Below are 144,179 nucleotides of genomic sequence, written 5' to 3' on the forward strand. Positions count from 1 at the left end.
AACCAAGGCTGTGATCTGGTTTATCACGAAGGAGAGATTTTTGTTTAGACTATTAGCTGTTCTCCAATCTGTGCTCCTATACAAGTCATCTCCTTTGCCTAAAACTAACTTCATCTTTCCTCTCTGCCTATTAAAAATGTCCCTCACTCTGAGGTACTTCACATGTCTCAGACTGGCTAAGATGACAGGAAAAGATAATGATGAATATTGGAGGGGATATGGGAAAAGTGGAACACTGATGCATTGTTAGTGGAGTTGTGAATGGATCCAACCATTCTGGAAAGAAATCTGGAACTATGTCCAAAGGGCTATGGAACTGTAGCTACCCTTTGATCCAGTAGTGTCTCTATTGAGACTGTATCCCAAAGAGATCATAAAGAAGAAAAAAGGACCCACATGTGCATAAATGTTTGTAGCAGCCCTTTTTTATTCTTTGTTTTATTTTATTTTTTGTCTATCTTTTTTTAAATATTATAACTTTTTATTTACAAGACATATGCATGGGTAATTTTTCAGCACTGACCCTTGCAAAACCTGTTCCAACTTTTCCCCTCCTTCTCCCCACCCCCTCCCCTACATAGTAGGCAGATCAATACATGTTAAATATGTTAACGTATATGTTAAATACAATATATGTTTACATGTCCATACAGTTATTTTGCTGCACAAGAAAAATCAAACTTAGAAATAAAGTGAAAATAACCCGAGAAGGAAAACAAAAATGCAGGTGGACAAAAACAGAAAGAATGGAAATACTATATTGTAGTCCATACTCATTTCCCATAGTTATTTCACTGGGTATAGCTGGTTCTCTTCATTATTGAACAATTGGAACTGATTTGATTCATCTCCTTGTTGAAGAGAGTTACTTTCATCAGAATTGAATTGTTGTTGCTGTGTATAATGATCTGGTTCTGCTCATTTCATGAAGCATCAATTCATATAAGTCTCTCCAATCCTCTCTGTTGGTCATTTCTTACAGAACAATAATGTTCTATAACATTCATATACCATAATTTACCCAACCATTCTCCAAATGATGGGCATCCATTCAGTTTCCAATTTCTGGCCACAACAAAAAGAGCTGCCACAAGCATTTTTGCACATGTGGGTCCCTTTCCCTTCTTCAAGGTCTCTTTGGGATATAAGCCCAGTAGTATCACTGCTGGGTCAAAGGGTATGCACAGTTTGATAACTTTTTGACCATAGTTCCATATTGCTCTCCAGAATGGCTGCATCCATTCACAGTTCCACCAACAATGCATCAGTGTCCCAGGTTTCCCACATCCCCTCTAACATTCTGCATTATCTTTCCCTGTCATTCTAGCCAATCTGACAGGTGTGTAGTGGTATCTCAGAGTTGTCTTAATTTGCATTTCTCTGATCAGTAGTGATTTGGAACACTCTTTCATATGAGTAGAAATAGTTTCTATTTCTTCATCTGAAAATTGTCTGTTCATATCCTTTGACCATTTATCAATTGGAGAATGGCTTGATTTCTTATAAATTAAAGTCAATTCTCTGTATATTTTGGAGATGAGGCCTTTATCAGAACCTTTAACTGTAAAAATGTTTTCCTTCTAATCTTGTCTGCATTTTGTTTTTCAAAAACTTTTAAACTTGATATAATCAAAATTTTCTATTTTGTGATCAGATAATGATCTCTAGTTCTTCTTTGGTCACAAATTCCTTCCTCCTCCACAGGTCTGAGAGGTAAACTATCCTATTTTTTAAAATTTACTTATAATATCATTCTTTATACCTAGATAATGAACCCATTTTAATCTTATCTTAGTGTACGGTGTTAAAGTGTGGGTTAATGCCTAGTTTCTGCCATGCTAGTTTCCAATTTTCCCAGCAGTTTTTGTCAAACAGTGAATTCTTATCCCAAAAGCTGGGGTCTTTGGGTTTCTTAAACACTAGATTATCATAGTTATTGACTATTTTGTCTTGTGAACCTAATCTATTCCACTGATCAACTAGTCTATTTTTTAGCCAGTACCAAATAGTTTTGGTAACCACTTCTTTATAATACAGTTTAAGATCAGGTAGAGCTAGGCCACCTTCATTTGATTTTTTTTCATTAGTTCCCTTGAAAGTCTTGACTTTTTGTTATTTCAGATGAATTTTATTGTTTTTTGAATTTTTCTAGGTCAATAAAATAGGTTTTTTGGGAGTCTGATTGGTATAGCACTAAATAAATAGGTGGCAGGCCCTTTTTGTAGTGGCAAAAAATTGGAAACTGAGTGGATGCCCATCAGTTGGAGAATGGCTGAATAAATGATGGTATATGAATGTTATGGAATATTATTGTTCTGTAAGAAACGGACCAGCAGGATGATTTCAGAAAGGCCTGGAGAGACTTACATGAACTGCTGCTGAGTGAAATGAGGAGAAACAACACAATCTTGTACACAATAATAGCAAGATTACATAAATAACTGTGATGGACTTGGATCTTTTCAACAAAGGGGGATTCAAGACATTCTAATAGACTTAAGATGGGAAGTGCCATCCGTATCCAGAGAGAGAACTATGGAGACTGAATATGGATCAAAGCAGAGTATTTTCAACCTTTTTTGTTGTTTGTTTGCTTGGGGTTTTTTTCCTTTTTTTCCTCTTTTGATCTTGCACAGCATGATAAATGTGGAAATATGTTTAGAAGAATTAGGTATGTTTAACTCATAATCAGATTGCTTGCTGTCTTGGGGAGATGAGGAAGGGAGAGAGGGAAAAAAATTGGAATACAAGCTTGTGAAAAGGGGAATGCTGAAAACATGTATTTGGAAAAATAAAATACTCTTTTTAAAAAGGGAAATAAAGAAAAATCTCCCTTTTCTTTCAAAGGTTAAGCTCAAGCACTACCTTCTCCATGAATTGTCCCCAGATTTGTCCTTACTACATATTATCTTTCCCCACTCAGTTTTTCCAAGTACAATTTACCCTTGTGATTACTAGCACACCTTATTTCTTGTATTATATTTATTTGAAATACTTTGTTAGACCGTAGACTCCTCCAAGGCAAAAACTCTCATTTTTCATCTTTGTATCTCCAATTCCTAACAATAGTGCCTTGGATAAATTCAGTGTTTAATCAATGCTGCTAAGAGTTGGACAGAATTTCTAGGAGTAGACGGGAGAAATTGTGGGCTGCAGAAGGAAAGTGCTGGATATGGTGGAGTTAAGGATTTCGGAGTGCTACTTAGTACTTTTGTGTCCTGGGAGCAAGGCTTTCAACCCCTCTGCGCCTCAGTTTCCTCATTTGTAAAAATGAATCTTTGGACTAGCTTAGCTCAAAGGTCCTTTTAGCCTGAAATCTATGTTCCCACCCAGTGTGCTTTAGTGACCTTAAAACTCCAAGCTGGGGGGCAGCTGGGAAGCACCATGGATAGAACAGACTCTGAAGTCAGAAGGAGTTCAGATTCTGCCTCAGACACTAGCTGTGTGACCCTGAGCAAGTCACTTAACCCTGTTTGCCTTGCCCAAAAAAGTCCCTGGAAAAAGGTCCAAACAAGGACACTGGGAGGGTGGGAGGGGAAGGAGAGGGAAGGGCTTATAAGAAGGATCTGGTTAAAGAAGATAAGTTTTGTTATAGCCACAACCTCAGAAAAATAAGAGGAAGCTTTTGCTGACCCAGAGAAGTGAAGTGATTTGCTCTTTATCACACAATTAGTTAATGACAGAGTTGGGATTCAGAACATGTTGCTCTGAACCTTAACAACAAAACAAAAGGGATCAGAGAGACTGTGCAGAGAACAAGTGGTGCAAAATAAAAAAAAATAGAAGGAAGGAGGAGAATTTGAGGAAAGGGCAGGCACAGTGGACAATGAAGTTCTCTAGTAAATTAAAATGTTGCATATTAGAGCATAATAACAATTAAAAACATTATTATAATAGCAAACATCTACAAAAGAGCAGTCAAACAATGGAGAGTGTGCCAGGCCCAGAATCAAGAAGACTTGAGTTCAAATCTAGCCTCAGACACTTACAAGCTATGTGACCTTAGGCAAGTCATTTAACTACCTCAGTTTTCTCATCTGTGAAATGAGCTGGAGAAGGAAATGGCAAAACCTCCTCAGTATCTTTGCTAAGAAAACCCCAAATGAGGTCATGAAGAGTCTGACATGACTGAAAAACAAACAAAACATTTATAAGGGGCTTAGTATGTGCCAGGTATTGTGCCAAGCCACTTTACAAATATTATCTAATTTGATCCTCACAACTCTGAGGAGATATTACCCCCATTTTATACATGAGAAAACTGAGGCAAACAGGGTTAAGTGACTTGTCCAGGGACACACAGTAAGTGTCTGAGGACAGATTTGAATTCCATACTTCCTAATTCTAGGCCCCAACATTCTATCTACTGTACCACCTCACTACCACAATGATAAGTTTTCTATTTTTCTTCAGTTATATTACATTAATATAGGAATAGGAAAGGAGGAAGAAAGGGAGCTGAGGCTCCTCAAGGAATATGATTCAATGACTTTTTAATATGATTCAATGATCCTATGAGAAATATCTAGACAAAGTCAAAGTTGGGGAAGGGCCAAAAAGAGACAAGCTTTGTCACAGTCATTTTCTTCCCCAGGACCTAGAGAAAAAGAAAAGGGAGTATTGGCTGGCCCACATAATTTTTTTTTGAAGGCTAATACTGGACTGAAGTAGATCTGACACTGGACAGACATAAAGTACAGCCCTTCCTGCTTCAGTGACTTTGCTGTTATTGATAGACGAGCAATTCAGACAATACTACCTTTGTAGTAGGACTTTCCACTAAAGTCCTCCTCTGAAGCTTTATTGGCATATGGAGGTCACCCAAGGCTATGCCAGCAGACTCCATATGCTGACAGGTTCCACAAAGCTGGAAAAGATTCCGTTATGTCCCAGACACTGGCTGAATATCTGTCACACAAGGACCAGCCTCACTGGTGAGAAAGGCTCACCACCAGAAGAGAAGCCAGTAGCTAATAGCTTTATTTTAGTCCCAGCATTTAAAATTTTTTTTCCATTAACTAACATTTTTTTTCACTCCCTCATATCTTCTCTTCCCAATTTAAAAGAAAATACTTGAAATGTACACAATTGTGCAAAATAGATTTCCACATTGCCCAGGTCCAGAATGTATTCCATTTAGCATTGGGAATCCATAACTTCTCTTTCAGGAGGGAACGTATTTCTTCATTGGTCCCCTGGAATCGTATTTTGGTCATCATATTTGCTGCAATTCTGAAAGTTATCCAAGTTGATTTTACAGTGTTATTATTATTGCATAAATTGTTCTGGATCTGCTTACTTCACTATGTGTCAGTTCACACAAGTCTTCCCATATTTCTCTAAAACTATCTTTTTTATTGTTTTTTATTGCCTAGTAGTCTCTCACTATCTGCAAATACCACAATTTGTTCAGCTATATCCTAGTTGATGGAAATCCCCTTAGTTTCCAACTCTTTGCAACTATAAAAACAAGTACTATAAATATTTTTACACGTATGGGTGCTTTTCCTTTCGTTTTTATCTTTTTGAGGTATAGACCCATACACTTTTTTTTCCAATAAGTGAACACTTATTAAGTGCCTGCAATGACCAGACATTATGCTAAGCATTGAAAGAGATTCTCAGTCATTTTTAATATGAAATAATGTTTTCTATAATAATAGTAGGAATTTACATAGTATTTTAAATACTTTAGAACTATTACTTCATTTTTACAACAACTCTAGAATGTAGGCATATTATTTTTAAAGCTTTTTATTTTCAAAACATATGCATAGATGGTTTTTGACATTCATCTTTGTGTTCCAATTTTTTTTCTCCCTTTTTCTCTCCACTCCCTTCCCTGGATGGCAAGTAATGCAATATTTGTTAAACATGTGCAATTTTCACACACACACACACACACACACACACACACACACACACACACACATCTGCAAATGAGGTGGGAAGAATTAATTAGAGTTCATACTAAATACTTTTAATTTACAAATTACACAAAATGAGAAGCTTTCAAAATATTGTGACCCTAGTGGAAGAAATTAAAATAGGAGGGGAACAGTATAGATAGCATATAAATTTCCCATTATCCATCTGCTTTCAAGGATCCTATAGGTGTTCATATGGATTTGGATCTCTTCAACAATGAGGTGATTCAAGGCAATTCCAATAGACTTGTAATGGAAATTGCCATCCACATTCAAAAGGAGAACTATGGAAACTGAATATGGAACAAAGCATAGTATTTTCACTTTTTTGTTTTTGTTATTTGCTTATTTGTTTTTTCTTTCTCATGTTGTTTTTTCCCCTTTTGATCTGATTTTTCTTGATGAATATGGAATTGCATTTGTTTAACCTGTATTGGATTGCTTGCTGTCTTGGGGGGTGGGAAGGGAGGGTAAGAGAAAAATTTCAAACACAAGGCTTTGCAAAAGTTAATGTGGAAAACTATCTTGGATATATTTGGAAAAATAAAATGCTATTAATAAAAATAATTAAGAAGCTGTTCATAACCCAATAGTTTTTTTATTTACAAAAAAGGTGGCATTTTTATCTACCCATTCTACAAAATATTAAAGAATAATAAAAGGATTATGACTTTTTCCCAAGATAATTGGCTGTTGATGATGATAATGATGATGATAAGAAGACAAATTGTGTGGGCCAGTGAAAAGAATGATAGATTTGGAGTAAGAGAACCTGGATCTGAATTTAAGCTTTTACTTATTACCTTGGGTGACCTTAGGGAAGTCATTTAACCTTTAATCTTCAATCTTCATCTATAAAAAGTAAGGGATTAGACTAGATAACTTCTAAAGTTCCTTCTAGCTTTAAATCTATAATCCCATGATGCTTTCAGATTTATCTCATTTGAAAAATATATTTTAAATGGCTCAAAAAATCCTTAGAAAGAAAGATAAATAGAACACAGTGGTAGAACATCAATGGCATTTTGCCTAGATAAATGTGACCTTCAAGATGAAATACAACCACCCTCCATTCCCAATGTAGGTCTGGAGGTGAGCAGTTTTTAGCATACCTGGCAGTCTTATTTCTTTCCTCCCATTACCTTCTAGCTCCAAATCTCCACTAAGTCTATTTTGGTATTTAGTCACGGGCAGATGGAACAAAGTTAACCTTCTTTCATCCTGAAGTGCCCATGTTTGACAAGACCTGTCTCCTAAAAGCCCACAAGGTGGCTGACAAAGGAGTCTAGAAAATTTATTACTGCTACAAAATAAAATGGTGCTTTGCATGTAGCCACAATGAATGCAGCCTATAATATATGCATTGAAATGGGCATAGATTGATGACTGCCATTGCCTGCTGACACCCCCTCAAAGTCCCCACAATGGTTTGCAGAAGAAATCTTTTCAAGCGTACAGTGCTTTAAGCAATCCCATGTCAAAGACTGGGGTTGTTGTCAGTGGTCGGTGCCTTTATTAAACAGAACTTGTTATACAGCAGTATCATTTACTCACGGCACCTGCCTGAAGTTTATACAAAGTGCCATCAATCCATCTGGATGTTTTTATGAATTGTAATTAAAGGTACATACCCTACACAGGGGAGCACGTCCTCAATTCACTCGACACTTTAAGTCCGTTTTATAGCAGAACTCTTGGCACTGCTGAGTTGATTGCACTCACAGGGTCCATAATGGAACTCAGTGGAATTTCCTTAGGGCCTCTACCAGAAGAGAGGAGCAGAAAGTGAAAAAGGAGGTCTAGAGACAACCTGGGGCTGATGGCACTGGAAGGGAGCAGAGAGAACATGAGCAACGCCTGCTTTGGAGCCTGGGAAGGCAGAAAGAGGGAAGAGAAGAGGAAGACACAGAAGCAGAAAGAAAGAGCAACAGGGAGACAGAGGAACAGGGAGATAGAGGGTGAAACACAGGGACATATTTGGAGACAGACATAAAGAGGAAAAGAGGGAAAGGAAAAGGAGTAAAACAAAAAAAGGAAAAGGGAAGCGAAGAGACAGAGGCAGAGAGAAAGAGCAACAGTGAGACAGATGGACAGGGGACAGGGAGATGGAGAGTGAAACACGGGGACATATTTGGAGACAGACGAATAGAAAAAGAGAAAAAAAAGGAAAAGGAAAAAGAAGTTATATGAGCCTGGGTATATAAATGTATAAAATAGGCAAATCATTTACTGATTATAAATCACAATTTTGTGACCCCCACATACAATTATGAGATCCCACATGGGATTATACCCACATTTTTTGACCTGGATGACCTCTTCAAGTCTTGTCCAATTAAGAAGCTCTGATCTAGTCCAATTCTTTCATCTTACAGATGGGGAAACTGAGGCCCAGGAAGTTAAACAGTGAGGTCAAAGTTAGTCAGACGCTAAGGGGCAGAGTCCAGATTCAAATGCAGGTCCTCTGACTCCCACTGAGGTGGTACTCAAACTGTGCTATCCCATCTTCAAGGACAAGAGTATCTTCTTACTGTCTCATTATAATTCACTTTAACCCATTCTGTCTTATACTGTTTCTAGAAAGAAAAACAAAGCATTCCAAGGAAACAAATACATGTGGATCAAGCAATCTGCTCCTCTCCCATCATTCCCTTTAGACCACCCTACAATATCAAGAAATATTCTATTTTCAAAATTCCCCACTAAGGCTGCTTCCTTCCCAGGGGATTATCCCTCCGTGTCAATTTTCTGGAGAATTCTCTGGGCCCTACGCAAACTCAGAATTCCATAGAATATCTAAATTTTTAGATTTCTCCATCCAATTTCAGGTCAATTTTAGGAAAGGCAATTGATGGCCCAAGCTGACTTGCAGTTGGCAAAGGGACTGGCAGACAGCAGTCAGTCTTGGATGAGAGAGATTCATGAAATCCATTAATGAAGGCCAGGAAGAGAAGCATCAAGGACAGCTGGAGCTACTTTAAAAACTGCCAATGGACTAGTTTTGGGTTTGTCAACCCATTAGTTTGAGATCCGAGTGCTGAGAAGATAAGGAAACTGACATCAGATCTAAATGGCAAAATAACAACCATTTTAAAAAATTTCCCACATCTCAACAGTCTGCCCTTAAACAGGATACAGAGGAGCAGGATGATGAGGTTTAACAAGGAGAAGCAGAAAGAGAGACCAGGTCATTGTGAGAACCGTGATAAAGCTAGACAGGAATGATGGGACCAAATTATTCAATAAACATGGCAGGAGCATTCACAGGGTCTTCCAGTGCAGTGGCAGTGAGGCAGTCCTGCCCATCCTGGGTTTTAGACAGAGCCAGGACTCAGCTGCAAAGTATGGCAAGGTAAAGTATTCCGTACTCAACACCTGCCAGTGGTTTGGGTTTCTTTAAGCCTTTTCCTTGACTAGGAATCTCTATTTGTTCAGATAATTTCCCTTTCTTTTCCAAATGGAAGAATAAGGTTATAGTGAAATAAATGCCATAGCAAGGAATTATTTTTTTCTTTCACTCTGACTGTTTGAAAGGGTAGCCCTAAGCAGCCTTCCAGAATTAAATTTATAATCTTATAGTATCCTTAAAGAACCCATGAACCCTCTTAGAGCCATGCTTGTTAGTTCAAAAAAAAATCATAATTCCCATTTATGCCATCCATGAAGAGTTACAAAATACTTTCCTTGTAATAGCTTTCTGAGTCAAATAGTACAAGTATCATTATCCCTTTTATGGGGGAAGAAACTGAGGCTTGGAGATTATGTGGAAGGAAGGTGAAATACACAGAGAAAATGTTATTCTTTATTCTTTCTCAAAGGGGCAGGTAAATGTGCAAAGAAACATGCTACACAAGAGGGTTATCCTTGGGCCATAATGAGACAAGTGTGGGAGGAGCAGGAAGATGAGGGGCTTAAAAGATGAAGGAAAGAGAGACATTCCCATCCCATATTCTGGGATAAAAGGTCCTGGGGAAACAGAAAAATGACTGCTCCATGGAATCGAAGCCAAAACACCAGAGAGAATCCACAAAATGTTGGTAAGACACTTTATTCTCTGAAGGTCTGTACAGAAGTTAACAGCACCCATGGGTACCAGGCACCCAAAGTCCATTAGGGAACAAACATTTACAAACTTTTGCATTCTAAGGACAATGGATCCTACACAAGCTCTTTTATTCCAGCTCTTTGCTGCTGGACACGGCCCTTTCCCCCGCTGCCTGAGAGGTATCCGCAGAGGAGGCTCATTGGTCCTGTGTGGGCAAGACAGGCTTCAAAAGCCAATAATTGTGTTGATTCTTGAGCAGACAAAACTTCAGCCTGTTCCTTCCACTCCTGACAGACTCAGCCCTGAGCCCCCTGCATTTCCCATGCTTGGGGGCCCTACCTGGTTAATTGGCTGGTGTGTCCGGTTGAATCTTTCCTTAGCACTTTGCACCCAGGCGCCTCTTTACAAGACATGGAGGCAGCGAGGTGGCTGCATTGAGCATCGAGTCTGGAGTCAGGAAGGTCTGGGTTCAAATCTGGCCTTAGACACTTACTGGGGCACCCAGGGCACTTAACCCAGCCCCCTTCTCCACTGGAGAAGGAAATGGCAAACCACTCCAGCAGTCTTGCCAAAAAACCTCTATGCAAAGGATGGTCCATAGAGAGTCAGACACAACCAAATGACTGAACAACAATCACAGCACAGATGTGAAAGACCGGGGGTTTGATAACCATTTCTCTTTCTGCTCCTCCTTTACTACGGTCGCCTCTTCACCCCTTTGCTCAGCTAGCTGGCCAGGCTTTGGATTTCTAACCACCACCACCCCCAATCCAATCCCAGCAGCGGCAGGCCAGACCGTGACAATATAGAGACCTGCAGAACTTAGGACAACAGATGAAGATCTGAGCTGCCTCAGAGGCCACTTAGTCCAGCCCTTTGTATTTTTTAGATAAGGAAACAGGCCCATTGGGTTGAGTGACTTGGCCAAGGTCATGTAGGTAATTGTAACTGAAGGAGGATTTGAACCAAGGGCCTTTGTCTCCAGAGATAATGGTATTCCCACTGAACCACACTGCCTTCTTTGACCTGTAACCATTGTTTAAATAAAAACTGGGTCCCAGGTTAGCACCTGGAAGGACCCATGGAGAGTCCCAGCCTCCAGGTCAGAAATAGCGACCTTCCCTGAATGTCTAAGAAGCTGGGAAGTAAAAGGAGAGCAGAGAGCATGTCTTTAACAAATGTTCGGAGGCCAGGAACACGAAGCCCTGTTGGGTTATGTCGTCTATAGAGAGCAGTTTACTCTAGAAGGGCAGAAAAAGCCGTCCTTCTCCCAGGCTGTGGATTTTGTTTCCTGCACAGAGAAAATCTTTGTTCTGCAGTCACAGACTGTGTCCTTGATGCATCACTCACCTCGTGGACATATTTCCTGGTCATAAGAATGACTAGCAGGAGTGGGGGGCTGGCTGTGGAAAGCACCCTACTGCTAAAAAAAAAAAGCACTTGAGCTTGTACCCTGTTCACTAGAGCCACCATTTCTACGTCCTGATAATGGCGATACAAAGTTAGATCTCATCCTGCGCCTGCCCCTGGCTCTCCGAGAAATTATCAGAGATGGCCCAAGATCGTGTCCTTCCATTGCCTTTATTTTCCTCTTTGGAAAAGGGACGTGGGAATGGCTTGAGATGGAAAGCTCCCATGGCATACAAGAAATACTAGTATGACTTCTGTCTATACCAAGAGTATGACCCTGGAGGCCGTGTTCATTGGTTAAAGTACCAGATAGGACCTCAAAGGTCAGGGATTATTTTTAAAATATGCAAATGAGTACTCTTGGTGAGAGCTTGAAAGTTGGAGATAAGGCAAAGTAGGAAAGAAAACAGTTCTATCACTGAAACTAGACATGTGGCCTGGAAGCTATATATTCCTAAATGCTTTAGACCCGGGCTTCTTAAACTTTCTCCACTCCAACTCCTTTTAAACAAAAAAATTTTACATAACCGTGAGTATATAGGTATATAAAAAGGTATACAAATCAAACATTTACTGATAGTAAATCTTAATCTTGCAACCCTCACATTCAGTTATGAGATCCTATTTGAGGTTGTGACCCACCGTTTACGGAGCCCTCTAGAAGCTTCCCCCCCACCCCAACAATAAATTTTGGATTCTTGATAAGCTATAAGGTTCTAAAGGAAATGTTGGTAGCACCTTCCTCCCAGTTCTATCACCACTCTTTAAGTGTAGGAGTGGGAAGAGGAGGCAAAAGAAAAAATTCATCTGATTTCAAGGTCCTCCCACCAAAAAAAAAAAAAAAAAAAAAAAAAAAAGCTGACTTCATGGAAGTCCTTTTTGGAAAGGATGTTTTCCCTCCAAAGTCAAGGACCTATCAATCACCCATGCATGTCACAATGATACTTAGTGTCTTGGAGAGCTGCCTGTAGTTGAGAGATGGCGACTTGCAGAGTTAGTAGGAGTCAGAAATAAGATTTAAATACAAGTTTCCCTGGCTCCAAGTCCAGCATTCTATTTACTATGTCCCACTCAAAGGTGAAGGAAACTGAAAGGAACCTCAAAATATTATCAAACATCCCCAGCTAGTTAAATAATCAGTCAGATGAGTGCATCTCTACAGGAAAGGAAAGTGAGAGGGAGAGTAGGTGCTCTCAGGCTTCCTGCTCCATCTGCTGCACTGGCACTCCAATCTCACCTGGCTGGAGCTGGACCAGAAGCTTATATGGTTTCCTGGAGGTTCCTGCCACTAAGGGAAAGGCCACTAAGCTAAGGATCCAAGTCTGTCTAGGTTCCCAATTAAATGCCTTCCCAAACAAATAAGCTTGGAAACTTCCTCATATCACAGACCTTCACTCACCTTAGGGCCAGAGGGGAATCCCTATCCACTCCCTGGGTGAGACCTGAAGACCTGAAGAAGGGCAAGTTATGAATTTTCTGGAGCTCTCTAAGCAAGCCTGGCTGGGAAGGTCCAGCCCTGACCCTGAATTCTCCCCTGTGTGGAACCTGGAAACCACCCAGAAGCTGCTTCTGGCCTGGAGCTGGTTAACTCAAGTGAGACTTCCTGAGTCTGCCCCAAATCCTAAGGCCACAGGGACTGGGAAAAGGCCTGAGTCTGCAGTGTGGAATTGAGCACCCTGGTACCCAGTTTCCAGAAGTGCCAACTTCCTTTGGGCTGGTTTATAGATTGGCACAATGACCTTTGACTTTCCAGATTCTACCTTTCCGGTTTTTCAAGACAATAGCCTCCAGGTAATTCCTCCCCTGGCTCAATTCTGTCAAATTACCACTGATCCATCCAGTCCATAGACATCCTATTCCTGAGATTAGGGCTCTAAATCTCTTGCTCCCTCAAAAATCAACAAATATTAGTTCTTTGCATCTGAGACCCATCTTTCCTTCTTTATTCCTTCCCAATCCCATGCCATGCTCTATAAAATAAAAACCCACACATTCCCATGCAAGAAAATGACTAGTAGAACCCTGAGTAAATATGGGACATCATTTAGGGCTTCTCAAAACCTGCCTCCCAAAAAAATCTGAAACTTCAGACACACTTTGAAATTGATGTATAATAATGCAAATATAATATTAGTGCTAACATGATTTTTTAAAACTCAGAAAACAATGCGTCCAAAGGGGGATTCTTCAGACTTTAAGAATTTTCTTTAGATGACTACAGAGGGCAAAAAACTAATCCCCATTGGCCCCATCTATTTATTCAGCTTATCTCAAATTGGACCTAACAGTCCCTAATGGCCTTAGGCATCACTAAACAGCTCTACCCATTTGAGTATAACTAATCTAAGCATTCACAGATGGGTTTGGACTATCTTCAAGTGGGCAGGTATTCACATACAGACTATAAAATATATAATAAATGCCCTGCCTTTTCTTTCCTTTTTTTAACACCATCACAGAATAACTCACAATTGATTATGATTTTTTGTTTGTGTTTTGTTTGGTTTTGATTTTTTTTTTATAAAAAATACCTTTGTAAACTTCTCTGGGGATAAAAGAGTGCAAGAAAATAAAACCTTAGAAAAATAGGTGTTTTTTTTAATTCTACCTCAAAATAAACTATGTACATCTGAAACTCTATAGGCCTATTCTACCAGTAGTTTCTTCCATCCGAAAAAAGAGAGTTAAAAAAATAATTAATTGCCCATCTCAGATCCATGTTTTATCCAGCTGAAAGTTCTTGAGCTGCCAATGGTCTCAAAATGGGGGGGCAGTGGCCCTTTTGTTCCTCCCCCGGCCCCCAACCCCCCCTTCCCTACTACGCCTCATTGAAAGTTTGAGTCTAAGATGTCCTGGAGCATCTTGCTGACTTGCTTTGGCTGTCCAGCAGCACAGTCCCGCAGGCGGGTCCCCATTTGCTCGTAGAGGCTCTTGGTCAGCTGACATACCACGGAGCGGACATTACCGCTGTGCCCTGGCAGGACCCCGTTCCCAATCATGTTGTTCAAGAAGTACCAGAGAACAGGGAGGACGTGCCGTTCCACACTCTGAGGCTTCCGGGAGTAGACCGAAGTCACTAGCACTATGGGACAGAGGCGGAAAGGAATTGAGTCATGAATTGTCTCCCTTTCCCACCTCCCACTTCATATGTCGACCATGGTCAGCCACGCATGACAGCCCATTCTGGGGGGCCAAACTGACCACTCCCCCCCAATTCCATGCACAGCCCCACCCCCAGATGCACATGTCAGCACATTCAAGAAACCTGGGATACCAAGAGTAGCACGCTGGTCATCGAGGAGACTGAAAGAGTGAGTGGAGGGTAAGACACACCCTGGTTTGCCTATATCCTAATTATAATATCCTTATTCAGTCTGGGTCCATCCTCCAATGAAGACTCATTATACATTATTCCTCCTCTTCTACTCAATGTGAATCCATGCATAGTTCCTTCTGCTTTCTACAGACTGATATTTCATCTCTGCCCCCATGCTTGGAAGGTGTGGGCTCTTCAAGTTTGAATATCTTTCCTCAAGCCTCTAAATCAAAGATTTTCTTGATTCCCCATCCCCCAAGTTGTTAAAGCCTTGTCCTCCCCAATTCATCTTGCATTTACTTACCTGTTTACTTGTTTTGATCCCCACTAAGTTACCAAAGCAAAAACATTAAGTGCCTACTGTGTCAGAAACTGCACTAAGTGCTAGGGCAAAGACAAAGATGGTCTTTATTGTTAAGGAAACCTCAGGGAGGAGACAACATCCAAATAAGTATGTACAGATGAAATCTAGGCAGGATAAATTGCAGTTAATCATAGAGAAATGGCATTAGCATTAGGGAGGACTGGGAAGGCTTCTTTGAGAACGTAGGGTATTAGCTAAGAAGAAAGTCAGGAGGAAGAATTCCAGCCTGGCTGACAGTCAGTGAAAATGCCCTAAGTTGGGGAATAACATATCTTGTTCATGGAATAGCAAGGACAATATCACTGGAGCACATGGAACAGATAAGGCAAAAGAAATCTGGAAAAGTAGAAGAGGGAGAACTAAGAAGAGCTTTGAATTCCAGAGGAATGTGAATTTGGAGGTAACAGGGAGCTACTAGAGTTTATTAAATAGGTGGGTGTCTGTGCCTTAGGAACTTCACTTTGGCAGCTGAGTGACTATTACAACAGTTTAGACATTAGGTGAAAAAGGCCTGCAGGACAGCAATATCGAAGGAGAGAAATGGAAATATACAAGAGATGACATGAAGATAAAATCAGTGGATTGTGGCAACTAATTGGAAATAGGGTAAGTGAGAAACTGAAAATGATAGCTAGGTTGTGAGCCTGGGGGACTGGAAGGACAGTGGAAATAGAGGAGCATTTAGAAGAGGAGAGAGTACAGGGAGAAAGAAATTATTTCAGTTTTAGATATATTGAGATGTCAATGGGAAAATCAGTTGAAGATGCCTTATAGGCAGTTGATAGGAGAGATATTAGGGCTAGATAAATAATTTTAAGAGGCATCAGTATAGAGATGATAAATGGATCTATAGGAGCTAATGAGATCACCAAACAAAACAGTATAGAGGGAGAAAAGAAGGGTTAGGGTTGGTTGAGTAGAGATCATACAGAAATAGTGAGGAAGTGCTGTGGAGAGGAGATATATGTGAAGATGCTGTGGAGATAGAAATGACAAGTTCTGGCAACTGACCTGACATGTGGAATAATTAAAAGTGAGGAGTCTAGGATAACACCAAGACTGCAAACCCTGGAGGACTGAATAGATAGTTTTGCTCTTGATAGTAATAGGAAAGTTCAATCAGAGCTGTCCTATGATGGCAGGAATCAATTCTCCGTCATTGGAGGTGTCCAATTAGAAGCTGGATAAATACTTGATGAGGAATTCCTATGTAGAAAAGACTGTACTAGATCTCTCTCTGAGATGGCTTTCCAGATCTGAGGGATTGGAATTCTAAGATGCTAAGACTCACATCTATTATTTTAAAGAGTTTATGGAAAAAGATAATAATTCTGTTTTAGTTATATTGACTTTGAAATGCCTACAAGAATCAAGCTTGAAATGTCCAACAGAAAATTGATGAGTGGCACTAGAGCTTAGGAAAGAGACTAGGACTAGAAATGCAGATTTTGGAATCATATTCATAGAGATGGTATTCAAATTCATGGGAGCTGATGAGTGAGAGAACATATAGAGAAAAGAGAAATGGGAAAAGGGTAGTTAGATGAAGTGATGTGGATGATAGATCAGAAAAAGAGGCTAAGAAGAAATAGTCAGACAAGTATGAGGAAATCCAAGAGAGAGGAATATCACAAAATCCAGCGGAAAGAGTTCCCAAGAGAGGTGATCCACTGAACTAACTGCTACAGAAAAGTTTGAGGATTGAAGACTTCGAAGAGGGTCTTAGATTTAGCAATTAGTAGATTACTGATAACTTTTTAAATAGTATTTTATTTTTCCAAATACATGCACAGATAATTTTCAACATTCACCTTTGCAATACCTTGTGGTCCAAATTTTTTCCCCTCTCTCCTTCCTCCCCTCTCCCCAAGACAGAAAGCAATCCAATATAAGTTAAACTTGTGCAATTCTTCTAAATATATTTCCATATTTGTCATACTGCACAAGAAAAATCAGATCAAGAGGGGAAAAAACATGAGAAGGGGAAAAAAAAAACACCAAGCAAACAAACAACAAAAAAAAGTAAAAATGCTTTCTTTGATCCACATTCAGTCTTCATAGTTCTTTCTCTTATGTGGATGGCATTTTCCATTACGTGTATTAAAATTGCCTTGAATTCCCCTTTTTGTTGAAAAGATCCATCACAGTTGATTATCACATTGTTGCTGTGAACAATGTTCTTTTAATCAGCATTAGTTCACATAAGTATTTCCAAGCTTTTCTGAAATCAGCCCACTCATTTCTTTTAGAAAAATAATGTTCCATTACTTTCATATACCATAACTTATTCAACCATTCTCCAACTGAGGAGCATCCACTCAATTTCTAGTTTCTTGCCATTTCTTGCCAAAAAGGGTTGCCAGAGACATTTTTGCCCATATGGGTCTTTTTCCCTCTATTATTATCTCTTTGGGATACAAGCCCAGTAGAGTTACTGCTGGATCAAAGAGTTTGAACAGTACTATAGCCCTTTGGACACAGTTTAAAATTGCTCTTCATAATGACTGGACCATTTCACAACTCCACCAACAATACATTAGGGTCCCTTACTGATAACTCTGGAGGGTATAGCATCAGTTAAGTGATAAGGTCAAAAGCCATATTGCAGGTTTAAAACAGAATGAGAGAATGGAAGAGAGTAGTTTTTGTGTAGAAAGCTTTTTTGTTAGTTGGTGAAGAAAGGGAAGAGAGATATAGGATTAGTGAGTATGATAAAATCTAGTTAGGGTTTCTTGAGGAGATGAGAGGATATTTGTACATGGAAGGAAAGGAACCATTACACAGTGAGAGAATAAAGATTTAGAGTGAGAAGAAGGATGAGCAATCTACTAGAAAAGATAAGAGGATATGAGATATCAAGAAAACACATAAAGATTTAGTGGGAAGGACCATATATTTCATCAGAGATTAGAACTAAGGAGGAAGCAATGGGGAATGGTGTCAAGACTTATAAATTGTTGAGGACTTGAGAGATAAGGAGAACAGCATAAAGTGGAGATTATGTTGAATGATCTTGAAGTCAGTAAAAGATGAAGAGAGATGATCTCAATTAGGACAGTCACAGAGATGCCAGGGAAGAATTGAGAATAGATAAGAAGGCTTGGAATAGTCATGGTGGAGAATTCCTTTCTCAGTTAGGGAGGAGCAAAAGTATTATCTTGATAGAGTGAAGGACCTAGTTGGCAATGGATAATAAATCTGTTATGTCCCATCAGCATGGTTGTGACTTACTCCAGTTCTATTCAGCATCTGATTGGAGTAAAAGAAGCAGGTAGTAGGAGTAATCCTGGGTTAGGGTTCGGCAAGATATGAGCAACTATAGGAGAATGAGGGGAAATGATTCCAAGGTCAAGGATGAGGTTGGGAGAGGAGGAAAGAGTATTTGGGATAGGAGTGAAGCCCTGGGAAAGTACTGGGGAGTAGAAGGATTGGAGATCACAGTGAGGATGGAGAAAAAGCTGAGGAGGATTGGAAAAAATGCTATGCTAGAAGAATGATAGTAGCTTGGCTCTCATCTCTATGCAGATGATTCTCTCATCAGCCCTGAGTTATGGTCCTTGGTCTCCAACTTAAGTGATGGGTGCCTTCCATTTGGATGGCCAACCATTACTTGAAACTGATCATGTCTTTTTGAATTAGTTCGTCTTTTTGACTTCCCCATTCCCTATTTTTCTGTCACTTGAGGACAGACCCTATGAGTAATCCTTAACTCTCTTTTTCTCATCTCTGCACATTCAGTCACACTGAGTTCCTCTCAATCCTTCTTCTATAACTAGTCTCCCTGAAAGATTCTTCCCTTCCGAACATCCATCTCAATCCTTTCTCCCTACAAAAAAATCTCCTTTTCAGTCAGACTGACTTGCTCATCATCTCCCAAATTCTTCACCTATTTCTACTTCTGTAATTTTGCAGCAATGTTCTCTTCACCCAAACTGTCCTCCCCATCCTTTCAAGAAGCATTTGTAAAGTATGTACTGTGTACCAAGCACTGTGTTTTTGTTGTCTATCTGAAAAGTCAGACCCTTTAGCCAAGGCTAAGGTCAAATCCTACCTTCCCCCAATTTGGGATAGGAGTGAAGTCCTGGGAAAGTAGTGGGGAGTAGAAGGATTGGAGGTCACAGTGAGGACAGAGAAGAAGCTGAGGAAGAATAGGAAAAAACCCCCATCAACCTCCCTGACCTCTGAAATCCTGACATATCTAACCAGAGGATACCTGAATATCTAACATAAATAACATACCTAAACACAGAGGATAAAACCATGAGAACTAGATACCAACATCACTAATGAACAGAAAATTTAAATAAGATCCTAGACAAAAAAAGTGAACCACCATGGCAATATATTCAATAAATCAATCACTAGATTAAAGATATATTAAGGATACTGGGTAGTTCCATATGGAGAAAATAATACAATTAATCATATTAAAAACGAAAACACTACAAATCACGTGATTTATATCAATAGTTGAATTTTTAAAAAAGCCTTGACAAAATACAATGCTCATTTATGCTGAAATTTGATAGCACCATTTTCTGGTACCTAGCATACACTGCCTTGTATAATGGTGATAGTGGTGGTGGTTGTTTGATTGTTTCAGGCATGTCCAACTCTTTGTGCCCCCATTTGGGATTTTCTTGGCAAAGACACTGGAGTGATTTGCTATTTCTTTTTCCAGTTCATTTTGCAGAAAGATGAATCTTCCTGACACCAGGACTGGCAATTTAATCACCTAACTGCCCCTAGGTGCCTCTATTGTATCTAATCTCCACAAAATAATTATTTACCAGAATTATAGAATGTTAAAATCAGAAAGGACCTTCGAGATTACTTAATCCAACCTCCTACTTTTTCAGATGAGGAAAATGAAATTCGGAATGGAGAAATGTTCAAAGTCACAAAGCAAGTCAGCAGGAAAGGTAAGACCAATGCCCAGGTTTCCTGCTCTCCTTCCCTGGGTCTTTATACTTTATTTACACCTGCCTCCCAGAGGGACTCTTAATACTTTGAGATTAGGGACTGGATCTGATAATTCTCTGCACCATTCCCACGCCTCCAGAGTTTACAACATAATAGCCATTCATCAAATACCTATTGATATATGTGTTATTATTGGGAGAGATGGAAAGAAGAAGTAAAGGGATAGGTCTGAGATTTAACACAAAAAAAAAGGAGAAGAGGAATAAAATTTCTATTGTACCTACTATGTACCAGGTGCAGAGAAGCAGCTGAGTGGTACAACACAAAGAGGACCAGACTAGAGTCAGGAATTCCTGAGTTCAAATCTGGTCTCAGACTCTTCCTAGCTGGGTGATTTTCAGCAAATCATTTACCCTGTTTACCTCAGTTTCTCATCTGTAAAACGAGCTGGAGGAGGAAATAGCAAACCATTCCAATATCTCTGCCAAGAAATTTCTAAATGGGGTCACAAAGAGTTGAACATGATTGAGCAACTACAAATATGTCAGGAATTGTGCTAAGTACCTTAGAAATTTTATCTCTGATACTTATGACTATATTGTGAAATAGGTACTGTTATTATCCCCATTTTACAATTGAGGAAACTGAGGTAAATAAGAGATTAAGTCACTTGTCAGGGTTACCCAGCTAGGAAGGGACTGAGGCTATATTTCAACTGAGGTCTTCATGATTCTATCTACTGAGCCACTTTATTGAAAAGAACACTGACAGTTGAAGGGGCCAAACAACAAGAACAAAAAATCTATTTTTGATGCTAAAAAATTGAGTTGAACTGTGATGGACTTGGATCTTTTCAACAATGAGGTGATTCAAGACAATTCCAATAGACTTGATGGGAAGTACTATCCACATCTAAAGAGAGAACAATAGACACTGAATATAGATCAAAACATCGTATTTTCACCTTTTGGTGCTGTTGTTTATTTGCTTAGTTTTTTTCTTTCTCCTGTTTTTTCCCTTTTGATCTGATTTTTCTTGCACAGCAAGATGAATATGGAAATATTTAGAAAAATTGCATAGATTTAGCCTATATCTGATGGCTTGCTATCTTAGGGAAGAGGTAGGAGAGAGGGAGGGAGAAAATTTGAAACATAAGGTACCACAAAGTGAATGTTGAAAACTATCTTTGCATGTATTTGAAAAAATAAAATACTGTTGGGAAAAAACAACAATGGGAATTCTATTCTAGGAAGGATCCAATGAGATAGTACTCTTAACTATTTAAAGCTATTTGAAAAACAAACAAACAAACCTCCCCCCCCACACACACACACACAAGGAAAACAAGTTTTGCTCTCCTTGGAATTTGAAGAAGTCCCTAGGACAGAGGACAGAAGGTACTCTCACACTTCCAAATTGTCAAAGGCATCTATCAGATGCCTGCCTCAGCTCATGATTGTCAAAGACCAACCGGTTACTGGCTGGCAAAAACCTGACCTGTTACTGTCCAGCACTATTCTTTACATCGCATTAAGTAGGACACAGATTCTAAGTAAGTATATCCAGATGAATCCAGTGGGACAAACATTTGCTCGCAGCCAAATTATTTCATACTGCTGCTAATCACCAATGGCAGGATGAAGAAAGGACTAATGATTCTATAATCAACCTGTCACCTCTCTTCTGTGGACTGGTTTTCCCATAAGTCACAGAGTGAAGCATTCCGTTATCAGTCTGGGCCATTGGTATCCATAAAGCAGTTCAGGGATGCTTTCAGCCCACCAGGCTATTTGGGAGGAATGGCAGGGATGACCCTCTACTGTCAGATTAAGTAAAGGATGCCCTTACAGAGCCACATGATAATGCACAATTGCTTTCCTGAATGGCCCTGCCCTTTTGATGATGGATAACCAGACCAGTTGAGAAACAAAAAGACTAAAGAATACAGGAGCACACAACACAATGATATCAAAACTGTGATTGCAATTTGCCCTTTCAGTGGGCTGCATTTTCATAATTCATAGAATCATAGTACTAGAACTAGGCAGCAACCTCAGAGACCATTTATCTAGTCCCACCCCATTCATTCAACAGGTAAGGGAATTGAGGCTAAGAAAGGTGACTTGTCCAACAGGGAAGAATAAGTAGAACTAGAACCCATGCTCTCTGATTCCAGATCCAGAAGTTCAATCCATGGGCAGCAGGACTGATCAAGAAGTGCTCAGACTCAGGAGCCCAGCTAAGCAGTGGGTACCAGAAATCTAGAAAAGGAAGCAGTCAATCCCAGTAGTAGGTTAAGACTGAGATAAACAAATGCAAGTAAACTGGGGACAGAAAAAAAGGAGACAAAACAGCACTAGCAAGCAAGAAATACCACAAGGAAATGCCAGTCCTGGAGCAGAAAGTCGGGATCTGCTCTGCCCTGTGCTGCTTTCCTAGGAGCAATCCTCTGCCACAAACATTGTCCTGAGAAGGCAGTCAGAACATGCTGATGAAGCCACTGTCCATGACTAAGGCAATGACGATGCTTCTCCAGTCCCTGCAGATAAATGTGAAGCAGGAATGCCATTGATCCCAAAGTCACTCACACACTGCCAGGACTCTTCCCCGGAGAAAACAAAAGTCTCTCAAACTCAGTTATGTGAAAGCATTTCAGACTGGAAGAAAAATCATCCACTTCCCTTATATTCCAATGAGGGACATAATCCCTTCCACCCCCACTCTTGGTACCGGAGACCCAGCTTCCATTTCTGTTCATATTTTCTTCGCTGAAAGGCAGGGAGGCAAGCCAACTCAGACTTGAGCACTGTGATCGTAAGGATTGGCGACCGTCAGTGGTCTTTCTAGCTGACTGAGACTGCAGATGCACCCCTGGGAGCCATCACAGCGGAGAAAGGTCCATTAAGCTTAGGCTTAAATGGAGCTGGGGGTAATTAGCAAGAGATTTACTCCTATTAAGCCAAGCTTTTATTGGCCATCTCTCTGTGTCAGTTGAAATTACCATCTCCTCTGCCCATGGCTAACACTGAGCTTAATGAAGAGTGGCTTCAGGGGAGAAACAGCTGCCATTTTTAGTCTCTTGGAACAGGATGAGGAAATTACTATAAAGTTCAAGGATTGGAGAAAATAATGATCACCTATTTCTAGGCTGAAGCAGATTGTCTGCATAAGGTCCGAAAAGAATATCTCTGTATCAGGGATTAGTGCATCTGAACTGAGGGCAAGTGGCCTTGTATAGCATCTAATGCTTTTCTCCTCCATCCCCCCAGGGTGCCCCCAAATCACTGCTGATGTCATTTTGCCACCAGTGACAGTAAGACCAATAGAGGGACCTGGGGCAAGAACAGGGGTTACACATGCTATAAATTATAAATCCAGAGGAGTTGTCACTGTCAAGGATGAGGAGACAGGAGGAATTCATAGGCAGACAGGTGTAAAGGGCTGAAACTCTGAGTTGATGCACTGAGGTCGGACAAATGAATGGACAATACTCTATTAGCATATGCTTGGAAAATGGCCCTTCCCACTATTCTGTGCTGGCGCAATCTTTTGGTGTATACAGAGAATTGTGGGAAGAATTAGGTGGAGTAAGACTAGCCAGACCACTTTGGTGGTGGAAGAGGAAAAGGAAGGTCTCAGAGATCTTGTGTCCATTCCCTTCACTTCTACTTCTAAAAACCAAGAATAAAAGACCAAAGACTTTTGCTTATTCTGACTCCAGGTGATTCTAAGGTATCCAGTGAGCTAACTCAGTCTTCACAATTCTAGATTTCATAGATGATGGATAAACAAAGTCCAATGAGGACTCTAATGAAGAGTTATGAAAAGACACTCCCACAACCCCTTTGTGAAGGTGAGAGGACTATAGTTTTACTCAGTGTACATGTTTTTGGACTTTTTTCAATGTATTGATTAGCTGTGATGACATTCTCTTTAAAAAAGCATTATTTGTCAAATGGAATGACTTTTAGGGAGGTAGGGGGGAAAGGATATTTTGATGATATAAGAAATAGAAAATATTAGGGAAAAAATCTTTAAAAGAAAAAACAAATTATTAGCTCCTTGGTAATAGAACTCTTTTCTTTGTATTCCCAGGTCTTATCACAGTGCCTAGTGCACAGTAACTACTTAATAAGTGCTTGTTGACTAAGTGATTGACTGTATAGGCAATACTCTATACCAATAGTTCTCCCATCTCTGCTAAGAATAGAGGAAAGAGCATTTTCAGGAACACATTTTAATGTCTCTCACTGTCAGTGGTAGAGAAGTTGCGATTGTAGGGTTGAATTCAATACTTTTTTAAGAGTAAAGTATTACCAACTAGTGGTAGATACTGTGACAAATTTAATTTCTCACCAAGGCATAGTGGAAAGAATACAAGACTTGGAGAAAGATGCTCTAGTTTCAAGTCCCAACTCTGCTATTTACTAACTATGACATTGGATAAGTCATTTCCCTTCCATAGAATCAAGTCCCTTACATGTAAACTAGGACCCTGAGGTCCCTTCTAGCTCTACTGCAAAAGTAGTGGATTCAACTTCCCCTTTCCTAGATTCACTTGCCATCAAAGAGCAAAAAGCCAAATGTTCATGTTCATGCCATGTTCAATCCAAAAAGCTTCCTCTGGATCAATTTCATCAATAGCCAAAGGGTGGGTCAGGGAACACACTCCAGTGCAAGAGTAAGATGCTTCTGAGTTCACTTTCTATCTCTACCACAAGCAAGAAGCTAAACTTGAAGTAGTTTATCCTAGCTGAAATCTGAATATGGTGGGATGACAAGCACAGGCTGCTTTCTAACAGTCCATTTTCAGAAACGATGTCAGAAAAAACAGTGAAAAATGATTCCCATTATAAATATGGTTTTTGATAAAGCATTCTCTAATAGGCAAGTGGTTAAAGGATTTGAACAAATAGTTACTGAAAGAAGTACTATAAGAATGTTTTATACCACTAATAATACCAAAAACACAAATTAGAACATCTCTGACACTTCACCTCTCAAAGTAAATTATTAAGAATAATAAAAGATGGAAATAGTGTTGGAATGGCTGCAGAAAGACAGGCATACTAACATCCTGTGGTTGAAAGTGTGAACTGGTCTAACCATTCTGAAAACCACTTGAATTAAAGAAAATTGACTTTCAAAAAAGGTAAAAGGATGTATTTGTACAAACATATAATAGTTCTTTCTTGTGGTAAAGAATTGGAAACTGAGAGGATACCCATGAGCAGGAGAATGGCTGAACAAGTTGTGTTATATGATTGAAATAGAATATTATTGTGCCATAAGAAATGACGAGCAGAATGATTTCAAGAAAAAACTAGAAAGACTTTCATGAAATGATAAAAAATGAAGTGAGCAGAACCAGGAGAACATAGTAGATAATAACAGCAATACTGTTCAATGAAAAATTGTAGATGACTTAGCTATTCTCAGCAATACAATGATGGATTCATGATAAAAATGCTGCCTCCAAAGAAAGAACTCACGTTTTCTGAATACAGATTCTAAACACACTATTTTTCAACTTCTTTCTTCCTTCTTTTCTGTCTTTGTCTTCTTGCCCAAAATGACTAACATGGAAATGTTTTACATAATTCCACACGTATAATCTATATCAGATTGTTTATTGTCTTAGGGAGGATGAGGGGAGGGAGGGAGGAATAGAAAATTTAAAATTAAAAAACCTCACTAACATCAAAATTTGTTTTTATATGTAATTGGTGCAGGGGAAATAAAAGATTATTTTTTAAAAAAGAAAAGTGACTAAACAACATATTCCTCCTGAGATTCTACTCCTAATTATATATTTCAATGAGATAAAAGAAAAATAAAGTTCTCATATATACCAAAACATTCATAGCAGCACATTTTATAGAAGCAAAGAATTGGAAAGAAAATAGATGCCCATCAAATGGAGAATGACAGAACAAACTATAATAGTATATGCATGTGATGAAATATTGCTGCAAAAGAGAAATGGCAAAAGTGAGAAATTCAGAGAAATATGGGAAGACTTGTATGAATTGATGTAGGTGAACTCTGTAGAACCAGTAAGATAGCATACATAATGACTTATAAAAATGTAAATTAAAAGAATAAGACAAAGCCAAATGCCATGTAATTATGATGCCCAATCTTATTCCTAGAGATGAAAAAAAGGCATTTCCTTCTTTTTCCCAGAATTGGCTTTTCACTTATATATCCTTATGTGTAGAATGTGGTACACTTTGTCTGCCAGATACTGTCAGTTGACTGGTTTTTCTTAACTGCTTTCCTTTGTTACAAGGAAAAAAAATCACCAGGAAGAAAAGGTAGAAAAAAGATCCAGGAATGAAGGAAGAAGTATATCCAGAAATGACAATATGTAAAAACAAGAGGGATCAATAATATGTGCCTGTGTATATCTGTGTATACACATGTAATATAAGTGTTATATAGTTTATATACATATGTGTACGTAGGTATGTTTATACATAGATTTAAAACACAAAATTTGGTTAATCCCAAGTCAGCAATTTTCTCTTATTACTACTAAGAGGCATTCATACATCAATAAGATGAAATGCTTGGAGAAATGTGCTTCTCCAAGAGTAAACTAAAGAATGGACAGTTTAAAGAAGTTAAAAATGAAAGGGCAAGACTTTTTAGGCACCATGGGAGGGGTATATAAGCAAAAGATAGAGTGCAGTAATATAGAAATCTCAAAACCTGTCCTGAAGCCCTGGGTTTCTTACCTGATAGACGCTGCGTAATGTCACACATTGCTCGGCCACTCAGGAAGCAAAGCCGGCCAGCAAAAGCTTGTAACAGGGAAAAGTTGTCTGAAAAAGATAGATTGAAACAGTGACAATATAGAAATTTCTTATGTTTCTTGAGTACTTTGTCCCTAGGGTATAAAGAACCCACTACTAGAAATGGACCTCTCTGAAAAACCAAAAGGATTTTTTTTCAGATCAGTAAGATACCCCTAATATAATGAAGTGGAAATTTACCCCATCCTAGCGGCCAGAAAAAGTTGGTAGCACAGTAGAGAGAGAATAGAGCAAGGAATACTTGAGTTCAAATACAGTCTTGGATATTTTTAAGTTGTATGACTCAGGGTCATACCCTAAGTTTCCTCACAAGAAAATAGAGATAATAGTATTTACTTCCCAGGGCTGAGCATCAAATGAGATAATTTTTTAAAATTGTACTTGACATTGTACCTAGCACACAGTAGGTTCTACACAAAGTCTTGTTTCCTTACCTCCTCTTCCCTTCCCTCAGGGATTGGTATGGAGAAAAGGATAGAGTCGGAAGACCTGAATTCCAGACCTACTCTGATACATACCCCTCTGTGTGGCTCTCATTTCTCAAGTTCTCAGTGCCCCCCAAAGGAATCCCTAAGACAACAAGTAGAAGAGAAGGTCTACAAACTGCAGGGATAGGCGGGGGTTTCCCTTACTCTGATGATAGCACTGGGTTGATCAAAAATGGAACTTGCCTTTAAGGGTGATTATAGGAAGCAAACTGTACCATGGATGTGAGCAGAGCTGCTGTTAGAGTTGTTTTCTACATTTTCCAACTAGGCTTCTTGGAATAAGAGCAGGTGGACTATATCTTTCCTTCAGAGAACATAGGAACATAAATATGTAGTTTTGGTGGTACAATGAATAAAGCACCAACTCTGGAGTTTGGAGAACCTGGATTCAAAATTGGCTTCAGACACACCCTAGCTGCATGACTCTGGGCAAGACATTTAACCCCCAATTTCCTCATCTGTAAAATGAGCTGGAGAAGGAAATGGTAAAGCATTCCAGTATTTCTGCCAAGAAAACCCCAAATGGGATGGCAATTAGACACAACTGAATAAATATAGCAAAGTCATCAGAAACACTATATTTACCGGTTGGATTGGAACTTTTTAATTTTGCAAAGTATTTTCTCAGCTGATCTTTCCTTTGACCCTTACCACAACCTAAGAGGGCCAAGATAGGTAAGTTAGTATTATTTAATCCAATTTATAGACTGATTCTATGCAATTCAGCTTTATTATGTAATTCTAAACCTTGAAATGTAAAAGAGACTATATATGTCATCTAATACAATCTCCTTCAAGGCTGCTTAGAAACATAGTAGATAAAATTCTGGACCCAAACTCAAGAAGATATGAGTTCAAATCCTGTCTTAAACACTTTCTAGCTGTGTGACCCTAGGCAAATCATTTAACTTCTCTCTGATCCTCAGTTTCTACATATGTACAGTGAGAGAATTGGACATGATGGATCCTGTCCAGCTCTAACTCTATGATCCTATAACTAACTTCCCAAACTCTTATGATTATCTTAAAGATGAAAAAAAAAAAAAAAACTGAGGCTAAGAAATTGACCTACATAATAAGAAAGAGGAGAAATAAGCATTTATTAAGGACCTGTTGTATGCCAGGTACTGTGCTAAGTGTTTTATTATCTCATTTGACCCTTACAACCACTCTGGGAAGTAAATGCTATTACTTATTGCCATTTTATAGCATTGAGGAGAGTAGAGGTTAAATGATTTTGCCAGGTCACTTGGCTAGTTAGTATCTAAGTTAGAACTCAGGTCTTCCAAATACTAGATCCAATGATCTACCTCTAAAAATACCTAATTACCTCTAAGTCACCAAGCCTCAAAGAAATCACTCAGCAAGTTAACTGCAGACTGAGAATTAGAATTCAGTTCTCCTGACTGCTAATTCTTTCCCTCTTGATATTATGCTGTGTCCCTTTAGTTACTCACATTAAATTTTGCCTTATGTATAATAAATTCCTTGAAGTCAAAGACCATGACCAGCTATAGGGATTTCTCTCTCTCTCTCTCTCTCTCTCTCTCTCTCTCTCTCTCTCTCTCTCTCTCTCTCTCTCTCTCTCTCTCTCTCTCTCTCTCTCTCTCTCTCTCTCTCTCTCTCTTTCTCTCTCTCTCTCTCTCCATCCTTCCCTCCCTGTGTTTCTTTATCTCTTCTTTCCTCCCTTCACTCTTCCCTCTCATCCTGGACCAAATGCCCAGGGCTCTTTTGATCCTAATATCTCCTACAGAACAGAAAAGACAACAGGTTGAACTCATTCACACAAAGATATTACTAACGTTACGAAAGTCCAGTACAGATTGCTATAAAAATAATAATAAAAGATCACATCTTAGGTGGAAAGGAGAAAAAAGAAATCCAGACAGATTGCTATAAAAATAATAATAAAAGATCACTCTTAGGTGGAAGGAGAAAATGAAATGTCACATGTGCCTAGTTATACCTTGAACCCAGCAGCACTGGTTAAATAAATATTAACTGATGTCTTGAATTTAGCAGCAACTTCATCATCCCTATGCTACAATTAGCTCTCCCTTGGGCCTCAGTTACACCAGAAAAGCTTGATTCCTATCTTCCTCATGCTAAGGCAGCTACTTAGGAACAGATCTTACATAAAAATACACCTAGTCCTACAGAAGATGAAGAAAGTTTCTAATAAATGGCTTATTAGTTTGAAGCTAGCAGTAATGCCGTACCAGAGTGCTGGGTTTAGAATATGGTCTGGGCTCAAATCCTGGCTCTGTTCTTTATTGTGGATGTGACAAAGGGCCAGGTCACTTTATCAGACTCAGTCCCATTTGTTCCATCAGTAAATGAGAGGGTTGGGCTTGATGACTCCTAAATCCTAAAATCTCCTTAAGTACATTAAGCTAGAATATTCCTGTTCCACATTCTGAATGTTGATAAGGATCTTGGATGGGCACACCTAACCCTAATACTTTGACAGCTTCAGTAAGTACAAGGGAAAACTCCCTCTGCTTTCAGTAAAGGTGGAGCCAGGGAGCATGTCCATACCTGCAGGTGAGTTGCAAGACTGATGATGATGGTATAACAACAAGAAGCCAAACTAAGGAAACTTTCTCAGTATCTGAATCATCTAGTCTTTTTAAGAGTTGAATTCCTTTCATCAAGGGACCTGATCCAGGGAATGTGTTTTTTAAAAATGCAGTACTGGTAGTTGAGTCCTAAGTTTTAGTTAAAAGATTAACATTAATGATCTGTGTTGATTTGGGAAGGAGGGGGAAACCACTTTTTCTTTCTGTGCCTCAGTTTCCTTATCTGTAAAACTGATATAATCAGTGATATGCTGGTAAATGTTTTAACTGGCTGGGAGGAGATTGTATACACACACACACACACACACACACACACACACATTTTTAAGTTTAAGCTGCACTATTAATATTTTCTCTATCGTTTTAATTCTACACAATCAACAAACAACAAACCAAATCCTGATTTGTGGCATTTACCAGTTTATAATGTATTAATACTCACACTGAAAATTTAATAATTGATTCTCCAGCAATTAGCTCCACTACACTCTAGGAGTGATACTTATACTTCTTTTCCAATATGGCATCCAATATATGATCTCTTTGATGTAGGTTCCTCCCTGCAATAGTGGAAATCACCTTCTAGCCAAGTCTCCATGTCCAGTGGAACCTGTCCATATCTTCCCTCAAATACTCTACAAGAAGTCCAAATACTGGGTTCTTTTAAATCCCAGGTCACAGAGTTACCAAAGCATCTTATGAGCTTTGTCCTTCATGCTTGGCTACATGATTGGTCCATCTCCTTTTATAAAAATACACCTTTTTAATTCTATTTTCCCATTGTTCACATATAATTCATCATTGCCTACATGTTGGAGTCCATTTATGTCCATCATGTAATCTCTCCATTGTTCTTTGAAACACCCACCATTGAAATTCTCAGAGACTGTAGTATCCCATTTTTGGTAGCCATACAATATCACCAGAAAAAAATAAGTTTACATGATGGGATTCTGTTTTCAGGAGCGAGCTTGTGGTCACTGAAAGCAATGTTATTTTTTAAAATATATACTCCAGCGTGTTCTCTTGTTACTCTTAAATCCTATTCCCAGTTCACTATCCATCTGCAGTTTAATGAGTTATTCATATAGATAACAGCCATTCTTCATCTACTTGGCCAGATTTTTTGAGTCATTATGGGTTTCATGGATAAGAGGCTGCTCTGTTTCAGTTCCTGATACAATTAGCACAAAAATATCCACAAATAAGAATGTGTCAAACAAATAGAAAAGAATCCTTGAAAACTAAATATTTGCTTAGAAACCCACAAGTTAATATTATCTATGTTGCATTGTATTTTTATTTATTTTGGTAAACATTTCCCAATTTTATTTTGGGGCAGGAGTTTAATCCTTCTGAACCAGAAGTTTTCTCACCATGTATAAAATCTGCCTATTCACTTGGACTCTGCATTTGACATCCTCCTTGTCAGAAGTAAACTCTTTTGGTGGCTACATGTCTCCCTGTTTTATGCTTTCTCTTATATTAACAATCAGAAAGTCACTAAAATATTATCTCTACTGTTGAATATTTCAAACGCTCTTATATGATTTTGACATATGCATGTGAGACATCTTTGGAGAAAAAAATTTTAAATGACATTTCACTCTATTGACTCAAATTCTTTTTTTTTTTTTAATAATAAGCAAGCAGCATAGTGGGATCTTGTATTATCAATATTCTTTAGTTAATTTGTGACTATAAAGACGTTGTCTCTTATAGAATATCACTTGAAAAAAGTTGTCTGTCCTCATATTTTTATTACTTCAATAAATAAGTAGCTTTTTCTCATAAAAAAAAAATTACAAGGATGAAAAGGCAAGCATATAGCTTGGAAGAAACTTTTTTTCTTTTTTTTTTTTTTTTTTTTTTGGTAATGACATCCATGACACTTTTGGCTTGATGTTTTCCCTTTTTCCTGAATATTGCTCCCTGAATTACATTTAAAAACAGCACCTGGAATATAGTAAGTGCCAAATTAAAAAAAGGAAAAATTTATTGAAACCTTCAGTACAGACCATATTTGCATATATTTGAGTCCAGTCCAGCTATCCCTTGCTTCTTTGTTTCCTCTAGTGCCATTTCTATTTTTTCATGCAGCATAACTCAGACTGTGATAAGAGTTTAAATATATAGTTTATCCACTGTCACTGATGGAGAAAACACTTTGTCAGAGAAATCAAAAGAGATCTTTTCCATATTTTCTCTATTGTTCTATTTCCAGTTTCATCGTGAAATGTTCTTGGGATGATTTGGCTTAATTAATGATTTTGGACACATGTCAAGCTTTTTGTAAATTCATTTTTCCCTTCATTGCTTCTCACTGTTTGATAAAATGATGCTACTCATTCTCTCTTAATTTATCCCTGTAAGGGGGGCAGCTAGGTGGCGTAGTGGATAGAGCACCAGCCTTGAATTCAGGAGGACCTGAGTTCAAATCTGGTCTCAGAACACTTAACACTTCCTAGCTGTGTGACCTTGGGCAAGTCACTTAACCCCAGCCTCAGGGGGGAAAAAAAAAATTTACCCCTGTAAGACTCTGTTGCCCTTGGCCACCATATGTCATCACGTGACTTGAAGATCAGGTATTTGCTACCTGAATTATTTTTTAGAGTCTTCTGTCTTCATAACTATGGCAAATGCTTAATGTCATATAAGTATAAGAAATCATAACAGCCTGTGTCAATATCTATTCCTTTATCCATTTTCCATTTAGAGAACATCAATAGCTTTTTTAAATAGTTCAGAAGAGATTTGCTTTAATTGCATGCCATATTCTTAACATTTTCATTCTTTTCTCTAAATTGGGGATTTTATTTTAGCTAAAAGTAAAAACTCTTTCTCAAAAATAACTCTCATATTGAATATCAATTGTCTCCTGTTAATTCAGTTTAACAAATGTTTTAATGAACACTTAATAGTGTCAGTATTTAATAGGCCTTACTTATGAGGCAATGTATTAGATGCTGAATATATAAAAATATATTTTCATAAAAATGAAATAGTCCTTGACCATAAGTGTAAAGGGCTGAAACTCTTGAGTCAATGCACTGGGGTCAGACAATCAAGCACTTGAGGCTAATTACTGATTGGACAATACTCTATAAGAATATGCTTGGAAAATGGCCCTTCCCACTATCCTGTGCTAGTCCAATCATTTGGTGTATATAGAGAATTATGGGAGGGACTAGTAGATGCAGGGAGACAAGCCAGGGTCATTTCTATGAGAGAGATGAGGAGGTGAGGTCTCTGTGACCACTCTCTTCACTTTTACCGCTAAAGACAAGAATAAAGACTTTTGCTTATTCTGACTCCTACTGATTCTAAGGTATCCAGGGTGCTAATGTGGTCGCCACCCATAAGGAACTTTGTGGGAAATAAAAGAGGGGCATAAATAAATAAAAGAAAAATATGTGCAAAGTAATTACTAGAGAGATGGGAAAAGGGCTAAAAATTGGGAGAAATCAGGAAATGCTTCATCTAAGAAGTGACACCTGAAGGAAGCAGACGTCACCAGGACACTGAAGGAAGTTAGGAATGATGGAAGATCATTCCAGTCATGGGAAGACCACTTTTATAAAGTCATAGAGGCAGGAGATGCAACATCATATTAGATAAAATAATTTCCATTATTTGTGAGATCATGAAATGCCCATTCATGTTCAGTGTTTCCCAATGGTGATGCATTGACATAGGACTTTAATGGACAATACTTGTGCTATATGTCTTAAAAGGTTGTTTGAAGGAAAGGACTGCATAAGTGGAATTTCATCTCCTCTGGTAACTTGCAGTATTTTCCCCCACTTGTACTGAAGTTATTGTGAATTTCCTTTCATAACCACTTAAGATTCCCAGAATCTTCTATTGGACAGGACCTTAGACATCACTTCTAGACTAACTTTCATCTCATGGGAAGGCTTCAACTTAACAATCCTGCCTTCATACCATGTTTACTCCCCAAGAGTCACATACCCTGCCTTTGGCTAGTGATCTCTTTGCTCCATAAATTTCTGACTTCCCAAGGTGGAAAACTCGATGGATTTATAATCAGATCTGGGTCTGATGCTCACTAGCTGTGTGGAGCAAGTCACTTCATTTCTCTCAATTCTAACATAAGAATGACACTTGTTTTGCCTTCCTCTCAGGCTTACAGTGGAGAAAGCATTTTGCAAAGTGGTTGAAATGCCATACTTCAGTGACATTACAATTACTCTGTATTCAGAGGCAGCTCTGATAGACTTGGTGTTGGGAAGGCTTTCATGTGAATACGTCTGAGATTCTAGGAATTATAATACTAAAATACTGCCTGGCACAAGTAGATAGGCCAGGCCTGGGATCAGGAAGACTCCTCTCCCTGAATTCAAATCAGTCCTCAGATATTTCCTAGCTGTGTAACCCCATGCAAGTCACTTAACCCTATTTGCCTCAGTTTTCTCATCTGTAATATGAAGTAGAAAAGGAGACGTTAAATCTCTCCAGTCTTTGCCAAGAAAACCTAAAATGGGGTCACAGAGAATCAGACATACCCTAAAAGTAATCAAACAACTGGAGATACTTATTAACTGTGCAACCTTAAGCAATTTATTTAACTTCTCTGTGCCTCAGTTTCCTTATCTGTAAAATGGGGTGATACAGACCTACTTTAAAAGGCTGTTATAAGAATCAAGTGAGATAAGGTACCTAAAAAGCTTAAAGTGATATATAAATAATACTGATGCTCTTGCAACTATTAAGATCCAACTTTCTCTTCTTTCTCCCAGCCTCCTCTCAAAACTGTGTCATCAACAAACCATGCCTGAGAACATTTCATTCCACCACCTAAGTCATGGAGGAAAGTGTTACTATTGATTCTCTAGAATAAAACTACTTTTATCATCCCCCTTGCTCATTTCTGACCAGCTGGTACCCATTCTACATCCACCCTTTTAGCTCTCAGTCTACAATACTGAAGACCAAACTCATGCAGAGACAAAGACCAAAAAGACCATCAGAGTAGACCTTACCTTTACCCAATTGGATGTCAACCCCAAGTGGGTAGGGCTCACCATCATATCTTCTGCTGTTTATTGCTGAGTGTTTATTCCATGAATAAATTCAAAAGTCAAAAGCTACCAATCATGAGCTAGATTGCCTCTCTCCATCTCCCTCCATCTTCCAGGCCTATATCTCCATCATGATGGGAGATTAAATGACAAGCTGCCAAGACTCCCCCCCCCCAGCCAGACTGACTGTGATCTCTTTAAGTCACCTTAAAGTGTCTCTAGTTTTATCTGGAGATTAATTTTCCTACTATCCCTCCCCTTAGAGCTTAAGCTTTTAAAAACACAATGTTACATTTCAGCAGAAGTTAAATCTAGGAATCTCTTAATCCTAGGATCATTCTTTTCCCCTTAAAAAAAATCTGGTAACATTTTAATTCGCTGTCATGTTTGGCATGCAATGGAAAGATTCTACTGGATTTGGCATCAGGGGACCTATTTCAGCTTGATATGAACATTACCAAATGAGATAATGGATGCAAAGCTCTTTGCTGACCCTATAGAGCCATATAATGTAAGTTGAATGAGGGATCTGAATAAGCATATATGAAGAGGGAGTACATTGTAAGCATGGAGGGAGCCTCCACAAAAGCACCCAAGTGGGAAGATGGAAGGTTTTGTATTAAGACCAGAGAAAAGGCCAGTGTGATTAGACTATATTATATAATATATGAAGGGAATAAGATGTAAAATGAGAAAGTTAAGTTTGAGTTAGCTTTGCAAACCTCAGAAAATAACCATCTCTGAGTTTATTTCCTCACCTCAAATAAGGATGATAATGCTTCTACTATCTATCTTATAGAAATAGATATAACAAATACAGATATAGATATCTTATAGATATGCTTCTGTAAGAGATAAATTAGAATGTAAAGTGCCTTATAAATTTAAAGAATGATGTAGATGTCAGCTGTGATTAGCATTATTGTTAATGATGTTATCCATACTAAGAGATGGGGGCATTGGCAAGGATAATTAAAAATGGCAGATAATTCAAAGGTTGTTTACATTTACTCTGGAAATCTCTGTGCTCCCAATAAACTTCATTCCCTAATTTAGTTGAGCTTAAACTAGTGATTCCCAGCCTTTGTGTCACGGATACCTAAGGGTATATGTAGTTATTTTAAGGAGTCTACAGATAATTAGGAAAATCCACTTTTAAACAAAGCAATAGGTTTTCTGGGAACTGAATGATATGTCATTCATATATGTATAAATTTTTTCCAAGCAATGTTTTTTTTTAGTCATTACCAGTCACATCTGACTCTTCATGATCCACTTTGGGATTTTCTTGGCAAAGATACTAAAGTGGTTTGCCATTTCCTTCTCCAATTATTTGACAGATGAGGAAACTGAGGCTACCAGAATTAAGTGACATGCCCAGGGTCACACATCCGGTAAGTACAAGAAGCTAGATCTGAATTCAGGAAGATAAGAACTCTATCCACTGGATCATCTAAATGTAGATCCTATTAAGCTATGTTATTGACCCCCTAGTAGCCATCTGCGTCAGACCTTTACCACTTCCTACCCCCTCTACTTGCTGTAATTTCTGAAGAGTCTCCCTGCCTCAGGGTGCTCTTCTCTTCAATCCAACTTTCAGAGTTGTCCAAGTGCAGTCACTAACCCATGAAACTTCCAGAACTCCCTGTTACTTCTAGGATCAAATACAAAAGACTTTGCAACCTGACTCCAAGCTACCTTTCCAATGTTAATTTACGTCACTGCTCTTAATATATACAATGGCCCAATCACATCAGCTTCTTGCTGTTCCTTCTGTAAAACATTTCATCTCCCACCTCCATGCTTTTATACAGGCTATGTCCCCCCAGACTGGAACACACCCTCTCTTTACCTCTGCCTCTTAGAATGCCTAATTTCCTTCAACAATTAGGAGACTCATATACCACCTCCTGGGAGCATGAAATCTCTCCTGGTCCCTAGCTTATACACCTCTCCTATTACCAAAAAAAACCCAGATAATATTTGTTGTTTAATCAATTAGTAATATCTGACTCTTCATGATCCCATTTGGGGTTTTCTTGGCAAAGATACCAAAGTGGTTTGCCATTTCCTTCTCCAGCTCATTTTATAAATGAGGAAACTGACACAAACAGGATTAAATGACTTGCTCAGGGTCACCCAGCTACGGTCTGAGCTCTATTTTGAACTCAATTCTTTCTGATACTATAGAGCTCTGATGCTCTATCCACTGCATCACCTAGCAGTCCTGGATTGTATTTACTTTGTATATGTTTTGCATATACTTAAATGTATCATGCTATCTTTTTGGAAATCTGTAAGCTCCCTAAACATGGCAAGGACTGTTCTCATTTCTGCCTTTATAATTCTAGGACCTAGCACAGTGCTGACACATAGTAGATGCTTGATAAATCTTGTTGATTGACTCATTATGCATTTTCACAACCAACAGTATTGAAAAGTATAACTGCTATTGTTTGAGAGTCTGCTTTTCCCTTTTTCTTTACTTTCTTTTCCTTTCTTTCCTTCCTTTCTCCTTTTTAACAGCTAAATAAGAGATATGATATTGTGGTAGACAGAGAGACAGTGTGGACCACTTGGGTTTGGCTACAATCACTTCATCTCTCATTTCCCTGAGGCAGCTCTTAAAGGCTCCAGAGATAAAGCTGATGTAATTGAAGGGAGGGTGTTTCTCCATCTGGAACCCCTCATACCGATGGAATCACAGTGCTGATCCATTAACAATAACATTTTACATTTGGGTAGCAATTTTCATGACTATTGGTAGCTCTCTCAAGAGTTAATGCTGAGTTGCTGATTGCCATTGTTGACAATGTTGATAATGTTGAAGGGAAGCCCCAAGCCAAGACATTTTTTAATACTGATATTGCCCAAACACAACACTTTAAGGTTTAAAATATATTATATACATCATTTAATTTGAACCTCACAACAACCTTGTGAATGCAAATGTTACAGATATTATGATGCTCATTTTACATATGAGAAAACAGATTCAGAATGGCTAAGCTATTTAATAACACAACTAGTGTCTGGAATAGAATTCAATACCCAGATTTCTTCTGACTCCAAGGTCAATGCCACATTGCTTCTTTCAAAATGGGTCTTCACACTTGAAAAGTTTGATTTGTGTGAAGTATAACTTGTCTTCAACCTGCAGAGTCAATAAAGCTAGGGAAAGGTAGGCCGAGAACATGTATCAGTCCTATACTGAAGATGAACTGGGATCAAAAACTCAAGGGGCAAAAGCCTGGCAGCAGATTGTCCAGCTTCAGAAAGGAACTACATTGATCAGAAACTCATGTCTGGCATCTGCAATTCGGTTGATCTAGTAGATAGAGTATTGACTTGGAATCAAAGCCTCAAACATTTACTATGTAATCCTGAGCAAGTCACTTAAATACTCTCAGCCTTAGCTTTCCCATCTGGAAAATGGGGATAATAACAACACCTACCTCTTATGGTCATTATAAGGGTTAAATAAGAGAGCATTTGTAAAGTGTTTTGTAAATCTTGAAACACTATATAGATGCTAGTTATTATTATTCAGTATTAATGAAATGGTTTCACACATCTGATACTTTAAATTGCACTATTCTCTGCTCCTTGGTCCAAGTCTCAATTTGCTCAGCTATAAAATGAAGATAATGATACCAGCAGTACCTATCTTAAAGGCCTGCAGCTAGGTTCAAATGAGATAATTAATAGGAAGTTCCCTTTTGCAAAATCTGAAGCAGTACAAAAATATCCTGTGGCAGTATAAACATTAAACCAGAAATCAAGCCTTAGGGTCAAGAAGAACCCTGAATTCAAATCCTGTCTTTAACACATCCTGGTTATCTGGCCCTGAACTAGTCACATTACCACTTGATTTTCCTAATCTAGGTCACTCAAGGTTTTTTCCCCAAAAAAATGCATTTTCTTTCTTGCTTTTTTTTTTTTTTACTTGCATTTATCACCCCTCCCTCTTGCCTGCCCCTCACATTGAACAAAGGGTCAATTCAAAGGTTTAGACAAGTGTGAAAGCCCCGCATAAAACATTCTATTTATGAAAAGGTCTGGTAGTATCAGAACAGAAGATGCTAAACTCTCAGGTTTGAGGAGAGTTAAAAATTCTCCCAAGATGTGGGGTATTATAATCTCCAAGAAGTTAAAGCCTATTTTGCTGGGTGCTGGTTTCCCCAATAAATCCATGTGAGTCGATGATTTAGCAAGGGCCTTGGCCGTGTGGTTATTGGCAATAGCAATCTCACTTACACAGAACAACATTTGGAACAAGCCGTAATTTAGAGCGGGATTTATATTGTTTGTTCGGCCGCCACACACTGGGCAAGTCGTAAATCCCCTCAAAGAGGAAGAGGGAAAATTGACAATATTTATGAACTAGAGACAGGGAGGAGAACCCGATTGAGTTCCTTGATTTGTTGCTGCCCTGAAACTGCACCTCCAGACTCCAGCCAATGACAGGACTGTTCCCTCTAGTGCTCAATAGACCCCACAAGCCATTTCCTCCCAGGAGCTGGACCAAAGTCACCCCTCAAGTGTCATATGATTGATGGCGGCAATGGTTAATGAGAAGAATCTGCTATTTCATCAACATGAAGAACTCCATCCACCAAAAGAGATGGAAACCCATCCACAATTTAGTGGGCTAAATTTAGAGGTGGCTAACAGTGTTATAGGTGGGATTTCATCCCAGATCTTCCAGACTCCAAGCCCAGAATGCTGTATACTACATCATGCTGTCCCTCTGGTCTTTGTTTAATGAACTTAATTTCTCCAGGAAAGGGAATAGAAATATGGGAAGGAGCTAAGGAAAGATTTTCATATTATCAATGCTCTGGCCTCCAGAATGAGGAATGCCTCCTGTCGGAGGGCTAATGGGCCCATTTTATCTTCCTATTTGTCTTTACGTTGGTTTAAAGAGAAATGACAACGTAAAAAGGACATCGTTTGAATCCCACTTCTGCCTCTTACTACCTTGTGTGACCTTGAAGGGAGACACTTCATCTCTAGATTTAAGTTTCCTCCTCTGTAACATGAGGGGGCTGGATTAAATGATGACTTTCAAGGTCTCTTCCAGCTCTAAATTTACAATCCTGAATAGAACACATTTCATAGTTTTATTTTACCAAAATTTCATAGGTTTATTTTTGTTGTTTGATTCCTTTCCTGGAAAATTTCTAATTCTCTCTTTAATTCAAATAAGACTATGTGAGACCACAACAGTTACAGAAAATTTTAGTTCAATATAAAAGCTTTTGAAAATATCAAAAGGAATATTATCTCTAGTTTCTACTGTATGGCTTTAACTGATTTTATGCTTATTAATTTTATAATTGAATCAGCTTTTCTTCTGAATTAACTTAAAGTAACAAGTTAACTTCTTATCATCCCCCAAAGGTATGTTGTCCATCCTTGCTTGTCCTTGAACAAACCCTTCTCTGTAACAAACCTATGTAGGAGCCAGGGAGTCTACTAACTCAGGGCTGCAAGAAGTTGTTGGGTTCCATAAAAAAAGTTAATATTCTTTAATTGTCAGAAAGGAGTGATCTTTTAGCCTCATATGGGTGCACTAGGCAGCTTTCTTTAAAATAACCAGTCATTTGTCCCAATCCTCACAATGCTATCTACTAGGTAACAAATTGTATCGTCTTCCCTACCTACCCAGCTCTGCATTATCCAAACAATATTAAGGCTGGTGAGTGCTACATGTGTGTCTTTAAATATTGGGAGAGACCACAGACCCAAGAGTATCCATTTTTTCCTGTCTAGCAAAGCTACATGTAACCTAAGCAGCCCACATTTCATCCATCTCCTCTATGGAGTCTAGAACACATACAAGGCATGTGCTGATTACTTCTAAAGGGAGAGTTTGATGGTGTCATTTCCTCAGTCAAGATGCTCCTCAATGTGACCTTTAAAGTTTATTCAGGATAGGTTTTTTTGTGGGCAAGAATTGTCTATCCTTTCTATTTCCCTGATTCCTGAATAAGAATACAAGCTGCCTGGTAAATGCTGAGTAACTACTATGGATCAGCTGTCTGGTGGCTTAGATTCAGTGTACCCACAGCCAGGGCAGAGAGAATACTGTGCAGCAGCAGTAGAAAGATGGGACAAAATAAACAGAAAAGGGGGAAAGAAGCTGGATTGGAGTGCCGGAAGACCTGAACTAATAACTGTCAATAAATAGCTTCATAACCTGGAGAAAGGGCTTTTATTTCTCTGGTTTGGTTTTCTCATTTGTGAAAGGAGGGAGCTGAACTGCTAAGTATGACCTGGAAAGGGTCAGGGACAAGAAATATCCCACATCCACCAAAATGTCATTGCAGCATTTTCTGTAATAACAAAGAAAACAGAATGTCCATTCATTGGGGAATAGCTACCAACGTGGAGCACAAATGTGATGGAGTATTACAGCACTGTGAGAAATGATGATGATAAATATTAATATCATTATTATTATATAATAATATTATATTACAATATAGTGTATATTATGTATTATTGTAATATAAGAAATATTAAGAAATGGGGTGAGATGGACTGCAAAGCAAGGTAAGAAAATGAGGAAAACAGCATACACAATGATTAGTACAATATAAATGAAAGAATGACAAAATAATGGAAACTGACCACTGTTAAATCATAATGGCCAAGCTTGGCTCCAATGAAGATTGGTTACGAATGAGCCTGCCTACAAAAATGAGCAAGACAGCTTTGCAGCTAAGCTGTAGAATAAGCTGTTGTTGGTCAACCATTTTCAATCATGATTGACTTTGTGATCCCATTTGAGGTCACACAAACATACTTCCTTTTCCAGCTCATTTTACAGAAACTGAGTCAATCAGGGTTAAGTGATTTGCTCAGGATCATACTGCTAGTGAGTGTCTTAGGACCAGAGTTGAACTCAAGAAGAGGAGTATTCCCGACCTCAGACCCAGCACTCCTCCTGCTGTGTCACCTAGCTGCCCAGGAGAATGTATTTTGTCTTTTTTAAAAAAAGGAAAATTGTGTAACAGAGATTCATAGTTGTCATGAACAATACAATTTTTATGTTCTCCTGTATATTTGGAAAGACTATATGTGATTTTAAAAAATTGTTTTTTAAAAAAAAATGCACTTCCACTTCTCTATTTGTAGACTTGAGGGGAGGGCGGGAATGGGTGTGGAATCTTTCTTTTGATACATTGATTGCTTTTTCTGAACGTTTTTTTTTCTTCTTTTAAAAATTCTTTGTTGGGGTAGCTAGGTGGAGCAGTGGACAGAGCAACAGCCCTGAAGTCAGGAGGACCTGAGTTCAAATCTGACCTCAGACACTTAACACTTCCTAGCTGTGTGACCCTGGGCAAGTCACTTAACCCCAATTGCCTCAGGGGGAAAAAAACCTTTGTTATAAGTAATGGCTCTAAGATATATATGGAAAAGTAGATGATATAAAAACAAAAGATAGCACTCTGTGCATGTGTGTGTTTAAGTGTAAGTACATTTATAGACAGACAAGCAAGCATACAAATACATGTGGGACTACTATGCAATCCGGCACGTCTGATTCCATCAGACTTCCTGGGCAGTTTTGACACAGCCTTTACCTGGAGGACAGGGAGATTGGTCGCCGGTCTGTCACCCCACTAGCTGAGTGACTGTGGATCAGCACCTTAATGTCTCTGAGCCTTAACTTAGCTGGGTAAAATGAGGTACTCTCTAAGGTCCCTTCCTGCCAGTTCTAAACCCTGTGAGTCCTGGAGGATCCCACCGTGCTTAACTAATTGGCTCCCTGCTGAAATGCAGCTTCCTCTAGGGTAGGACCAGGCTTTTGTTAAACAACACACATCAACACCTCCCAGTGTTGTTGAACAGATGTAGAAGTGAAGACAATACGTTTATATGGAATCCAAATTGTGACAGCAGATTTATTTGGGAGGAAGAGGCACTGACTGGGACAAAACTGAACTCCAGGCAGGAGGCAGTTAGAGCTGAGAGTGAAGGGGGGTGTTAGAATCTCATCCACCACCAGCATCCCATTTTCCAAGTGAAGAGCAGCAGAGAAATTGAGAGATTTGCCTAAACCTCACCCACTGAGGTGCAGCCAAGTAGTTGTAAGCCAGACTCTTTCCTCTAGTTATTTCTATGTTAAAAAGAAAATTTGCACCCCTAGCTAAGCTGCCCCAGAAGTCTCATGAAATCAGAGAATGTTGGAGGCAAAGGGACCTTGGAGGCCAGGTAGGCCAAATCTCTACCTAGAATTCATGAGCTCCCAAGGGGTGGGTGGATAGATTTCAGGGGGCCTATCAACTTGAATTGGGGGGGGGAGAGAAATGGCATCTTTATTTTTTACTAATCTTTAATTTCCTTTGTAATCCTTTCATTTGAAAACATCATAGAAGAAGAGTCCAAACACTTCATTAGACTACTAAAAAGGTCCAGGACACAAAAAAGGTGACAAAGCCCTGTTCTAGTCCAATATTCTCATTTAAAAATATATATATTGCTGATTTATTTCTACATCACCTATATTTCCTGATTCATCCTTCCCTTCCTATTTCCAACTCGCAGAAAAGCAACCTTTATGACCAAGAATAAAAAAAAAAGCGAAAAAAAATAATTTAGCAAAACTAACCAACACATCATCTGACTGACAATATATGCAGTATTACTGTTAGCATCAGTAATTGTAAAAACTTGGATTTATATCAGGCTTTATAGTGTATAAAGCATTTCATATCCATGATCTTATCTGATGCTTACAGCCATCCTGGGAGGTAGGCAGAAGCTGGGACTATGGTACCCGTATGCATACATCATGAGGCAGCTAAATAATATTACAGATACAGCACTCTGACCTGAAGCCTGGAGGATCTAAGTTCAAATCTGGCTTCAGATACTTCCTAGCTGTGTGGGTTAAGTTGCTTAACTTTTATTTGCCTCAATTTCCCCGTCAGTAAAATGGAAATAACAATAGCACCTACCACTCATGATAGTTGTGAGAATCAAATGAAATATTTGTAAAGCTGTTTGGAAACTTGAAAGCGTTAACTATATGCCATCAACAAAAGTATTTTAGTAATAATACTAATGAATAATAATGTCTATTTTCCCCCAGAGCAAATATAAGATTCATGGGGACAAAGACTGTTTCATTTTGGTCTTTGAACACCCAGTGCCTGACACATGGTGGGACTTTCCTAAAAGCTTGCTGATTAATGGGCATCCAGGTCTCCCAACAAGTGCCCTCACTTCCAAAAGTCCTGTTAAATGAAGGGATTCAACTCCAAGCTTTAAAAGTCTATCATGATGTGCCCCATCAACAGTCCCAAGGCCATGGGCTATCTAGGTTGGCCCTATTCCACACTTATTCCATGAAGTAACATTTGGGATCATGAGTCAGATTCAGTCAGTGCTCCCAGACCCAAACTGCCAAGCCTCATTGGCTCATCCAGATTGTTAGAGTTGGGAGGAGCCTTAAGACTCACCTAATGCAACCATATTTTCTAGGTGAGGAAAGGAAGGAAGGATAAAGAAGTGTCTCAGCCAGGGTCACCCAGCTTCCAGGGAAGAGAGGGAGGACTCATTCCCAGATCTTCAGAGTTTTAACCTCCTTTTCTTCCCTTTATGATGAGGATTCCTCAGCTTTTTTGTCATAGACCCTTTTCATAGCCTTAGGAAGCTATGAATCCCTTCTCTGAATAATAGTTTTAAATATATAGTATAAAATGCATAGCATTGTAAAGCAGTTCTAATAATGCAAAAGCTATAAAAATATATTTTTTAAAGTTTATAGATCCTAGATTGAATACACCCCTTATACCATTCTAAAAATCAAGGCCTTCTTAGAGACCATTAATCTGAGAATCAACCAGTATTTTCTGATTTGTAAGCAGGAAAAGTAGACATTTGAGATTTTCAGCTATTTTAAGGAATGGCTGATAGTTAATGGATAAAGAACCAACTTCAGTGACAGGATTTGAGTTTAAATCCTACCTCGACCATATATTGACTATGTGATTCTGGGTAAGTCACCCGTTTCCTCAGGTGCTTAAATAAATCTCTAAGACAGTAAATTGCAGAGCAAACCCTGATTGCACTGGTAGAGGGAATGGTTTCCTACACCCATGAAGTCACAGATATGAACCAAAACAAGCCAAACCTCCATGGAGCTTTGAGAGAAAGAGGAGCTGTCTCCAAGCTAGGAGGTGGCATCTCACCTATGTTCTCAATCATGGCATCTAGAGCCATCACAGCAGCTCCGTAAATGGCAGAACTCTTGGAGTTGAGGTTATCTGAGACCACAGTGACCACGGAGACCAGCACCGGGTGCAAGTTGTCTTTGAGGTGAGGGATCATTTCTGTAAAGACCTCGAGAGCACATTGGTTCACTTTCTTGTTGGGATCCTGCAGCCTCGGGATGAAAATATCGAAGATCTGGGAAGACAAAGGAAAAACAAAGACTCTCTGGGGGTCCTTGTGGGTCGAGCAGGGAGGATATGAAGAAAAAAGAGATGTAGTAGTCAACTAAGTGATCTGTGCAGGCTGTGGGAGTTCATTATCAAGAGATACTGAAGACCATTATTTCATAGACAGTGTGGTATGGTAGAAAGAGGGCTGCAAGTCTCTCTGTATCCAAAAGAGATCTTAAAGGAGGGAAAGGGATCACATGTGCAAAAATGTTTGTAGCCATTCTTTTCATAGGAAGGAAATGGAAACTGAGTGGATGCTCATCAATTGGAGAAAGGCTGAATAAGTTATAGTATATGAATGTTATGGAATATTATTGTTCTGTAAGAAAAGACCAGCAGGATGATTTCAGAGAGGCCTGGAGAGACTTACATGAACTTATGCTAAGTGAGGCAAGAGGAACTAAAAGAACATTATACATAGCAACAAGATTATGTGATGATCAAATGTGATGGATTTGGCTCTTTTTTAACAATATGATAATTCAAGGCGATTCCAATAGATTTGGGATGGAAAGTACCAATCACATCCCGAGTGAGAACTATGGAGACTGAGTGTGGATTAAAACATAGTTATCCATATTTAACATGTATTTGGTCAACCTGCCATCTGGGGGAGGAGGTGAGAGGAAGGAGGAGAAAAGGTGAAACAAAAGGTTTTGCAATTGTCAATGCTGGAAAATTACTTATGCATAAAATTTTTGTAAAAAAACCCAACATAGTTATCTTCACTTTTTTGTTTGTTTTTTCTTTGTCATTTTTCCCCTCTTGATTTTTCTTGCACAACATGACCAAAATGGAAATATGTTTAAAAGGATTGTACATATTTAATCTATATTAGATTGCTTACTATCTTGGGGAGGCAAGAAATAAGGGGGAAAAGGAAAAAAATTCGGAACACAAAATCTTACAAAAATGAATGTAGAAAATTATATTTACCTGTTATTTGGAAAAATAAAATATTATTTTAAAAAAGAAAAAAAATGGCTAGAATTTGACCTAGAAGATTTTGGTTCAAATCTTGGCTCTGTGCAGTCTTGGATAAATTGCCTAGACTTTCTGAGCTTCTGCTCCCTCATATGTAAAATGAGGGAGTTCAATTCTGAGGGGTGTCAAACTCAAATAGAAAAATTCCTACTGGCTGTACATTGATTTAGAAAAATGCAACTTAATATAATCTAACTTTTGTATTTTTATAAATTAAATTTTATTATTTTAATATGGTTGCAGCTACATTTGGACTTTTTTATGGACCATGCATGAGTAGATGGCCTCTAAGGTCCTTTTACAGATCTATTATTTGAGGAGTAAATAATACATATTGATTATCCACATACCCACATGCATGAATGTTTATCACTTGCCACATGGGATAGCACAATATCAGGCATTAAAAAAAAGCAAGAAAACCAACTTCTTTCCTGTCCAAACAGAGATACACAATACTGAAGCAGGAGTAAGTATGCCTGGCTTTCAGGCAGTGGAGCAATTGAAATACACTTTCCTGAGAGACAAAGGAACTAGTGTGAGTCCCAGCTTTGTCAATAACTGTATGATTCTGGGCAGGTCATTTAACTACCCCAACTCTCTACCTTGTCTGTATAATGGGAATAAACCTGTTCTTCCTACCTCACAGGTTTGTTATAAGACTCAACTTTTTTTTTTTTAAATAATGCCAGGAAAGAGCTTTTGAAACATGAAGCACCACACAAATGTAAGCCACCCTGCCATCATCTCTGCTTCTACCCGTATGGTCATGCTTTGGTAGATAAATCCTCTAAAACTCAAGTTCCCTTGCATTCAAGGTGGCCATATTAAAAATGAGATAAAATGCCCATAAATCATGTGAAGCAGAATGATAAAGGACCTGAGGGATCATCTACTTGTTATCTGTCCAAAACTTCCTAGCAATGAGAAACATGCAAAGTGAAAATTCTAGGGCTTATGCAGTAGTCAGCCCTTCATCTTTAGAGGTCTTTCAAGTGGAAGCTGCCTGACCCCTTGCCAGGGGAGAGGACTCTTTCTCAGACAAAGAGAGCCTCTCTGAGACTTCTTCCAAGCCTGAGGTGCCATTGTGGCTCCTAGCACAGTCTTCAAGTAGAGAGAAGGAATAGACAGGGGATCATGTCTAAAGTCACTTCAAATCAACAGAGACAGCCACAGAGCCAAAGTGGGGAAGCCTCTTCAAAGGCATTTTTTAGCAAGTTTATTGACAAGTAAACTTGATAAAAATGAACCAAACAAATGAAAAACAACTGGCCTTCTCTGCATGACTTCTGTGTCCCGGTGTGCTCACCTGTGTTAGGTTGGTGGTGATAAAATTGTGGTTATTCTTGCAGTGGGCAAGGAGAAGGGTAATGCCCTCCATTCGGGTCCGGTATTCCTTGGATTGCAGCAGTGAGCTCAGCTCCTTCAGCTGCTCTATCATCTCCGCATTACGTATGTTGCTACGATGGACCACCACTGGCTCGATCTCTGCGCTGCACCTATGAGGGGTTCAGGAGCTGCCTCAGAGGCAGCCTCCAAGAAGTGCCCCCTCCCAGACAGACAGCTTCCCTGCCTCTCCTTCCCCATCATTTACTCCTACCCCTTGGGACAATTGGGGCCATAGAAACGAGCTCTGGGGGTGAGACTTACAACACCAACCAATCTTGGCCATTAGTTATGGACATTCCCACTCAACCTATGGCTTGAAAAAACTATAGTTCATAGAAACTCTGTGAATTCTCCCTTCTCTGAGGGCCCCAGGGACATCAGGCATTAGTCAGGTGACACTGGAATATAGATGTAAACCTGCAAAGGTCCTCCGAAGCCTTCTGTACAACCCTTTCATTTTACAGATGAGAGAAATTCATTCCAAAGAGAGGTTAAGGAACATGTAACATAGTTACATATCAAAGGCATAATCTGAACTTTTCAGGAAAAAAGAAAAAAGGAGGGGAAAGCAGAGCAGAGAGGAAAGGAGAGGAGAATGGAAAGGAAAGCAGAGAGGAGAGGGAAGGAGAGGGGAAGGGAGAAGGGAAAGGAGGAAAGGGGAGAGGAGGAGAGAGAGGAAAGATTTGTTGATTTGAATGCCTGGAACCAAGTTAAAAATAAAGGTTGAAGGCAATGAAGGAATCAAGAAAACAGTGAAAGTTTAAGGGTATAGAATGAGAGATACATTTTTAGGCATGGCCACTAGGGAAATTTGTTTGGCCTGAGTGCATATTTGTCCACAAGGGTTTTATTTCCACTTATTTTCAATTTTTCAATAGTGGAAGACTGGGAATGAGAAAAAATAAATGCTTCTTAAGGTAATTAAAAGGAAAAAAGGAAGGGAAGGGAAAGGAGAGAGAAAGACAGGGGCAGAGGGAGAGAAAGGGCAGGGAGAGAGGGAGAGAAGGAAGTAGGATGGAAGGAAGTTTGTAGTAAGAGGACCTGGGTTGAATTCCCAGTTTTGCCACTTCTTGTCTTTGTGACTTTGACCAAAGACTTTTGACCTTCCTTGGTCCCCTTTTCCTTCTCTGTAAAATGAGGTTCCTAAATGACTTCCAGGGACCTCCTTTCAGCTTAAACTGTACAAGATAAACTGAACAACTGCTCTAAATTGCTGTGCTAAAACACTTGAAAAAACACAGACATTGCCCCAATTTATTCAAATTCAGTGAAAAATAGGACTCAGAATATTGTATACAGGATGACGTCTACCTCCTTATATCACACTAGTGTGTCTATACAAGCATTGACTTTTAGTCCCATTGTGGCCCAAGACCTATTTTCCTTCCCACAATGCTATTTCCCATTACCCACCAGGACATAAAGGTTCTCCTCACAGACTGGTCCTAGTCAGTCCTCTCTCCCATAGATCTTTAAATCAGAATTCTATAATTCAAAAGCAGTGTCATACCCTTGTTCAGTAATTCGGATTTCCTCCGAGGCGATTGAGTTCTTTATTTTGCGGCCCTTGATAGGTGGAGGCTCTATATTTTCTTCAACTCCCTAAAAATAATCCATATATACAGAAATAATGAAGGGACAGGCCCATTCTAGAAGCACCACAACACACCCCAACGACCAGGAAACAAACAGAAGATGACCACCATCCGATTGGATTTTCACAACACAAACAGCAGCCCACCCAGAAATGTGCCTTGGCTCTTTACAAACCAGACCTTTAGACTTGCTTTCTATACCATGAGCCTCAAAGTCTGTGAAGGTCAAGCAAAATCCACTGCAAGGAACAAAAGGAGATTGAAACACCTTTCCTATGTGTCTCCAGAGTCTACTCAGCTAAGAAAGGCTTGCCTTGGTTTTTCTTCCACAGCTATTAGAAAAGCTGGATCTTGAAAGGGAGAACTGTTTCTTTCTTGTTCTTGTATGCCTGGTAGTACCTGGCACATAGTAGGAACTTGATAAAAATTTGTTGTTTGATTTATGGAAGACTAAATGTTATGACTTCTATACTTGACTAGTTTGTAGTTTAAGAATTCTTGGTTCAAAAACTAGCTATTATTTACTAATACTGTCTCCACACCAATATGGACTTCAGGTATCTCATCCATAAAATGGAAGTACTAATATTTGCACTATCTACCTCACATAGTTATTTTGGAGAAAGTACTATGTAGACTTAAGCCACTCATGAAAATGTGAATTATTATTTAAAATCTCCATCTGTTTCCCTAAAGGGATTAGCAATTAAAGCCTTAAGAAAAGCTGAAACAAAGCAAAATTTTTTTAAAAGTAAAAAAGAAAGAGTATAATATAATACCTATAGAAATTGTACAGCTTGTGTGAATTTGAGCAAATTATATCACTGGGTGTCAGTTTCCTGAAAGGGATCTCAGTCATCTAGTTGAATCCTCTCATTTTACAAACAAGGAAACTGAGGCCAGGGAGAATAAGTAAAAAGGTCATGTGCTCAACATGGGTATCACATTTTAGGAAGAACATTGATTAACCAGAGAATAACCAGGATATTCAATAGACTGAATATCATCACTGAAAGAGCTTAAATTAATTTTACATAAGAGAAAACTGATTCAAGCTGGGAATACTCAAGACCAGGAATCATCTGGTCTGAGCCCCTCATCCAAGAGATGAAGGACTGAGGCCCAGGGAAGTCAGAGGACTTTGCTCCAAGTGACATAACTGACAGAGCTTTTGACCCTTACTTAGTCTAGCATTATTTTTCCTCCACCATGGCTACCTCTTTCAAAAAGAGGAGGAAAAAATCTAGGAGAAAGTACATTAAGGAATGTTGAAACCTTAGAAAGTAACAAGTGAAAATTCTGTCCCATCTCCAGCTCTGCCCTTGCCCTAAAATTCCTTGCAGGGATCATAATTTTGACAATCAATTTCCATTCCTCCATCATCTCCTTGAGGCTGCATTTGATCATCGCCATGGAGTCCTCCTCCAAGCCAGAAGTTCGGACTCCCTCTTCATGCTTGGCACCCACCTTTTGTTTTATGGTTGCCATCACATCACACAGGTCATGAGATGGGAAGGACTGTTTCAGGAATGCATCAAACCTTGAGTTTGACATCAAGGTGTTCATCATCTTCCGACCACAAAATCTGCAATGAGAAGAAGAAAAAGATAAGGACAGCCTTAATGGAAGCTGCCTTCATCCCCTCTACAAACATGGATTGCTCCTGACCAATATGGGGATTTGACAGCAACTCTTGGACATTTAGAATGTCATTGTCCCGTTTCCCTCTTAAATACATCCTAGAAAATCTCTCTAACATGGAATCTTTCTCAGCTGGAAACTGAAAGGCTCTTGGGTTGTGAGATCACCTGGAGGATAAGTATGCTGATGAAAATCTCTCTGCATTGAGAGCTCCAGGTGCTTACTCAGATGTGTCAAGTTCACAGATCATAGTTACAAACCAAGATCTAGAAGTGATCATAGACACCATCTAGACGAATCCTTCCTATCAATAAGAAACTGAGGTAGAGTGGGATTCATTGATTTTGTTCAGGGTCACACAGCTCACAAGTGTTTCAGATGAGATTTCAACCTGTGTCTTCCTCACTCCAGCTGTGGTACTCAATCTATTCTAGATAGAGATTTCTACATCGAACATATCATCTCACTGTACTCTCCAGATTGTTTTGAGCCATGACATTTGACCTCTTATGTCAAAAATACCAAAAGACTCTAAAGAAAGTGTACATTTTCCACGTGTGCACCCTTAGAAAATTACTTCAATTTTTAAAAAATGAATGTGACCTCCACTCACTTTTTTTCTCAGAACATTGTCACAGAAACTTAGGACAGACATGAGAAGAGACTGTTTATTAGCAAGTAGATATTTTTACTCAAAGTTTCCAAGTGTCCACGACATTGAACTTCATGATGCTAACACAACCACAGATGCCTGGGAACTCTGGGTAAAAATGTTTACTTACTTGCATACAGACACTCTCCATTTCCTAAGTTTCCATGGTAACACAGAAAAGAACAAGTTGGAGTTACATACAAAAAAAATCCACATTGTTCTCTTCAAACATGTTCTGATTTAGTTCCCATAAACATATCTCTAAGTACAAACCCTTCTAACCCTAACAGTGTAGGCTTCTAGGGTCTTCTATAACATGAAAAATAATTTTCCCCCAGTAGCCTATAAGTCTAAAACTTGGAACATCACTATCAGACAACCCTACTGTTCTTTTCTTTCCTCTTTGTTCTAATGAAGATCATGCTTTTTAAAGGAAATAATAGATAGATCCCATTAATGTCCAGACAGAGGCAAATATAGAAGCATAAAACTAATATTCCTTTGATTAGTGAAAGGTGCTAACAAGACCACTAAAGTTCTCTGGAAGTTTTCCTGGTTCTATAACCCAGATTTGACAATCAAAAAAATCTGCCATTGGTCAACAGGGAAAGCAAATGAGCCAGAATATATGGAGCAAAAAAAAAAAAACAATCTCATCCCCTCTGTGGAAAGACTACCAAAAAAAAAAAAAAACCTCAGGCTGATAAATGGTCAAATGATATGAACAGACAATTTTCAGATGATGGAATTAAAGCCATCTATAGTCACATGAAAAAAACGCTTTAAATCACTAATGATTAGAGAAATGCAAACTAAAACAACTCTGAGGTACTACACACCTCTCTGATTGTCTAAGATGACAGGAAAAGATAATGACAAATGTTGGAGGAGATATGAGAAAACTGGGACACTGATGCATTGTGGGTGGATTTGTGAAATGATTCAACCATTCTGGAAAACAATCTGGAACTAAGTCTAAAGAACTGTAAAGCCATGCACACCCTTTGACCCATCAGGGCCACTAGTGGGTCTGCATCCCAAGAAATCATAAAGGAGGGAAGAAGACCCACATGTGCAAAAATGTTTGTAGCAGCCCTTTTTGTGGTAGCGAAGGATTGGAAAATGAGTAGATGCCCATCAGTTGGGTGAATGGCTGAATAATCTGTGGTACATGAAAATAATGGAATATTATTGTTCTATAAAAATGATGAACAAGCTGATTTTAGAAAGGTCTGGAAAGATTTGCATGAATTGATGCTGAGCTAAACAGGCAGAACCAGGAATACATTGTAACCAATAATGGCAAGAATGTGAGATGATCAATTATGAAAGACTGGTTCAGTGATCTAAGCCAATTCCAATAGACTTTAAACAGAAAAATGCCATCTGCATCCAGAAAAAGAACTATGCAGATTGAATATAAATCAACATATGCTATGTTCACTTTTTTCTGAGGATTTTTTTCTCTTCCATGATTTTTCCTTTTTGTTCTGATTTTTCTCTCCCAACATGATTCATAAAGCAATGTGTATTAAAAATAATTTTTTTAAAAAGCTCATGTTCCCTGGGACTGAATACCTAGTTCACTTTTTAATAACAAAGACTAGCCTTCGAGAATATGAGAAAAGTGGGGGACCAGGCGTGGAACACTAAATGTACAATTGGACACGGTTGGTAGGTGGGTTCTGTTGAACTATTTTTTTTTCTTTTAAAAAAAAATCTGTTGCAAGGGAAGACTTACTGTGTAGGAGATAAGGGAAATTATTTGGAAATACTTGTAATGAAAAAGTTCATTTAAAAAAATATGAAGAACTGGTATCTCTCTTGCCCAGAGCTGGACCTGGGGAGCAACATTCGCATTAGGTAGCTGACTAGGGGGTAACATGAAACACTTTTTAATATAATCAGCTGTGCGAAATAAATATTATCCTAAAAGTCAGAGGACCTGGCTCCAATCTGGAGTCATGCCCATTTGCTCCCTGTGTGTCCTGAGCCTCAGATTTCTCATCTATAAAATGGGGAGGAGTCTGACTAGATCAGGGCTTCTTAAACTTTTTCCACTGGCAAACCTCCTTTTTGCCTGAGAAATTTTGATGAAACCCTGAAAATAAAGGCATATAATATAGGTATACAAATCAAACATTTACTAATAATAAATTATTTCATGACCCCCACAATCGGTTACAAGACCCTATATGGGGTTACAACCCACAATTTAAGCAGCTTTGGATTAGATGACCTATGAGGTCCCTTCTAGTCTTGATCTTTGAATCGAAATATATAAATGATATCTCCCTTCGCTAAGCTCTACCAAGAATAACGATACTTAGACTATAGAATTGCAAGGGGAAAAACCTGAGTTTTTTTTTTTAAACCTCAGAGTCAATGCTAACTTCTGTTATAAAATGTGTATATATTTGTGCAACCAGGTTCCCCAATATGTTGACATTTACTTGCAGGTATATAGGGAAGGGGGACGGGAAGATACCAAGCTTGCCATAGGCACACTGGCATCTTATCTGGGCCAATGCCGCTTTCTGCCCTTCCTCTGTTCCCTTCTCGTGACAAGGTTCATTGGTTATTATGTTTAATATATCATTTTAACAATTCTATAGGATAAATTAGCTATCCTCTCGGCTTCCTTCTGTTCATTCTGTTCATGTGGTCATAAATTAGAGACAGGATCACTATTGCCCCAAAGCCCCCTTTTTACAGATGAGAAGATCCAAGTGATGGAAATGACTTGTTTAAGAAACACAGAAATTGGAAGTCACAGTCAGGATCGGAACTCAAGACTTCTTAACTACAAAGCCAGGGATCTTTTTCCTGCATCATGCTGTCTCTCATTCCTTCATCAGAGTCTGGGGAGAGCTTCATTTTTACAAAATACCTTGTATCTTTGTTGGAGTCCTGGGCAAGCTTCACCATTGTTCGGATCAGCATGTCAGTGCTTTCCCTTGACCCTGACAGTAGTTTATCGGCCCCAATCTGCTCTATGACATTGCACAGGTGCTCAGCAGCGCATTTTCGGATTAGTGGGTTTCTGTGACTGAAAGAAAGCACAGCATTACCAGGAGTATCAGCCCAGGGTGGGACACCCAGATCTCGGGAGAGAGGACTAGGAATCATTGGGACCTAGATTCAAAGGCATTTCATGTCAGTGACCTAAACTCTGGGGAGATACAGGGGTCCCCAAGGAGCCTAGAATATGGATAGAAAAAGAACTGTCCATTCCTGATCAATAGGCTGGGGATGCTAAAAATCACCCCCCAAAAAAACTCTCACTCTCTCTCTCTCTCTCTCTCTCTCTCTCTCTCTCTCTCTCTCTCTCTCTCTCTCTCTCTCTCTGTCTGTCTCTCTCTCTCTCTCTCTCTCTCTCTCTCTCTCTCTCTCTCTCTCTCTCTCTCCTCCCTCCCTCCCTCCCTCCCTCCCTCCTTCAGGGCTCCTAAGCCCAATACACTACTTCTGTGTCCTATGCCCATTTATCACCTAGCACCAGTACCTTTCTCTCCAATGGCTGCTCTGAAAACCTGACCTTGATTCCTCCTTGCAAAGGGAAGGAGCACACCACCAGTGTGATCAATCTCTCCGAAAGTGGAAAAATAGTGATAATTAATCTACAGGTTGACACAAGGTCACCAGTCTGCAGCAATCTGAAACAGGACCCTAGATCTCACACTTACTGCAAGATGCCCAATCTAGTTGGATAAAGTCACCAATCTGTGGGTGGATAGTGAAGAGAGACTCGCAAGCTGATACAAGCACACCCCTGCAGGTCTTAGACAAGATCACGAGATCAGCAGAAAAATGCAAGATCCCAGATCTACAGATTTGGGTGCAGCCTCCTAAAGCATGATTCTCACAAGTCTAAAGGATTACCTCCACAATTGAAAATGGATTAGAAGTTTTTGTACTACTTAAAAAGAGGAAACAAATCTGGTTGAAGAAAAGCTACACAAGAGGTGGGTCCAAACAGTAGGAAGAACAGAATGTGCAGCTGAGGATGCATCAAAATTTGTTTGATTTTACTTCTCACTGGCCCAGATTTCATCAGAAAGAAACACGTCCTCCTCAGGGAGAGGAAGAGGAGATTCTCCACAAGAACAAGCCTCTTCAGGTTTGTCTCCCTTTGGTGCCTATTACTGGAATCCGCAGGTGCCCCCACCAGCCTGCTTCAGTAACATAACAAGGTGCCTTCTCTCCTTCCTGCCCAAGGGCTTGGTGATACATGCATGTATTTCATCCAGAAAACCTAAACCCCCTAATCTCTCAGCATCCCTATCACACAGGTAACTAGGGGAAGAACAGGCAGGAGGGGAAATGGGGGAGAAGTCTTCCTGCCCAAAGAAAGCTGGCTGCCCTCACAAGTCATGCAAACCCTAAGATTATATTTTATTTATTTATTATATTTTATCATCTTTCTTCCATAGCTCCTTCCATTTTCTTGTTTTCATTCTCTTCCCTAAGCCTTCCCTTCTAAAAATGATCCTTTCTTTCTATTCTATCCCATCCCCTCCAATCTCCAATTTCCATATCCTTCTCACCTATTGTCCCCCTTTCCTTCTGTCTCCTCATTCCTCTAAGCCCTGGGTTTCATTCTTCCTGAGTCCTCAGCTCTCTAGATCCATTTTCTCTCCTCCCATCCCCAGATGACAGTCAAATACATACTGTACACCCCCTGTTGTGAGAGCAGCCAGGGATTTAGAAGGAGTCACATTTTCTACCATGGCTCCCAGAGACCGGTCAGCAGCTCTGTGGATAAATTCATTAGTATCCCCCATCTTTTGCAGCAAACATCGGGCAATCTCCTCAACTTCTGGGTCCATGTTCTTCTTCATGGTACGGAAGAGGTCTCCCAGTGTGCTGATGGCCAGGCGGCACACCTTGGAACGGAGGTTGGGAACCTTTGGAGGAGAGAGAAAGAAGAAAATCCCTCAGAAGGGATGATAGAATGGCAGGAAGAACTATAAAATTCCCAATGAAAGATGGCAATCAACCCCCCACCCTCACTCCTCTGGGTCACACTCAGGAGTCTATCACTTTTCGTATGATGTTAAGGCCAGAAAAGTTGAATGGAGAGAGGGAGGGTATAAAAAACTAAACCCAAGAAAATGGGGTAAATAAGACAGACACTGAGGACTGGAGGACATTCCAGACATGGAGAACAAAGAGAGGCAGATTTCAAATCCAAGCCTTTTGATTCCCAAATCCAGGATTTTTTTCCAACACTCCACATTGCCTCTATACTCTATGACTTAACACATTAAGGAACTTTTGAATGTAATCTCATTGAGGACAGGGGCTATTTCATGTTTGTCTTTTTATCCCTAGGACCCATTTGCACATGGCACATAGTAGGTGCTTAATAAACACTGCTTACTAGGCTGAATTACATATTTCAAGATCCTGGTATTATAATAATGGACCCTGCATATTAAAGTCTCCTGAGAGAGCTGAGAATGATGAAGGGGCCTTGGTCAGGGTCACATGATGTATTGTGGAAAAGGAATTGCCTGGGAAGCTTTTGCCATAATTTGAGTGTGAGATTATTCAACAACAGTCATCCTATAATGTCTACCAAGCATCTACTAAGTATGCATAAACCTTGATCTGATGGCTGTGTGGATGGGCAGAAAAGGGGAATCAATGTGAGAAAATCTGCAGAAGGAATCAGTTTCACTATCATCCTAGACTATAGCAGATATTTAATATATATTGGACATCTATAGCCAGGGTGAGTAGAGGGTTGAGAAGGAAGAAAGAAAGATGATTAAAAAAATACCACTTGTTAAGTTGCTCAGTGAGCACAAGCTTCCTCACCTCCCCCAAAACTGCCAAGGAAACATCATGTAGTCTCTCTGCAAGGACTTCAGAGTGACAGGTCGCCAAGCGTCTGATGCTCACCAGCCCTTTCTCTTTCATCTGCCTAAGAAGCAAAAGCCCCAAACATCCAGGTCACACAGGAAGATAGGAGAATCATTAACTCCACCAAAGACCCAAAGGGACCCGGAGCACCTGAACAGCACCACCTTGATGGTGCCCCCAGTGCTGCCTCATCCCCAAGGCTGCCCAAGTCACACAGACAACATGTTCTTCCCCAAAAGGTAGCATTCATGGCCTCAGAGTTGAAGTTTCTTCTTTGTATCAAACAACTCAATATCAATATAAAAATCAGATTATATTTTCTGGGCAAAAACCCCTTATGAAACAATTCACTTTACTGCAATTTTGTTTATTTTCACATTTGCAAACTAAATTTAAAAGATTTAAAACTTGAAAACTTAAAAGAAAGACTTCTAGTAAATAAGGTCAAGTTTCTCAATTCTTCCCCCCACTCTTCATTAATGAACAAGTACACTGCAATGCCCTAATTGAAACCAATCCCCATGAGGTGGTACAGGATTGAATACCCTTGAATGCTGGAGCTATTCAGCAGTCACTGTATATACGGGGGCAGGTGACATGAGAGGGCAAACACATGAGAAGGAAGGCAGGGTGGGTCCTCACCAATCATTGCTCTCAAGCCATTGGAGGGCATTTATCAGGACTAGTTCTGGATTTGAGAGGGGCCTCAGCTCTTTGGAGTTGTTGTTTATCATTTCTTCTTCCTCCCATTCTGGAGTACCCACTGTGAACACTGCAGGCAGGGAATTGGCTAGGGAAAAAAAAGAGAGGGAATATGGATGAGAAGGAAGGAAGGAAGGAAGGAAGGAAGGAAGGAAGGAAGGAAGGAAGGAAGGAAGGAAGGAAGGAAGGAAGGAAGGAAGGAAGGAAGGAAGGAAGGAAGGAAGGAAGGAAGGAAGGAAGGAAGGAAGGAAGGAAGGAAGGAAGGAAGGAAGGAAGGAAGGAAGGAAGGAAGGAAAAAGCAATAAATAGGAGTTACATAGAGACCAGTTTGGTGAGCAAGACCAGAGAGAAATGACAAACTTGAGGCCGTAAGGTTGCTTGCTACCAAGTGTGGCCTGCACAAGATTAAAATGTAATTGGGAAATATTTAACAAAATAAATAAAAATACAAAAAAAACCATAAATAATATTATTTTGTGGTTTCCTAAGTCAATATGCAGCTGGCTAGGATCTATTTCTATTGAGTTTGACACCACTAGGTAAGACAATAACAGAACTAAACTTCACTTCCACAAGTTTCTTCTCATGAAGCTCACAGTTGTCTGCATCTCACCCACAGCACTTCCCCAAAGACACACAATAAATAGGCATACCTAACATGGAGCGGAGAGGAACTTCGATGACAGGTATAGGTAAAGCTTTCAGTGTGTACAAATCTCCCGTTGGACCAGGGGAGGGAAGTGATTCAGCTGTTTATCTGATTGGGTGCCCTCCATCCTCAGGAGCCCTAACTTAAGGAGAATGTCCATTATTACACAAAAAAATGCTGGCTTGTGATAGGCTGCCTTAGTCATATAACAGACCAAGTCATTCTTTGTATTTACAATCAACTCTTCATTTTCTATGGTTGGATGCTGGACAAGCAGAGGCTCTTGGATGAATAGCCATCAGAGCTGATATTCATTTTCTCACTGATAAAATCAGAATCCCTAAGAGACAGAATTGTTGGATTAGCCTGTGTTTCTGTTTCTCTTCTAGATAAGACAGAGATCGTCCCAGTCCATCTGTACTTTACTATATAGCATGAGGATTAATTAGATGATGTCTGTGAACTCCTTTAAATCAAAATGTTAGCAGTGGGACAAGTGTACTAAATCTCCTACAACTCTGCCACCTGGGGTAATAACTCTCAAAATCACAGCCTATCAAAATATCTTAGGGGTCATTTAATGCAGCCTTCTCATTTTATAGCTTAGAAATGTAAAGGCAAAAAAGGACATTTGAACAAAGTACTAGTTGGTCCCGACAGCATCCAAAGCCAAGTGAACTCAGGTCTAACCAAAACATTTCCCAGCATTTTCTCCATCATCAAGATCCAGTAAGATTAGAGCCCACATGAAGACAGCTTGATTTGAAAAATATAAGCAGGGGCAGCTCAGTGGCGCAGTGGATAGAGCACCAGTCCTGAAGTCAGGAGGACCTGAGTTCAAATCTAGCCTCAGACTCTTAATACTTCCTGGCTGTGTGACCCTGGGCAAGTCACTTAACCCCAATTGCCTCAGGGAGAAAAAAAAGACAAATATAAGCACAACGAAGCAGAAGATCTTAAAGCTCCCACAAGAATTGAGTGTTTCTTAAGTAGCAAAACAATATATAAAATACATTCATAATCGCTTGACAGGTATGGATAAGATAAAAATGTCTGATAAGATTTCATTAAAGTTTCTATAAATAAGCTTCCCTTTGTTTCATTTATTCCGGAGTCAGTAGCTGTAGTAATAATTGTCACTACCACCAACTATCCCATCACAACCACTCACATTTACAGAAAACACCATCAGGATGGGCTACCAACATTCACACTCTACCTCCTCTAATGCATTTTCTAAAGTGCACAGCACTCAAAATGTTGTCTCATCTTTCACCTGGTCTCCTAACAAAAAGAACAGCCCAAATACAGGATAAAGGTCACTTGAGTTGTTTGAATACAAGTAGTCCTTACTAAACAAATCAGATACCATTTATTAATGAGCTGCTCCACAGCAGGCTAGAATTAAGGTTGCTGGGAGAAAAAGCAACAATCTCAATCTCAGATGGTACCATTCTGATGGCAGAAAGTAAAAAGAATTAAGAAACCTCTTGATGAGAGCAAAAGAGGAGAGTATAAAAGCTGAAAAAAAAAAGATCTTAGTAACTGGTCCCATTACTTCCTGGCAAATAGTGGGAGAAGAAATGGAAGAAGTGCCGGATTTTATATTCTTAGGCTCAAAGATCACTGCAGACTGGTACTTCAGTCATGAAATTGAAAGGTACTTCCTCCTTGGAAGAAAGGCTCTGGTAAATCTAAACAGCCTGTTAAAAAGCAGAGACATCACCTTGCTGACAAAAATTTGTACAGTCAAACTTGTGTTCTTTCCCAGCAGTAGTGTATGACTGTGAGAGTTGAACTCTAAGGAAAACTAAGCACCATAGAAATGATGCTTTTAAATTGTGGTACTAAGGAAAACTTTTGAGAATCCATTGGACAGCAAGAAGATCAAATCAGTCAGCATGTAAATAAATTAATTCAGGCTGTTCAAAAACTGAATACTGAAGCTGAAGCTTAAATACTTTGGTCACATAATGAGAAGATGGGACTTATTGGAAAAGACCCTGATATTGGGAAAAATCATAGGTAAAAGGAAAAAGGGAATGGCAGAGAATAGATAATATCATGGAAACAACAAACGTAAAGTTGGACAGACTTCTTTAAGAGACAGAGGATGAGAAAAGGGCTATGCTATGGTCCATGGGGTCTCGAAGAGCAGACACTACTGAATGAATGAACATCATGTAGTAGGCAATGTGCTAAGTGTTGGTAACACAGAGACAAAAGTGAGCAGTCCCAGCCCTCAAAAAGCTTACATTCTATCTGGAGAGACACAATATAAAATAAATTACAATATGTACAAAATAAATGCAGGTTAAGCTGGGTATAGGAAGACACTAGCAGCTATGGGAAGATCAAGGAAGGTTTCATGTAAAAAGTAATGCCTGAACTGAGTTTTAAAGGAATCAAGGAATTCTAAGAAATGGAGATAAAGAAAAAATTCAAATCATGGGAAGCAGTTAGTCAGTGCAAAAGCCTGGAGAAAGGAGATAGAGTACCAGACCATTGAATCAAGCCAAGAAAGGCAGGTTGGAAACAGTTTATTAAAGAGCCTAAAATGCCAGAGTCGTTTGTATTGGATCCCAGACATAATAGGAGCCACTGAAATTCTTTTACAACAATATGTCTTGGATCTGTGATTTTGTTAAGTGAAGCAACTCCCTAAACAAATGGGGCTCCCACCTGTGTCTCTTGTAAACAGAAGTTAAGTAACTTTCCCATATTGTCAGAGCTTTTAAGTGTTAGAGGCTAGATTTGAATCCAGGTCTTTTTGAATCACAGTCAAGTAGTCAACCCACTACACCATATTGCTTCTCTCTTATATTTGGATATGTATTAAATGTATCTGCATATATATAGTTTTTATCCTTTCTATGATATAAGTTAATTCAACAAGAATTTATTAGGTACTTTCTTTATGCTGAGCAATTGAGGAGTTTAGATGACATATAGTCCCTGCCCTCACAGGGCTTACAGTCTAGTGGGGGTGGAGGGAGGATGAGACACATATAAAAACAACTATATATATATACATACACAATGAGATAGAGAGGTATCAAACAAAGTCCTAAGTGGAATCTGAAAGGGGAAATCATTTTTAAGCAAGGGAATCAGATTTCAGAGAGGAATTGGAGATTGTGGTAGGCTTTAAATCATGGGCAAGAATGTGTTGGGCAAAGAAGATTTTCTCAAGTAATGGGAATAATATTTATAAAGGTCTTGAGACAGGAAATCCTAGAATATGTTCAGGGGCCAAAGGGTAGGGCAGTTTGGCCAAAACATGGAGTGGGTAGTAAAAAGACAGAAGGCTGGGAAGAAAGAACAGTGTCAAGGGATAGCTCTTGAATGTCAAATAAAAAAATGTACATTTGGTAAACAATAAGAAAGCATATTTGAGTGAAGAACTGTAACATGACCAGATGCAACAGAAAATTAGCCTGGCCAGGGTAGGAAAAATGGACTGACAAGGAAAGAAAGATGTGTAAAAAGGGGATTTCATCAACCCAGGCAGACAGTATTGAAGGCCTGTAATCAACTCAGAGCAGCAGGATTAAAGAGAAGGGGACTGATGTAAGAAATGTAGGCAGAGTAGTTTGCCATTTCCTTCTCCAGCTCATATTACAGATGAAGAAACTGAGGCAAACAGGTTAAAAGTTCAAAATCACAAAGCTGGAAAGTGTCTAAGGTGAGATTTGAATCCAGGAAGATGAGTCTTCTTGACTACAGACCCAATGCTCTATCTACCATACTACCTAGCTGTCCCTCAAGTGCCTAGAGGGATTAAAGGAAAGGGGATGAATACATGAGATGTTATAGGCATAGAATCCATAGGAGTTAGAAACTATCAGATATGAGAGAGATAAGAAAAAGGAAAGAGTCAAAGAAAATTTCGGGGTTTTAAGCATAATGGAAGAAATGAATGAGCCCCACTGACAAAAATGATAAAGTCAGATCTGTACATCCAGCCTGTCTTTTTCCTAAGTTCCCATCTTGCACCTCAAGAGACTATACATCAACTCCGGCTAGATGTCCTACGATCTCATCCAACTCCACACTTCCAAAACAAAACAGAATGTCATATTTCCACCCAAACCCTCCCCTCCTCCTCATCTTTCTTCTGCATTCCAGTCACCCAGGTTCACAACATCAGTCATACTCAATCTTCTCTTGCAACAGCTTCCTAATTATTCCAGCTGTCTCCAGTCTCTATTCAATCCATCCTCTACACAACTACCAAATTAATATTCCTAAAGCACTAGTAAGTCTGACCATGTTACTCCCCTGCTCAAGAAGCTTCAATGGTTCCCTCTTGCCTTTGTATAAAATACAAATTCCTCTGTTTGGTTTTTAAAGCCCCCCTTTAAAACCTGGCTCTAACCTATCTTTCTGAGCATATTACATTATTTTACTCTTCTTTATGCTCTCTTCTTTCTAACCAAATCGACCAACTGGCTATTTCCCATACAAGATATTCAATCTTCTGTCTCTTTGTCTTTTTCCAGACTGTTCTCCACACCTAGAATATACTCCCTTCTCACATTTCCCTTACTGGATCTTTCACTTCCTTCAGAACTCAAGTCAAGGGCCATATCCTACAAAAATCTATTCTAATGTTCTGAGTGGCTAATATCACCCCACTCTGATATTATTTTGAATATATTTTATAGTTAATTTTCAATGAGCATGTTTCCCCTTAATGAATGGAAGCTTCTCTCTTGAAAGATAGTATGGTGTATTGGGTAAAGTGCCGGACTTGGAGCTAGAAGGCTCCAAATTCAAATCTTGGGCAAGTCATTCACATCTACAGGCCTTTGTTTTCTCACCTAAAAAGAAGAGAGGGTGGACTAGATAGCCTGAGATCCTTTCCAACTCTATATGTAGGAATATGATTTTGGGAAGGAAGAGAAGTGGAATTTTCTTTGCAATAATGAACATTCTCACTGTCATCATATCCCACAGAAGCTAGTGATTTGGAACCCCAGTAGATCATCATCTAAGCCCTACCAATCTATTCTTTATTCCCATCCTCCTCAGGCTTACCATCCCAAAATTCCAGCCACACATCACCTACCCCTTTCATTGTGTCCCCTGGTATGTTTGTTCCATAGGCAGCAAACATCCCTTCATCCTAAATCTTTTCATCTATTAGATTTTACTGAAATTTTGGTTCACTGGTCAAGGTAAGGAAGTTGGAATATCCCTTGCTTTCCACAGACACTTCCAGATTCTCTCCCTTTCTTTATCACTCAATAACCTCTCTGCCTTTGAGGTCCTTGCTATCTATATCTACCACCCCGTTAAGATCCTGGTAGTTATTGTCTACTAACCTCCAACTCACTTCCCTTTCCTCATCAATGAGTTCAAACTATGACTGACAACTCTTCTCTCCAACTCCTGGAGAACTTAAACATGCTCAATGACTCTTCCTCAATCACCCTAACACTGAATTTCTCAACCTATTCAATGCCTATATCTACTCCTTCACCTCAGCCACACACAAAGATGGTTATACCCTCACTCATGCAATCATTCATAAATGTACTGCTTCTATGTTCAAGATTCAGAAATCCCTTTATCTGACCATAATCCACTTATTTTTCACTTCTCCCTCTTCCTTTCAAATCCTGCTCTTTAACAGCATTGTGATATCTAGTCCTTTGACTCTTCAATTTTTTCCTACACTAGCCACTCTCTTCTCTTTCTCCCATCTTATTCCTTGGTGAACCAATTCAATTCTAAACTCTTCTCCTCTTTGACTTGCTTGTTTCCTTATCATTTCACCAATTGCAACCTATTGAGTCTTAGCCTTGGATCACTCCCACCATCCACAGTTTCATTTCTACACATTATTGAAAAAAAAGTGGAGAAAATCATGCAACCATTCTGATTGAATACACCACAAATTATGTCACACAACGTCAACTGGGCTCCGACCACTCTATGCACACAGCTAACTCCTGTCCCAGTTCACCATGCTTGCTAACCCTTCACTGTCCACTTCTCATCCTTCACTGCTTTGGTGAAGGGGGAGTAAAGAAGCCAAGAACATCTTTGCCACAGACCAAAGGATGACAGTATAATAGTGAGAAAACCAAGGATGGGGTCCTAATGGAACACCTTACAGTGCCCATACTCCTGGAAAAACCGGGCTGAACCTCACCTGAGGCATGGCGGGTAAAGCGGGGTCCTTGGCTGGAGACAGGGATACTGGGCAGTGAGGAACGGTTAGCTCGTTTCTTCAAAATAATTCCAAGGCTGGTTCTGCATGGGCTTCCCAACTTGGCAGAAGCAGAAGGCGATCCATGAAGGGGAATGAGCCCTGTGAGGAACAGAAAAAAAAAAAAGAAAGAAAACTCAGGTAGCATGAATTAGGTAACTTAGGCTGAGTGACCACCATAGGTCTCTGCCCAATGTCTTAGAGATGGGCGCAGCAAAAGGCCAAGCCAAATGAAATACATGGCAACGTCACCTAGCATTCTCTCGGGGATCTCCCAAGAGACAATACATCCTCTCAGCTTGATCTTCAGAGGACAGTTCACTTCTGGGTGTCCTCATTCTAAAGGTCCTCAACTTTCTCTGTTCCAGGTTTCCAAGAGACCCACCCATCCAAATACCCCTTTACCTTCTTTTTTTTTTTCCCTTTACCTTCTTTCATCATGCTTCTGGAGCTCAAATTCTGGGACAGAAAGTCTCTCTCTCGCTGCCTCGCCTCTCCTTCCCTGCCCCGCCGGAATAACTCCATTTCTTTCATTTGTTTCAGACGCATCTTCTCCTGGGCTGACTTGGCAATGGTCACTTGAATCTGTACATGTACAATACAAACTTGAATTATACCCCAAAGATTTTATCAAGCACCCTACTGGTAATTCTTTTGCTCCTAGAACTCTACTGGTTTACAAAGAAAAAAGTGCTCAATTATTCCAGGCCCTCCCAGGACACATTTTTTTTTTTCCTGCTCCTGATAGGTTTTTTTCCCACTTTGTTTTCCACTAATATCTAATCTGAGCTTGTCTGGAACTCAGTTGGATTTGAACCCAGAGCTGAACAGAGCAGACTAAAAGAGGCTTAGGTTATACTCAGTTCAAAATTATACTTTTTATCTATTCATTTTGATTTATTAGAATTAAAGGAAGAGGTAGGCTCGATCAGGAAAAAAAAAAAAAAGGTTCCCATCCTTTCTTGTTTCATCCAGACCTCAGCACAGTAGCTAGACTTGAGATCAGAAAATATCTCTGGTCCTTACTGGATATTTGATTTGAATGAGTCACATGATCTCTCTTAGGATGGATTTCCTCATCTCTAAAATGGGATTAATAACTGTGCCTTTCACATAGGGTTATTTTGAGCACCAAATAAGATAGTCGGTAAAGCACCTTGCAAGATTTTCAGTATCACATAACAATCGGCTATTATGGCTGTGCCAAGAGGTGAAATTCTTTGATAACCAGGCAGTTGCTCAAATTACCTGGTTGTACTTTATTTAGGCTCATCTGCCCTGATTTGCTATCCTTTCTCCTCTTTGAATTCTACAGTTCCTTCTACCTAACTTCCTCCACATCTCATATCTATATAAATATAGATATGTATGTAAATGTATATATCTTCCACACCTGTTCCTTCTCTTTCCTTTTTGTCCCTTTTTCCATCTCTTATTTTCCATTCCCAGCAGAGATTTAGTTCTTGCCCAGTGTCTTCCTCCAAGAAGGTTCAAATCACAGAGGTAAGTGGGGCATCAACAGGCTACACAGGTCCCCTTTCTCCTGCTTAGACTCATAATTACTTTCACACACACACACACACACACACACACACACAAACACGCCATCACCACCATCAGGACTGAGAGTCAGCAGCTGAGCCAATTTGTCCTCCTCCATGATGGCTGCCATCTCCATGGTCCTTATACCTACCCTGGAGTTGCTTTGTGGCCGGTCCATCTCTTTCAGCAATTGTTGGGTCCCAGTCCGTTCATCTTTGTTAGCATGGCTGAGGGAAGGCGTCATCAATGGAGATGCAGTCTGAGAGGAATGGACAGCAGACTTTGTGCCACCAGCTGACCTGATTTGGACAGGAGGGACCACAGACCTTGCCTCTGAAGAGGTAAGCACATTTGGTAATAAGACACTTGGCACGCGTGTCCTGAAACTAACTCTCTGGGCCATGGACTGGCATTACTATGGTCACTAAAGCTCCCAATACTTATTGCTTCTGTCAAACACTTCTGATAGACTGAGATAGAAAGTAAACCAAATCTTAAAGACCATTAAAACAGAGCACAAAATAAGCCATCTGAGAAACAAATCTACGTGCTAGGTCAGGAAAATTATAAGGATTTAATTACCTTGTTGTGTATGACAGAAGGAAAAGGAAGGAAAGGGAAAGAAAGGGAAGGAAGGGAAGGAAGGAAGGAAGGAAGGAAGGAAGGAAGGAAGGAAGGAAGGAAGGAAGGAAGGAAGGAAGGAAGGAAGGAAGGAAGGAAGGGAGGGAGGGAGGGAGGGAGGGAGGGAGGGAGGGAGGGAGGGAGGGAGGGAAGGAAGGAGGGAAGGAAGGAAGGAAGGAAGGAAGGAGGGAGGGAGGGAGGGAGGGAGGGAGGGAGGGAGGGAAGGAAGGAAGGAAGGAAGGAAGGAAGGAGGGAGGGAGGGAGGAAGGAAGGAAGGAAGGAAGGAAGGAAGGAAGGAAGGAAGGAAGGAAGGAAGGAAGGAAGGAAGGAAGGAAGGAAGGAAGGAAGGAGGGAAGGAAGGAAGGAAGGAGGGAGGGAAGGAGGGAGGGAGGGAGGGAGGGAAGGAAGGAAGGAAGGAAGGAAGGAAGGAAGGAAGGAAGGAAGGAAGGAGGGAAGGAAGGAAGGAAGGAAGGAAGGAAGGAAGGAAGGAAGGAAGGAAGGAAAGAAGGAAGGAAGGAGGGAAGGAAGGAAGGAAGGAAGGAAGGAAGGAAGGAAGGAGGGAAGGAAGGAAGGAAGGAAGGAAGGAAGGAAGGAGGGAAGGAAGGAAGGAAGGAGGGAGGGAGGGAGGGAGGGAGGGAGGGAGGGAAGGAAGGAGGGAAGGAAGGAAGGAAGGAAGGAAGGAAGGAAGGAAGGAAGGAAGGAAGGAAGGAAGGAAGGAGGGAAGGAAGGAAGGAAGGAGAGAAGGAAGGAAGGAGGGAAGGAAGGAGGGAAGGAAGGAAGGAAGGAAGGAAGGAAGGAAGGAAGGAAGGAAGGAAGGAGGGAAGGAAGGAAGGAAGGAGAGAAGGAAGGAAGGAGGGAAGGAAGGAAGGAAGGAGAGAAGGAAGGAAGGAGGGAAGGAAGGAAGGAAGGAAGGAAGGAAGGAAGGAAGGAAGGAAGGAAGGAAGGAAGGAAGGAAGGAAGGAAGGAAGGAAGGAAGGAAGGAGAGAAGGAAGGAAGGAGGGAGGGAAGGAAGGAAGGAAGGAAGGAAGGAAGGAAGGAAGGAAGGAAGGAAGGAAGGAAGGAAGGAAGGAAGGAAGGAAGGAAGGAAGGAAGGAAGGAAGGAAGGAAGGAAGGAAGGAAGGAAGGAAGGAAGAGAATGAGGGAGGGAGGGAGGGAGGGAGGGAGGGAGGAGGGAAGGAAGGAGTTTAACAGACATTTAGTAAGCATCTGCAGGCACTGTACTACACAGACTCTGCCCTCAAGAAAGTTTCAACCAAAGGCAAGGGAAAACCAGTATTGGGAATATCTCTAACAGGTACTTCAGAGTCACCCAGAGTAGGATGTTAGAGCTGGAAGGAATTTTAAAGATCATCAAGCTGATCCCTTTCATTTTACAGATAAAGAAAGGGAAGTTTCAGAGGAAGTGACTTAACTGGGGCAGCTAGGTGGCGCAGTGGATACAGCAACATCCCTGAAGTCAGGACGACCCAAGTTCAAATCTGGTCTCAGACACTTAACACTTCCTGGCTGTGTGACAACTAACATCACAATAACTTTGCAAGGTAGGTACTGTTATTATCCCCATATTACAATTAAGGAAAGTGGGAGATTAAGGAATTTGTACAGGGTGACATTGCTAAGACGAACTTTGAACTCAGGTTTTCTAGAGCTCTATCCAAAGAACCTCATATAGAAAATGTAAATAATAACAGCACCTATCTAATGGGGTTTTTGTGGAGCTCAAGTGAGATATAACATTTTGCATACTCTAAAATGCCATTTAAATGCATATTGTTTCTATTATTTTTATTATTATTATTATTATTTCACCTCTAAATTATAAAATGGAGATAATAATACTTGAACTAAAATGTCTTCAATGTAAACTGAAATAACCACAAAACCTGAAAACTGAATTATAGCGCAATTAAAGTGTCCAAGCTTATCTAGGAGTTGAGAAAACACTTCTGTTTTTTCATTGCAGAAGTGAAGGACTACAAATTGGAATACCTCATGTACTATCAACCACTGCTGATATGATGGTTGCTTTTGTTGTACAGTTTTTTTCCCTCTTTCTTTGTAATCTTTGTTATAAGAAATGGTGGTGAAGGGGGAGGGTAGCATGACTACTTTGGAAAGAAGGGAATATAAAAGAAAAATATATTGATGACAATAAAATATTTCAAATATTAATAATACCCAAGTTATCTCCTCCATAAGGTTGTGAAGACAATGTATGACATAAACCATGAAAGTTTACTTTACTCTCTCAGCGTAAACCACTGGGGATGCTGAGTGGCACCTGTGAACCACTGCAGAACGCTAGGCTTCCACACAGAGGGAGCTGACACCTAAGGAGAGATGGGTGGGGAGCCAGGCTGCTGCAAAAGCTAAGCATGTCAGACAAGTTTTCCCCAGGCTTAGAACTTTCTGTGCTGAAATCGGGCACTCCCTGGCCAACAGCCACGCCTGCGTAATTCAGGGGGCTACAATGAGCAAGAAATTTTCAAAGAAAGAAATCCAAGCTATGGACAGCCATATGAAATGCTTCAAATCAGTAATAAAATAAATCTGAAGTTCCACACATCAGATTGGCAAAAGTGCCAGCACTCTTCTCGCCTCCCCCCCCCCCCCCAAAAAAAAGACAAACATTGGGAGAACTGAGGGAAACAAGTACTTGAATACACTGTTAATGGAGCTGGGAACTAGCCCAGCTATTCTGAAAAACAATTTGGAATAGTGCCCCAAAAGTTACTAAACAGTGCTTATCCTCTGACCCAGCAACTACTACTAGACTTGATTCCTGAAGAGATGATCAAAGAAAGAGGGACCAGACCCATATATATGTATTTATATAATCAGGAAGGCTAAGTTCCAGAAGCTGTCCCGGATAATTACAATCAGCAAAATAACTGCTTCTCAAAGTCCCTCCCTCTCCCCTCCCTCCAGGAACACCCTAAGTATCATTTCGACCCTGCCAAAACTCACTCCTAAGACCTGTTCTGACTTGGACAGCTCTGGCTACATGCATTCCGACCCCTCCTGCAAGCCAGTCCCTGTGGGCTTCACTTCTCCACTCCTTCCAACCAATTAGATCAGATCTGGCATCTATTCATCTTCTTCTCCTGCCCTTTCTAGGTGACCCAAATCAGCATTTCAAATCTGAATTTCTCCTCGATTTCCTACTCAAATCCTTTCATCAAACTTCCTTCCTAGGATTGATTTCATTCTCTTGACCTTTAATCATCCAGGGAGCTCATTAAGCTTTGGGGTCTTAGGATTTCTCTCTCTATAGAATGTCATAATGGTAATGGACCTGAGACAATACCTAGTTCACATCCCTCATTTGACAGTTGAGGAAAACTGAGGCTCAGAAGCTTGTGACTTGCCAAAAGTGAGACTGTAGCAGAATTGTTTCTCCCAGCTAGGCTTCCTTCACTGTTCTTGCCAACATATGATGCTGGCTTTCTAGTAAGGATTTAATTGGAAAGTGCGATTTTCCCCACCTCCCACTCCTACTGTCTTTCTTAAAGCACTATAGCCAAGAATGCAGGACAGCAAATAAGCAGAGGAAGGTATACATACCCATAGACTTGGGGGTCTTCTCCTGGGAATTATTCTCCTGTGCCAATCTTAAAAGAAATTGGAAAGAAAAACCTTTTAAAAGCCATATAAAGAGATAGCAAGGCAGAAATGTCTCTTCTAGGTGTGAAGATGTTGTTTTTCCTTAGTTCTGGGATAGGACCATGACATCAGGGGAGGTGATGCTATAACTTGCAAATCAATTAGATTTAAGTGAGGGAGGCTGGGCAAGGTCACCTGCCTCACTGTCTCCTCCAGAGCCATCTGAGTCCAGTGGCCAGATATGAACCAAGATGACCAGAGATGGTCCTCATTGGTGAAGATAGCCTCTATAAAGATTCAGGGAAGGACTGGGAAGGGGGGAAATAAAATCTAGCTAGAGGAAGTAGTTCTATTAAAGGAAGAGTTAAAACCTTGAAAGGCTTTAGAATTCTAATCAATGCAGTGATCAATTATAGCTCCAGAGGAAGCAGGATAATAATTCCTGACAGAGAGGGATGGATTCAAAATGCAGAATGAAACATGAGCTTTTGAACAAAGCCAATGAAAGAATCTGCTTTACTTAATTGAGCATATTTGTTATAAAAGTTTACTTGTACTTTTAAAAATAATGTCATTCAGTGTGGGGAAGAAGAAGAGAGTATAAAGGAAAAAAATAGATGTTTGTAACAAATTGGAAAAAATAATAAAATTTAAATTTAAAAAGAGTTTAGCAGAAGGTATAGGTCAGTAGGAAAGTAGTTTAGCAAGCACAGGAGTAGCCACATGATAGAATTCAACACCTAGTCTGATGCCTAGTACACAGTAAGTACTTCATAAATGCCTGCAGTATGAATTAACTACATACAACTTTTAAAAGAGAGGCAACTAATTTGTTATAGTAAAAAGAATCCTGAGCTTGGAATCAGCTCTGAGTTTCATTTTTGCCATCTATATGACAATATGCAACATATGAGCAGACTTTCTACAAGGTTGCAAAGATCAAATAAGACAATGCTACCTACTTACCACCCATGTGACCTCTGGCAAATAAATCATTTAATATTTCTAAGCCTCAGTTTCCTCATCTGTGAAATGGGGATCACTTTTCACTACTTACCTTCCGGAAATGTTGTGAGAGCCAAGTGTATTTTGGAGCCAAAAAGCACACTGAATATATGCTAAGTTATTACCATTAAGTGACATTCCTTTCCCCTACCATACCCCCCTTTACTTTCTGATATGAGAAGAAAGCTCATATTAGAAGGGGGCCAGTGACTATCTAGCCTAATCTATGACCAAAAAAGAATCCTTGATACAACATGGCAGAGAAGTGATCAACCCACCTTTTCTTGAATACCTCTAAGGAGGGACAGCCCGCCACCTCCCAAGACAGCCCATTCCACTTTGAGGTAGATCAAGTTGTTTCTAACATCAAGTCCAAGTTTGCTTCTTTGCAAACTTTCACTGCATTGCTCCTGGCTCTACCCTCTGAAGCCAAATGGAAAAAATCAAATCTTGTTTCCACACCCAGGGTTCCTGACGGCCATAGTTTGGGCTTGGTAAAAAATAAAGGATTTGACATCCAGGGAATAGAAGCTAAAGCGGAAGGATTCCCCTAAAAACCAAGATGGAGTTGAGGGTGATCTCCCTACCCCTACAGTGTTCTTTCCTCAGAGATCATCCAAGTTTCCTGAATCAACCTTATGCTGACCAAAATGCCCACGGAAGCTCACCTCAGAGGGGCTCCTTTCACAACCATGAAGAAGTCAGCCACTGGGGCCCTGTTGTAGTGGAGATGCATGAATGGGAGTCATAATATATTGGGTAAGGTATTCAAATAGGAATAATAAAAAGCTGAGTTTGCATCCCACTTTGGATATTTACTAGCCATAAAAGCAAACTGTCTCTCTTCTCAGTTTCCTAATCTGTAAGTGGGGAGAACTTCTAAAACCTCTCCCTTCTTCTAGTCCAGTGGTTAGGGCTGGGCTACTAGTTTACTCTTATAAAATTGTTATGGGTTTTCTGGAATAAACTTCCTCTTTTTGAGTAGAGAAAGGCACTGGCAGCAAAAATCCTCCTGGTGCCTGTCAGAAGGCCACAGGACAAATGGGGTCTAAAGGTCAGTCAGATTAGGGAATTCCAGAGGCATTGTTCATCTCAGTTGCACAGACTCTGGAGTATCTAGTCTGAACCAAAGAGACTCTCATGCAAGGGGATCCTTAGAAATGAATTTCTCACTCTCAGTTCGGCATCTGGCACAATAGATTACTCAGAACCCAGTGGATTATTCAAACAAATAATATATTTAATTTAAAAAAATTCAAATATCTCCAGGTAAGAGCAGTTCAGGAAAATAAAAACAAATATACTGATGGCAGTGAGGTGAGGTTTCCTGGGTTCTCTGGGACTACTTGCCAAAGTTCTAAAAACCACTTGTGTATTCTGCCCACATCTGAGTTCAAGATCCATTCAGCCGAGGGAAAAGTTGACCCAAATTGCACTGATAGCTTTCTGGTTCCCACTAATCCCAGCTGGTATTGTGGGAATATGCAGGGGATGGGGAGAAGGGTTGGCAACTCATACCTCCCCAATTCCAACAGTATTCTGAACACAACAATCTGGGGGTCCATGCCTGTTCTATGATAGCTACAAGACAACCTGATCCTCCAGAGCCTGTGAACATGACCTCAACAGTACCTGGACCGACTTTTTGGAGTTCTATGAACTGCCAGATTTTGGGGGGCATCTTCAGCCTGGCATCAGTCCCAGCAGCCTTGCATTCTCTGACTCTATCCCCACACCAGAGTGGGCCACAGCACCACTAATTTTTGTGGGGTAAATACAGAGAACTGGGGAACTCCCCAGTTTCACAGTTGCTTTCCTATGGGCCCTTCCAAACTAATAACAGTGATTATCTGAAGCACCAGCAATCACACTGACAACCGGCTCTTCCTGTGTGCTGGCACAGCACTGAAGAAGATCCATTTGGGATCCAAAATGTGGACGGCCTCTTTCTCTTGTCACCAGATACTGTGATTCACAACCCTGGACTCTAGGTAAAAGGCTCATCCTTTCCTTAATCTCTCTGATATCCCAGCATAGTTTAGCACTTACCTTACTCCTACAATTGCTGTTTATCAGCAATCAGTAGCAGGATACCATGGCCACAGATTATAAACTAAGAAGTCTAGTTCTAGCATGAGAAAAATTTCAGAAGCTTCTAGTCCAAGCCCTCATGAGGAATCTGAAGCCTATGGAGATTGTGACTTGCCCAAAGTGGGATTTGACCCCAAAGCCAGGGATCAGGTCCTTATAATGCTACTCCAACTGAATGCAAATCTGATTACTCTTTCTTACTTCTCCAGTGGGTCCCCCTCCACCTGTCTCCTTTCCTAGATCCCTCCTTTCTTTTGCTTCCCGAAAGTGGACAAGCCCTGAGGCTCTTTCTTTATTCCTTTACTCTGCTTTCCATTACTCTATCCCTCAGAGTGTTTATTCACTCAGTTTCAACAATCATTTTTGGGTCCAAAGGCAAACTATTTTTAAATGGTCAGGACTATATGCAACAGGCAGAGATATGAGGGGAGGACATTTCATAGGGATGAAGGCATATAAGGAAACACAGAGGTGGGAAGGCACAAGCTGTAGGTAACAGTTCTTTTTGATCAAATAGATTATTATCAGGCAGATTATACATAGTGGGAAATAAATCTAGATGAATCAAAGCCTGGAAGGCCTTAAGAGCCAGGATAAGGGGCTTAAACTTTATTTGGAAAGTAGCTCACGTTATTAAAGAATTTTGAACAAAAGAATGACACGATCAGAGCTGTCTGTGATTTAGGAATATTAACCAGGTGTCATGTGTAATAGAAATTAGAGCAAAAGCAACTAGATACAGCTAAATACCATTTTTAAAAAAATAAAGCTAAGATCAGACATAATGAAGGCTTAAACAAGGGAATGGAGAGAAAAATAAAAGGCAATAGATATTCTGTAATCAGAATCAATAGCACTAACGGGCCATGCAATGAGGAGAGAAAAAGATTCCCCATTGACTGTGAGGGTTTTTTGCCTCTACTGCTGGGGAAATGACAGCTCCAACAACAGAAAGCAAGCAAACCAGGAGGCAAAAAGTGCATAAAGGCAGACTTGGTTCTGGACATCTGCAGAAGACCTTCACAGAGATGTGCATCAAGCATCTGAAATGTGAGAGTAGACTGGGCTGGGGAGAGGTTGAGGTTAGAGGTAGATTTGAAAGTCAGCCACAGAAAAGTTATGATTGATAGCAAAAGGGTAGATGAGATCACTGAGTGCATGGAGTTAGAATTAAGACCAAGAAAGAACCTTGAAGAATGCCCATGTGAAAAGAAAGAAGGAAAAGGGAAAATGCCTGTAAGAAGACAGAAAGGTGGCTGCCAAAAAGGAAAGAAGAGGTCCAGCAGGCAGAAAAATTGAGGAGAGAGTTTCATGGAAAGAGTGATGATATCATGTGCTATAAACAGGTCAAGGAGAATGAGGTCTTCCTCTTAAAGGAAGACCTGCTACTTCTTCAGGACAATGTCTGAAGGGTGTTCTACCCAAAATGAGCTAAGTTTGCCAAGGAGAAAAATCACCAATGATCTCAAACAGGATATAATAGACCTCATAAGTCTTACAGACTTATGATAAAGCAAAGACCATCCAGACCAGAGCTTTTTAACTGGTTGTCTGGCAAAGCCTGTGAACCTCTTCTCAGAATGTCTTTTAATGCATAAAATAAAACATATAGTATTGTTAAGGAAATATATTGAAATATTGTTATGAACATATTTTTAAAAAACAAATTTAGGGATATCAGGTTAAAAATCCTTGCTCTAGATCATCAACAATAATCCAAGGCACTCAACTACGGATCCCTGACCCCAGGGAGCCCAAGCAGACCCAACAGGAGAGGGTGGTATGGTCCCTGTTGACTCTAACAATCTCTGAATCTTTAAAATTCCAATGAAGCACCCAATGTGACTTACCTTATTCTAGGGACCTCCTGGAAAGTGAGGACATCTTGGCCTGGAGGTAGAGGAATAGGATTGCTAACAACAGCTGGCAATGTTACTGACTTGGTCTCTGCTGACTGCCCCGGCTTTGGGATGGAAGGAATCAGGGCACTTCCCAAAGATCGCCTCATCTTCTCATCCTTGCAGTGCAGGTACTGAAGGGATATCTGTACCTAGAAACAGCATTAGGAGAGTTAAAGTCTCACTATTCCCTCTCATTTCAGTACTTTTAAAGATCTGCAGTTTTGACAGTGTGGGACTCTCCATGAATACAAAACACAACTCCTCTAGTCTTAATATTTAATCATTCTGAGTTGATATGGCCATAAAGAAAAAGAAAAAAACTCCATATATCAGCTAGCAGTCAACACTGTGGTGATGAGTCCCTTCAAGCGAAATCTCAAATGATGAACAGGTCTTCACTTACATTCAAACTTCCAACCTCGGAGGATCTGGCAGAGTTTAGCCTCAGGTTTAGTCTTTGGGAACCCAGAGTTGCTCCCACATTACAATGAAGCATGAAAGGGAGATTTAGACAGGGAAGAAATCCCATAGAGAACAGGAAACTTAGGACTTAGGACTTAGTTCCAAGGAATATTCCACCCCACCTTCCCCTTCCAGTGGCTGCTCTAGGTAAAGAATTATCAAAAACCAACATTGTTCCGGGGGCCAGTGAGAGAGGATCACTTTCTGGACAACTTTTTTTGTGACCATCTTGGAACCATATTTTTCAACTTAGAAAGTTCCCAAGTCAACCCCAACTTCCTTTTTTCTTCCTAGAATTTTAGACCTGAGAAGTCAATGCTCCTGTGCCCTGTGAAATTATGTGTTCAGGAACTTTGTATGACCTTGAGCAAAACTATAATATTAGTTTCCTATTACTAATAATAGCAGCTTATATGTATCTATGTAAATATTATATACTTATATATATATAATATGTATAAGTATATGTATATGCTATAACATCTATGTAAATATATTTATATTTATATCTAATATGTATATATATATAAATATATGGAATTTATAAATTTATAAAATGCTTAACATCATCTTCATCATCTTTCTCTTCTTTCCCTTCCTAGTTCTTCTCCTCCTCTTCTATGTCACCTTCATAGGCAGCATTTAAATAGTACTTTAAGATTTGCTACATGCTTTCCACATGATATCTCGTTTGATTACCTACATGATCCCATTTATTCCTCATCACAACTCTGTGAGGTGGCTGAGGTGAGAAAATTGAGGTCTAAGGAAGTAAAGTGATTTGCCCAAGTTCTCACAAACAATAAGTGTCTGAGAGAGGATGAAAATCTGGCCTTCTTGAGCCCAGGCCCAGAATACTAATCTCCCATTTCACACTGTTCCCTAGTTTATTTCTTTGGGTCTCAGTTTCCTCATCTGCAAAATGAGGGATTAGACCTGATAGCCTCGAAAGTCTCAGCTCCTATGATCTACCTCATTCCCAACGCAACCCTCATTTTATCCACTGCTGAACTATGTCCTGTAAAGTCACACAAAAGTTTAACCTAAGATAGGCATCCATTAATCAATCAATAAACATTTAAGTTTAGGGGGAAAAAACCCCTCATACCTTTTTCTGTGATAAAAAAAAATGATTATTACACATCTTACTATGCTGGAAAGCATGTTTGTATTAGAAATGGTCTAGCTCAGACAGAGTTTCTTTTATTCTAGACAAACATTTATCAGTTCCAATCTTTCATCGTAGTAGATGAACAAAGCAAATCCCAGGTACCAAGTGACTTGACCAAGTTCATATGGCCAGCTGGTCCTAGAGAGATCTGGGAGTAGAAGCTAGGTGTCCTTCCAGGTGAGGCTGCCTTATCTTTAAATTAGGATCTTCTATGTTACTGCTATTACTTATTACTTCTATGTTACTATGATGAATGATGAATATGAAAAATGTAAATAAATATAAAAGTGCACATATAAAGTGATATACAGCAAACTAATTATATACTTCATAATAATAAAATCTGATAAGTACGTGGGAGAGAAATATAAGGGGCCCCAGGAGGATATATGATGCTACTGTTGTTAAATCATTAGAGTTTATATATGATTATTTTCCCCCTTTTTAGTAAACTACAAATCAGTTAGAATTTATAGTTTTATATATTGTTTGATTTCACTGTGGTTATTAATTGTATAATAAATATTTTTAAGTTAAGGAAAATACTTGGACCTTGTAGAAAACAGGAATTACAATCTCTTTGGATTTACTTTTATAGAACATCAGGCCCAATCCCCCACCCACCCACCTAAACACACGCATATTACTTCACCTTGTGTTACTTCAGGGACATGATGCAGTGAAAAGAGGAAGGGGACCTAGTCAAATCCTTGTTCAAATCCTAGTCACTTACAAATGAGATGTTAGGCAATTCACTGAATCTACCTGGTTTTCCTCAGAAATAAAATGAAAGTTTTGGAATAAAGCTCTAAGGTTCCTTCCAGATCTCAATTTTATGATCCTATAATTTGACCACTCTCCCCCAAAAATGATTCTTTATACCCAAGATAGGCCAGGTTAAGCTATGCTAAATCTACATTTGGAAATTCTTCTGGCTGAAGTAAGGATTGGGCAAGATGTAGCCAGCAGCTTTTAAGAAAGAATATGCAAAAATCTGAATCAAGGTCTGTGCACACATGCTGAGGCTGGCCATTTGAAGATCTATTCAACCAAGTGATCAGGTAAGCTGGAGGTCAATCCTAAGTATTCCAACATAAGAATAGGTCCCAGGTTTGAGACAAGATACATATGGGAAGAAGACAAAGGCTTGATTGGAACAGCCAAGCAAGGTGAGACTAGAGGTTGTGGCAGGTACTGACTAGGATCAGACTGGGACCAGGGAACTAAATGAGGTAAAAAGGGAGGGACCAGGTCAAGATCAAATGTCACAGCTAAAATCTGTCCCCAGAGGAGTGAGCTGTGTCCAAAAAAAAAAAAAAAAAAAAAAAAAAAAAAAAAAAAAAAAAAGCTTAGTATTGCCTCTTAATAGGAATAGCACACCCTAGCTAAAGCATCCCTGGGAGGTCTTCAAAAAGCAATCAATCCATCAATCAGCATCAATCAATTAACCACCTACCTGTGCTAAGTGCCAGGAATATGAAAATAAAAATGAAATAGTCCCTGTCCTCAAGGATCTTATAGTCTGCCAGACATAATACCGCCTCTGTAAGTATCCCTAAGTGCCTCTAATGAGATCTGAGGGGACTTGACTTCTTTAGGTTCTTGTGGGGTAATTGAGATCCAATTCCTCTCCTGGGGTCAAGACAGGTGAGAATGTAATAGAGCTTTTACTCAGGGCCCTGACCTTTCCCTTCTTTATTCAACCTAGGTCTTGGCCAGCTTTAGGTCCAGCACTCTTATCCCTTCTCCATGCTTCCTTTTCTGGGTCTTGGTTCCCTCATCTGCAAAATGAGAGGAGAGAACTGGGTCCTCTAAAGTCTCTGGCTATCCCTAAATCTAAGCCTCAGTGGATGACTGTATCCCCAGGGACATCCTCACTTTCTCATTGCTAAAATGTATCCAGCATGATCCCACGAAAGATTGACTCAAGATGGGCATCCACTAGTCAATCAACAAGCACTTATTAAATGCCTGTGTGAAAACTTTAGGAAGAATGGTGTTACTTTATAGCTTTCTCTACAGTGAGAATGACAACTATATATATGGTCTCCTCTTCCAGGAAGGAGATTTGTATTAGAAAAGATGTGGCCCAGACAGAATTATTTTTATTTCTGATAAAACATTTTTCAGGTTCAATGAGGTACAAGCGATAGACAGCCCTAGCATTCAAAATGGTGCAATCTTTCTCCATAGAGTTTCAGAGTCTAAAATACCTGGGCCTTTAAAGTGATTATGCTTTGAGTTTAGGGATGGCAGAAGGCAGGTAGGACAGAGAAGTCAATAATTCTCCCTCCCACTTGGAACTGATAATGCAAAAATCAGCTTTGTCGAAGCTTTCAGTACATGTTACCTATAAAGGCTCATGTGCTTCTTCTTTGGAAAAATCTCTCTTGAAACTAATTGTTGTTTTCACCTTTTGAAAGCAATTTGTATGTAGAGCCTGTGTGTTTCTGAGAGCATGTTGTATCCCCCCAGTGAAAGCAGGAATTATCTCCCACTTTTATATTTATATTCCTAGTGTATAGCACCAGTGCCTAGTATACTGTAGATGCCTAATAAATGCATGTTAGTTGATGACAGGTTACAGGAAAAATGGAAAAAAAAAATCACAGAGACAAATAAATGGGTAGACAGAAAGACACCCATACAGAGATTGACTTCGGTGTTGGTTAATAGAAGACATTTACTCTAAGAAGAAAGGAATAGGTGTTGCAAACTCAGAATGGTAGGCTATACATTACCTCTTGGGCGGCTGGAGTTGCCCTTAGCCGACCCTTGCTAATCCTTTGTGGGGCTGAGCCATTCTCCAAGGACCCTTTGGCCTCTGGGGTGGTGGGAATGCTCTGGATGGGAGGCATTGGCCTGGAAACTGTCAGGAATCTCTGAGAGGTAGAGCGGGAGATGGCACTCTTCAGGGAAGTACCCTTAGTAACTCCTCCAGGAGCCAAAGAAGCTGCCAAAGGGGAAAAGAGGAAATGAATGGGAGCTCAGAAAAAGGGGAAGGTCTTCCTTCAAAGTGCTTTTCTTGAGAAAAGCAGCATGGAAAAGCTCCTTTTGCCTTGGTCTTCCAAGCACCTAGAATGGTGTGAGATGAAGAGTAGTTACTTAATATTTATTAATAAGCATTTGCTTATTCAGTCAATCCATCAAGAAGCCCCACTGCCAGACACTGTACTAAGCTCTGAGAAAGGCACAAGCATAGTCCCACCCTCAGACTAATGGAGGAAAAAGCAGGCCAACAGCTCCATGTATCTTATATACCAACCGTACAAAAGGAATAGCCCCACAGCAGTAACAAGAGAGCTTCTTCCCGCGGAAGACATCCTCAAGGACAGAACAGAAGCTCAGTGCTGGGGTAGGATTCTCAATGAGAACCCCCTGAATTTGGAGCGGCCCATTCCTCCAAAGAACTTTTCCTTTCTTCAGCAGCTGTTTAAATAAAGAGCTCTGGATTTGGTGACAGAAGATTTGGGTTTGAATACCAGCTGTGATACCCTAAATGACCTTGGACAAGGCCTCTGGGCCTCCTCATTTGTATAATAAAGACTTAGTTGGATTAAGTGATCTCTAATTTCTTATGACCCTGGGATCCCGCAGCTCTACCCACTTTACCGCTTCCCTAGAATTCTAGCCAAGCCTAAATCCGGACTGGACGCTGATCCCTGGTTGTTGGAATCCATCAGGGGGACATTTATGGGGAAAACAAAAGTAGAGTCTTTCTAAAACCAGCCCCCAAAGTCCACTACTGCTCTTCCCTGATCCCAGAATTCCTGGGGCACTCCATCTTTGTCAGTCGGCATCCTGGAGGCCTGGAAGGACTTTGACTTCAAGCTTTCAGATCTAAAAGAGATTTTAGAGACCACCTAATCCTATCCCCCTCACACCCACCCATTTCACAGATAAGGTAGCCAACCCCTAGAGAAGGGAACTACATTGTCCAAGCTCACCCAGCAGTAGAGCTGGGCCAAAACCTGCCTGATTCCCAGGCTTCCCCCTTTCACAAAGCAGAACCACAGGGCGCACCTCGGGGAGAAGCAGACCACCCCTCCGAGAGCCTCCTTTTTTTGAGCTTGTCCTTGATTTGGGTGGTCTCCAAGGCTGCACTGTTGGCTTCCATTTCCCTGACGGTGGCAGGCAGGAGCGGGGGAGCCACTGAAGAATTAGCCTCCGCGTTCTTCACATGGCCATTTCTAGCCTGCCAAGCCTTTGAGGCAAGACTGGTCTTGAGGTTGGTCAAGTCTCCGTTTCTGCCCCACACAGATGACTGCTTTTCCATCTGAACTTTCAGCAGGGACTGGGGGAGGCTGTGGGCAGATAAAGGAGGATGACTTAGTTGCCTTCCACCTGCTGCAAAATTGAAGATAATCTACAAATGACCTTTAAATATAGTTTTAGAATACAATCAGAATACCTACTGAAGTGAGCAGAATCAAAAAAATTAAAAATATTATATATACAGATACATGCCTATATGTGTGCACATGTATATGGACAAACATATGTGTACACATAGATACAGAAACTACAACAATGTAAATTGTTGTAATGTCCACCCTCATTCAAGGGGAGGAGACAGGGCACTTATCGCTCCCTAGAGCCCCTCTCCCTTGGGAGTTTGTTACCCGTAGAAACATCATCACGTGTGCCTATGAATCAAGGAGCCCTACAAAGGGCTTTTGGCTAGAAGGAGCTCACTGGTCACCAGGACCTGGGTGGTCACTGAAGTTTCCAACCTGTAACAGCTGGTGTGTAGACTGCAAGATCTAGGTTGTTAGACCAAGATAATAGCCGATAATTGATGGTTGAACGTATGTGTATGTATAAACACATATACATACAAACATACATGTATTTAGGTATTATACATATATGTATTATATATGTACATACATTATGTATTGTACACACAAAATCATTATACACATTTATGTGTGGGCAGGGATATAAACACCTACGGAAATGTATAAATGCATATATACATAAGTGTGTATATACATACACTCTCTCTTTGTCTACTCTGGAAAACATTTTATTTCACTTTAATTCATTCTGTTGGAGACCACTCCATCCTCACCCTCTCCTGTCCATCGATCTCCATAGTCCTGTAGGCTTGAGTTGACATTTCTATTGGGACCGTGGAAGGAGCGGAATCCAGAGCTGGTACTGGACCGGGGGACGCTGCCGCAGTAGACTGCTACAGGAACCCGGAACTTGGCTGGAAACAAAGACAAGGCACAGGGGTTTTAACCCTCTGGGGATAATGTCTAAAGACACACAAGCTGAGAGGACTTGGCGCCATTCCAGGGGGCAGTGGGCCAAGGTTCAGGTCCCACTCTGAAAGCCAGACCCAACTTAGCCAGTGGCCGTGGGAGGAATCCAAAAATGGCCCTGTGCTATAAACTGCCAGGCAAAGGAGTCTGGCTCTCACAGACGATGGATCAATAAGATGAAATTTGCTTTGATTTATTTTTTATGTATCTTGTATGGTCTTATTCATACACTTGTTGTCTCTTCCTCACTCTTAGAATTGAGTTTCTCAAGGACAGGGGTTATTTCATTTTTTTCTTTATATGCCCTTAGTACAAATTTAATAATTGCTTGTTGATTGACACACATCTTTGACTGAGTCACCTGTGTCATAGACACATACCATACCCAGACCTCAGTGCTACATGAATGCTAGAGCTGATTTGAGCTTGAGGTCATGTAGTCTGACCCCCTAAGGGCCAGAGAGGCCTTGTCCAGGGTCACCAACAGTTCTCCTAACTTATTAAGCTAGTTTTCTTTCCCAGATATAATTCAGCCTCTGCCACTCTGTGGTGTAATGGAAGGAGGAGATACTTGATCTAAACTGAGGATTTACCATCACACCAAGCCCATCCTGACTCAAGGGGAGGAGGAGAAAGCTACTGCTCCTGGGAGACTCTTCCCTCTGGGGAGTTTGTTACCTGTTGTGACATCATCACGTGTAGCCATGTCTCAAGGAGCACAGGACTCTAGAAAGGCTTTTGGCCAACAGGAACTACTCACTGGGCATCTGGCCACCAGGACCCGGATGGTCACTGAGGGTTCTAACCTTCAACATCTGGTGGCCTAAACTGGAGAGAAAAAAAAAATACCCTGCTTACATAAAAAGAAGCAAATACCTCCTTGGAATGGGGCCCTGAGTAGGCCAGCCCCACCATGCTCCATAGAGTGCATGACCTTCTGCCAGAAAAAGGAAGCCTGTGTAAAACAGGTTCCAACTTCAAAGCTCTGTGACTCAGAACCAGGTTTAAATCCGAGTCTAGTAGATGAATCCACTTAGCCAGTTTTCACTGGCATTAATAAGATCAGGCAGGGACCCTTGCCACAATAATGGGGCTTGCCATTTTTGACACTGAGCAATAGTTCTCTCTTGTGTACTCAACCAGATCAGTCACAGACAGCCCTCTCCTCCAGAAACAGCCTCTGTCAGCTGTATGCAAAAAGCAAAATAAAAGGGGAGGAGGGGAAATCTCTTTAATAAACCCATTAAATTCAAATTTTAAAAATATATATTTTATATATTTTAAAATTATATTTATATATAATTTATATATATTTATATAATATATAAAATTTATATATTTTAAAATATATATATTTTTATATATATATATATATATATATATATATATATATATATTGAGCACCTATTACATGCCTGACCCTGTGCAAAGTTTTGAAGTATGGAGTTACATAAAGACCAAAATGAAGCAGCCTCACATTCTACTGGGAGAAAAATAGCATGAGTATAGATGAGAAGATGTGAAACATGCAAAATAAATACAAAAGCATTTCAGGGGAAAGAGGAGTGATGGGGGCACACTAAAAGAAAAAGGAAGGACTTATAAGAATCCTTAAAGGGAGCTCAGGACCTCCAAAAGTGGAAGTGAGAAGGGATAGTGGGGAGTGTAGGATGCCTGGCTTTGAGAGAATACACAGCAGGGAGGCTGTCCTCATGTACTGGGAACAGCAAGGAGACCAGCTTGGCTAGAATGAAGAGAGGGAAGAAGGAAGAAAGAGGAAACTGGCATTCATTAAGCACTTGAGCTGTGCCAGATGAGCGTATGGTACACACAGCACCAGCCTGGAGTCAGGAAAACTCATCTTCCTGAGATCAGATGTGACCTCATACACTTCCTCACTTTACTTCAGTTTCTTTTTCTGTAAAATGAGCTGGAGAAGGAAATGGCAAATCATTCTATTATCTTTGCCAAGAAAACCCCAAATGAGATCACGAAATTGAATACAATTGAAAACAATTAAAAAACACCAAGTGCCAGGCACTGGGCAAAGTGTTTTACTAATATCACCTCATTTCAGCAGACAGTAACATGCAATCAGTCTGGCATCAGAATGTAAGAAACATGGAGGTGATTAGCACTTGCTAAAAAATTTAACCCAGATAAATCACCTATCAATCACCATTATGATGAGAAGAAAGAGAATTTAGAAATTGTTAGTGAACATTTGATCTCCTTGCTAAATGAAAGATTTAAGAATCAAGCTAAGTACTTCTAAGTAGCTAAGAACTGCCTCATACCATGATCTTGGAAGGAAAATGGTTAAACGTCATAAAAAAGTATTGCCTCAAAAAAAACAAAGAGAAAGTCTGGAGTAAAAAATAAATTTAAAGAAAGCTTGGAAAGAGACTCAGTTGAGCCAGTTCATTTATCTATTTATAGATAAAACTAGATGCCCAATGAACTTTAAAAAATGGAAAAGATCTGTTAAAGATTTTAGTAACAAGTTCATTTCTCCATTAAAAAAGGTGTCCAGCCAACCACAAATTCAAAAAGACTCAGGATGAAACATGTTATCCACTTCCAAATAGAGAGGTGATAACTTCAGAATGCAAATTAAAGCATATTTTCTTTTCTTTCTTTGCTTTTTTGGGGGAAGGAGGTAGAGAAGCATGGTCAAAGTGAATACTTGTTTTCCTCAGCTATATATATTTGTAGCAGGTTTCATTTTTCTTGCCTTCTCAATAGGGAGAAGAAGAGAAAAGGGAGAAAGAGAATTCAGAACTGACAATAAAATTGAATTTAAAAAGGTATCCAAGAATATTAATAACTAGTGATCCTTATGTTGTCTTATCTACCTCTATAAAATTTTTATGAGTAATTTTCACACCTATATTGGGAACACATACAAGATTGGTTGAGAGGTTCATAGAATACAAGATTTAAAAAAAAAAAAAAAAAACTCTTTGAGTCAATTAAAAAAAAAAAACGTGGTCTTCTCCAAAAAAAAAGTCTTCTGTGCAATGTCCAAATATCTTCTATTTCAAATTCCAGGTACATGTCAACAAGGTATCTTCTATGTATATGTCAATCACACAAGATGACATGAAAAATGTAAATAAGATAGTTTGATCTTCTGAATATCAATTTCAAGAAAGGTATAAAATAGCAAGACGTATGCTTACCCAGAAATATTTACTGCTGTCATGGAAGATGTCCAGTACAAAGTCTATATGGAAGAGGAATTATTTTTAAATGGGAAGGTCCTCCGAATGCTCATGTTGGTAGAGGACATTGTGCTGATTGCATCAAGCTTCAGAACACTGTAACTCCTCCTAAACGAGATCCATAATCCACTTGAGAGTTTGGCCTAGCTACAGAGGAAAACTCAATGAGTAAAGAAGGCTTTTTTGTCTATGTTATGATGTGCAACTGTTTAGACATATTATAGAACTGAGCTATTAGTAACATTTTATACAAGCCTCAGGCAGGGACAATGAACCAGATTCTGAATAAAAGAGGAGAAGACCCAGTAATCTACCCTTTGGGAAAGTACAGTCTTTTTGAGAACCCTAGCTTCTCCTTAAAACAAAAATAATTTTAACATCTATACTCTTTCAATGAGGATACATGGTTGCAAATATTAGAATATCATAATCTCCAGGGCTACAAAAGGATTGCAATGTGTACTTTTTTGTGAAGGACATACATTAAGAGACAGGTGGTCCACCTGATATGTCACAGTGACTTCTCAAAGTCAATGTGAAGATAAAATAGGATTATATTTGTAAAAGACTTTGCAAACCTTAAATTATATAAATGCTAGCTATTGTTATTGTCCTGTTATTATCAATTACCCCAGGCAAGTCTGGACATCATATTCCTCATTTGTAACTCTTCTGAAGGAGCTTTGGGATTTTTCTGTAACACAGGTGAGTTAAGAATACAGGAAGTAAGTAGAGGAGCCATCCTTCACCCTATCATGAAGAGAAAACTGTACAAAGAACATAAAAGCAGGAAGGGACTAGCTTACCTAACCCCTCATTTTACAGATGAAAAAACTGAGGACTGAGAACTGAAGTGAAGGGAAGCAGCATAGTACCATGGAAAGGGTTTTGCATTCAAATACTAGCTGTGCTGGGATTATACTTGTGTGGTCTTAGACAAGTTACTTCTCTGAGACTCAGTTTATCCATCTGTAAAACTGAGATAATGAGACTTCCACTACCTACCTCATAGGACTACACTTACGATTTCATGAGATCTTAACAACAACCCTATTAGATGCTTTTGTAATCATCATTTTACACTTGAGGAAACTGAGGCAAACAGAGTTTAAATGGCTAGCCCACAGTCACACAGCTGATAAGGTGTCTGAGGCAGATAATCAGTTCAGTGATTCTAATTCAAATCTGACTTCAGAGACTTACTAGCTGTGTGACCCTGAGCAAGTCATTTTACCCTATTTGCCTCAGTTTCCTCATCTGTAAAATGAGTTTGAAAAGTAAAAGACAAACTACTCTGGTATGGTTTGCCAAGAAAACCCCAAATGAGGTCACAAAGAGTCACACAAAAGTGAAACGACTAAACTTCTTGCTTCCAGAACCAGTACTCCATCCATAGGAGCCACAGAGGTCTATGCCAGGGTAACTTACAGGACTAGTCAGCCAGTAAGCATTTATTAAGTATTCATTGCATGCAGAAGCAGTAGCAAACTTGGTGGGACTAGAATTAAATCAACTCCCAGGACTCTTTCCCATTAGATAGCACAGCATGACAGGCATTCCTCCTTATATAAAAGAAAGGAACTGGGAGGAGGAAGAGGCTCATTACCAATTCACTTTTCCTAAATTATAACACTTCTTTTCCTGGCATGCTGACCCTTTAAAAGCCATGTAAAGCCTGCCTGCTGAAATCTGTCCCTGGCTTCACACCAGCCACTCTCCTCACCCCTTTCTCCTCCCCTCTCCCTGCCCCCCCCATCTCATTCCCACTCCCCACATGCACCCAGAGGGCGGACAGGGATCCTAGCAACAGCTTTGGTCAAACACACGGCCAGCCAGTCCTCTGGGCTTGGTTCCCCCAAACCCCAGTAGGGACTCCAGCCTTTCTCCTTCTTTCCTCATCTTACTCTCAGCCACCCCCTCCCCCATCCCCTTTGCCTGACTCACTCCATAGATTGTCAACAATTCTGGCTTTATCAAGGGAAGGGATAAACTCTAGCTTTTCCTGGCATCAGTAAGACAAGCATCTTGCAATCCACAGACTGATGAAGGAGCCTGAAATTCAGGCGTGCACACACACTCACACACACTCACAGGCTCACACACACACACAGACAAACTCACTCTCACACTTGATGGGGTTCTAGTGGCAGTCAGAGAGTTGTGTAAATCCTCTTTGGGTCGGAGGTGCAGGTCCTTTGTGAAAGAATTCACGAACCCAAAATATTAAGTGGCAAAAATGGAAGTTTATTGTTGGATGAGAAGACAGTTTTGCTATGAGACTGACTTCTTTAGTGGCAAAGTCCTATTAGGGAAATGGAGGCTGGCACTGAGAAGAGAATGTCTTCACAGCAGGCAGGAGTCCTGGCAGTTATGCTCAAGAGGCAAAGCATATTACTTTTGACCTTCTGCAAAGAATGAGTGAGCAGAAACCTATTATATGAGCAGATTTGGGGGGGGTGACTGGGGGCTGGGGGCAGTTTGAGTTGATCAGACCAGGATCTCCCAATTGAAATTACTTTGAAAGCTTTTTCAGCCTGAATTTGAATGGGAATCCAGCTATCAATGGGGGTGATTTGCCTTAGAAATGGCCCAGCTAGAAGGATATGCTCTCATAGACTCTGGAGTCTGGGGGGTGGGGGGTCAGGAATCAAAAGGGACAGAATTTCAGAGTGCTAATTTTACAGATCAAAAGGGAGCACAGTTTCATACCCTTGTCATCCCCCCACACGCTCACATGCCCAGAGTGTCAGAGGAAGAAGAAGCATTCCATCTCACAAACACCTCTGCTCCCTCTGGGCTGCTTGGAACCCCCAAGGGAAGTCACGAGGTATGGAGGGAAAAGGCAGCAGTAGTTTTCCAGAGAGGCCCAGCCTAACCTGATTCAGCTGGCGTGGAGCCACCACAATCCCCTAAAAACAAACAAACAACAAACAAAGACCACTGTTTGAGAGAACTTTGGGGAGAAGAAAAAGAAGGGTTTGAAGGCTTCAGTAACTACAAAGGAAGATCAGGGGCTTTTACAGCCCTTTTAAATTAGAACCACCTGTTCCTACCTACCTTAGCCAGGACAGTTTTCCATCTTTCTCTTTCTCAAAAAGGGCAGGCCTTCTTGCCCCTTCTACCCCAGACATCTCTATTCCAGTCCCCAAGGCCTGCCATGGATGTCCTCCTCAACCCAGCTTCTTGGAATCCCTTAGTTATTTCAAAGTTCAGCTCAAATTCATCTTCCTATAAGATACTTTTCATGGTCCCTCCAATGCATTTCCCCCAGATTACCTTATCAAAGGGGCTCACACACACATTCACACACACATACACTCAATTCTTATACAATCACACACATTGACACACTCTCACACACACACTCACATTCACACACAGATCAAAAGGGAACCCAGCTTTTATTATTATTATTATTATTATTATATTAGTGCAATTTAAAGCTATTAAAACTGTATTTAAGGTGGTGCAGTGGGTAGAGCACCAGCCTTGAAGTCAGGACCTTAGACTACTAGCTGTGTGATTCTGTGCAAATCCCTTACCCCCAATTGTATCCAAAAAACCCAAAACTGTATTGATTTTAGATAAACCTACATGTGGATATGTTGTCTTCTTGAAAAAAATGTAAGCTATTCAAAGGCAAAGACTGATTTTTTTTATTCCAATATCTCAATGCTTGACACATAGTAGGTGTTTAAGAAATGTCTATTGATTGATTACATTGTCTTATTTGATTTTCACAATGACCACATGAAGTGGAGTAAGTAGTGCAAGCACATTTTATGTATGGGCAAGCCTAAGAAAGGAGGGATTTATCCAAGGTTATAAAGCTTACTAGTAAGTGATAAAACTGAGTGCTCCACTGCTTCTGACTTTTAATGATGGGGCAACTATAAACAAATCACAGGCAGATTTGCTTTGTAAAATTATAATCAACAACTCCTGGATTCCTTGTAACAGGACTGCAGTACCAAAAAATTCCTTATGCTTTTTCACATGATATTTATAAAATGTTGATGAAATTTTAAAGGTGAGAGAGTTAATGTCTTAGAGCTGTGGTCAATAAACATCCATCTGCACAGGGTGCTGTGGTCTCAGCTCTGCATTTAAAATGGCCTCTCTGTCGTTAAAGAGATTACAACCAAATGGTGTCAAGGTCATCAGAACTCTGTTTCAGGCCCTAACCTAGTTTCAACATCACTTAGCTCATCTCTAGAGAGGTTGGTTTTAGGCCACAGAATGAGAGGTGAGTGGGTGTAGGGAGTCCATAATGATCAATACCAAAGAGATTAAGATGGGTTTTACATTTCAAGTAGAATAAGGCTGTTTGTCAGGAGCCATGTACATTCCAGAGGGAGTCTGAGCCCCATGTCGGGGAACCCTGCCCTGCCCCAAGATATGGAAAGACAGAATCCAAACAGCAGGCAGTCCAGCCAGGAGGCCAAAGGAACAATGAATTATAGAGCAAAAAGGGAGAGAGAAAAAGAGAAAAGGATGGGGAAAGAGAAAGAAGGGTGGGAATGGCTCTCCTTTCTCTCTGAATGACTTGATTCCTCCTTCTGTCACCTTTTCTGTCCCAAACTAAAGTTATTATCTTCTCCCCTTTGCCTTACCTATATTACTTTAGAGGGCAACACTATCCCCTCAGGCTCCCAGTTCTACCTCCTGGGAGTCACCCCACACTTCTCATTCTCACCCCCATATCCAAGCTGTTGCCAAGACCTGTCAGCTTCATCTCTCTAATTTCATCTCTCAAATGCACTCCCTTTTCTCCTCTCTCACCCCCAACCTCTCTGGTGCAAGCCCTCATCACCTGTCACCTGGATTATTGCACTAACCTGCTGGTGGGCCTGCCAGCCTCAAGTATCTGCCCAACCCTGTCCTTTCTCCATCCAGTCACCAAACTGACTTTCCTAAAAGCACAGGTATCATCCCTTCTCCTCTATAAACTCCAGTGGCTCCCTATGGCATTCTGGATGAAATATAAAACCTTCTGGTGTTCAAAGCCCTTCCTAATCTGGCCCCTAGTCTTATACCTTACTCTCCCTGAGGACAGAAATCGTCTTTTGCCCCTTTTTATATTCTAGTGCTTAGCACAGTACCTGGCACATGACCCCAGCCATCCACTCATCCTTCATTTCTGAAATCCATCCAAGCTCCATCAGCCTGCTCTGGAATTCAGCATATTTCCTCATCTGTGCCCCTCAAGAGATTCAAGTCAGTTCAATTCTTAAGCTGTTGAACAGCTCCTAAAGTGTAGGTACTTTATCACAGAAGTGAGTTAGAACACAATCTCTACCCTTGGGGAGTCAAAAAGAGGCCGGAAGACATCAGCACAGATAATTATTATGCATATTATTACATGATGAGGGAATTTAAGGCAAATTTGGGCTTACTCAGGTTTATAGCCTCCAAATATTTCCTTCTTCTTCAGCCTGCACATAAACTAAGTCTTGTTGATTTTGCCCTCTATGGCTCTCAAATTCATTTATCTATCCAGTCACTTAGCTCCAGTTAAGGCCCTCATCAGCAGATAGAGAGGCAGCAGAAGCACCAAGGATAAGACACTAGAACTCACTGTCCAGAAGACCTAGATTCACATGCTAGATGCATGATTCCGACAAGTTAGTGAACCTTTTTATGCCTCACTTTATTCATCTATTAAAAAAAGAGGGTTGGACTCAGTGGTCTAAATGTGTCTATGGCTTTGCTTGGACTGTTGTTACTGACACTGTAACTTATCTCCCTGAATCTACTTTCGCTTTTCTCCAAACCACCCTTTGTATAAATGCAGAAATGATATTGTTACTCTAAATCTGACCATTTCCCTCCTCAGCTCAAGAATTTTCAGTGGCTCCCTACAACCTCAGATTGGTTTTTAAGCTCCCTCATCCTACCTTTCCAATCTTATTTCACAGAACTCATCTTGACAAACTTTATAGGGCTCTCTGGGAAGAGATTTCTTAACCTTTTCTTGTTGATTCAAGATCGTCTATTAAGGGTATCAATGTATGGGTTTGTATCTTAAAGAGATCATAAAGAAGGGAAAGGGACCTGTATGTGCAAAAATGTTTGTGGCAGCCCTTTTTATAGTGGTAAGAAAGTGGAAACTGAGTGGATACCCATCAATTGGAGAATGGCTGAATAAGTTATGATATATGAATGTTATGGAATATTATTGTTCTATAAGATACGATCAGCAAGATGATTTCAGAGAGGCCTGGAGAGATTTACAGGAACTGATGCTGAGTGAAATGAGCAGAACTAGGAGATCATTATACATGGCAACAGCAAGATTATATGATGATTAAACCTGACCTCTCTTCAACAATAAGATGATTCAGGCCAGTTTCAATGATTTTGTGATAAAGAGAGCCATCTGAACCTGTGTGACTATGGGAATTAACTGTGGATCACAACATAGCATTTTCATTCTTTTTGTTGTTGTTTGATTGTATTTTGTTTTCTTTCTCTTTTTTTTTTCCTTTTTGATCTGATTTTTCTTGTGCAGCATTATATTTGTGGAAATGCGTATAGAAGAATTGTACATATTTAACATATATTGGATTACTTGCCATCTAGGGGAAGGGGGAGGAGAAAGGGAGGGAAAAAAATTAGAACACAGGATTTTGTAAGGGTGAGTGTTGAAAATGATCCATATTTATATTTTGAAAATAAAAAAGTTTTAATAAAAAAACACTAAAAAATCAATAATAAACATTTTTTCAGTGCCTACTATGTAATAGACATTGCGGTGATACTGGGAATGAAATACAAATAAATAAATAAAACATTCCCTACTTTCTAGGAACCAAAAAAAAAAAAAAAGTTTTTTGTTTTTTGGTTTTTTTAAAAGAATATCAGTTTAGTTCCAGGTTATAGGACAATGAAGCCCTGAAATGCTGATCCCAACATTGGAAGAACCCAGACTGCTGGGATTTCTTAATTCTTCAATCTGCTTTTTATAGTTTTCCATGTCTCCCCTCCTCATTGTTAATCCATCAATTCTTGCTGCTGTTGATTATTCTTGCTTCTAAATCTTCTCCCCTATTCTCACTCCCATCTAGCCCATACACCCTTCTTATTTGCTACTTCTAGGCCGCTATGGCCTGGGAAAGCAAGTAATAAAACTTATCAGAAATATTTCCAAGATAGAATAATTGAGCACATCCATAGGTCTCATCTCCATTCACAGACCCAGTTACCCCCCATTTCAAGCCTTCGGCACTTCTTTGTACTGTCACTATAATTTTCTAATGATCTCCCTGTGTAACATATAGTCTCCTTCCTCTCCCATTCCTTTTCCAAAGAGTTGCCAAAATAACCTTTCCTCCTGAACCCTGCCTCTCGAACCCCTAAGTTCCTACAAAAGACCTTTCCTGAGCTTCCCAGGGTTAATATCCCTTCCTTAATTAGTTTGTATTTACCATTTATATATTAAGAACAAGCTAAATTATAACTTCCATGAAAGCAGAAATAATTTCTTTTTCTTTTTTCTTTTTATCTGTACCATGGGCATCTACCACATAGTAGGTGCTTAAATCTTTACTAAAATAAAATCCTAAAGCATAGGTCTGATCATCTCATTTCCTTGTTCAAGAATCTTTAGGAGTTCCTTGTTATTTATAGAATAAAATTCAAATTCCTCAATTATCATTTTAAAATCCTTCAAAATCTGGATCCAGATTAGCTTTCCAGCTCATTTTACTTTGCTCACCTTTGTGAATTCTCTGTTTTGGCCAAATTGATCTACTTCTGTTCCCTAAATCCAGAATTCCATCTCCTATTTCCATGCTTTTGTATAGGCTGTAACCTGCTCCCCAACCCCAGTCCTCAGAGTGGAATATATTCTCTATTCACCTTTCTGCCTATCGTAATCCTTAGTTTCCTTAAAGAATCACCAGGTCACATAATTTAATGCTGGAATGAGAAAACTTTATAAATGAAAAAACGGAGGCACAGTTTCTGTTAAGGGAGTTTTCCAGAGTCATATGGCTAATAGAAAGCCTGACATGAGGTTGAATCCAGGCCTTCCTGATTCCAAGTCTAGTGTCCTATTCACTCTGCATAACTAAAATCAGTGGGTGTTTCTGTGTTTTTCCCTCCCTATGGGACAGGAACATCACTAAATCCTTCCAAGGATTTTGTTATCTCCTGCCTAGAAGAAGGTAGTTTAATTTAGGGCATGATTTTTTCTCTAGTCACTACCCTCTCCCCCCTAATACTTTTTTCTCTGGAGATGTAATCTGTTAAAACATTTAGCTCAGTTCTTAGCCTAAGGCAAACATAATGATTTTCAGGTTCATGTGGTCCCTTTTCTATTGTACTAAGTAATTTTCAGATGAAAAGTTATTAATGTGAACTCTATAGCTTGGAGACCCTATATAGAAAAAATTGTTACACAAAGGGTTAGGGGGGTTGTTCAAAGACACTAAATTTTGGGGGGTGAGGAGTGGGAGAAGCAGAGAGGCAAAGGGCCATTGACAGAACTTGTATGTACCTAAGGAAAAAGGTAAGGGAGGAACTTGATACTGAATGAGTAAAGGTAGTGGATGCTAATTTGATGAGAAAAGGACTGGGAGCTAGGTCCTACTGAGAAAAGAACCGGACCTTGGAAAGGAAGAAGAAAAGATAGAGACTCCAGATGACAAGGCCCACACACAGGTGGGATCCATAGTTCAGTCAGCTATCAGGGGCCCTGTGAGGGCTGCCTCACTTTAAGTCTTAGCTTATCTATGGGTAGGGGGCAACATAATTAATAAACAACCTGACTAAACAGTACCTCATTTTCTTACATTCCTCCCTCCCTCCCCCCCCTCTCTCTCTCCCTTCTTTCCTTTCTTCTTTCTTTCCTTCCTTCCTTTCTTCTTTCTTTCCTTCCTTCCTTTCTTCTTTCTTTCCTTCCCTTCCTTCTTCCCTTCCTTCCTTCCTTCCTTCCTTCCTTTCTTTCTTTCTTTCTTTCTTTCTTTCTTTCTTTCTTTCTTTCTTTCTTTCTTTCTTTCTTTCTTTCTTTCTTTCTTTCTTTCTTTCTTTCTTTCTTTCTTTCTTTCTTTCTTTCTTTCTTTCTTTCTTTCTTCCTCTCCATTACTCTCTCTGTCTCTGTCTTTCCTCTCTGTCTTTTTCTCTCTCTGTTTCTGTCTCTGTCTCTTTCTGTTTTTCCTTTCCTAGAGAAAATGCCTTAGATCTTATAGAGAAGAGCTATGAAATCCTATGGACATTTCCACCTTCCCATTCCTAAAACTTTTTTTTTCCTTTGAAATATTGCCCTCTCTGGTTTTTTTCATATTTTATAAAATTCATTTACTATAACAGCACGCTTTCACACACTTTAGCTTTACATAAGTTTTCTCCCCAAAAGAATGGGAGCTGATTGAAGGTCATGACACTTTTTTCCTTGAAAGCCCAATACCTAGCACAGTGACAGGCACAGAAAAGGGCCTTTTATGATTGAGTCCAGCTTGAGCAGTTTGAGAGCCTATGAGATGAAGGCCCCATTTGACTTCATCTTAACTCAGCCTGTTTCAGTAGTTGAATGGTCTTTCTTGTGACCCAATATGAAGGTACTGCTTCCCACCTTAACCCCCAATCCCTGACTCCTTTGTAAAAGTAGAGGTTCCAGCGGTAGGGAACTATATATAAAATGTCTGATTTTTTTCAATTGATTTTGCTGAATTTTTGTGGGGGTTTTTTTCTTATCAAAAAAACCAACTTCATTATACTGGCTATATGAGAGTGAGAAGTGGGATCCAAGAAAAAATTTAGGTGATGTAAAAACAAAATATATACAATCAATAAAGTTTATTTTATAAAAAATTAACCTCTATTTTATTTCTTATTTTTAAAATTATATTATTATCATTACATATATATGGCAAACTCTAGAACTTATTTGCTTTCATATCAAATAGAAGGCATGAGAAGATTTATTTAATTCCAAGGAGAGATTAAAGGACTTGCAAAGGTTTGGAAGGTTTAAACTGAATGATCTCTAAAGTTCACTCCAACTCTAGTATCCACATTAAAGATGGGGGAAGGGTTCATTGGTTTATACCCCATCCTTCAAAAGTACAGTTACTGTAAAAGTTACCACTCCATTTCCATCCTACCCACTAGCATGCCAAAGATGAAGAAACTAAAGTCAGTAGTTAGTGATTAAGAAGAGTTAAAATAGAAAGTTGACAAGTGACTGATTCCTCTGGTACAAAGGTATCAAACATGCTGCCCCAAGGCATTGTGGCCTGGAACACTCTGTTGCTCAAAGCAGATTAAAATGTAACTGGGAAATATTTAACAAAATAGATTTTTAAAAAACACAATATAACATAGATAATGCTAATATGTGGTTTCCAAATCAATATGAGGCCTGCAAAGATCTTCATGGACAGTTTAATGGTTCCATTTTCTATTTGAATTTGACATCAGTCCTCCAATGGTAGGCAGCCTCTCCAACAGCTTCCCCAGTATAACAAAGTCTTTTTCATCACACAATATCCATCTTTTCCATCCAACCAGCCTTTTATGTCACTTTCCTTTTCAGAAAAAGAGAGCTCAATTTCTTATGTTTTTCTGTAGTCTTTCTCCAAGAAGTTCATAACACTTGAGATAGATTACAATCCCGTGACCAGACAAAATCTTGGTCCCAATCCTCTACAGTACAAAAGGAAGTCCATCAAGTATTTTGCCTTAGGTTACAGAGTTGTTCTGTTATTTCTAATAATGTCTGATTCTTGGCAAAGATGTTGCAGTAATTTTGCCATTTCCTTCTCTAGCTCGTTTTACAGGTAGGGAAACTGAGGCAAACAGTGTTAAATGACTTGCTCAGGATCACACAGCTAGTAAGTACCTGAGGTTGGACTTGAACTCTGGTCTTCTTGATTCTAGGCACAGCCCTCTATCTACTGAACTACCTAGATGCCTTAAACAGAGTTTAGATCAATCAATTTACAAGCATTTAAGAACCTACTGTGTGCTGCTGATTCAAAGATAAAAAAGTAAAACAATATCTGACTTCAAGGAACAGATGTTCTATCAGAGGAGACAATATCCACACATGCTTATATAAATGTATATGCAAATATATGTTCATATACACATACTCACACAGAAGGTAATTATGGGAGGAAAATAGCAGTGAGGAGAAGGAATAATCAGGTAAGATTCCATGAAAAAAAAAGTGGTGCTTAAGCTAAGCTTTGAAGAAGGCTGGGCATCCTGAGTGGTAAAGGGATTGAGGGAGAGCATTCCAGATGTGCCCAATCAGTTCCTGGAAGCATGGAGATGATGGGTGATGGAGAGGTCTTGTGGGAGCAACAATGAGAAGGGCTGTTTAAAAATGGCATAGAGTGTGTGAAGGAGAGAGTAGGAAATAAAACTGAAAAGGAAGATTAGGAGCAGGGCAATAAATTCCACACAAAAGAGTTTGGATCTGATCTTTGAGACAGTAGGGAGCCACTGGAGGATGACTGTTGTTAATGTTGTTTTTAAGTAGAGGAGCAATGAAGCCAGACCAGATCCTTAGAAAGCTCATTTTGGCAACTTTGTGGAATATGATATGGGAAGTGATTTGAGGCAGAGAGACCAATAAGGAGGCTACAACTATAATACAGGACAGGGGATGGTGGTGGAGTAAGTAGAGAAAGGGGGATGGATTCAAGAATTGTTGCAGAAGTAGAAACATCAAAATTTAATGATTGAGTGGATGCATAAAACAAATGAGAATGAAGAGTTGAGGATGATACCAAGGATGGAATACTGGATAACTGGAGGAATGATGGTGCCATGAACAAATAGGAATTTGGATTTTTTGGGGTTATTTTTGACTGGAGGAAGAAAGAGATTAATGAGTTCTATTCTGGATATGTTGAGTTTGCGATGATTATGAAATAGTTTGAATATATACTGAATATATAATATATATGTATAGATAGATAGATAGATAGATAGATAGATAGATAGATGGATATAAGATATATAGTAAGTAGTTCATAATGTGGGACCTGAGCTCAGGAAAAAGACTTTGGAAATTATAGACCTGGAAATTATCTGCATGGAATAACAGCTAAACCTTTGATGTCAATAAGCTAGAGAGTATAGAAGGAAAAAGAAAAAAGTCCAGGATAGATCCCTGGGGAACACTGTGATTAAGGGTATATAGATATTATATATGATGAGTTAGCAAAAAATCATCATAAATAACTAAAAAACCTAAGAAGATTGGGAGAGCAATGTCAACAAAACCCAGAGAAGAGGGAATATTCAGATGGAAAGGGTGGTCATCTGTGTCAGCATTGGAAAAAGGTTTAAAAAAAAAAAAAGATGAAGTTTGAGAAAAGGCCATCGGAAAACAATCTGCCTTCCTTTTTCTCCCATCTCCCCTTTATTCTGTGTGTGTGTGTGTCTGTCTGTCTGTCTCTATCTCTCTCTGTTTCTCTCTCTCCCTTTTCCCCTCTCTCTGTCTCTGTCTCTCTGACTGTCTCTCTGACTCTCTGTGATTGAGGAGTGAGAGGAGAGGGAGAGGGGACAGGGGGAGAGGAGTATAGAAAGAGGGGAAAGAACAAGAACAAGAATAAGAACAAGAAGAAAAAATGGGATCAGGATCTAACATTTATGAGAAACAGTCTCTTCTCTCCATCCCTTTATTATCACCCTTTAATTCCCTTCCTGAGTTTGTTTCCCCCTGTGGAATTTGACAGGATGAAAACTATGCAAAACTGGCTCTGAACCCCAGGGGATTTCCCTCCACTGAAGCTCCCTCCCTAGACAGTCCAAAAAATCTGAAGAATGCCATTGAGGAAAGGACTCTTACTTTGTTTTTGCATTATGGGCCCCTTTGGCATAGTCTGCTAAAGTCTATGACCCTTTCTCAGAAAAAAAAAAATGTTTTTTAAAAAACATTTAAATGGGGCAGCTAGGTGGCACAATGGATAGAGCACCAGCCCTCAAGTCAGGAGGACCTGCCTTCAAATCTAGTCTCAGACACTTAACACTTCCTAGCTGTGGTAAGTCACTTAGCCCCAATTGCCTCAACAACAAAAACAAAAACATTTAAATGCATTTGTTAAAATAAAATGCATAGGAATACAAAGCAAACTTATAATTGAAATACAGCTATCAAAATATTGAAAAGAAGGTTTTTTTCCTCAGGATAACATGCAGAGAACTGATAAGCCATAATCAATGAACATGGATAACAACTACCACCAAACTCTTTTAAAATCACAGAAATGGATCATGAGGTTTAAAAAGGGAAGAAGCCTTAGAGATCTAAGCCAACTTCCTTAATTTATAGATGAGCAAACCCAAATCAAGAAAACATTTATTTTAGAAATGAGGAAATGTTGGCTCAAAGTAGAAAAGTGAATTATTCAATCACATGGTCAATATAAAGCAATCAGGATTTGAACCCAAATCTTGTGATTCTAAATCCTAGGGTGCTCATCACCATACTACAACGCCTTCTCCAACCCATGTTCTATCCTTCTACCCATCCTTCTAGGTGAGAACATGTAGAAATATTCAGGATTATATGATCATAGATTTAGTGTTAGATGGGATTTTGGAAGTCATAGAATCCAATTTTCTTATTTTACAGAAAAGAAAACTGAAGCTTAAAGAAATTAGCCAGGGGCAAAACTAGGATTTGAATCCAAACTGACCATGCTTCTTTCCATCATGCCTCTTGATCATGTGATAAAAGGATAAAAAAGCCAAATAGTCTAAGAGAGAAGTGCTTCTCCCAGGTATAAAAAACAAGTCCTCAGAAAAATTCACATTGCTCGGAAACTGAAAGGGGCCTGTCCAAGAACAGATCTCAGTACCCTCACAAATATTCTCCCAGTATGTCCTTCCTTTAAATGAGACATTCGATCAATGTGCTTTCTGATCGCTAAGCACAAATTGTGATAAATGAATGCTATAGACGATTACTGGATCATAAGGAACAATGAATATGAGGAATTCAGAAAAGTCTGATTCAGACAGAAATTAGCAGAATCAGAAACAATATAAGCACATTAATATGAATAGAAAGAAAAACAAAGTGGAACTTAATACTGTGTAATTATAATAACCAAGACTAGCACTGAACAGACAAGAAAAGGAGTTTCCCTTCCTTATTGGCAGATGTGGGGAGCTCTGGATTGAAAAACTGAACGAGCTGTGAGACTCAGTAAATGTGTTAGATTACTTTTATGAAGCTGGGTTTTTTTGTTTGTTTTTTGGGGGTTTTTTGATAAAAAGTTCTTTCTTACAAGGGACTGCTTACTTAGGAGAGAGAGTGGAGAGGGACATATTTTGAAATGAAAATTATAAATAAAAACAATATATAGAAATTTTTTAAAAAGAAAGATTTCCTAAAGCACAAGAGGTCATTCACTCCAGATGACTGGATGTTGTCTCCAGTGATGCAGTGGAGCACAGATTCTTACCACAATCTCCCTGAGTCCTTCCCTCCTTCATCAGTAGCATCATCTCCCAAATATCTGCAGATATCACCTGTTCTTTGCTGGCTACTGAGCTAGACTCTGTTCCCAGGATGATAGACAGCACCTCTCTCCTCACAGGTGAATTACATGGAAAAAAGGGGGATGTTCTTGAACAGCTTCCCTTTCCTCCTCCCCTCAAACTGTTCTTCCTGCCCTTTCTTCTTTCTCTTGGAGATGTGGTCTCCTTCTCAGGGGCGCTGGGTTTCTCTGCAATAATGTGTCACACATCCTTAAACTCCAACAATGCCTTCCTTCCCCTTCTTCCCCGCCCAACACCGGGTGGACAGCTCACTCACCTTGCTTGCTAGAGTTGGGCATTTCCCTGTTACTTCTGTAATCTGATTTCCATCACACCTGGCCAGGATCTTCACTCCCTCCCACATGAGGGCAGCTACCGAAGGGTTGCCACCTTTGATCGTCTTTCCTCCCCCTCCAAGGGTCTCTGTTTGAGGCAGAGCCTCAAGTCCAAGGTGACAGTTTTGCACCCGGAGCTATGGTGCCCCTTTCTATCTGGGCAGGCACAGGTAACCACAGCCTGGAGGAACAAAGCTAAGTGCAAGCTTCACCTGCACATACTGCGTTGCTCACCCTGAATAAACAAGGCTGCATAGCAACCACTTCTCTGAAGAAGTCTGAGAACTCCCTTCATGAGGGAGAAAGAGAGAGAGAGAGAGAATAGTTTTCCCTTTGGCCTCTTTTCCTCTGTTGCTCAGTCGGTGTCAGGGCACCCCCAGGAGGCCACCATGCAAGGAGAACGGGGAACAGGAAGGATCTGAGGTGACTGGGCTTCCTGTCCCTGCCCCCTGCTTCCCTCTCCCTCCTCCCATCCCACTGGTGTGAGCAAGCCCAGACCAGCATTCCTTTCTCACCCCCCAGACAACAGCTCTCGAAGGTAAGGGAAAATAGGAGGGTAAGCCTTTCATTACTAGCAGAACACCATGTACTGTCACAATGTGACTCCCTGGGGCATCCCTGACACCTGAGTCTTAAATCAGATCTTGGGGAATCCGATTCCAATTTAGTCAAGTCTCATTCTTCCAGCTTCATCTGGAATTTTTCAAATTCCCTACTATGAGAAATAAGGTTTAAAGTGATCTCCCTTCAGTTCTTTGAAATGAAATCTCCACTCTTTAAAAGCTTGTCTAGTACATGCTGTGACTGGATATGGCCAAGCAGTTATTTCCTTAGAAGGGACTTTTTCATCTTGTTTAGCCCAGAACATGGCAGGAATTCTGGAAATATATGTTGTTTTTTCTTAGTTTGTTTTTTTTTGTGTGTGTGTGTGTGTGTTTTTGTTTTTTGTTATTGTGTTTTTGTTTTTGCCTAGTATCTCACCTGTATTCAAAATGTTGAAAGTAGGAAGAGGACTAATTTTAAAATATGCATTTTTTTTAAATCCTAAAATTTTACCTTATACCCAACAACAAGGATGACAACAGTGAGAATAGTCTATAATGCAGAAGCTGCAAAAAGACAAACTAGTTACATTGTTGATTGATAGAACTGTGTGTTGACCTAATCATTTAGTAATATAATTTGGACTAAAATGTATCTTGCCTTTTAACTTCAAGATCCCATTATATACACCAAAGTGACAAAGAGTAAAAAGAAAAGCCTCACCTAAACCAAAGCACTTACAGCATAATTTTTGGTCATAGAAAAGAATCAGAAAGAAAGCATATGCCCATTGATCAGAAAATGGTTAAATATAGTGTAGTACGTGGAAATAAAATATTGTATCACATGTTTAAAAATGAATACAATGACAGAAAAGAAAAATGATAAATGCTTGAGAGGATGTGGGAAAATTGGGATAGTAATGCATTGTTAATGGAGTTTTTTTCTTAATAATAGCTTTTAGTTTTCAGCATTCGCGCTTGCAAAATCTTGTATTCCATATTTTTCTCCTTTCCTCTCCACCTCCCTCCTCTCCAAGAGAGCAAGTAATCCAATATAGATTAAACGTGCAATTCTTCTAAACCTATTTCCACTTTTATCAGGATGCACAAGAAAAATCAAATCAAAAAGGAAACAATGAGGAAAAAAACAAGCAAGCAAATGATAACAAAATGAAAATACTATGTTGCAATCCATATTCAGCACCACAGTCCTCTTTCTGGATGCAGATGGCTCTCTCTATCATAAATCTATCAAAATTGGCCTGAATCACCTCATTGTTGAAAAGAATCACATACATCAGAACTGATCATCTAGCATAGTCTTGTTATTACTGTGTACACTGTTCTCTTGATTCTACTCACTTCATTTAACATCAATTCGTGTAAGTCTCTCCAGGCCTTTCTGAAATCATCCTACTGATCATTTCTTATAGAACAATAATATTCTATTACATTCATATGCATAACTTAATCAGCCATTCCCCAACTGATGGATATCCACTCAGTTTCTAGTTCTTTGCTACCACAAAAAGAGCTGCTACAAACATTTTTGCACATGTGGGTCCTTTCCCCTTTTTTATGATCTCTTTAGGATACAGACCCACTAGAGACACTGCTGGATCAAAGGATATGGCACAGTTTGATGGCCTTTTGGGCATAGCTCCAAATTGCTCTCCAGAATGATTGGATCAGTTCACATTGTTGGTGGTGTGAACTCATCCAATCATTCTGGAGAGTATATCTCAAAGAGATCATAAAGAAATGAACTCACATGTACAAAAATACTTATAGCAACTCTTTTTTTGATGGCAAAGAATTGGAAATTGAGGGGATGATGAGAAATGATGAGCCAGTGGGTTTCAGAAAAACCTGGAAAGACTCACATGAACTGATGCTGAGTATTGAAAAGAACCAGGAGAACATTGTACACAGTAACAAAAAGATTGTGCAATGATCAACTGTGGTTGACTTAACTCTTCTCAGCAATACAATAATCTAAAACAAATATAAAGTACTCACAAAGGAAAATGCCATCTGCATCAAGAGAAAGAACTGATGGAGACCAAATACAGATCAAAGCATACAAGAGCACCAGCTCTGGACTCAGGAGGAGCTGAGTTACAATGTGATTTCAGACAATTGACATTTATTAGCTGTGTAATACTGGGCAAATACTTAACTCCAACTGCCTTGCTCCCCTTTCCAAATATAAATAAATCAATAAATCAATAAATTAAAAATATTAATGTTTTTAAAGATTCCCCCTCTGGTTTATCATAGTTCCCCATGTGAAATAGGGTTCCAGACAAACGCTCTCCAGTACTTTCATGTTAAATCCACTTCTAAAAGCTTGCCTGGTACTCAGTGACTAGCTGCTGCCAGAAGTTTACTTTTACAACATCTCTCCTATTCACTTCCTTCTCTCTTTTCTCAGAGCAATTACTCCAGTTCAGCCCCTCATCAACTTTATTGTTGTAACCTCCTAATCAGCCTCCCTGCCTCAGGCACTCCTCCTTTCTCAGCCATTCTTGAACCAGCAGGCAAAATTATTTCTTAAAACATGGGTCTGACCAGGCCACAGTCCTGATTAGAAAACTCTAGCACTTTCCTGTACCTTATAGAACTTGGCTCCATAGCTTTATCATACACTGATCTCCTTCACATATCCTCAATCAAATGGATTGCTTATTGCTCCTCACATGTTCCTGGTGTATTACTCATACCCCAGCTTTGTGTCCTTACACTGACTGGGTCATATGATTGGAAAATCCTTCCTTTTCATCTCAATCTCTTAGAATACTTAATATTCTTAAAAACTCAACTCAAATGCCAACTTCTGCATGGAACCTTTCCTATTTTCCTCCCTTCCTGCCCCTCTTCTTCAGTTGCTAGGGCCTTTCTCATCAAAAGTATCTTGCACTTAACTCACTGTATACAATGTTCTCCTAGTTTTGCTCACTTCACTCATCATCAATTCATGTGAATCTTTCCAGGTTTTTCAGAAATCCACTGCCTCATCATTTCTTACAGAAAACTAGTATTCCAATACACTCATATAGATTTATAGATGTACATGTTGTCTCCCCTATAAGCTTCTTCAGGTCAAAGACAAGTTCATTTTTGTCTTTCTCCCCTTAGCATCTTTCACAGTACTTGGCACAAAGGAGACACTTAATAAATGCTGATTAATGGGCAATAAACAAGCATCTTTTTCTCAGACACACAGGGTAGCTCAGACACACTGAAAATGACATGTGTCCTGCAAAAGCTTTACTCTAGTGTCCCACTTATTTTTTTAAAAGGTGAAATATCTGCAGAGGTTGCTGGAGACTGTCTCTCTCCAACAAAAACATCATTCAAGTAGTTTTCCTTCTTACTCTGATGCCATGCCCTCTCATCCTCCAACAAGCCCTGATCTGAGGGCTGACTATCCCTTCTCTTTCCAATGAACTCAACCAAAGGAAGAGCTCTTAAGTTACCCTGCAGGGAAGGAGAAGAATACTGGACCTCATAACTACAGAGTTTGGGGCAGACAGGCTGGAGGTCAATAGGGATTTAGCAATTTAGGACCAGGGTTATCAGTGAAGACTAATTAACCTAGATATTAAATTTTAAGATCTTAGAGGTAAAAGGAATCTTTGAGGTCATGCAATAAAATTCTTTGTTTAATTCTATGAGATGCCTTATCAAAAGCTTTGCTCTGATTTAGGTACCCTACATATTATATATGTATAGCATATTTATATCTTTAGCATTAACCTCATTGACTGGCTTAGGAATATATATTTCCAAAAAGAAAAAGAGGTTAATCGGTCAAGATTGGTCCCTGATGACATCCTACTGGTTCTTGATAATGATTGCTTCCCTTTCCACATGCTCACCAACATCTCAGTAATAATCCATTCTAGACTTTCCCAGAAATCAAAGTCAAATTCATTGGTTTATATAGTTTTCAGACTCACTTTTCTTCCCTTTGGTGAAAATGGGGACATCATTTGTTCATCTCAAATCTTATGGCATTTCTCCCATTTTCCATGATCATTCATATATCACTGATAAACATCTCAGTAATTACATTTGCCAGTTCTTTCCACACCTTATTCATCTGGGTCAGATTTCATCAAAGGCAGTTAGATGGTCTTACTATTTCCTTCCTTATCTTGTTATCCCTGTTATTCCTGTTATTCATTTTTATTCTCTTGTTTCATTCTGTCATTTTCTAGTGTCATTTTCCTTGAAAAAAGAAGCAGCATCAAAATGGAGGAGCTGCTTTCTTTCTGTTGTCAGTTCATTGTCCCACCCATGCCAAGCAAAAGTCCTATCCCTTCTTGGATCCTTCTCTTTCTCCCAATATAGCTTAGATTCCCTTTCCAGTCTCATATCATTCAGTTTTAATGAGCCTGACATTAGTTTTCAGGGCCATGTTATACTCTTATATTCATCCTTTGTTATCAGGTTTTGCTCCTGTCTTTTGTACATTTCTTTTTTAAAAAATCTTCAGTTAAGTTGCAAGTACTACCATCCACATTGGTCTCTTCAGAATGCTATTGTTCTCTCTCTTTGAACTATTGATTAGTTCCCAAGATTTAAAAGGATTAACACAGATAATAAGCAGATTGGGTGGATTTAAACTGTTTTCCTGATTTCTAACATAATGTTATGGTACCTGCTCCTGATTATGCTTCATGGCCCCAGAATCACGTAAAATGATTCATTCCTGGGAAGTAAAAGGGTCTCAATGGACTTAATTAGCTCTTTTAAAATTCTTTTTGATTACTTGGGATTTTTCCTAGGCAATTCTGACCTGTGGACTTTGTGGAATGTAGATAGGCTTTTAGTATAATAATAAGATAATCAGGGATGATTTAAACACAAATCAATCAATGACCACTTATTAGGTAATTGCCATGTACCAGACAAGAGGCAGAACACAGAGAACTTGCCACATGGCAAGGGACTTTCATTCATTTCCTCCCTTGGTCCATGTGACCCTGGACATATCCCTTATGTTTTCAAAGCTCTAGGCACCTCTCAAACACATTGGCAACTATGGCAGCTTTTCAATTGACATATTTCCCCTGGCATTTTAAGAAAATCATCGAGGATGTTGTTTCAACTTAGCAAAATCAGAGATGCTCCTGAGGCCTCCTCCACACTCCCACTGATTCTCACTGAAAGTAAGCCTTCCTTCACCCCACCCTCAAGAGGTAAAGAGAGCATCTCACCTGGACCTCCCTACACCAGGCACTGTCTCCATGTGCCCGGCACAGTGCTGGGAATACAAAGACAAGTAGGGCACCATCTACCCAAGGATCTATGTCGAGTATATGTTAGTAAGCACGGACAAGGAAAATACACGGTGACTTTTTTGTAGAGAGGTACCAGTAGCTCAGGGAATCAGAAAAGACCTCAGGAAGGAGATGGCCCCTGAGCTGGGCTCAGACTCAATGAAAGGAGTCTTAGGAATGAAAGATTAGTCTGCAAATCCTGCCAGTCCCCACTTAAGGCCACATTTATCCAGGTGAGTAGGGGAGATCCCATAGACTTCTCTAGGGTCACTGGCCATGGACAGGATTCGTGAATCAACCCCAGCAGGAGGCCAGGGAGAGCCAATACAAGAAAACCCAATTGGAGAGGGTTTGGCACCAAGCCAGGGGGTGACTCTGGGCTTCTACCAGGGGACACAAGCATAACTTCCCTCTCCCTGAGGAAGCAATTTGGACAAGTTAGACTGAACTCTTGAACTCTTCCCAGCATTGATTCAGGAGGGAGGCCCTTCCTCAACCCTAGGGATGCTGGTTCTTATTGGCAAAATTCCCACATTTAGGAAAAAGACAGGAGGGAATCCAGGGTCCTTCCCAGGATGGGGAAAGCCTGTCCTCTTCCCTCTGGTTTATATCTTGAGTTTGCAGATAAAATAATATTAATGCCTTACATTTGTGTGGCAGTTTTTCATTTAATGTATTTTTATTGATATTCCCCCAAAACAAGCAAACAAACACAGAGGATGATGTTTCAGACTTAATGGAATTAGAGATGTTCCAGAGCCCTTCTTGCTTAAAGTATACCTTCAACCAAAAGATGAGACCAATTCCACCAAAATGCCAAAGTTAGACTTCTTGGAAACCCTCAGTACCTTTAGCACCCTCACTCAGCAAGTGTAGCTTTTGTTTGTCTCCAGGTCCCCCAAAGCACCTCTCCAGGTGGCCCTTTCTCTGTTAGATGATGCTCATGACTGTCTGTAGCACTGTAATGCTCTCCAGCCTCTCTACACATCTCTCAATGTAACTGCTATCTTTCTAGTCCTCCCTCTCCAGCTCCTTCTAAGCCCAGATAGGGTGGATATCCAGAAAAGCATTTCCTGAAGCCTTTGGGACCCAAATCTAATTGGTTCAAAGTGGCTTTTTAAAAACTTGCCTCCTTTTTATTTCTAAAGGGAAAAAAATGAAGCTATCTCCAATTATCTTAAGACCTATCAAATGAAGGAGGAACTCTATTTATTCCATTTTGCAAGGGTATAGAAGTAACCAGGGAAGCAGATTACCTCTCAAAATAAGGAAGAAGACATTCTGAAAGGATGGAAATTCCTTGAGAGCAGAGATATTTTTTATTGCCTTTGTACATCCTTTATTATCATAATGACTTGGATATAGTATATTCTTAAGAAGTAATTGAATACTGAAAAATTGATTGGGCTACATAAATAAAATATAAAATATTTGTAAAACATTCTGCAAGCTTTAGAATTCTATGTTTGCAATATATTCTTTATATGTAAATAACTATTATTATTTTTAGTTATTATTGTCTGATAATGAGGCAATTTCTTTTTGCAAATCACTGGAGGTGTTCATGATGTCTGAATAACCACTTGTTGAGGATGTTATGGGTGGGATTTATGTTTCAGGCAGAATATGCATTAGAATCCTTCTGAGACTGTTTCCAATTTTAGGATTCCATCATGCCATAATTATAAATATAAGGCACAAAACAATAATCTATGGTTATGAGTTAGAGAACAAATCATAGAAATAATAGATAATTTCATTAATGTTAATGACAATGAGACAACATACCAAATTTTTTGGGATGCAGCCAAAGTAGTCTTAGGGGAAATGTTATACTTCTAAGCACTATCAGCAAAAAGAGAAAAAGAATGCATCAATGAATTAGACATGCAACTAAAAATTAGAAAACAAACAAAATTTAAAAATATATATATATATCAACATGGAAAATGCTGAAAATCAAATAAGAGGTTAACAAAATTGAAAACAACTACATGGTTTGGGTACTTGAAAGAGATGACAGTTTACTATGGGAGTATTCTTTTCCCCTTTCCAATACTGTTTAAGTATGTAGGACTTTGAGGGACAGAAGAGGAGGAAAGAGTGGCCCATGACTGTGTCAACTAATTGTCTAGAGATATCTTTTTTAAGGTATTTGAAAACTGTCATCATCAGCATCATTTGTGAAGACCATGTTAGTACCCTGGATATCTTAGAATCAGCCAGAGTCAGAATAAGCAAAAGTCCTTGGTCTTTATTCTTGGTCTTTAGGGATAGAAGTGAATTAAATGGACGCAGGATCTCCACGACCTCCCTTTTCTTCCTCTACTGCCAAGGTGTCCCTGGCTTGTCTCACTGCACCCCCTAGTCCCTCCTACAATTCTCTGTATACACCAAAAGATTGAGCCAGCACAGAATAGTGGGAAGGGCTATTTCCCAAGCATATTCTAATAGAGTATTGTCCAACAAGTAATTAGCCTTAAATGCTTGGTTGTCCAAGTGTACCTACTCAGAGTTTCAGCCCTTTACATCTCCCACTTTCTTTTGTTTTAGAACACAGGTGATCACACCATCCCTGACTTCTCAGGGAGGTAAGAACCCCCAAAAGGATGTGATCATGCCCTGCCATGACTTCTCAGGAAGGGAGGTAAAAGCACTAAAAAGGAGATGATCCTGACATCTCAGGAAGGGAAATGAAAAGCACCAAAGGGAAGTGGGGATTGCAAGCGCGTTTCTGGGCTGAAGGATCTTATTAGAAACAGGTATGCACAAACCCATCAGCATGGGAAGTATTACACAAGCACATAGCAATAACACATAGGCTATTAGTGATGACTCCCCCACAGCCAGTGCAGGCTCAATGTGGTACAACAAACATGAATTGTACATGCAAGTAGTGATATAACAAACAATATAAATCAATATGGTCTTGTAAAAGATTTCTAGAAGTCCTAGAAGAAGGGTATGTAAACAATAGTCACACATATACCTTCTTCAGCAGCCAAGAGATAGTCCAAAACCAATCTATTGTCCCTTGCATCACAAGTTAGGGAATCCAGTGATCCCCACAAGTTTTTGAAGTCCTGCAACAGCCTTTTTATATGTTAGGGAATCCAATGATCCCTGCAGATTTTGAAGTCCTGCAACAGTCTTATCATGTCTCAAAGAATCCAATGATTCCTGAGAGTTTTGGAGTCCTACAACAATCTTATCATGTCTCAGAGAATCCAATGATTCCTGAAGGTTTTGGAGTTCTACAACAGTCTTATCATGTCTCAGAGAATCCAGTGATTCTTAAGGGTTTTTAAGTCCTACAACAATCTTTTCATGTCTCAGAGATTCCAGTGATTCTTGAGGGGTTTGAAGTCCAACAATTTTTGATGTCCATGAGTCAAACGCCATAACTGCCAGACTCTTTCAGTTGTGGGCACAATCAGCAATGGAACCACCTGATGTTTCTTGGGTCTTCTCCTTCGTTTCAAGGGTCTGCTCTGTCTCTTTCCGATGGACAAGGCGAATATGGCTCATTGGCACCCAACTGATTCCTTCTCCATCTGTAGAGATATAAGCAAACCCTCTCCCCCAAGCAGTTAACCTATCAAATCCCTTCCATTCACCACTTTTTGGGTCTCTCCACATGACCTGGCAATTATCTAATGGCAGTGGAGCTGCTCACACTGGACATTGCCCTTCTGGTGGATTATAAAACCTATCTGCTGGAGTCAGTGCATCTTTGTCAAAAATCAAGAAGTTAATAGTATAAAGAGCTAGATTTAGAAGTTCTCTAGAGTTACCTGTGGTTCTCCCTTTCTTTTGTTTTTGGAGGAGCATCTTAATGTCTCTGTTTCTCCTCTCTACTATTACCTACTTGAGGATTAAAGGGTATGCCAGTAGTGTGTAAAATCTTATATTGTGCACAAAAGTATGCAAAATGTTTAGAAGTATATGAAGATCCATTGTCTGGTTTTATTACTTGTGCCACACCCATAATTGCAAATGCTTGAATAAGGAATTCAGTGACCACTCGGGCTGTCTCTTTTGCTGCTGATATTGCAAAAATGAATCTTGAAAAGGTGTCTACTATAACATGGATAAAAGACATATGACCAAAAGATTTATAAAAGGTCCCATCCATTTGCAAAATTTCATTGGGTCTCAAACCACGAGGGTTCTTCCCTGGAGGGAGTGTAGGAGTGTGGAAAGGAAGGCAAGCTGTACAGGCTTTTACTATGCTCCTAATTTCCTCTCTTGTTATTCCAAATTGTAAACATAAAGCTTGAGCAGCCTGGTGATATTTAAAATGAGATTCTTGGGCTTCCTGAAATAAAGGAGTATTGGCCAACATGGTTAGAAGGCTATCTGCCTTTGAATTACCATCAAAAATAGGACCTGGAAGTCCACTATGAGAGTGGACATGCAAGATATAAATCTTATCTGAATGCTTTCTCACTTGTTTTTGGTGGTCCTTAAAGAGCTGATATATATTGGAGGCTACAAATTTTATTTGGTCTGTGGCAATTCTTTGTACCACACCTACTGAATAGGCTGAATCAGATATTATATCTCCTGAATAATAAGTAATTGAGCTAGAATGATTGCATACAATTCATTCTGCTAAGTGGACTGAAAAGGAGTTCTGACTACTTTCTTTATAGTTAAGTCACAAGAGTATATAGAGCAAATATTATGTTTGGATGCATCTGTAAAGATAGTTGGTCCTTTAAGAGGAATTTTGGAAACCTTTTCTTTAAGAATCCATTGTCAATTATGTAATAGTCTAGTTATCTTTAATGGAGACCTGTATGTAAAATTTGGAGCCGTGGCTAATAAAATTTGCCACTCTGGGATGGTTTCACAGTATACATTAGTTTGTGCATTAGTATAAAAGGTGTATATCTTGTTAGATCTTATCCCAGAAAATTGTACTGCTCACTTAATGGCCTTTAATAAAATTCTAGCCACAAGCACAGGGTAAGGAGTAAGGCTTTGTTTTGGTTGTGCTGGGAGGTTCACCCACTCTATCACACTGTCTACTTGATGAAGGACTGCTGTGGGTGCCTCTTGTGTAGCAAAAATGGATATTTCCAAGGATTTTTGAGTGACTCTTTCAACCACATTGGATAAAGTCAGTTCAACTTCTCTCAAAGCCTCTTGAGCTTCTTTTTGTAAGCTGGCATGGTGAGTTTAAAGCACTGTCTCCCCTTAAAATGTCATATAATGGTTGCAATTGATAGGTAGTCAAGCCTAACACTGGACACATCCATTGGATATCTCCTATCAATTTCTGAAAGTCATTTAAGGTGTTTAGCTTCTCTGTTCTTAAGGAAAGTTTTTGTACTGTAAGCACCTTAGGGTATACTTCATATCCTAAATATTGAAAAGGAGCATATGTTTGAATTTTTTCTGGAGCTATATGCAGTTTGTAGTTCCTTAGTGTTTCCATGGTCTTCTATAGACATGCTTCTAACATTTGTTCCTCAGGTGTACACCTCAAAATATCATCCATGTAATGTAATAACATTACTTTTGGAAATGCTTTTCTTACTGGAGTAAGAGCAGCAGCAACATGCATTTGACACATAGTAGGTCTATTTTTCATTCCCTGTAGCAAAACTGTCCATTCATATTTTTTATAAGGCTCAGCTAAGTTAATGCTGGGCACTGAAGAGGCAAATCTTTTTATATCCTCCTTATCTAGAGGGATAGAATAGAAACAATCCTGAATGTCTATAACCCACAGAGGCCATTCTCTAGGCTATTGAGTTGAAGATGGAAGTCCAGGCAGAAGAGTTCCCATAATTTCCATCTGTTCATTTACCTTTTTTAAATCAGTCAACAACCTCTATTTCCCAGATTTCTTTCTTACAACAAATACTGGGGAATTCCAAGGACTTAGAGAAGGTTGTAACTGTCCTTGGTCAAGTTGCTCCTGTATTATATCTAATAATGATTGAATTTTATTGCTAGCTAAGGGTCACTGTTCTATCTACACTGGTGTATCAGTTTTCCATTGGATAGGAACAGGTGAAAGTTTTGACAGGCCTTCAACAGCAGCCCTGCCTAAAAAACCAAAGTACTCATTTTTAATCCTAATTGTTGTAAAATGTCTCTTCCCCACAGATTGATGGGGATTTTTTCAACTATAAAAGAAGTAAAAACTCCTGTTTTACCTTCAAACGTCCATCTCAAAGGAGAAGCACTAACTTCAGCTACTATTGATCCTCCTACACCAGACATGTAGGTGTCTGCCTTAGTCTTTGGCCAGTGACTGTGCCAGTTGACACCTCTAATGACTGTGCGATCTAGCACAGTGTCTACCAATCCTTCTAATGATTTGCCATTTATATAGATGGTGAGCATAGGATAGTCAGCTGTCATGGCTGCTGTCCAGTATATTCTGGATTCTGTTGCTTGGAATCAGAATCCAGGTGACTATCACCAGATTGCTTATTAGGAGTCTGTATCAGTAAACCTGATGCTACTACTTCTCCTGGTTGATAAGTCACACCTTGTTTACCTGTATTAGTGACTGGGATATTATCTACACACTCCTCAGTTTCCCACATCATTGTATGGATGAACACTGTTTTGTAAGTACTCTCAGGAAGTAAAATGGTTAAGTCCACTGGGCCTGCAGGCAAGGGATCCATAGGCTGGAGAGGAATAGATTTCACCTCTCTAGGGGATATCTCAATTGTCCCACCTGCATACATCTCTATTCTCCCCAACTGTAATCCCTTTCTCCCATCAGATTGCTTCCTGGCTGATTGATCATGTCTGGATATTGAACATCTAAAGGCTCTCTGGGTATAGCATCGGCTGCCATCAGTGTTTTTTGCCTGGGGCTCTGGGGCTGGGCCCCTTATCCCATTTCCCTGAATCAGTCTACATTCAGATGCCCAATAGAAACCTTTGTTGCATTTTGGACATGGGGTATTGGATCTGGTTCTCCCACCCTGTATTCTCACTCTGTCTCTATGCCAACATTGAGCTTTCAGATACCCTACTTTACCACACTGAAAGCATTGATGTCTCTCTGGACATCCTTTGCCAAAAGGGACCCTGTCTTCCCATGTTGGGATCTTGGGAAGTCTGCATCACAGCCTAGCTATAAAAGATATTTGTGCCCACTGTGGCACAGCATTTGATGATGTCCTCTAAAGGAGCATCCTTGTGTAGTCCTAGTATAATTCTTCTGCAAACCTCATTAGCATTTTCTTTAGCAAGTTGCCTTATCAAAATGTCTGTAACTGCATTTTCACAATTAATTCATATGATAGCTGTCTGCAGATGTCTCACAAAATCAGCAAAGAGTTCATTTAGCCCTTGTGCTATTTTTTTGAAGGCCTCACCCTTGTCATTTTTACTGGGGAGAAAAGCCATGCTTTGATAGCAGCAGAAGCAATTTGCTCATATGCTGCTATGGGGTAATTAATCTGTACTGAAATGTCTGCATAAGAACCTACACCTGTTAGTTGGTCATAGGTGATTGGAGGATTAACTCCACTTTGACTATTTTCTTGGACTTGTATCCTACAGAGCTCACTATAATCAGAAAGCCACAACAAGTTTTGTCCAGATTCTGAGCATGTCCTTGCTATAGATTTCCAGTCCCTAGGGGTTAAAACTTCAAAGGCCAAATTCTGTAATAACATCTTAACATAAACTGACGTAGCCCCATAAAGAGAGCAAGCCTTTTTCGGGTTTTTGAGGATTTCTAGATCAAAAGGAGTGTATCTTCTACTTTCTTGACCTGAAGAGTTAAACTATTGAATCACAGGATACATTCCTATTCTTAAATCAGCTATATCCTGGCCTTCTTCTATGGCTTTAAGTAGTGCCTTTTGCAATCTAGTCATAGGAGGGGGTGATTGCTAGGGGGGGAGGTGCTGGTGCTATCACTGCCCCTCCCACTACTCCTCCTCCCTCCATCCCAGAAGGTGAAGTTGATGGGGGGAGGGTCAAGGCAATTAGTCTGGGTTGAAGCTGCCTTGTGAGAGAGAGAATCACCAGGCCCTTCAACTTTACTTACATCCTCATGCCCTCTGGTGATATTAATTAATCTGTTCTTTGTCTTCCTCTTTTTCCTCACACTTCCTCATCTGGCTGTTCTGAAAACTTTTCTTTTTTTTTTTTATAACTTGCAGGATTCATTAAGGCCAATTGTATTATGTTGTATGTATAGAATGTTTCTTTGGAAATTGAATCAGAACCATATCATTATAATATTCACATAGTTGATCTCCTACTAGTTTCCAATTATCTGCCCCTATATCTTCTTCCTTGAAGAACAAAGGGGACATACATTCTAATGTATCCACGAGTCCAACAATCTGCAACCAAGTCATAATTAAACTCTGTCTCTTTATCAGTCTGAATATGCTTCCCTTTGGGTTGGGGTTGGGGGTGGGGAGAATCTTTTCCTAATATCTGCCCCATTTCAGCTAGAAAATAAGAGTTACTAGTTTAGCCCTTAGCAAAGTAAGTTCCCCGTTTGTCTATTAAAATACTCACCCTATTTCCTGGTCACTGGGGACTTCTTCAGTGAAATTAGGGTCCTTGGTCCACACATTGGGCACCAAATGTGAAGACCGAGTTAGCACCCTAGATAACCTTAGAATCAGCTCAGGATAAGCAAAAGTCCTTGGTCTTTATTCTTGGTCTTTAGGGGAATAATAATTGCATCATGTTGTATGTATAGAATGTTTCTTTGGAAATTGAATCAGAATAGTGGGAAGGGCCATTTTCCAAGCATATTCTAATAAAGTATTGTCCAATAAATAATTAGCCTTAAGTGCTCAGTTGTCCAAGTGCACTCACTCAGAGTTTCAGCCTTTTACAACTATTATTAAGAGGAGGTCAGTACTAGGTTAATAATTCCTCCTGAATTCTTGAAGTCACTCATTTTATTTTAATGTTCCCAGCCAAAGACAGTGAATCTTAAACAAGTGTGTAAAGATTGGGATTAGGTTTGCTTATGACTTTCCTCATTATTTATATTTGAGCTTAGTCCTATTTTCTTCAGTTTGGTGGATTCCATAAGAAGTCAACAACTACCTTTTTCAACTCTCCCCATCCACTCCCAGCTTTTGTTAAAAAGCAAAAAGTCTAACAGTGTTCAATGGTTATCAAGGGGTAATGGTGTTGATTTACCTTATGCACATTTCTCTTATTATATAGACACTAGTTGAAGATAATTGAGCAAAGACTCCAGTCAAAGACTGTTTTAACAGACCTGGTCATCTGGTAACAAGGACAAAGCTGGAGCCTTGGAAGTTCACAATGTTGTGCCATCAATTCTTTAATCTGCAAAACTCTCTCTGCAGGGTGACCCTTCTTCAGGTAATGATCTATAAGCTTTTATTAAATGCTTATAATGGGCTAATAGGATACAAAGGAATAAGTATACCATGATGCTGGCTCAATCAACCAGCATTTATTGAGCATTTTATTATCTACCAAGCCTCTGCAAAGTCCTGGGAATATAAAGACAAACAAAAAAACCAGTGCTGAGGATACAAAGAAAGACAAAAGTCAGCCCCTGGTCTTGAGAAGCTCACAATTTAATGGGATATAACATGTAAACAAATATGTAAAAACAAACTATATACAAAATAAATAGGAAGTAATCAACATAGGGAAGGCACTAGCCTAAAGAAGGATTGAGACCAGAAAAAAAGACCAATTTGGTTCAAGTACAAAATATATGAAAGGAATTTATACATAGTAAGCCTGAAAATACAAGTTGGGATCAGTTATAGAGGCCTTCAAAAGCTAAACAGAAGAGCATATAGTTTTTTTTTCCCTCAAATCAATATAAGTCCAATGGAAATCCTGAGTAAGAAAGAGACATAGTAAGATCTGAGCTTAAGGAAAATCATTTTGGTAGAAGCATGGAGCAAGGACTAGAGTAAAGGAAGCTTGAAGTAGGATGACCACTGAGAAAACCATTCATAAACTATAGATTGTGGGAGAAAAGAAAAGGGGTCAAATACAAGAGACCTTATAGAAGTAGAAGTGGTTAAAATTTGGCAAAAGATCAGATATGAAGAGTGAGGGAAAGAAAGAACTTGAGGATAATGCTAAGGTCATAAAATAAGAAGGCTGGAAGAATGGTGATATTTCTGACAGAAATAGGGAAGTTTATGAGTAGCAAGTCAGTGCAATGGAGTTGCACCATATCTATCCTCAGACACTTAATAGCTGCACAACTTTGATTGTTTCCTTCCTGCCTCCCAAAAACAAGAAAGAAATAGGGAAGTTTGAAAGAAAAGTGGGCTGCAATGCAAAGATTTTTCCTTAGATACTGAAAGTGACATCTCTGGGACATCCAATTTGAAAGAAATGTCCAATAAGTAACTGTGGAAGAAGAACATTCTAAGCGCTGGGGATGACACAAAAGTAGAGGACAGAATGTCATGGAGAGGCAGGAGGTTGCTGGTTTCTACTTCAGAGTTAATTGATAAATTTTCAGTGTGAACATTCATAACTCAGAAATTAGCGAATGCTACAAATCAGAACTTGATTTATTGTTTTGTTGATTATCTAGACTTAAGTGATGGAAAAATGTGAATAAGACAAATTACACTTAAAAGTATATCATCTATCATATATATAAATAAATATATATATATATATATATTAGGCAAGAGAAGATCCAAATCAGATCCAATTGATCAGTAATGAAAAAAACCAGCTACACCCAGAGAAAGAACTCTGGGAAATAAGTATGGTCCACAACATAGCATTTCAAATCTTTCTGTTATTGTTTGCTTGCATTTTTGTTTTTCTTCTCAGGTTATTTTTACCTTCTTTCTAAATCTGATTTTTCTTGTGCAGCAAGATAACTGTATAAATATGTATACATATATTGTATTTAACATATACTTTAACATATTCAACATGTATGGGACTACCTGCCATCTAGGGAAGGGGGTGGGGGGAAGGAGGGGAAAAGTTGGAACAGAAATTTTTGCAAGGGTCAATGTTGAAAAATTTCTCATGCATGTTTTGTCAATAAAAAGCTATAATAAAATGAAAAAAAAAGTATATCATGCAGTTTCTACATAATGATTCCTTTATTCCTATGAATAGTATAAAAATGATTGAAACTTTATATTTTGTTATCAAATTCCAAAAAAATAGGAAAGTGTTAGTGGACAGGTCAATTCTCCAAGACCTTCCACAGCTATGAATCATAAACTTGCAAGGCATCCTTTGACACAGTGCTTTGGACTGGGGATGAAATAAATTGGAGGCAGAGGGAAGAGGAGAGAGGTCAGACAACACAATGGCCTCTCAGTCAGAGAGGTCAGAGAACAGCAACTGCCTCTCAGTCTCCTTGTATCATTCCCTCACAAGAGGAGATCCATTCTGGGTTGGATCTCCAAGCAGCCTTTGCCAGGTGGCTCCCATGTATTCCAACAGCTCCCGTGTATTCTAATAGGAAAGCTTATTTATTGCAGAAAAAAATTAATTTTGTCATGTGCCAAAGCAAAATTGGCAAATATATGTTTGGGGACAATTCCATTAAAAAGTTAAAGATAATAGCCCTTTCTATTAATATAGCGTTTCACCAGATATATAATATGTCTGATGATGTTGAATCAGTTATTATAGATAGAATTTAATAAGTGACATTTATACTTTGCAATTGAGATAATTTGTACGTGTAACCTGTTCATTTTAATTGTATTCATAAGAAAAAAATCTATGCAATGGTCAAATGGAAGAGAATATGCTATTTTGTCATTAGTTGAAAAGGACTACAATTATGGAAAATATTTTAAATAAAATTAATTCATACTTTGAAGGAAAGCAAATCAATTGGTCCTTTTTTGGAATCTGCATGAAGGAGCAAAATTGAGGACCAGGATATTGGAAGTATTATTTCACATAGTATGGACACAATGTGGTGTACACAAAGTTTTGTCATAAAAGAGAATATCCCAACAATTTAAAAATCTATAATAGTAATTATTGTTAGGTGATACTGTCAAAATAATTAATTTTACAAAATCAGGACCCATTTTATGTAGCAAGATGGACAATAAATAAATTATACTTATAACACACAGATAGTAGATGAGTTTCCCATGGCAAAATTTCTACTCATTTATTTGAATCAAGAGAAGAGTTAGTTATAGGGAAGCTAAATGACATAGTGGATAGATCCCTGGGATTGGAGTCAGTAAGCAGTGGTTGTCCAGTCATTTTTCAGTCATGTTTGATTCTTCAAAACTCCATTTTGCGGTTTTCTTGGCAAAAATACTGGCATGGTTTGCCATTTCCTTCTCCACAACATTTTACAGATGAAGAAACTGAGGCAAATAGGGTTACAAAGATAAATCTTCCTGAACTCTGGAGCAAGTGGAGTCAGAAAGACCTAAATTCAAATCTGGCCTCAGACTCTTACAATCCGTGTGATCTTAGAAATAATTCAGAATTTTAGCAAAGTTGCAGGATACAAAATAAATCCACATAAATCGTCAGCATTTTTTTTTCATTACCAACACAATCCAACAGCAAGAGATACAAAGAGAAATTCCATTCAAAATAACAGACGATAATATAAAATATTTGGTAATCTATCTACCAAAGGAAAGTCAGGAATTATATGAGCAAAACTACAAAACACTTGCCACAAAAATAAAGTCAGATTTAAATAATTGGAAAGACATTAAGTGCTCTTGGATAAGCCAAGCGAATATAATCAAGATGACAATATTCCCTAAACTAATCTATTTATTTAGTGCTATACCAATCAGATTCCCAAGAAACTATTTTAATGACCTAGAAAAAATAACAACAGAATTCATATGGAACAACAAAAGGTCGAGAATTTCAAGGGAAGTAATGAAAAAAAAATTAAGTGAAGGTGGTCTAGCTGTACCTGATCTAGAACTATATTATAAAGCAACAGTCACCAAAACCATTTGGTATTGGCTAAGAAATAGACTAGTTGATCAGTGGCATAGGTTAGGTTCACAGGGCAAGATAGTGAATAAAAATAGCAATCTAGTGCTTGACAAACCCAAACATCCCAACTTTTGGGATAAGAATTCATTATTTGACAAAAACTGCTGGGAAAACTAGAAATTAGTATGGCAGAAACTAGGCATGGACCCACATTTAACACCACATGCTAAGATAAGATCAAAATGGGTCCAAGATTTAGGCATATAGAACAAAATCATAAATAAATTGGAGGAACAAGGGATGGTTTACCTCTCAGACTTATGGAGGAGGAAGGAGTTTGTGTCCAACAGAGAACTAGAGACCATTATTGATCACAAAATAGAACATTTTGATTACACCAAATTAAAAAGTTTCTGCACAAACAAAACTAATGCAAACAAGATTAGAAGGGAAGTAACAAATTGGGAAAACATTTTTACAGTTAAAGGTTCTGATAAAGGCCTCATCTCCAAAATATACAGAGAATTGACTTTAATTTATAAGAAATCAAGCCATTCTCCAATTGATAAATGGTCAAAGGATATGAACAATTTTCAGATGATTAAATTGAAACTATTTCCACTCATATGAAAGTGTTCCAAATCACTATTGATCAGAGAAATGCAAATTAAGACAACTCTGAGATATCATTACACACCTGTCAGATTGGCTAAGATGACAGGAACAAATAATAATGAATGTTGGAGGGGATGTGGGAAAACTGGGACACTAACACATTGTTGGTGGAGTTGTGAAAGAATCCAACCATTCTGGAAAGCAATCTGGAATTATGCCCCAAAAGTTATCAAAATGTGCATACCCTTTGACCCAGAAGTGATACTACTGGGCTTATATCCCAAGGAAATACTAAAGAAGGGAAAGGGACTTGTATGTGCCAAAATGTTTGTGGCAGCCCTTTTCATAGTGGCTAGAAACTGGAAAATGAATGGATGTCCATCAATTGGGGAATGGTTGGGTAAATTATGGTATATGAATGTTATGGAATATTATTGTTCTGTAAGAAATGACCAACAGGAGAAATACAGAGAGGCTTGGAGAGACTTACATCAACTGATGCTAAGTGAAACGAGCAGAACCAGAAGATCATTACACACTTCAACAATGATACTGTATGAGGGATGTATTCTGATGGAAGTGGATATCTTCAACATAGAGAAGAGCTAATCCAATTCCAATTGATCAATGATGGACAGAATCAGCTACATCTAGAAAAGGAACACTGGGAAATGAGTATAAACTGTGAGCACTGTTTTGTTTTGTTTTGTTTTGTTTCTCTTCCCAGATTATTTTTAGCTTCCGCATACAATTCTTCCTTTGCAACAACAACAACAACAAAATTCTGTTCTGCACATATATATTGTACCTAGGATATACTATAAGATATTTAATATGTATGGGAATGCCTGCCATCTAGGGGAGGGGGTGGAGGGAAGGACGGGAAAAATTTGGAACAGAAGGGAGTACAAGGGATAATGTTGTAAAAAAAAAAAATTACCTAGGAATATGTACTGTCAAAGAAAATGTTATAATTATAAAAATTAATAAAAAAATTAAAAAAAAAAAAAACAATCCGTGTGACCCAGGCAAGTCACTTAACCTCGTGTGGGTTGGACAAGAAAACAGCTGGAGAAAAAAATGACAAACAAATCCAAAGAATCCAATCTTCATCAAGAAAATCCCAGGTGGGATCTGAAAGAGTAGACTACAATTGAACAATAAAAACATCACTAACATTATCAACAACAAAGAGTTGACTTTTTCATTGGCCATATTTTTCACCACACAAGGGATATGACATGACTACAAAGATGAGCCTATTTAACAGACATCTTTTCTTATTTTTAAATTTAATTTAACATACATTGCTTTCTTGTTGCAGATGAAATTTTCTGTCCAAAGTCCATTGGGATTGGTTAGGATCATTGCCACTGAGAAGAACCAAGTCTTTCATAGTGGATCATTGCTTGCTGTTACTGAATATGATGTATTCCTGATTCTGCTCAGTATCAGTTCATGTAAATATTTCCAGGCTTTTCTAAAGTCAACTTGTTCATCATTTTTTTATAGATCAATAATATTCTATTACCTTTATATGCCACAACTCATTCAGCCCTTCCCCAAGTGATGGGCATCCACTCAGTTTCCAGTTCTTTGCTACCACAAAAAGAGCTGCTACAAACATTTTTGCACAAGTGGGTCTTTTTCCCTCCTTTATAATTTCCTTGGGATACAGGCTCAGCAGAGACACTGCTGGGTCAAAGGGTATACACAGTTTTATAGCTCTTTGGGCATAGTCCCAAATTTCTCTTCAGAATGGTTGGATTCATTCACAACTCTACCAACAATGCATCAGTGTCCCAGTTTTCCCACATCCCCTTCAACATTTATCATTATCATTTCCTATCATCTTAGCCAATCTGACAGGTGTAAAGTGGTACCTCACAGTTGTTTTAATCTGCATTTCTCTAATCAAAAGTGATTTAGAGCATTTCTTCATACAATCATAGATGGTTTTAATTTCATAATACACATATTTCCAAAAATTAATAAATTCAATACCTGATTATACGGCATTGAATGATTCTGATTGGATGAAGTTTTGTCAGTTTGAGATTGTCACATGATCCCTATTCCCAGAGCTGGAAGATGGGGTCTTGGGCCTCAGGTTTCCGGAAGTCACATGATCTCTGGGACTAAGTCTCTAAAAGTCAGACCCACAAGAAGCAGACAACATTGGTAACCATTGGTCAAGGATGGTTACTTCTGTTTAGTCTATCATATGAAAAGGCTTGAGTCTTTTGCTGTTTAAACCAGGGAACCAGAAGCTGGTTAGGTTCCACGAGCACATGGTAGATAGGATGGCTCCCAGGTGTGTGTCTGGGCCTTTCCCTGCAGGGACTAATAAATGCTTTCTCTTTGTACCTGATGATGTCTGTGATTAGTTAATCTGGGAAAGAGAAGTCTATACCCATCCCACATAGTATAAATACAAATATATTCAATGTAAAGACAGTAAAAATATATGATTAAAACACTAAAGTTTTGGAACCGCATAATTGAGTACAGTACTGAGTACTTTGTTGTTAGGATTACTAAGTGAGAACTCAGGTTTTCTGGACAATTACAAGGTGAGAACTCAGGTTGACTTGATAGAGGGGGCAAGCTCATTGGCTGGGGTGGTTCTTCCCAGAAGCCCTTGCATTATCCCACGCCCATTCTCTGGGAGGATAAAAAGAGACAGCACTGGGCGCAGAGAGCAGATCGGCCTGGAGAAGGATAAGAGCTGGAGGAGATTCAGAGCCAGGATTCAAGAAGGAAGACTCTGAATTGCATCAGGCTTGACGGGGCTCTCTGCAGGAAGGGAAGTCACTTCTTTGGACAAGAGTTAACAGCAACTGCCTGGAGACAACGGTTCGTTACAGGAAGAAGAATCTGTCGGAGAGATTTGAGTAGAAGACACAGCAGATCTCTTCCCAGAGAGCGATCCAGCAGCTTCTAGAGACGACAGCACGCTACATTTGGCGCCCAACGTGGGGCAAGGACTTTTGCTTATCCTGACAAGAGGAGCTAGACCAGACCTTCGCAATTTGGCGCCCGAACAGGGACAAATTTTATTGGCCACCGCTCCAAATTTTGCACATGGATCTCCATTAAAGATTACCCGGCTACTACATAATTGGCAATGGATTTTTGAAGAAAAGGTTTCTAAGGTTCCTCTTAAAGGACCAACAATCTTTACAGATGCCTCCAAAGAAAATATTTGTGACATATACTCTCATGATTTAACCATAAAGAGAGTAATCAGGACTCCTTTTGAATCCACTCAACAGAATGAATTATTTGCTATCATGCTAGCTCTCACTTATTACCCAGGAGACGTAAATATAATTACTGATTCAGCCTATTCAGTAGGTGTAGTACAAAGAATTGCCACAGCCCAAATAAAATTTGCAGCCTCCAATATTTATCAGCTCTTTAAGGAACTTCAAGAGCAAGTGAGAAAACATCCAGGCAAGATTTATATCTTGCATGTCCACTCACATAGTGGACTTCCAGGTCCCATTTTTGATGGAAATTCAAAGGCAGATAGCCTTCTAACCATGTTAGCCAGTAGTCCTTTATTTCAGGAAGCACAAGAATCTCATTCTAAATATCATCAGGCTGCTCGAGCTTTACGTTTACAATTTGGAATCACAAGAGAGGAAGCTAGGAGCATAGTAAAAAGCTGTACAGCTTGTCTTCCTTTCCATGCTCCTACACTCCCTCCAGGGAAGAATCCTCGTGGTTTGAGACCCAATGAAATCTGGCAAATGGATGTGACCCATTATAAATCTTTTGGTCGTCTATCTTTTATTCATGTCGTGGTAGACACCTTTTCAGGATTCACATTTCAATGCCAGCAGCAAAAGAGACAGCCCGAGTGGTCACTGAATTCCTTATACAGGCTTTTGCAATTATGGGTGTGCCACAAGCAATAAAAACAGACAATGGACCTGCATATACGTCCAAACATTTTACACACTTTTGTGCACAGTATAAGATTTTACATACCACGGGCATACCCTTTAATCCTCAAGGGCAGGCAATAGTAGAGAGAAGAAACAGAGATATTAAGACACTCCTCCAAAAACAAAAGAAAGGGGGAGCCACAGGTAGCCCTAGGGAACTTCTAAATTTAGTTCTCTATACCATTAATTTTCTAATTTTTGACAAAGATGCACTGGCTCCGGCAGACAGGTTTTATAACCCACCAGAAGGGCAGTGTCCAGTGCGAGCATCTCCACTGTCCTTAGATAATCGCCAGGTGATGTGGAGAGATCCAGAAAGTGGTGAATGGAAGGGACCAGATAGGTTAACTGCCTGGGGGAGAGGGTTTGCTTGTATTTCTTCAGCAGGAGAAGGAATCAGATGGGTGCCAACGAGTCATATTCGCCTTGTCCATCAGAGAGAGACAGAAAAAGAGAAAGACCTCAAAATAAAGGAGAAGATCTAAGAAACATCTGACACTGAAAGAGCATGGATAATAAGAAGACTGTTAAAGAACTTTAAAAACCAGCAGGAATCATTGGACTTCCTCACACAAGATGAGACTAATGGACAATGGACTTATGGACATTTATAAATTTTCAATTTATGATTATTTGATTATGTTATATACTTCTAGAATGTATTATGTTACTATGTTACTATGTGCTTATGTAATTTATGTAATTATCTGTAATACTTCCCATATTGATGGATTTATGTTTCAAGGTCATGACTGTCCTATGTTCTAAATCAAAAGAAAGGGGGAGATGTTAGGATTACTAAGTGAGAACTCAGGTTTTCTGGACAATTACAAGGTGAGAACTCAGGTTGACTTGATAGAGGGGGCAAGCTCATTGGCTGGGGTGGTTCTTCCCAGAAGCCCTTGCATTATCCCACGCCCATTCTCTGGGAGGATAAAAAGAGACAGCACTGGGCGCAGAGAGCAGATCGGCCTGGAGAAGGATAAGAGCTGGAGGAGATTCAGAGCCAGGATTCAAGAAGGAAGACTCTGAATTGCATCAGGCTTGACGGGGCTCTCTGCAGGAAGGGAAGTCACTTCTTTGGACAAGAGTTAACAGCAACTGCCTGGAGACAACGGTTCGTTACAGGAAGAAGAATCTGTCGGAGAGATTTGAGTAGAAGACACAGCAGATCTCTTCCCAGAGAGCGATCCAGCAGCTTCTAGAGACGACAGCACGCTACACTTTGTGACATTTCTCATTTGAAACAAACTATGGAGCTAGTTGTCTAGAAAGACATCAGTAAGCATCAGACATTTAAAAAAATTAATTTTCAGTGATTTTCCCCCTGAAATGTCCAATAAAATAAGTTAGATTCATAACCTCTTTGACATATCTTTTATGTCTCTGGCTGATGACAATAATGAAAGAAAATTTAATTGACATATCTATGAATTCTGAACTATAAATATCATTAAAAAATAATAATCTTATACATTTTTGGTTAAAAATAAATAATTATTTCCCATCTCTCTGGAAAAAGATTCACAAAATTCTACCTCTTTCTATAGATATGCAATAACAATTTTTACTTTGTTCTTATTTTAAATCAAAATGAAGATGTAAATTCAATGTTGAACTAGATGTGGTTGTGTTTTGTGTTTAACCCAAAATTGTAAATTCTTGTTCTAATAAAAAAAAGTCAAATATCAAAATTAAGCTTACATATGGTTATTATCTTGTGTTAAAATTTTTTTCCAAATTATAACATGTTTCACTTAAAATGCTATGTTCAACAAAATTTGTAAAATAAAAAAAATTAACATAAAGTCTCTTTGTAGATAATATGTAAACATATGAGGGCTTGCTGTATTACTTTCTTTAATTTTTGTAGAATGTTCCACATGAAATATTACATTATTATAACAAGAGTATTATGTTTAAAGTTTTCATAACTACAATATAACTAAAATAGGATAGTATATAAGTATCCTATAAGGAGGATGAAATTATATAATATGAACCATAATTTGGAAGAATTTATTTTGCAAAAAGTTATGCAAGCATTTAATGAATAAAATTTTAAAGTATTATAAATGGTATATCAAATTACCCTGAGAGTTCACTATACATTTTGTTATTGTTGGTGTTGAAAGGAGTTCAAGGATCAAAAAGCCCTGGGAACCACTGTTCAACAACAAGCCTTTCTCAATTCCGCTTTATACTAGTACCTTTCCTCTAGTGACTCTGTCCAATTCTTCCTGGATATAACTTGTTTGTATATAGTTGTTTGCTTGTATTCTCCTATTAGACCGTGAATTCCTTTAGAATAAGGACTACCATTTATCTTTCTCTGTATACACAATGCTTAGCAGAGTACCTGATGCATAGTAGCACTTAATAAATGTTTGCTGATTAACTGACTATAACAAAACACTATTATTATAGTCTAGATGAGAGGCCAGTACATAGAGAGGAGATAAATGCAAGGGATGCTGTAGAGGTAAAATCGACAGGACTTAACAAAAGTTTGGACACGAGGAAGGATGACTGAGCTTGTGGAGCTATCTTCTATGATAATTATCTATTGTCACAATTGAAATTTAACAACAGGGTAAATTGAGACAGATCTCTAAGCAAGATAACATTTATTAACAGGGGCATGCTGCCTGTCAATAAATGGGTCAATGGCTTGTCTCTGTTCATCTCAAAGATCTTGAACAATAGGACAATTCTCCTTTTGTAGGTTTGGGGGAGTACAGAATAAATAACAAAGTAGGTGAAGGTTACCTGGTAGGCTACAGAGCCAAGATGCAAGGAATAACATGATTGGTTGAAAGTTTGGTAATGGGACTAGCAACAACCTCCTTCTCTCATGAGACTAAGAAGAGCTCATTGTTTGAGTGCAGGTGGGAGATAGTATCCCAGACTTCTGGATAGAAATCAAACATCCTTGAAGGATTAAATCGTTGGTAGAGTAAAGGTATTAGGCCTGACTCCTTTGCATTCACGCATATGCTTAAGGCAAGAATAGATCCAAGATTAATAGGAGAGCTGGATTTCTAAATTTAATCCATTATAGGTTAGTTCAATTCTGAACTAAGTTCAGAGACAAAGAACTCTGAGAGTTACAGCACAAAAATCAAATCCTCATAAACAGGACCAATAAGAAAATGATCCAGGATTGATCTTAATCTTCTCACTATGCATGTGCCATATCCCTCTTTCTACTATAAGCTTCATAACGCTGGTGACCAAGTCTTAGCTCATCTATATAGGGCACTCATTACACACATGAGGCACTTCATTAAAGACACAATGTTTTTTCAGGCTTGGCAACAGGAAGGGAGTTTTGATGCAGCCAGAAGTAAAATAAATATCTTCTCTTGGCTCCTGAGTCAAAAGACAGGAGTTCAAATTCTGCTTCCACCATTTAACTCTTATCTCACCTTGGGTAGACAATTTAACCACCCTGGGCCTCAGTTTCCTGATATGTAAAATGAAGGGGCTGGACTAAATGAACTTGGAGAGCATTTCAAGTGTTAAAAGTCTATTCTCTGGTCTAATCTATGATCCTCACTCTTTGGAGTGAGGGGAGGGCATAGGAGTATCCCTTAACCATGCTGCTCTTTTTGAGAGAGAAGGGACTTTTCTTCACCTGCTGTCTATAAAGTGTTATTTGTGAATTGCCATATCCTCTATTCAGCTTGGATATGGGTATTCACAGAGTAACTTGCCTCATTTCACAGTTTAATTGCATTAAAGATAAGGGGTTTTTTGTTTGTTTGTTTAATTATTTTTACAATCAACTCATCTATCAACAAATATTTAATACCAAGTGTTGGGGCAGCTAAGTGCCTGAAATAAAGAAGATCTATTCCCAGACAAGTTATGTGATCCCATAAGCCACTTAACCTTGCTTCAGTTTCCTCCCATGAAGATAAGCTGGAGAAGGAAATGGCTAACCATTTTCAGTTTTTTGGCCAAGAACAATGCAAAAAGGGATCACAGAGTCAAAAAATGACTAAACAACAAAAGTGTTAAGTACAGTGCTGATGAACAGATCAAAATGACTTTCTGTTCTCAGGGAACTTATAGTCTACAAAAACTAGATACTGTAATGATAAATGTTGGCGATTGAGCCAGGAATATTTGAGTTTGAATTCTGTCTCAGAAACTTGTTAGCTTATGTGGTACTGGGCAAATCACATAATTTCTATTAGCCTTGGTTTTTTTCTCCTGTAAATGAGAATAAACCTATATTAAAATGTTATCATGAAGATTAGATTGTTGGGCCCTGGATATGTTGGGATATAATGGGCCAGAATTCTGGAAGTATTCTTACAACAAGGTGTTAACTCAAGGGAATTGATAATACAATGGTTATCTAGTTTAGCATGATGATTAATAGTTGTCTAGTTCAGTACATGTGCTTAGTACTTAATATATTCTACAAGAATGACACTACAATATTGGCACCTACAATGATGCAATTATAATAGAGTATAAAAGAGCCAACAAGGACTGGATGAGAGGCATTCATTTCATCTCCCATCTTTGTGGTGGCTGGCCTGTCCTCCTCCATTTCTCCGCTGAAACCAAGTCCTGTCTGAAAGATCTCCAGAAAGCTAGCCTGGGCCCCAGGCAAGGAGAAAAGACTGTGAAGGAGATAATAAAGAATTTGGATTTTATCCCTGACTATTTTCATGGTGGTTACTCTGCTGATAAGAAGGCTGGCCCAAAGACCTCCAGAAAACCAACCAGAACCTTATATTTTGGCACCCAAACATGGGACTAAGGGTTTACACTCAGCAGTCCAGGCTGACAGGATCCTGAGTTCAGTGGGAAAATGTCCATGACCCAGAAATTAGGGTGAGTACAAGAATAGACAAGAAGGAAACTTTGTTAAGGACTAAACTAGTGTTGAAATGGGACAAATGCTTAGAAAGGAGTCTTTTCCACCCAAAGGAAAGTGTGTAGAAAACATAGACTAATAAAAAACCAAGATTTGATTGTAACTTGGAAGCAGTTCATTGAACTCTTTGAAACATTAAAATACACATCTCCTTAGTTCTCTAAGGAAGAAGAATTAGACAAGTGGAAATTAGTAGGAAAACAACTAAGTGAATATTACAATGATAATGGTCCTTTTCAATTTCTAAAAAACATTCTCTCTCTCTCTCTCTCTCTGTTTCTCCAATTGGCTCAATACAATTGGCTTTAGAGAATTACATAAGTTTTAGAATTAGGAAAAAAGAGAAAAAGCAGGAGGGAGATACTGATAAAACAGTTGAAAAGCATAAAGAATTAGATAAGAAAGGAGTTAAGTACAATGCTGATGAAATTAAGGAGTGTGCTGCTTCACAGCTGGAGCCATTAGGGCATTCCCCATCTTATGACTCTCCCAACTCAATTAACCCTTCATGGGTAGAGGGAGAAGGAGGAAGGGGAGGGGCAGTGACATCATCAGCACTATCTACACAGCAGCTTTGTCCAGCCCTATGACAAAACACTAGTTAAAGCTAAAAAAGGACAGAATATATGTGATGTAGTAGAAGCATCCCCTATTATTCAAGAGTTCGACTCTTCAGGTCAAGAAAGGCGAAGACATACTCCTTTTGATCTGGAAATTGTTAAAGATTTGAAAAAGGGTTGCCCTCTTTATGGGGTTACATCATCTTATGTTAAGATGGCATTAGAGAATTGGCTTATGAAATCTTAACCTCTAGTGATGGGAAATCTCTAGCAAGGACATATCTAAAACCTGGACAAAACTTGTAGTGGCTTTTGGAGTATAGTGAATTATGTAGAATAGAAGACCAATGAAACAGGAGAACTGGAGTTAAAATACCAGTCACCTTTGACCAACTAGCAGGTAAAGGTCAGTGTGCAAACACTTCAGCACAGAATAATTACCCTTTGATAGCATATGAGCAAATTGCTGCTGCTGCTACTGCTATGAAAGCATGGGGTACCCTCCCAGGAAGACAAAATAGAGGGGAAGCCTTCATGAAAATAGAGCACGGTTCAAATAAACGCTTTTCTGATTTTGTGGGACATCTGCAGACAGCTGTCATATGAACCAATGGTGAAAATGCAGTAACAGACATTATGATAAGGCAACTTTCTAAAGAAAATGCTAATGAGGTTTATAGAAGAATTATACTAGGACTACACAAGGATGCTCATTTAGAGGAGATAATAAGATGCTGTGCCACAGTGGGCACACATTTTATACCCAGGCTATGATGCAGAACATGGGAAGACAGGGTCCCTCTTGGCAAGGGACTTCTAGAGAGACTCATCAATGCTTTTAGTGCGGTAAAGTAGGACATCTGAAAGCTCAATGTAGACATAGAAACAGAGTGAGAAAACAGGATGGGAGAATAAGACCCAAAACCCCATGTCAAAAATTCAACAGAGGCTTCCATTGGGCCTCAGACTGTAGAATGACTTAGGGAAATGAGAGGCAGGGCCAAGCTCCAGGATCCTAGGCAAAAAAACAGGTGGGGCATGATGGCAGCAGAGGTTACACCCAAAGAGTGTTTAGAAGTTCAATACTCTGATATGATCAATCAGCCAAAAAGCAATCTGATGGGAGAAAGGGATTACAATTGGGGAAAATACAGGCTTTTTAACCTGACAGAGTGCAGTACAAGTAGCTACAATATAATCTCCATGATGAGGAGAGATCCCAAAAGTGGTGAACGGAAGGGACCAGATAGGTTAACTGCTTAGGGGAAAGGGTTTGCTTGTATCTCTACAGATGGAGAAGGAATCAGATGGGTGCCAACAAGCTGTATTCACCTTGTCCATTGAAGAGAGACAGAAAAAGAGGAAAAAAAACTCAAAAAAAAGGAAAAGATCTAAGAAACATCTGACACTGAAAGAGCATGGTTGATAATGAGACTGTTACAGAACTTCAAAACCCACAAGAATCATTGGATTCTCTGAGATGAAAAATTGTTGATAAGACTGTTGAAGAACTTCAAAACCCACAGGAATCATTGGATTCTCTGAGACATAATAAGAATGATACAGGACTTCAAAATCTTCAGGAATCATTGTATTCCCTGACACATGAAGTAATGAACAATAGATTGATTTTGGACTATTTCTAGGACTTATGGACATGTATAATTCCTCATGTTGATTCATGTTGCTATGCGCTTGTGTAATGCCTCCCATGTTGATGGATTTATGTATACCTGTTTCAAGTGAGACCCTTCAGAAACTCGCTAATCTGGTTTGACTCCCCATTTCCCTTTGGTGTTTTCATCTCCTTTCCTGAGACGTCAGGGAGGGCATGATCACTTCCCTTTTTTGTGTTTTTACCCCCTTTTCTGAGAAATCAGGGAGATCATGATCACCTCCTTTTTGGGGTTCTTACCTCCCTGAGAAGTCAGGGAGGACATGACCACCTATGTTCTAAAACAAAAGAAAGCAGGCAATATAATGAGCCAGAACTTTGTACATGAAACAAGGATTCTTACAACAAGATGTTAACTCTGAGGAATTGATATGACAATGGTTATCTAGTTTAGCATGGTGATTAATAGTTCTCTAGTTCAATACATGTACTTAGTACTTAATATAGTTCTATAAGATTGACACCTATGATGATATAATTATAATAGAGTATAAAAGAGCCAACAAGGACTGGATGAGAGACATTCATTCCATCTCCCACTATAGTGGTGGCTGCCTCTCCTACTTCATTTCTCCGCTGAAACCAAGTCCTATCTGAAAGACCTCCAGAAAACTAGCCTGGGCTCCAGGCAAGGAGAACAGACTGTGAAGGAGATAATAAAGAATTTGGACTTTATCCCTGACTATTCTTGTAGTAATTACTCTGCTGAAACGAAGGCTGGTCCAAACACCTCCAGAAAGCTAGCCAGAACATTACATTGGGGTCATAGCCACCACTCCCCTTCCTTGCCATTAGGACTGGAAATTGAATTTTACATACCATTGTGACACAATGAAGAACAGAAAAGAAAAGCAATATCCAGGTGCTCTCCACTCTGACTCCATCCTTGTCCACAACTACCCTGGGAATAGAATTATGTTATCTCACCTCCTGCCTAAAAAGTTATGCCCTTGTTAAAGCCCCTATCTATTCAAGAATGGTCCTCCTCCCTTGTCTGACAGGATCTGAGCCACAATCTTCAAAGCTGTACACACCAAGTTAACTCCTCTCTCCCTGTTCTCTCTCTGAAGTAAAGATAGCTACAGCAGTAAAATATTAGACTAATTGCATTCTCAGTTTCTGTATCCTGCTTTCAAACCCTGGTTATCTAAAACCCTATGTAAGTCCCCTGCCTCACTTCCTTTGGGACAAATGCTTTGGACAAGAGTCCCATGAGGCTAGCTAGCCTAAACTCTCCACATTAAAGATTAAAAACCAATCTCTGTCTGCCTCAGTTTCTCTGGTACTACAAGATGAGATAATAATTGTAAAGCTCTTTGCAAAATTTAAAACATTTACAGCAACATTAATGCTTTTGTTATTAATGCAGGTGAAAACATGTTCATATATAGATATACACAAAGTAAATACAAAAATGCAAACCCACCTGAGAGTATAGGAAGAATCGTTAGCAGTTTTGGGGACCAAAAGGGCCTTATGCAATAATTCAAGGCAATTCCAAAACACTTGTGTTGGAAAGAGCCATCTTCATCCAGAGAGAGGACTATAGGGACTTAGTGTAAATCACTACATAGTAGTGATTTTTAAAATTATTGTTTCTTTGCTTCTGCACTGTCCATGTCTTCCCCAATATTACTGCCTCAGAACACCAGTCCACCTCTCATGGAAGAAGGTATGATGAATCAAGAGAACCCAAATGCTAGGCAGAAATTCCAAAATCCTGATTTACCAGCCCCCACATCAGCCAATCCCTTCTCACTTTCAGAGAAATAGAACATTGGAAGCTGTAAGGCTCTGTCTTCTTGACTAGCACTCCTAACTCATCCTCATGAGGGTCATATACTCCCCTTGTTGACTCCCCTTCTGGCTTGGCTCCTGCAGAGGGGTCAGGCAGTGGATGTGCACTTGTTCATAGATTAGGGGTTTTCAATCTCATTTGCTCAGTACCCCAACATTCTTCAGGCGGGTGGTTGTTAGTGCATAGGGCAGACCTGCACAATCCTACATTCTCTCAAGAGCATTTATTAAGCATCTACTCTGTACCAGACATTGTATAAAGCATTTTATATGTATCTCTTTTGAGTATTTATCTCTTTTGAGCCTCACAAGAACACTTATTATCTCCATTTGATACTGTTGTTTTCTATTACTTAAAATAATTGTTCTATTATTATTATTCTATTACTTGTTATTTTTTATGTTTAATATTATTATCACATCCATTTTACAGGTAAGGAAACTGAGATAGACAGAGGTATAATGACTTGTCCAGGGTCACAGAGCTATTAAGAATTTGGGGTCAGAGGAAGAGAAACAGGAACAGAGAGAAGAAGGAACAGAAGTTGTCTTTTAAGTATTTTACAGAATCACAGAATTTGAGACTCACAAGAGACCTCAGTGACCTTCTAATTCAGCTCATATAGGAAAGGAATCTCCACTTGGACACCTCCAAAATAGAATCTTCCAGCCTATACTTGAAGACTTCCAAGAAGAAGGAACCTAACCTGTCTTGAGACAGGACATCTCATTTTTAGACAGCACTAATTGTTAAGGTTTTTCCTAACCCCAAGCCTTAAACTTGCTTCTTTGTACCAGGTAGCCCAGAGGATAGAGTACTAGACAGGAACACAGGAACATTTGAGTTTGTCTTCGACACTTGTTACCTGTGTGACACAGTCTCTTAGCCTTTTTTTTTGCCTCAATTTTCTCATTTGTAAAATGAAGATAATCATAGCATTTATCTGCTCAGTGTTTGTAAAGATAAAGTGAGATAATATTTGCAAATTAATTATTACTATATAAATGCTAGATATTATTTGAAGGGTTATGGTGTGGAAGAATGATTAGATTTCTCAGTTTCTCAGGGAAAAACCAGAGGCAATAAATAGAAGATGCAGAAACTATGAATTTCAATGTCATCAAGTTAGCAAAAGCAACAGTAATAATAGCATCCATTGGAGTGCTTTAAGGTTTGCAAAGTACATTACAAATATTTTCATTCTCATAACCTATTTATTAAATGCCTACCATGTGTTAGACACTTTGCTAAGCCCTAGAGGTACAAAGAAAGACACAATATAGTTCCTGCTCTCAAGGACTTCACAATATAATGAGAGTGACACCATATAAACAATTAGACACATAAAACATAATAATAGCTAATGTTTATTATAGCACTTGCTATATAGCAGACACTATACTAAGCACTTTACAATTATCTCATAATCACAATCACTGTGGAAAGTAGGATGTATTATTGTCTCCATTTTATGGATGAGGAAAATGAGGCAAACAAAAGGTTAAATAGCTAGTATCTAAGGCTGGATTTGAACTCAGATTTTCCTAACTGTAAGCCCACTGTACCACCTAGCTAGGTAAAATGGAGTTAAGATTTCAAACAGAACATACTAGCTTTAAGGGGCATCTGGAAAGATTTCTAGTAGAAGGATTTAGTCCTTCAAGCCTTGAAAAACAGGATACAAGGATAAGGAAGGGTAAGATTTCCAGGCATGAGAGACAATTAATGAAAATGTATAGAGTTGTGAGACTGAGGTTGTGTGGGAGGAATACATCAGGAAAATTTTCCTAACAATTAGAACTATCCCAAAACAAAATAAACTATCTTGGGAAAGAATGCATTTCTCCTCTTTGGGAATTTAGAGCAGAGACTGGGTGACCATTTATAACATATGTTGGGATAATAATACTTTGAGGAAAGGTTCATAAGTTGGTCTCTAATGGTTACTGAATTTCCTACCAACTAAAAAATTCTGTGATACAGATTCTGAAAGTCCCATTTTTCCATATCACACCTCTGCCCAAAACACAGAAGGGAATTCTCTCTCCTCTAATTACTGACCTTGGAATACAAAGAACTGACAAACTATTACTATGAACCTGTCCAATTAATCCTCAGAAAACAAGCAAATTGCTTCAGAGGGATATGGAAGCTAAGGGTTCTCTACAGTGAAGGACAGGTTTCTTTTTTAATTTTATTTTATTAAAATTTTTTATTTTCAAAACACATGCATAGATAATTTTCAACATTTACCCTAGCAAAATCTCATGTACCCAAATTTTTTCCCTCCCTTCTCCCCACTCCCTCCTCTAAATGGCAAGTAATCCAATATATGTTAAATATGTGCAGTTCTTCTGTAAATATTTCTGTTGGGGGAAAAGTAATCATGTTCCCATAAAACAAAAAACAGAATTGTTAAGGACCATTCCTAATTGTGAAGGGGCAGGTCAATTCTCCAAAAGCCCCCACAGCTGTGAATCATAACACACTTGAAGGAATTGCAAATCAGCCTTTACTGGTGCAGATGTTGCTTGTGAATTGGGTGAATTGGGAATGAAATACATCAGAGGCAAGAGGGAAAAGGAGAGAGGTCAGAGAATGTGACTGCCTCTGAGTCTCCTAGTATTGTTATCATCCTCTCATAATGGTCAGAATTAGATCCCCAGCAGCTACTAGTAGATGACTCCCATAACACCTAGCAGCCACTAGCAGGTTGCGCCCGTATCATATTTCCACAATTATACACAAGAAAAATGAGATCAAAAAGGGAAAAATAAGAAAGAAAACACAAAGCAAGCAAACAACAACAAAAAAGTGAAAATGCTATGTTATGGTCCACACTCAGTTCCCACAGTCCTCTCTCTGGATGCAGATGGCTCTCGTTATCACAAAATCATTGGAACTGGCCCAAATCACCTCATTGTTGAAAAGAGACACATCCATCAGAATTGATCATTGTATAATCTTGTTGCTGCTGTGTACTATGATCTCCAGGTTCTGCTCATTTCACTCAGCATCAGTTCATGTAAGTCTCTGCAGGCCTCTCTGAAATCATCCTGCTGGTCGTTTCTTACAGAACAATAATATTCCATAACATTCATATACCACAACTTATTCAGCCATTCTCCAATTGATGGGCATCCACTCAGTTTCCATTTTCTTGCATCTACATTAAGGGCTGCCACAGAATTTTTGCAGGGTCCTTTTCCCTCCTTTATAGTTTCCTTGGGATACAGGCCCAGTAGAAACACTGCTGGATCAAAGGATATGGACAGTTTGATAACCCTTTGGACATGGTTCTAAATTGCTCTCCAGAATGGCTGGATCTGTTCATAGTTCTACCAACAATGTATCAGTGTCCTAGTTTTCCCACATCCCCTCCAACATTTATTATTATCTTTTCCTATCATCTTAACCAATCTGAGAAGTATATAGTGGTATCTCAGAGTTGTCTTAATTTGCATTTCTCTAATCAACAGTGATTTAGAACATTTTTATTCATAGACCTAGAAATGGTTTTAATTTTTTCATCTGAAAATTATCTGTGCATCTCCTTTGACCATTTATCAATTGGAGAATGACTTGAATTCTTATAAATATGAGTCAATTGTCTATGTATTTTAGAAATGAGGCTTTTATCAGAACCCTTGGATATAAAACTTTTTTTCTCAGTTTATTTCTTTCCTTCTAATCTTGCATGCATTGGTTTTGCTTGTACAAAACCTTTTTAATTTAATATACCCCAAATTATCCATTTTGCATTCCATAATGTACTCTATTTCTTCTTTGGCCATAAATTGAAGGACAGGTTTCTTAAAAGCATTTGCAAGACAATACAAAGGTAAGGAGTATTAAATAATGGGGAAAAGTCATTTTAACCAATAACTTTTTTTTTTCACTAAAGGCTATACCAAAAGCATTGCCTAGAGAAGTACAGGTAAGCTTGGCATCTTCATCATTCTGTAAACATATCTATCTGTAAAGATGATTTGAAGGTTTGTTTTCTTTTTAACTTCCAGGTAGCCTAGAAATCTAATCACCATTGGGAGATTCTGATGACTATATAAATCGGCTGAGAAGCAGATTTTCTCCAAAATTATAGAAATTCCCCAATGCTGTTAGAATATTGCTACACAATTATTCAAAACTGTCACATGTTACAAAAAACTAAGAAATTTATCAAAACAATAGAGATATATTTCTTTAACTATCTGGGAGTTTGCCTGATTTTAACTTCATTGAAAATCAAGGTCTAGGCTTGGAAAATTAAATGTCTGTCAAAGGTCCACTGAATGTTCAATTATTAGAAATATTATTTCATGATGAGGAATTAAAGAATGTGTCAAAATCTCATGAACTCAGTATCAAAGAATGTAAAACTGATTGCAGTAATAGAATGCATTATTAACAAATTTTAAGCTATTAAAAACTATAAGATTTATTATGTAAATCAACAAACTTTATTATTTCTTTCTTCTTAAAAAAAATTATTTCATACTTTATATTTCCCCTGTAACAGGTAAAAAATTTTTAATGTTCATTTTAAAATTTTGAAAGCAGATTCTCTCTTCCTTCCTTTTCACCCCTTATTGAGATTGCAAGTAATTCAATATAAGTTATGTGTGTGTAGTCATAAAAATATTTCTGTAATAGTCATATTGTAAAAAAAAAAAAAAAAAAAAGAGAGAGAGAGAGAGAGAGAGAGAGAGAGACTAAAAAAAGCTTCAAAACCCCAAACCCTCAAGATACCAATAGATCTCTGGGTATGGATAGCATTTTTCTTCAAAAGTCCTTCCAAGTTGTCTTGGATGATTGTATTGCTGAGAAGAGTTATGTCATTCATATCTGATCATCTTTAAAATAATGCTGTTATTTTGTATATGGCACATTTCACTTACTATCAGCTCATGGAAGCTTTTCCAGCTAACTTTATTATTTATTTCAAGTAATTCACCCACCAATTAATGTGGAGTGTGCATGAAATTTAGCTCTTCTCCAGGAGATGATGTTCAGAATCCTTTTAGAGGATGAGCTCTGAGCTGCTTGTGCCTTAACTAACTGTGTTAAATCTTCCACATTTCCAGAGCATTTGGAAACCTGCTTTCCTTCCATCTGAGTTCCATATTTCCAAATTCATATGCAAAGGGTTTCTTTTAGAGGTTATAGGAATGCCTTCTTCTTGGTCCACTGAATCTTGAAGTTCAGAGGGACTCTTCCACGCTTTTAATTTGTCCCATTTTTCAGTGGGGCAATTGGGCTGGACTAGGTACATTATCACAAGTGTTCCTCAAAAAATGTCCAAATGCTGCATATACAGTCAGACTCAGTAAAAGCATAGGCTAATTTTGCTAAGTTGCTTTCCTTTTTTCTTTCTTCTTTGTCATTTTAACCACAAAAAAATGGCTTGATAAGTAGACATTAAGAAATACATTGAGAAATGAAAGTGATATAAAAACAAAACATCGCAATTATTTTTTTTTCTGAGGCACCTTGGATTAAGTGATTTGCCCAGGGTCACTAAATTTTTTTTTAAATAAAAAATCTCCAAAAGGGAAGGACAGCTCTAGGAAAAGAATAGACACCTTTGATTCAGAGAAGGAGGCAAATTTGTTCCAAAGAGAAAGCTTTTTGCTCTTGAGACACATATCAACTCACACAGAAGAAAGAGAAAAAAATCAGATCCTGTTCTTTTTAAGTCACTTTTGGACCTTTAAACAACAACAACAACAACAACTACACCTGCAATGTGGGACACTGGATACAGACAGAACCAGACTTGTATAGTCAGGAAGACCTACTTTCAAATTCTGAGAAAATCATTTGATTTCTCTGGGCCTCAGTTCCTTCTTCATCTGTAAAAAAAAAAAAAAAAAGGAGAAGGGGGTTGGACACCAGGACCCCTGAGATTCCTTCCTGTTCTAGATCTCCAATCCTCTGACCTTCCAAATGTGTCTCAGAGGCTGGGGAGTCAGGTACCATGTGCAATCATAGGCCAGATGAATTCTACAATTCTCTGATTAGTTTAAAATCTGAAAGCCAGGATTTTATAATTCATTATTTGTAAGATTTTGGACCAGTAACTTCCCTGGGATTCATTTTAATAATCTTTCACATCAGTGAGGCTGGACTCTCGAATAACTATGGTCCCTTTCAGTTCTAATCCTTGAGACCAGAACTTCCATGAAAGACTTGCTCTGCTGCCTCATTGAGCATGGAGTTGGTCCTCAGGTGCTCCAGAAGGCTGTGCCTGGGGAATATCTTCCTTGGCCAGTTTCCCCAAACTGAAATAGCCTACCGTCTTCCAAGAACCTGAAAGTTAAGTTCAGAGTATCTCTTGGTGATGATCTTTAAAAAGCCATGAAATCTCAGGAAGATCATCTGCTGGGCTTGAGGGAGTGTCAATCAGCATTGGTGGAGGAGCTGCCCATGCCCACGGAAGTATAGATGCCAAGACTACAAAAACTACTAAGTCTTAGATCTGTTATGGTGCTGTAATGAGAGAGCACAAGGAACTCTTCCTTGATGGATGAATGAAATGGGGAGCTTAAGGCCACAGGATCATAGAGAAAGATCTCAGAGACTGTCTAGTCCAATACCATCATTTAACAGATTTAATTAAGATGATTTGCCCCATGGTCACAAAGGTAGCAAGTGTCAGAGGCAGAATTTGAACCTGAAATTTCCATACCTCTGTGGATCCTCAGAGTCATAGACACAAAGACAAGGACTCTTTGACACAAGTCCTGTCTTCTTCTCTCATATCCTGAGATGTAGATATGGCAGGAGAAGGATGGAAGGGTATTTTTCCCCTCTTTATCTTTCCTTCCCTCTTCCTTCTTCTGGTTCTACAATATCAACTGCTGCTCTAAGTTCTCTGGGAAGTTGGTTGAGTTTCTATGAAACCCTCCAATCTTTCAGATGTCAGCAAAACACAAATATCCCAAGTCGTCTTCTCTTGATAGAGAGACAGATAGGATCTTAGTCAGAGGCTCTAGCAGGTTCAGAACTCAGCTCTAGTTCTTCTTAGACACCAGAACATGGGATAAGTTGCTCAACTTTTCCTGAGCCTCGATGATTTATGTGCAACATGATGACGTTGGACTGGATGCCCTTATCCAAACTGGCCTTCCTGCTGTTCTCCCACAGTGTCCTATATTGCTCCATATCCCCCTCCTCCCATGCCCAAGCACAGCCACCATTGCCTATACCTGGATGCTCCCCCTCATCTCCACCTCAGACACCACAGCCCATTATGTGCTTTGTATATATTTTGTGTGTGTGTACATGTGCACTCCTTGAGGACATTATTATATTTGTTCCCTCAATGCCTGGCACCCAGCAGGTGCTTAATAGTGATTCTAGATCCTTTACCTATGACCACTGGGCTATGATTGCTTTCCTAACTGCATTCCTCTCTGACTTCTTCAGGCCACTCCATCAATTGCCTGATCTCTCCAGGTAAACAAGTAAACAAATCTTTTACCAGCTGACTTAAATGGAAAGGGATAAATGTAATAATAATGGCTGCATTTATTTGAAGTTGGCAATAGTAGGTTGGAGCTGTTGATGTAAGATGGTATTATCTAATCTTTCTACAGATGTAACTCTTCTGGAATTTAGCTCTATTTTCTATACAACAAAAAGAGGTTGGAAGGGATCATCCCGGTGGTCCCTTCCAATCTACTATTTCATAATTATATCTGTGTGATCATCCCCTTGCACTTGCACAATTTGCACTTGGGCAAATTGCTTTATAAATTGGAAAGTGTCACAGAAATGGGAACCTTTGTCTGGGGCCTGGCATATGATAAACAGATATTTGTGAGGTATTGGACTGTGATTTCATTGGTGTCAGGAACTCCTAGAGAAGACACTCCCTAATGCCAAAGCAGATGGACACCAGCTGTGCAACTGAGTGTCTTAGAGGGCCCTAGGCAAGGCTGGGGGGGGCGGGGTAGGGCACACTGAGAAATCAAGTGACTTATCCATACAGCCAGTATGAGTCAGAGGTCTTCCTGATTTTAAAGCATTCTATACAGTGCCTCATGCTGTTTCTCAGATAATCAATAAATGTTAAATGATTATTCTGTTTGAACCAGAAGGTATGGCATTACAGAATTAGAAGTCCTCAAAAATTTTCCACTTTGCTAAGATAATGTTTCAAGAGATATTCTGATCCCATTCAAAAATAATGACAAAAACAATAAGAAGCAATTATTTAAAATTCTGAAAAAAATAAAATTCATCAAAAATACAATAAATAAACTGAAGAGCACCAATACAATAGTAAAAATATTGTCAAGGAGTAGTCAATCCATCTAAAAACATTTATTTGTCACAGATTGTATTATAGACACTTTGTACAGGATATAAAAATAAATAAGGAAACAGTTCTTAACCTCAAGGCTTTTATATTCAATTGGAGTTACAAAGAAAAGGTACCAGGAGGAATAAATGCATACCAAAATATTATTACAAGTAGCACTAGAAGCAACAAAAGAAATCTCAAGTGATACCCTCAAAAGAGTAAACATGCATCTAAGTAATTAAAAAATGGAAACTAGTAACATACTACAAACTTAATTAAAGGAAGAACTGTATGTAAGAAATCTCCAGAGGGAGAAAAATGATGAAACTCACTAAAATGAAAATATTGAATAAAATTTTAAGATATCAATGATCAGTACAATAATAAGATTACATACCCAATGGAAAAAGAAAAGGAAAAAGAAGGGGAAGGGGGAGGAAAAAAGAAAAGGGGAGGGGGAAAGAACAGAAGAAAAAGGGGAAGAGAAAAGGGAAGTGGATGAGAAAGGGGAGGGAAAGGAAAAGAAAGGAGGAGGAGGAAAGAGAAGGGGCAAAGGGAAGAGGAAGGGGAAAGGAAAGGGGAAGAAGAAAAAGAAGGGCAAAAAAAAGGGAAAAGCAGAAGGAGAAGGGAAATGGAAAGGGGTAAGGGGAAGGGAAAAGGGAAGGAACAAAGGAAAGAAGAAGGGGAAGGAGAAAGGGAAAAGGAAAGTAGAAGGGGAAGAGGCAAGGAGAAGGGGAAGGAGAAAGAAGGGAAAGAGGGAGGAGAAGGGGAAAGGGAAAGAAGGGGAAGGGGAAAGGGAAGAGGAAGGAGAAGGGAAAGAAGAAGGAGAAGGGGAAGGGGAAGGGGTAAGGGGAAGGAGAAGCAGGAGAAAGAAAGAAGGGAAAGAGGAAGGAGAAGGGGAAGGGGAAGGAGGAGAAAGGGAAAGAAGGAGAAGGGGAAGGAGAAAGGGAAGGTGAAAGAGAAAGGAAAAGGAGAAGGAGAAGAGAAAGAAGGAGAAGGGGAAGGAGAAAGGGAAGGTGAAAGAGAAAGGAAAAGGAGAAGTAGAAGAGAAAGAAGGAGAAGGGAAAGGAGAAGGAGAAGAGAAAGAAGGAGAAGGGAAAGGAGAAGGAAGGGCAAGGGGAAAAACAAGGGGAAGGGAAACAGCAGGGGAAGAGGAAGAGAAAGGGGAAGTGACAAAGGGAAGGGAAAGGGACAAGAAGGGGAAATAAAAAAGCTGTGTTGCCCAACTGACCAATTCCAGTTGAATCCCCAGTGAGGCTGCTCCTATAACTTACAGAAGTTGTAGTTTGCCTTGACCCACAAAATGTTTCACAAAGGTGTAGGTGGGGAGGTTGAGGTAAGTCTCTGAGATGTTCAGTCATTCAGATGGACCTATGATTCATCCTTTAGGATGTTCCCTCAACCAATTCAAACAGCAACCCATGCTTTGCAATTCAGGTCCACATCTTCCAATTAGTTGTGTGGAGGTTTTCCTCACTTTTTCCTAACGGAGGGGACACCACTGCAGTACTTAGGCTGTCCATCTGTGTATCCCTTGACAAGCCCATCATTTCATATCCCATGTTTTCCTGAGGACAAACTACTCCAGTTCTCTGAAATTTTGCTCTGCTATATACCATGGCCCACTCATCCTCATCTACATCTTTCAGCTGTCTTCTGTCAAATATTTATCTTGAATTCTTCTTAGACAGTTGTGTTCAGTGTCTATCTGGAAAGCATAAAAACATTCATAGAATATGAGTAGTCAAAAAAATGGGCTTTTGTTTCTGGGAGAAATGTAGCGTCATTAAAGGCGTTTTACTGATCTATTTAATTCTGGGCCCAACTTATTGCACATTTATACTCTCTATTCCAGACAGGGACAACCTCTATGGATAAAATCTATCACCTGTCCAATTGCATATCATACATAATCTGGGCAATAGACATTTTTCATTCACTTACTTCTTGTATGAATGTTAGGTCTGACTATTGAATAGTAACTGATTTCTTCCAGCAGGCTCATTAATGCAGCAAGCACAATATCATTTGAAAACAGAAGTATCCAGAGTATCTTGCCACCCACAAGATTCTATTTCTGTTGTCTTATTTTATCATGGATATGACTCAAGGTGATTGACCTAAAGTCACAGCAAAATATAAGCTCTGATGTTTTGATATTCTAGAAAAGCTTCAGCTGAGTCTGTTTCCTGAGGACCAGCCTAGGCTAAGTAAAGAGATGGTCATCACCAATGAGGTGGCCACTTAATTATGAATTGTTTAGCTATTGGAACCCATGAAACTCACAGTTAAGACCACAAAATACAGAAAACATTGCATTAGGTTTTATTTACTAAAAGAAGAAAATTAAATCTACATCATTACTTTCTGACAAAACAATTTAAGAATAGTCAATTAATCAAATTTAGTAATTATACTTTTAAATATAAATTAATTGAAATCCCTCCCCTCACTATGGGGCAGGATTACAGACAAAATTTTTTTTCTGCATAAAACATGTTTTTTCCCATATTTCAATGCATCTGTGATGCCATCAGTGTGAATATGCTTTCCAACGATGCAGAAGGCAACTTGCTTTTGCTTGCTTCTCCTTTATATCATTTATTCATGTCCTCTCCTAATGCCTTGGGGAAATGGGGAAGAGACACCCAATAGACACCCAAAAGACAAATAGGTCTTTTACCTCTGTTAATATTACATGGATACTAAGGGAGCATCTAAGTTGTCTATCAGTGATCCCTCACTCTCTCTCTGCATTACCAATCCAATTGTAAAAGTCCTAGTTCTTTGATGACATCACTTATGTAATTTCTTGTATGCAATTTCTCATTTGTT

General features: G+C 39.2%; 1 protein-coding gene across 1 annotated transcript; it reads right to left on the reverse strand.

Moving 5' to 3' along the window:
* Nucleotides 1-14,078: 14,078 nt before the first annotated feature.
* On the reverse strand, nucleotides 14,079-101,161 carry TOGARAM2 (TOG array regulator of axonemal microtubules 2). Its single transcript, XM_074284747.1, has 21 exons — nucleotides 100,733-101,161; nucleotides 85,912-86,061; nucleotides 83,408-83,557; nucleotides 82,534-82,674; nucleotides 81,483-81,803; nucleotides 80,201-80,412; nucleotides 75,776-75,975; nucleotides 70,791-70,837; nucleotides 66,757-66,938; nucleotides 65,492-65,648; nucleotides 65,007-65,165; nucleotides 58,138-58,285; nucleotides 57,451-57,556; nucleotides 56,299-56,534; nucleotides 54,521-54,679; nucleotides 50,805-50,922; nucleotides 49,253-49,344; nucleotides 47,663-47,852; nucleotides 45,118-45,334; nucleotides 26,726-26,812; nucleotides 14,079-14,464 (listed from the first exon to the last, which is right to left on the reverse strand). Exons 3-21 carry the CDS (start codon nucleotides 83,433-83,435, stop codon nucleotides 14,208-14,210), a joined length of 3,057 nt encoding a protein of 1,018 aa, XP_074140848.1. The 5' UTR covers nucleotides 83,436-83,557; nucleotides 85,912-86,061; nucleotides 100,733-101,161; the 3' UTR covers nucleotides 14,079-14,207.
* Between the last annotated feature and the right edge of the window lie 43,018 nt (nucleotides 101,162-144,179).

The sequence above is a fragment of the Sminthopsis crassicaudata genome, chromosome 2, assembly GCF_048593235.1.
Source record: "Sminthopsis crassicaudata isolate SCR6 chromosome 2, ASM4859323v1, whole genome shotgun sequence".
Lineage (NCBI taxonomy): Eukaryota > Metazoa > Chordata > Mammalia > Dasyuromorphia > Dasyuridae > Sminthopsis > Sminthopsis crassicaudata.

Coding starts and splice junctions, on each gene's coding strand:
- TOGARAM2 (XM_074284747.1), bottom strand. CDS start 83,435: ATGGCTACACGTGATGATGTCACAACAG. Junction 50,923..54,520: donor GACTCCAACAAAGATACAAG/GTATTTTGTAAA, acceptor TTCTCATTGCAG/ATTTTGTGGTCGGAAGATGA. Junction 47,853..49,252: donor ATCCGAATTACTGAACAAGG/GTATGACACTGC, acceptor AACCCCTCATAG/GTGCAGCGCAGAGATCGAGC.